Source organism: Silene latifolia, chromosome 9 (assembly GCF_048544455.1).
Source record: "Silene latifolia isolate original U9 population chromosome 9, ASM4854445v1, whole genome shotgun sequence".
Classification (NCBI taxonomy): domain Eukaryota; kingdom Viridiplantae; phylum Streptophyta; class Magnoliopsida; order Caryophyllales; family Caryophyllaceae; genus Silene; species Silene latifolia.
The window spans coordinates 209,460,342-209,604,520 of NC_133534.1; the positions used below are offsets into that span (position 1 = coordinate 209,460,342).

The 144,179-nt window shown below is 37.6% G+C and overlaps 2 long non-coding RNA genes and 1 pseudogene across 2 annotated transcripts; all 3 read right to left on the reverse strand.

Moving 5' to 3' along the window:
* Positions 1 to 5,825: 5,825 nt before the first annotated feature.
* On the reverse strand, positions 5,826 to 8,490 carry LOC141600403 (uncharacterized). The gene is made up of 2 exons (XR_012524312.1): positions 7,441 to 8,490; positions 5,826 to 6,036 (listed from the first exon to the last, which is right to left on the reverse strand). It is a non-coding gene; the product is annotated as an uncharacterized LOC141600403 (long non-coding RNA).
* A 5,241-nt stretch (positions 8,491 to 13,731) lies between these two features.
* Positions 13,732 to 115,575, reverse strand: LOC141600402 (6-phosphofructo-2-kinase/fructose-2,6-bisphosphatase-like; annotated as a pseudogene).
* LOC141600404 (uncharacterized) lies at positions 77,598 to 79,808 on the reverse strand. The gene is made up of 2 exons (XR_012524313.1): positions 78,329 to 79,808; positions 77,598 to 77,807 (listed from the first exon to the last, which is right to left on the reverse strand). It is a non-coding gene; the product is annotated as an uncharacterized LOC141600404 (long non-coding RNA).
* Positions 115,576 to 144,179: the final 28,604 nt, after the last annotated feature.

Below are 144,179 nucleotides of genomic sequence, written 5' to 3' on the forward strand. Positions count from 1 at the left end.
TAATCAGGTTTGAGTTTCTCGCCCATTTTTGCCTTCCCTTTGATAATACCAACACTCCTTTCATTTGCAAGGACACTCTTGCTAGAACTCCCACTCAATTTGATATTTCTCATTGTTTCTGCAAACAAGGATTCCTTAGGTTTTGTAAGATTTTCTTTACAAGAATTTCTTTCCAAGGTGGTGGGCAATAATATTGGAGTGGGTGGAGTGGAGGTGGTAAAGAAGCAAAAATTTCCATCCTGACCAATGCCAATGCGTAATTCTCTAATTGTTTCATTGTCATACTCGGAGCATTTTTCATCGAATGATTGGAGCCATGTTTCAACGGTGATAGGTGTAGGAGTATTAGATGAATTCATTGCGTATAATTAACTACAAAAACGGAAAATGAAGGAAATAATTAACATCTATCGTTTTAATAATACTCGTAAATTTAACTACAAGCATTGCATTTATATAGTGACCTCCACCCAACTACATAAATGATTCCGAGATCCAAATTCATATCAACTCGGGCACGGTGAGCCGATTCATCCCTTATTAATATAACTCGGTGGATTAACTCTTTAATCGATTCTACTTTTAGAACTCTCGGTCGATAAAAATTACTCTAATTCTCATCTTTAGCCCGAAACACATGCGACTACGGTCAACAATACTTCCGTTGATCTCAATCCAAATTTCAATGTAATAACTTTTTACTACCCCACTTCGCCAACGTAACAAGGTTTGTATTACGGTGAAGCCGGATTAACTCCCTTATGAAATTGGTACTTCATGGGTTTCTACTATTTGGTAAGGCTTTATCTCAATTATTATATGTGAGAGGTCTTGTCAATTTATTATCTATCACGTTTTAAGTGAACTAAAGCGGTGAACTACGATAATTATAATTGACACGGTCGATGACTCGATATGATATGCATGTGTTGTTATGGCGATTTGGCAATGCATGCAACATATTAAAAGAAATGCAAAGCAATAAATAAAATTCCTAGTATGGCCTTCCATAAATAGAAAATCAAATAATCTATTACATATTCGGAAACCAATTCCTTTGGTCCCTTGAATCTTCAAGTGGCACGCCTCCCAAGACACCGTCTTCGTCGGATCACCTTTCCGAATGGCACCGTCTTTGAAGATGCTCCATAATTACAAATAATAATAAAAATACAAAGCTATTCCTATTATACATTTGCAAAATGGAAAACTTAATGAAATAAAAAATAAAAAATAAAAAATAAAAGTGATACGAGATCACATTAAATTACAACCGAATCAATATTCCCTTTCATTACGGGTAATATTGATTAAAACTAAGGCCATACTAAGATAAAATTACATAATTCAAAATTATATAAATAAAAGACATTCAACAATTGAAATATGCAGCAATATAATATGTACCTATCATGCCAAATGATATGCCAAATCGCCCTATTTAACTTATGTCGTACATATAACCCGGTTTTATGGAAATGCGTGATAATAACCTATTAAAATCACTAATTAACACTTAAATCACATCTAAGCTCAAGTTAATCCAATAATTTTTAAAACTTTAGATATGATTAGTGGAATATAAACTAAACTTAAAATAATTTTCTCAAGCCATTCAATACGTTTTAGATAATTTTTGCTAAAATAGTCACTATTTATGCCATTTTTACTCAAAAATCCATAAATCATGCTAAAGAAGATCTTTTAATCTAGAAATTTACATACACTCTGTAAATCTTGCATGTGACATCATATAAAAAGATCATGGCTTAATTCGAAATTTAACTATTTTTAACCATTTTACCTCTTTTAATCCATTTTTATCTCATAAAAATCATAAAACATGCAATATAAATCAAATTAACTCGACTTTTTACACACAACTTGTAAAATATGCATGTGAGTTCATATAAAATTTTCAAGGTCAGAAACGAAGTTTAACTATTTTTAGCATTTTAATTCCCATTTTAGTCATAAAAATGTAATAAAATGACCAAAAATCCTTAAAATGAGCAATAAATTTCCATAAATCATAAAAAGGACCTAAAAACATTTTAGGACCAGAATATATAACATGCATGGTGATTTCGTGGCTTATACTTATAAATCACAAATTTTTAGTTTTATATGTTAACCTTTTAACTCGAAAAAACAATAACCGATTATGCATGCAACATCCTTATGCTCTGATACCACTTGTTAGGTTCATATACCTATTATTAGACTCCTCTAATAGTGAACTAATTAACTTGTTAATTATTTGTTCTTTAGATCTAGTGCATGCATAACAATATGAAAGATTTATAAGAAAAACAATGTTCCTCACATTGATATATGGTTCGAAAATGTGGGCACAAGTAAGGTCACCTTCCTTCACTTGTTCTTGAGCTAAATATGATGGATGATCCTCCTAAGACTCCAAGTATAGAAGCCACTCCAATAAATTGCACCCAAGATTAATCCCAAAAATTCCTACTAATATTAACTAGATATGTAGTAGAAATGTAACCTTAATAATACTAATATTTCTATTATTACTACTTCTAGTAATAGTTTGTTGTGTATTAGTATTTATGAGAGATTTTAGCTATTGCATGTGAGGAAGAACTTGAGAGAAAACTAGCAAAAACTTCAACCAACAAAATGAGCAACCAAATGCCCATTTAAAAGGCCAAAAACCGGTGGCCACACTTAGGTAGGAATCTTTTGCTTTTATTTCTACACTCTTGTTTAATATAGGTAGAGTATAGGGAGCATGTGTGTAAGATGTAGGCATGATTAAAGCTTCTATGTAATGTCACTTTCATGCTTTAATCATAAGTCAACAAAGACAAAAGAGCATCTTTTGTGCTCTTGATTTGGCCGAAATATTGGACCTATTTTGGTCCATTTTTGCCTTTGGTCATTTGTCCCACAAATGCTTATAAGTCATATGTTTAACTATCTTACATAATTAATTATTAATGTAATCATTTAACACTTAAATATTACAATTAATAATATAATATACACTCCACTTTTTGAGTAGTATACTACCATTATATCAACATATAATAGGTCCCATAATTACTAGTTAGTTAAAATTACAACTTCTTGTAACTTTAAATAACTAATTACCTCTACCTCAAAACTTATATTAATACCTCAACTAATTTAGTAATTTGACACTTAATTACTAAATTAAATCTTATTTAATCACATTACAATAAGACGCAAAATTGCACTCCCATAATTAAGGAATTAATTAATTCGTATCGCATACAATTAATTAAATATCTATTTGGGCCTCATCCTATAGGTGTGACCTAAAGGGATCAACTGACCACCACCGTCACACGACAGTAATGTCAAACTCTAGTTAGCCAATCATTACCGATTAATGACGGTCAGTCGACTGTATAAAGAATCATCCCTCATGTATTCTTAGTATGAGATTTAATTATGATATTTAAATCATGTGATCGCACTATTGTTGAGGACACATTTCCCAACATATACCTCCGGAGACGAGTACGAAATTGGAGATTTATGATGAGGAATAACACCACGAGGCAGGCTTCGTATCTTTTCAACTACATTTCTGCGTGGAGAACCAAATGTTTCAATCGGTGGAGCTTTTATAAGACCAAGACCAAACTGACCAGCTTGCATCTCCTGCTTTTCCCTCGAAAACAGTGCAGCAGTTATCCAATTTGTAAGAGTGTGGTAATCTCGTTGGACAAATCATTTTTCATGGACAACACGATCAACATAAATAAGCTTCAAGGAAAACAAAATTATTACGGAAAATGGCAGGTAAAAAAACCATAACTAAGAATATATAAGTGACAGTAGATTTGCACCATTAGAAACAGGAGAGGCCTGCCGAAGTGATTCTTCTTTCCCTTTTTCACCCATTCCTTTTTATTGAACCTTAAACTCTCCATTACAAATTGGCACCAATCTAGATTCATAATGTTAGAGACATTCTTCAACGATTTAAGGACATGGTGATTGACAAATGACTTCTGGTTGTTTCGCATCAACAGAGATACAGTAAGAACCTCAAAATTAATCTTAACTGATCACCACAATCATCACTACTAATAATATGATCTGCAAGGGTCTTGAGAAGCACTTGATCATCTACATCAAATTGAGCTTTCCATAGAGCATAAAAAGCGTCAAATTCTGGATCCTCTTCACGAAAGCATGAAAGTAAAACAGCTTTTGATCAACTCGGGAGTCCGGCAGCATCATGTATCCATGACGCGGACACGTGATGGCGCTGCTTATCAGGTAGAATGATTAAATTAGAATATGGGTTGTATTTCTCAATTAACCAATAACCAAGGCGTAAAGGCAGCCTTGTTACCCTTAGCCAGAATAATCCCGGGAAGTTTATATTTTCTAAAGCACGCCATTGATTGTAATCAAGGTGTTCAAGGACTTCAACAAAGGTTTTAGGTGACATCCGGGTGGTAATATGAGGGAACTTTGGAGTAGGATGATGTGGAGTAGGACTAAGGTTGTTCAACCTTGGAGAAGTACGGTGTATAACAGTTGGAGGATTGTAGGATTGTCTTTGCGCTTCAAGTGCATATTAAGAATAATTATTTCCAAAAACAAGATAAGGACACTGTATGACTAATATGAGACCTATTTATAGTGAATGAAATAAGCTTGTATTGAAAGAAGTTCAAATGCATCAGGTATGGACATACTTAAGGAAATCAGTAATCACATTTAATTCAAGATAAATGGGCATTCAATACAATGTTAATGTTCATTAACACAGACTACAGAGCTATTGACATTAATACATAAATTGAAGTCAGTACAACCTAAACACATACAACTTGAGATGAATGAACAGCCTATAAGTAGACCAAAAGTAACAGACATCAAGTGCTGCTACATACGTGATTAGTAGCATGAAATCGACAACGAAGGACGTAATGCACTTAATCGACAAATTAGGTCAAAGTATATGCTACGGTTGTGAACAAATGAAAAAAAACGTAATACTAGTACAAATTTAACTAAAAATACCAAAAGAATCACAAATTAGGTCAAACTAAACAATAAACGAATGAAAATGTTTAATAAGTTACATAATTAACGAACAATACAACAGATACAAATTTCGATAAAATGTAAATGAAAACATTTTGATATAATCCAACAGATACATTAGTTTAGGGGAAATCAGAATAAATTGGAACGAACTGGACAAATTTCGGACGAAATCAGAAAAATTAAAGTTAAAGAATGTGTATACCTTCATGCTGAAATTAGAGAGAGAAAGTACAAACACTAACAGCGAGAGTTTAAAGAAATGGAGAGAGACAGGAAAAGAAAGTATTGAAATCGTAAAAAATAGAGAAAGACAGGAAAAGAAAGAGAGAAGCACGTGATCTAGGCCGTTAAATTAGAATCCGTCAGAGTAGATCGAACGGTTGACAGCCGTTCTTACCGTTCTCACGCTGGTGCCATTATCATATGATCCAAATGCTAATGCTAATGCTAATACTAATACTAATAGTAGTATTAATAGTAGTAGTAATACTAATACTACTACTACTACTACTACTACTACTAATACTATTAACCTTAATACTAATACTACTACTAGTAGTAGTACTAGTCAAGAGTACTACTACCACTACTATTACTACCACCACTACCACTACTGTGACACCCTCATTTATTGCGGAAAAAAATAAACACGTAATTCTAGAATAAAACTGCATGGATATGTTTGTAATAGGTTCATTTGGGTAAAAACCTGTAATTTTTAAAACCTGAACCTGTTATAAAGATATCCAAATGGGAAGGTGTCAAACATGCAAGGTCCAAAATAAATCTCATGAATGAAATATCGCTAAAGTCGCGAATAGCAAATTATACAACCAAATGTAAAGAGGGAGACATATGTCCCTAAAATGTATGTGACATAAAAAGTGTTTAAGGGTCACAATAAAATAAAGCCAATCTAGTTTCCAAGGTTACTTTGCTCGCTAGCTCGTCCATGTACCCCATATATGCATCACCTACCTGTCATTCGCATTTTATACAAATACGAAAGCCACGGTCAGTGGGGAGTAACTCCGAGTTCTCCCAGCCACGAAATGTCATAATTAATATAACATGTAAACATAAGAATATGAATACGAATCACACAATGCCTTAGCATATAGATGCTAGACAATCATGCTTATCATGTGAACAACAATATAACGCCACATAGTCCTAGCATGTGAATACTAGACCGACTCATACTACACTATCATGTGAATCACATAACATCCAGGAATCCAAACTCTATCAACCATAGCCGGCTTGCATCTCACCTTCTATGATTCATAGAATCATCAAACAAGAAAGGGCAATGTATCATAGACAGGCATAAGTTCTTAGTCCCGTCAATAGTCACTCTGTAACTCGAGTCTATACCACGAGGTAGGGAAGGTAATCGAACCGGTATCTTGGCTCAGAGGTTCTATCAAAACATGGCCAAGACACAACACAACCCTAGCCTAAAATCTGCGCAGACCTAGACATGCGGATACACACCACCGCACCCAAGACCCACAATTTTTCTAAAACAACGTGAGTACCCTAAGGAGTCCACCAAAGGGTTGGCTAGTACTTAAGCTGACCACTTACTATCAAAATAAGTAACGAGGTCATGCCCCAACTTGGATATAATCCCACCAAGTCAGGAACACAGAGGCTATCAAGCAGTGAACATATACTCGTCAAAGACTATAATGGGCTATCTATGATGAAGGCCGAAATACTCACCTAGGACCTAGTCCCAGCTAGTCCCAGCTTGAATACTTTAGCCCACACCACACAAGACAAGTAGGACACCCAATTAACCAGAAGAGAGGCAAAGAGTCCAACTTACCAACATAAATGCTAACATTCTATCATGTGAAAAGCTATATAAATGTCTATTCAGCAGACAATCCAACAATATCTCCAATATCAATAATAATCCAAATTCCAGCTAACCATTAATCTCATAATTCATGAGAACAAGCTAAAATGGCAACAAGGCAAGAAGACTAAAGTATAAGGCAACCAATTCATCCAACAACCAACATGTGAAATGATAACCACAAATATTAAGGCATCAACATAAAACATCCAATCTCACCTCAAAGACAAACCCTCGACCCGAGTCCCGCGACGGGTCATCGGTTAAATCGAGGCTGACCGGTTTAAACCTAGTTTGACCAAACTCGTTGGTCAATCCGGCCCACTTCGTAGTCTTTGCCTACTTTGGCCCAAATCACAAAATCTATCACAATATCATTCTCATGCTATTTCCAATTTCTATCATGTGAAAAACGAAAGTAACACATTATCAATCACCTAAACACTTAACAAACAACAAGCACCACATTTACTACTAATGTGACATTAATTCGTCGAGTAACTCGGAATAGTTACCTTACGCTAGCAAAGAGACAAGTAATAACTTGAGAAAGCTTCTAAAACCCAAAATTACTCTTCATCTTCAACCACATATGAGGCACCTAAAAATTATGTGAAAGGACGATATTAACGAATTATCTTTATATAAAATATGAGACGGAAATTAATTTAATTATATTTTATATAAGCCAAACTAGCGTCAAAACAATTTATGGACACGGCTCAAAATAGCTAATTGGACGGTTTTGTTCCCAAAATCCATCTCGGGTTCACTTAAAACAACTTTCATAAGGACTCGTAAAGAAACGGAAATTATTAAATAAATAAACTCGAACTAATTTCAATAAACTCGAACTAACTTTAAATAAACTTATTAATGATTATTAAAATTAACTTATCGAATTATGATGAAATTAATTAATTAGCTAAGCATATATATATAAATCGTTAAATGATGTAATTAAATTCAAAATAGCAATTAAAAGAATTTTATCCAACTTAATAAAATACGGGGTGTTACAATCACCCCATCTTTTAAAAAGTTTCGTCCTCGAAACTTGAAAGTATAAATGAAAGGTTATAAAAATAAAACTAAAATTGGAATATGGAATCGGTAACCAAAACATTTAAAAGGTAACTTATCGTAAGAATCAAAATTCTTTCAAAAGTTTCAAATAAAATTTTCCGACAGAACCAGATTCTCATCAAAGGAACGGAAGTGCTCTCGTTGCGCATTCAAGAACATCACATTCCAAATCCAAGATAAGGTCAAAGGCAAATCATTTGTATAAATCGAAAATCAAAATACTTTCAGAAACATTAATGAAAAGTTTTCAAAAGTATAAGTCTCATTCATGGAACGAAATTGCTCTTGTTGTACACACAAGAACGCTAACCTTCCAAGTCAAAGACAAATTTAAAACCGAAAATCACTCGTCGACAAGAGTAGAACAAGTTATTAAACGTTTCTAATAACGAGTTCTAACGTCCGATCAACGTTAAAATCAAAAGAAAAGGTAATCTACTCAAATTTTCTTTTGCAAAAAGCCAAAATAGAAATAAAGGTTTCACTTTTAAACCCAATTGGGGTCAAATCCACGAAAGTGTAACATTAAACTTTGACAAAGAAGTCATAAATAGATCAAAGTTAACAGAAATTGGACAAAACTTAACGAAATCTCGGGTCTAGTAATTAAAATTACGATAAATGAGTTTATATTCAAGGAAGGAATAGGGAACTAAATCAAATTTTTATTTTCATATCTTTAAAAATAGGTTAGGTTTGCAGAAGTGACATAACCTTTTAAGAATGAATCGAAACTGGTAGCTTGAAAGTTTAGAAGTTGTACAAAAAGGAAAGTAACTTAGATAGCATAGAAACAAAGTATGTTAAGAGAGCTCAAACTTAAGCAACAAGAGAGCTATAATGAATTTCATAGGGTAGAAATTGAAGTCAAAATTACAAGGTTGTCAAAGATAGAGTTTCACAAGATACGAGTGTCAAACTTAAAGGAGGAGCAAGATGAAGCGAGGAAATGAGGTATGAACGGTAACGCTTATGATCAAGGAGAAAGGGAAATTAGACAACAAGGAAACGCCAGATACTCAAATCTCAAACAACAATGTCATCACTCCCAAGGGTTTCCTCAATCGCTTATGTTACCTCATCCTAATCTATTCCCTAAAACAAGGTACTCCACTATAAGTGTGATCTCATCGCTCCAAATCCTCAAACATCCAGAAACAACTTTCACAAGCCTAAGGTCAAGGTTTCCGACAAAGTTATATTCGTATCCAACTAGTGTCAACTATGGGTTCCTTAAAAAAAATAAACCTTCAATCAAGAATCCCAATACCAAGCTCTAAACTCCAAGAGAAGGTTCCTCAAATATTCCACAAGGTTCTCATTTCAAAACAAGGTAGTAACATACCAACCCCAAAATCTGAAAAATCAATAGGATCTCAAGTTTCTCTATCCTTTTACTTATCAAGGATTCCCAAAAGCGGAACTACACTCGGCTACACTCGGCTACGACATCATCCCATCATCTCAAGTACTCAATGCGACCTCAAGGTCTATAAAACTATAGGGTTAACAAATTCTTCTCAATACTAAGACTCTCTCAACTCAAGAACTCTCAAGAGCCAACTAATACCAAATCACATCACCAATCCATTATGGTCATCAACATCCCAAGGAGTATTCTTTCAAATTTGACATCCTAACACTTACTTACCATCAAATTCCCAAGAAACAAGGTCTTAATTGTAACAACACTTCATCACCTCAAAGTTCATAAAACCATAAATTGAAACTATGTTCTTTAACCTAACAATTGGTGTCAACCATACCGTTACCCTTTCTAGTTATTAAAACAAGTCTTTGAAACTTCCCAATAATGTAGCTTACTCTCACTCTCATACCATACCTCAAATAGTAATCAATATCACTCACTAAAACCAACTAATAATCCCACCATTAGCTTTTCTCATATGGTCATACACATTATCAAACTCTCATGTCCAAAGTGATTATGGAAGCCAATCACAACTCGACTTACCTAGTCAATCCTATATCCTCAAACCCACCATTGGTTTCATCCATTTTAAGTCAAGTACTAAGCACTAGTATCCCAAACATAAACAACAATGCCATGTTCCATAACCTTAGTAACCAATGCAACTCACACTTGACACACAAAATCCACCAATCCAACGTACTCACTTTATCAAGGATCTATAGGTATAAGAATCATCAAGTATGTCTCATCACACTACCTAAGTCTTTCCAACATCAAATCCTCTCAAAACCAGGAAAGGTTCAAGCACAAACAATCCCTTCAAAGGTCATAATTTCCAACCAAGGTCAACATTTCTCGAAAGAAATAGTATTATCAAAAGACGTTAAGGAAAGATAAGCAAGGAACAAATGACAAGTTAGGAAATACAAGAGTGACTTTTAAAGTAAAACAGAAGGGAGTTTAGAAGGAGGATAAGCACCAAGAGATTAAGAATAAGGCGAGATACAAAAAGAACGAGAAACATCTTCAAGGAAGTAGAAGCATTCTTCAAAGGTTGAACAAATCTTCAATCCTCAAAGAATAGGCACTAAATCTTGATCTTCTTAAAATATAAGTGTCCTTTCAATGGAACGGAGATACTCTTGGCGATCACTCAAGAACATCAATATTCCAATTCAAAGACATAAAAATACATTTTTACACCAACAAATGATAAAACTAATTATCAGACGTCTCCAATAACAAGCTTTAACACTAATTAACGTTAAAACCAGTGAAAAACATTAAAATATTTTCAAAACCTTTAGTTCAAAATTTTTTTTTTTTATAATAAGGGTAATAACTCCATTAGCTATAGATAAGCTCACGGTCATTGATTCAAGAACGCAACAATTATTAAATGACAATCAACAAACAGGTTAGTACCTAACAAAGAGCAAACACAAAGAGACTACAACATAAAGTCCTAAGTCTACCCATCCTACCCATCTCTCAAGTTTGTTATCTTAAGGTCAAGTTATTTATATTGGGGTGCACAAACGTGCGTCGGGAGCAAATATGCTCTGATACCAACTGTGACACCCTCATTTATTGCGGAAAAAAATAAACACGTAATTCTAGAATAAAACTGCATGGATATGTTTGTAATAGGTTCATTTGGGTAAAAACCTGTAATTTTTAAAACCTGAACCTGTTATAAAGATATCCAAATGGGAAGGTGTCAAACATGCAAGGTCCAAAATAAATCTCATGAATGAAATATCGCTAAAGTCGCGAATAGCAAATTATACAACCAAATGTAAAGAGTGAGACATATGTCCCTAAAATGTATGTGACATAAAAAGTGTTTAAGGGTCACAATAAAATAAAGCCAATCTAGGTTCCAATGTTACTTTGCTCGCTAGCTCGTCCATGTACCCCATATATGCATCACCTACCTGTCATTCGCATTTTATACAAATACGAAAGCCACAGTCAGTGGGGAGTAACTCCGAGTTCTCCCAGCCACGAAATGTCATAATTAATATAACATGTAAACATAAGAATATGAATACGAATCACACAATGCCTTAGCATATAGATGCTAGACAATCGTGTTTATCATGTGAACAACAATATAACGCCACATAGTCCTAGCATGTGAATACTAGACCGACTCATACTACACTATCATGTGAATCACATAACATCCAGGAATCCAAACTCTATCAACCATAGCCGGCTTGCATCTCACCTTCTATGATTCATAGAATCATCAAACAAGAAAGGGCAATATATCAAAGACAGGCATAAGTTCTTAGTCTCGTCAATAGTCACTCAGAACTCGAGTCTATACCACGAGGTAGGGAAGGTAATCGAACCGGTATCTTGGCTCGAGGTTCTATCAAAACATGGCCAAGATACAACACAACCCTAGCCTAAAATCTGCGCAGACCTAGACATGCGGATACACACCACCGCACCCAAGACCCACAATTTTTCTAAAGCAAAGTGAGTACCCTAAGGAGTCCACCAAAGGGTTGGCTAGTACTTAAGCTGACCACTTACTATCAAAATAAGTAACGAGGTCATGCCCCAACTTGGATATAATCCCACCAAGTCAGGAACACAGAGGCTATCAAGCAGTGAACATATACTCGTCAAAGACTATAATGGCCTATCTATGATGAAGGCCGAAATACTCACCTAGGACCTAGTCCCGGCTAGTCCCGACTTGAATACTTTAGCCCACACCACACAAGACAAGTAGGACACCCAATTAACGAGGAAGAGAGGCAAAGAGTCCAACTTACCAACATAAATGCTAACATTCTATCATGTGAAAAGCTATATAAATGTCTATTCAAAGAGACAATCCAACAATATCTCCAATATCAATAATAATCCAAATTCGGCTAACCATTAATCTCATAATTCATGAGAACAAGCTAAAATGGCAACAAGGCAAGAAGACTCAAGTATAAGGCAACCAATTCATCCAACAACCAACATGTGAAATGATAACCACAAATATTAAGGCATCAACATAAAACATCCAATCTCACCTCAAAGACAAACCCTCGACCCGAGTCCCGCGACGGGTCATCGGTTAAATCGAGGTCGACGGTTTAAACCTAGTTTGACCAAACTCGTTTGGTCAATCGGCCCACTCGAGTCTTTGCCTACTTTGGCCCAAATCACAAAATCTATCACAATATCATTCTCATGCTATTTCCAATTTCTATCATGTGAAAAACGAAAGTAACACATTATCAATCACCTAAACACTTAACAAACAACAAGCACCACATTTACTACTAATGTGACATTAATTCGTCGAGTAACTCGGAATAGTTACTTTACGCTAGCAAAGAGACAAGTAATAACTTGAGAAAGCTTCTAAAACCCAAAATTACTCTTCATCTTCAACCACATATGAGGCACCTAAAAATTATGTGAAAGGACGATATTAACGAATTATCTTTATATAAAATATGAGACGGAAATTAATTTAATTATATTTTATATAAGCCAAACTAGCGTCAAAACAATTTATGGACACGGCTCAAAATAGCTAATTGGACGGTTTTGTTCCCAAAATCCATCTCGGGTTCACTTAAAACAACTTTCATAAGGACTCGTAAAGAAACGGAAATTATTAAATAAATAAACTCGAACTAATTTCAATAAACTCGAACTAACTTTAAATAAACTTATTAATGATTATTAAAATTAACTTATCGAATTATGATGAAATTAATTAATTAGCTAAGCATATATATATAAATCGTTAAATGATGTAATTAAATTCAAAATAGCAATTAAAAGAATTTTATCCAACTTAATAAAATACGGGGTGTTACAACTACCACCACCACCACATACACTTAATTAGCACTAAGATTTAGAGTACAAGTTATTTAATTATTTAATTTAGCACTAATATTTAGAGTACAAGTTATTTAATTATTTAATTAATTTGAACTTAATAAAGATTAGTTGTGTAATCTTTTAATTAATATTAATTATTCTAAAGCTTTTATACAAAAGTCATTTTTTGTTATTAATAGAGCTAACAACCATGGAGTAGCGTGTATGACGTAAGTACAACATGCTGTTGACTTTAATGCTCCAAGTCAGTCCAAGAGAAGTCAAGGGCAGAAATGTCAAACAGCAAACAAATTCTGCGGCTTAGTACAAAAAGCCCGTGAATTTATGCCAACCCTAAATAAATGATATCCTAAAATAAGATGCTGATCTTACTTCAAAACTACTAGGGTCTTCATCATTCTTGAACACTGTCAGCTAACAGAAATTTGGTAAATCAAACCGTACAACAAAATTTGTCCTTCATAGTTTGTACAGTAGTAAGTATATAAATTTGCTTATACAAACAATTTGAATATTATTCCTCCAACCGTTCCAATTAATTTAGGACAGCAGATTGTATCAGTATAAGTTTTTCCAATCCGTCTCATTGTAGACGGATACTATCCGTCTAAAGCCGTGAGAATTTGTGACGTTTTTGAGCCTATGCGCATCAATCCATAAGCTTGTATCGTTTTTCCTGTACACCGCTCACTCCCATCTGTATCTCTATAATTGTATGAAGAGGTACCTACATGAGTTGCATTACACCAGTAAGATTTTGAGCCAGAAAATACACACCACCACAATTAACCACTACCAAAGGGATTGAGTCCAGATTAAGATGTGATGATCGACCAAGATTGAGTCATGTTAGGATTGAGGCTCAGTTTTTCTTTCTCCTCACTACCGCATTGTTTATCGTCTTCCGTAAATCCCTTATCGTGGTTGGAAGTGGAAGAAATCAATTTAGTGGAGGAACTCTTGGTTAGCAAACAAGGATTACTACTACCAAATGCTTAAGAGCCTTCACTTCCTTCCTAAAACCAATATATCTCTCATTACACCGGATACCTCCATTCCTTCTGAGTTTTGACACAGAACAACTTCCAAGAAACTAAAATTCAAAACCCAATTAGTACTTGCTACCAATCTACAATGCAAAGGCCAAAGTGTCATCCATAGATCGGGTGAAAATCATCCCTTGATAAAAAGGGAGCTCGTTCAGTGTGATTGTAAGATCAACTTACAAGTAATGAAGTTAAACGGCACCTCACATGTCGTGAAGAGACAACCACACACTTGAAAAATGTGGCGCAGTTGAGATTCCCGGTACCGGTTTGGTCCAATGGCATAGATACACAGATCTAGAAACATCAGCCCTTTGTTTCAATGGAAGGTAGGGCATCGATTTCATTTGTTTAGTTATCAATTGAGAATGAGGAAACGGAGAGTCACTACAAATCCCTTCATTTCTCTCCTATAAGCCAAATTATATTCTTCGGACATAAGAAAAATGTGAAGGAAAATGACATTGCTTCCTTTCCCTTCCCTTCCCTCTCTCTCCTCCCCTTCCCTCTTCGCCTATTTTGTTTCCAAACAAAGGGAACCAAAACAGCGAAATTTCCAACCAAAATATGAAGGAGGTGTACCACCTAGCTATGACACAATCGTGAAATCATGAAAGTTAGGAATTAACAATGGCCATGAAACTATCTCGAACAAACATAAGTAAACAAAACTAGCATCAGCAACATATTGGCCAAAAGATAGTGTTGCGGAAACTATCCGTTCAAATCTCTACTTAAGGTCCGATCTCTTTCACGTTACTATTCTTCCTCCTCATCCTCCCTCTACTTTTAGCAACATCATATTCTTCTACTAATATACATATTTCAAGAGGCAACAAATAACCTCATACATAAAATCTGATTTCAAAACGACTCTTTTGAATTTATCATAACCTGTTAGAATGAGAATCACACAAATGCCAAATTGAAAATGAACAGAAATATTACGAGATGAAACTCCTCATACATAAATTCTTTAAAGTTCCAGAGCTCTAGAATAATCCTAGAGGGCTAGTGGCTGAAGTTTCAGCATTGTATTTTCCACAACCACAACAAACCTTTTAACTAATCAACTAAACTTCATTTTCTATATTCACTTCTTCCCTCATTCTTATATACTCCAACAAGTCATAATCACAGCCACAAAGATGATCTCAAGGAACACACATAAAATACGACTTCCAAATCAAACACACTATCAAAATCGGCCCTCCAATGTTTTGAAGCAAAAACTACGACTATCTATGCGTTTAAATAAATCCTTTTTTACGAGCAAATGCAATATGGGAGGTAGTGGAGTAACGATGAACAACAAGAAGGCATTCAAACCACTAAACCATCTTAAAAAATAACCGAGGATTTGGACATAATGAATTGTTTTTTCCCTGGACATGTCCATCAAGCCGAAGATAGGGATTCATATCCCAAATAGAGTATGTTCGGGTATCTTCAAATAATTCAAGATAGGGCATGCCAAGCCCTCTAAATGAAAAATTATCTAAAGATGATAGATTAAGGGAATTGATTTTAGGTATTATAGAAGCTTGGTTGGAAGTTTACTCTACATTAGAGGCGACAAGCTTGTTATCAATATTCACGAGTTGGGGTACCTCAAAGCAAGTTCTCATATATATAAAAGTTACTCCCTCTGTCCCGGTCATTTGTTGTTCTTTTCCATTTTTGGGTGTCTCAGTCATTTGTTGTCCTTTCTATTTTAAGAATGAACTTGATGAGTAATTTGATCATTCTCATTCAATTTGTTCCACTTGTCATTTAGTTATTGGTCATCTCCTCTTTCCTTGGTCTTTATGCCAAAACCAAAGGACAACAATTGACCGGGACGGAGGGAGTACTTAGAGTGTCGAGTCTTTTACCAATATTGCTTCAACTCGATAGCTAGCCTACTACTTCAATTGATATGAATTATGAAATGTACCTTAGAGTATACATTTTCCTTTGAGTAGAGAGTGTTTTCATGGAACTCAAAGAAGCAATATAATGTAGCTCGATCGAGTATACAACAGTCAATCAAGTAATATGCCCAAGGACGGCATAAGCAACAAGCAGAGCTACAATGTTCTAGTGGATAACATGTCCACAATTGCCATCGCTCTCAATCCACTTTGCTTCAGCAAGACAGTATATGAAAGTGAGGTTATATGCACTTCTTGCCGCCCAGCAAGAAAGGGACGTAAGGCTTGTCCATCGCCCATCTGAGTTCTAGCTATAGCTGATATTTTAACCAAGGCTGGTGGTAAGGTTGGAGTTCCCCATGTCCAGGCTTGGGGTCACTTTGGGAGTTCTTAGCCTTGTAAATGATGTGCATAATGAAGTTCGAGTCCAATTTATCATAGTTCACAACAATATGCTTTTTGATACTAATTAAAAGCTCAATAATATTTAAGTAACCTATACGGAGATGTAAACAGATGCGTCCAGAAATAAAAAGATACATACATTTGAAGGAAAACTATCTTCTATTTATACTATTTTATACTCTTTGTGGGTTCTCTATTGTTTCCTCTTCTCCCCTCTCTTTATGGTCACCTCTCCCCTCCCCAAACTCGGTACCCTAAAAAGTGTTACAACTAATATCCTCTTCAGCCATTATGATCGAACCTACCAAAAATCTGATAAAATGATAAGCTCTACCTGTGTTCGACTCTCAAATAAAAAATTAGATAAAGTTGATGATGTCAACCAAACATTAATGTGGTTCCTTCATTTGATATCATAAGTAGGTCATAGGTGAAGGGACTAGGAAGAAAAATTCGCCACCAACACCAAAAATGAACCCAACAAAACAACAGCACAGTTAATGAACTCAGACACATCTTACCTCAACATGTGGTATCTCATGTAAAGGCCTATCAGCAAAGTAAGCATACAATGCTCTCAAAACTGCCTGCAATAAAAGATGGATTTGAACATCGACTTAGTAACTGGAAGTCTGTAAACACTAAACACAACTACAAATCTGTAGGAATACTACAAATAAAGTTACCTGATGAGAAACAACAACAACAGGTGCTCGTTGGCGCTCAAGCTCAATGATAACAGGCTCCAGTCTACATGAAACAGTATAGTCTTACAAGTTTACTCAAAAAGGCTAAATTAATTTAAATAGCAAAACCACAACTAAGAAATCTACACATGCTCAAGTCTACAGGAAAGAGAGGGAAGGAAAAATATGAGAACACAAACCTCTGAATAACATCTAGATATGATTCTCCTCGAGGATAACGATATCGAAGCTTATCCTTTTTGCGTGACCTGGATTATTAGAATTTAGAACAAATATAGAATTAAACACTATGAAGTTGACAGTACAGTTGTCGATGACTAATTTCTATACAAAAGCGATTTTAGGAAAAGAAATTAATAATCCTCTATTAACATTATAAATTTTGGGTCAACCATTGAGATATGTCGATAGTTACAACTAGGATTTGATTGCAAGTCCTTTCGCAAACAGAGGATTAAAAGACAAGCGACCTCATCTCATCCAAAATAAGATGACAAAACCCAAGAGGTAAGGAAGACAAAAATTGTAGCATTTACAAGTTTAGCGACTCAGTTGTTATAGTAAAATAAACTTGATACATACTCATACTCATCAGGCATATTCTTCTTGTTTTCCTCATAAGTCATTCCATCACATACGCTAGCATTAATCTCATCAAGAGCACGTCATTGGACCTATGAACAAACATTTTGCGATCAGTCTGCTAGTTTTGTTAGTCTTACTGGCCCAGTCTGACAACTAATTGCATAACTCGTTTCAGAAGGAAAAACAGAAATGAACCACAAGAATTATCTGCTAATCATTATAAATTACCTTTGGAAATCCAACAATACTATTAGCCGTCAGAATAGAACGTTGTAAAGTGCTAGTCCATACCTGGATACAGTGATCAAAGGGTATATATTAACGGAAAAAAAAATATTCTAGATATTTTGCATGTCAGTAAAAAAAAATAGAGGTTAAGCAAGCAGTTTCATCAGTTAGATATAAAAGGATAGTAGAAGACACAACTTTGTACTAGGAAATAGAAGTTGTCTCTGGACATAGATAGCAATACTAGTGTTTTAGTTCTTAATTCGCACCTCAAGGACAAATACAATTATATTAATCGTTCCAGTGCAGAACAGAGAAAGAATTTCTGAATCAAGGGAGCGAATACATGATAAGTGGCCATCTAACTAAGTTAGGAAACCTATGTACTGAGCTAAGAGGAGTGATCAAGGAATCTAGAATCACGCGAAAATGGTGACTACGTGAGAAACAGAAACCTTGCATGGGACATGACACACCAAACCTCGAGTGATGCACATGAAGAATTATTTTCCTTATGCAGCTAGTTATTTAAAATAGCCTTTAATAACCGTGGTAGTACTTACGCGAACAAAAAAGTCGAGTCGATTTCAGCGTGTGAACAGTAACACGGGTGAACATTAGCGCTTTTTTTACTTGTTTTGAGCGTGTGCAACAAAAAACAAGATAAAAAGGGCAAGTGTTTTAGCACTCGGATTTCCTCACCTGATTCACAACCGGAATACAACAAAAACCACAATAAGGTTTGCAGCTCACAAAAAAGAACAATTGAGAGAAAACTCAAGTTTTGATTTTTGATTTCATATTTTTGCCAACTAGATATGATCTCCTCGTACAGAAGTACTTGCCAACTAGATATGATCTCCTCTCCAAGACATATGATCAGACCCTACATCACTAGCCTTGCACTCCTTGACCTACTAGTTAGGCTCATCATGACACCTAGAGCCTACTTTAATGGGTACACCCTAGAGTCTAGGCTACAACTTGTTCTCCACGGGCTACTACCTAGACTTATTAGGATAATACCTAATATAATTATTTATTAGTCCAAATTATTCATGAATTAAAAAGGCATCCTGACTTGTCGACATGCTGGTTAGCTAGCCTAACATGCTCCATGGCATGTGTCACTCGTACCACGTACTATGCCTCCATCTGTAGCATTGACATTGGTTGCTTTGTACCTTGATGCATCAGGCCCATTGCTTATGTTGCATCGCATGTTTCATCTTCTAAATGAAAGACGACATTAGCATCTTCAGTATTAGTGTCGTCACATGATTTTGCATCAAACCGGCACGCAAACATTTAGATCATAGTATCATACCATTTACTTTCAACGTCACACATCAAAAAACAAAACAAATGTTATCACAGATACACATTCAATAGCAGAGGCCCTCATGGCCTCAAAGCATACAAATACAAACAACCACCCCCATATCCACACACATAGATAAGGGAAAAGAAGCACCAAGTATGGCGTATTGACGATGTTTTGCCACTCTGGAAGAGTTTGCATCTAATAGTTTATACTGTGTTTTGAAAAGCTAAGCATTAAAGCCACGCTTTCAAAAACTTCAAGGATAAAAGCCTTCATGGGCTTGAAAAAGCTAGATATGTAGTAGCGGTTTGAAACACTTTTTTCAAAGAGGGTAAAAGTAACCCATAACTGCAATTGTGTAAAAGAAATCATCCGCCTCTATTCAGTTCATCTGTAACAAAGTGAAATGTCCAATTTATGACAGTTAATTTGAATGTAGAGATATGATGCTTACAGAGGCCGCACACTCAGAGTTCAGGCGCTTCTCTACAAAGTTGGCAAGCTTCTTCGAGTAGAGTTCTCCAGAATCACTAGACAAATAAAGTAGAAGGCCTTGTTATTTAGCAGACTATTGTATATATAGCAAATGATGCAATATCATCAGATGATGCATATGATGACTTCAAAAATAGCACAATGTCCAATAGGATTCCTTAAACAGAAACAAATGATATATATGCTATGTCAGGCTATGCCTTCCACTACCATTGATTTACAAACGTTGCCGTCCCTATTCGGCTATCAGCCTTCTTCAAAGAGAAGAGTTTCAAAGCTGGTCCGTTTACAAACAATGCTGAGCAAAATTATAGACTATGGCATGCATGAGATAGATTCATGTGAGATGCAAGAGGAATAGGATATTACATTAAATGACATGCTAGAATGAAAGTCCTAAACACAAGCACACGACTTTGGAAAAATTATGCAAGTAGCAAAACTTCAATGTGAAGATCTATTTCATTCAGGCAGACAGCATATCAAATTTCTATAAAGAACAAACTTGCAAACTAGTTCTCTACTGATCTTATAGTGGCCAATTACACAATTGCAGTTGCGGCCTGTCACTTTGAAGATACAAAATAAAGACAGGTTAAACTAATGGTATAAAGAATAGACATGAATAATTGTGTGACCAGCATTAGATGTCAAACATTTTCTTTCGAACATTTTATGTGTTTCAAGGATCTATGATTGCATGCTTAATCAGTTTTTCCCTGTGGCATATTTGGAAATCATTTTTGGCACATGGAGAGCTACTTTTATCGTCACATAGCAGACTAAGCCTCTAATCCTACATGAACTTTTATATTTCAGTATTGGCCACAGCAAAATATGTTATACGTCTACATTTGGAAGGAATAGACATTGTGCATCACCTAAATGTGGTTGGAACTAGTAGAATATTTTCTATTCTAAAAACAATTGTGTATTGGATATGTAGGAGATAATTAATTCAGTAAGGTTGGTGACACAACAGTTCCAATACGCTATTGAATGATTATTGCGTATTTTTGGAACCTACGAAAGCAATTGGTGGTATGGTGATTGAAGGTACGATAACTGTTCACTCTGGCTGATTAACAAAGGTAAAAGGAAAGAAGTTTGCAGTTTATAGAAGATCACTCCAGAACTAGAGGTGGCAATTGGATCACTCAAGTCCGTAACGGCTCACGAGTCAAAACAAAGCAAGTGAGATCATAACAGATTCAGGTCACCGATAACGAATTTAGGTCAACTCAGTTCATATCATGTCATTGACGAGTCATGTCATCATCGGGTGAAGGACGAATCGGGTTTGTTTCGGTTCACTATCATGTCAAATAATTGACATGCATTTCATCTTATGTTTTCTTTGGACTGTTTTATTTCATATTAAAATTATTTAGGAAAAATTACAAATAACCACCACATATTTACGTGTTTTTACAAATTACCACCACGTATTTGCCTTTTCCGTATTTTGAGCCCGAGTATGATTTTTCTTATTTCGCGACTTGTTAAGTGTCGATTTATGCGGAATACCAAGATTGCCCTCATTACCCCCATTTCATCAACCAAGTAACACCAATTCAATTGAGGAACCCTAAATTCCCAAATCCATTTGCTTATCACTCTTCAATTCATTTCCCTAACAAAATTAATGTCCTATCATTCAGAAACCAATTCAATGATGAAACCAATCAAAATCACATCCATTTACTCAGAAGTACCAAGTTGCAAACTATCTTTGAACCTCATACAGCCACAGCTAAGACGGGGTCTCATCTGGTCAACCTCCAACAAATTGCTCCGTCGACAATTTACAGGAGATAAAAAAATCACTACTTTGTGATACTTCCAACACTGATATACTATCGAAACAAAAAAGTTCAACAGAGAACCTCGCAATTACAGTAGTAAAACATCAAAAAATAAAACACGGAAACAAACTATAAGAACTTTAAATGGATGTGATTATGATTGGTTTCTGAATTGAGGAGTAAGAAGCAAATGAATCGGGGAAATTTATTATATGAACTTGGGGCTTAGGGTTTCTTTGTGACACCCTTAAATCTAGCCTTAACTAATTACGTAAATTCTACAGAAAAACTGGTAGGATATGTTTGTAATTGGTTCAACTAGCCAAAAACCTGTAATTTCAAAAAAATTTCTAAACCAATCACAACATTTCCAGCATTCCCAAGAGGCGGGTGCCAAAACCTGCAATGCTAACGAACTACTTTACATGCCATGGCGAAATAAGAAAATAGAATGATACAAACCAAAAATAGAAAAGGGAGACATATGTCCCTTCAAATTATATACAAAACCAAAAGTTAAAAGGTTTACTATAAGAATAGCCAAAACTAGGTCCAAGGTTCCTTGCTCACTAGCTCGTCTGTGATCCCAACAAAGCATCAACAACCTGTCAATCGCATTTTATACAAACACGAAAGCCACAATTCAGTGGGGAGTAACTTCGAGTCCTCTCAGCCACGAATCGTCATATTTAATGTAACATGTAATGAAACATGTAAACAATTTAATAAACCATTTACTTATCATGTATTCTAACATGTGAACTCTAAACTGACCAAACTAAACTATCATGTGAAACATATAACAAACAGTAATCCAAACTTTATCAATTGTAACCGGCTTACATCTCACCTATTACAATTCATAAAATCACCATACAAGAAAGGGCAATATATCAAAGACAGGCATAAGTTCTTAGCACGGTCAATAGTCACTTTGTAACTCGAGTCTATACCACGAGGTAGGGAAGGTAATCGAACCGGTATCTTGGCTCAGCGGTTAATATTAATAAAACATGGCCAAGACACAACACAACCCTAGCCTAAAATCTGCCTTGAGACCTAGACATGCGGATACACACCACCGCACCCAAGACCCACAATTTTTCTAAAACAAAGTGAGTACCCTAAGGAGTCCACCAAAGGGTTGGCTAGTACTTAAGCTGACCACTTACTAACAAAATAAGTAACGAGGTCATGCCCCAACTTGGATATAAATCCACTAGTCAGGAACACAAAGGCTATCAAGCAGTGAACATATACTCGTCAAAGACTATAAAGACCTATCTATGATGAAGGCCGAAATACTCACCTAGGACCTAGTCCCAGCTAGTCCCAGCTTGAATACTTTAGCCCACATCACACAAGACAAGTAAGACACCCACTTAACCATAAGAGGACAAGAAGTCCAACTTACCAACCTAAATGCTAACATTCTATCATGTGAAAGGCTATATAAATGTCTATTCAGCAAACAATCCAACTATATCCTCAATAAGTATTCAATTTATAAACTATCCTAACATTATTTATCACTGTGACAAAAGCTAAATTAGGTGCATATTCCACTTATTATCCTTTAATATATTAGTTGACACTCTCATTTACAAAAGATTCCACCATTTTTTTTAACTTTTGTTTCATTCTTCATTTTGTGATTAACACCATAATCCAATACAACAAAGTTAAACCCCTAAACACTACTCGGAATATTTTAATCAACTGAACTAACTAATTATGAACAGAAATCATAATTAGAACGGGACAATACTCATGACTTTATCGACTAAACTAGCTAATAGAAGGCGAGAATAAAACGAACAATGCATGGAAAACCGCGAAACAAGCAACGGCCGACCCGGGCCAGCCGTGGGCCTGCCGGGCCTGCTGCCGCCCCCCTACACCTCTCTTTTTTTTCCATTTTTGTTCATTATAACATCGTCTGAACACTAATTAATCGTTCCCAATTCAACTTTGTTAACTTAAACTAACAAAAGGCATAAATTAACCATGCATGCAACCAAATTATCATGTGGATTTAACTACTCAAATCAAAATCACAAAACATCCAAAAACAACAAAGATTGTGACGATCTTTCGTCGAGTAACTCGAAATATGTTACCTTAAGCTAGAAAAAGAGCAATTAGCACCTCAAAACCCAAACCCTAACAACAACTAGCCGCTATCCTCGACAATATACGAGTCCCCGAACTCGTCCTCCAATTCTTCACCTAAATAAACAATAAAAACACACAAATAAGCATAAATACCGAATTTTACCCAAAATTCGTCTTAAAACAACTTCAAGAAAACTGAAATTAAATTATACCAAGTTGTAGATCTCGACGAGAGGATTCCGGAAATATAAATTATGCGAAAAACCGATAAGAAATGCAAAAGTTATGAGGATTTCTAGCTTGAATGTATAAAAATGGTGATTTGGAATGTTAAGGAAGATGATAGAAGGGAAAAAATCAGAAAAATGAAAGGAAGGGGGTGTGGTCCGCGGGAAAGGAGAGAAAGAAAGGAAAGAGCGGGTTTGAGTCGGGATTTTTTAGTCGGTTTGCTTTGATTTTTGATAATAATTAAAACCGTAGGTCAAATGCAAATTCCGACAAGACCAAAGTTTTTAAACACGAGATTACAAGAAAATTGAGTATTCATATGACCCATTTCCAAATTCATTTACCCAACGTTCAAAAGAATTGTCATTTTCCCCCCGATACGCCCTTATTTCGAAATAAAAAGTTTTACACGGTTTAAACTATTTTTAAGCATCTCGAAACTATCAAAATAAATACTTTTCTTCAAAATATAATAAAATTATATTTCTTTGAATTATTTTCACTTTAAATACTTAAATATCAAATTTTATTGATTAATAAATTATTTCCGAAATATATTAACGATTCCAAATTACGGGCGTTACAATCACCCCTCCTTTTAAAAAGTTTCGTCCTCGAAACTTAGAAGGAGAAATTATAGTTATTAGAAAATATAGGTATCTTTTCAATGAAACGGTGATACTCTTGTTGATCAGGCAAGAACATCCACATTCATATCAAAACATAAAAATATTACTACACCAATAAATGAGAAAACCCATTATTGGGACGTCTTCAACAACAAGATTTAACATTCACTAATGTTAAAACCATTGAAAATCATAAAAGCATTTTCAAACTTTTAGTTTAAAATTCTATAGTAAGAATACTATCTTTACTAATTATGATTATACAAGGCTTAGTAACTCGGAAAAAGAGTAAGAAAAGGAATACCTTACGAGAATAATTCAGGATATTTAGCTAACATAGAAGCTTCAGTTTCCCAAGTCTCTTCTTCGACATTTCCACAACGCCAAAGAACTCGGACTAGAGGTACAACTTTGCTCCTAAGTTGCTTATCGGCTTTTTCAAGAATCCGAATTGGCCTTTCTTCAACCACCAAGTTAGGCTCCAATTCAAGAATCTCTTCTTGAATGATATGGCTAGGGTCACTAATATACTTCCTCAATTGAGAAACATGGAAGACATTGTGAACCTTGCTCAGATTTGGGGGCAATTCTTCTAAGCGATGCAATTGGTGGACCAATCTTTTCAATCACCCGAAAAGGTCCAATATATTTAGGGCTCAGCTTCCCTTTAACGCCAAACCGTTTCACCCCTTTCATAGGTGACACTTTAAGGAATACTTGATCATCAACCTCAAAGGAAAGTGGTCGACGACGGATATCAGCATATGATTTTTGACGGTCCTGAGCGGCCTTCATCCGCTCCCGAATGATCTTAACTTGTTCAATGGACTCGGTCACCAAATCAGGTCCTAACATTGGAACATTTTGGGTTTGATCCCAACAGACTGGAGTACGGCATTTTCTACCATACAGAGCTTCATATGGTGCCATTTTAATGGAAGCTTGATAGCTGTTGTTATAAGAGAACTCAACCAGAGGTAAACATTTCTCCCAAGAAGTTTGGAAATCTAAAGCACAGGCACGAAGAAGATCCTCTAAGGTTTGAATTGTTCTCTCAGTTTGACCATCAGTGGCAGCGTGAAAAGCAGTGCTCATTAATAGTTTACTACCCAAGGCCTCCTGTAATGCAGTCCAGAAACGAGAACAAAATCGAGGGTCTCGATCTGAAACTATATCTTTAGGAACCCCATGATAGCGCACTATCTCATCCACATAGGTACGAGCTAGAACTTCTAATCTCCGGGTTTCTTTGATGGGAATAAACCGAGCACACTTAGTCAATCGGTCCACAACCACCCAAACAGCATTCTTTCCAGTGGAAGTCCTGGGTAAAGCCATCACAAAATCCATGGATATAGACTCCCATTTCCAAAGAGGAACATCCAAGGGTTGAAGCAAACCCCCGGGCTTTTGATGCTCTATCTTTACTTTCTAACAGGTGAGGCATTTACTGACATACTCCATAACTTCAATCTTCATCCTAGGCCACCAGAATTGTAATCTCAAATCTTTGTACATTTTGGTACCTCCCGGATGAATGGAGTAAGGAGAAAGGTGTGCTTCATCAAGAACTCTTTTTCTCAAATCAGCTGCACTCGGAACATAAATTCTACCATGATAATGAAGATACCCATCATCATCAATCTTACAATCCTTAGCTTGCCCAAGTTGAATTTTAGCTCGAATGGATATGAAAGTAGGATCATTAGGAAGGCAAGTACGGATCTCACGGTGGAAGTCGAGGTTGGTGACATGGCATCAAGATGATGAGAGCCCCTTTTTACAAGGCTTACTCCCAATTTTTGAAGTTCTAAAGCAAGTTCAGGAGGTAAGTCCCGAAAAGAATTCAAAAAATGACAGGATTTTCTGCTAAGAGCATCAGCCACCACATTAGCTTTTCCTTCGTGATAAATTAGATTGGCATCATAGTCATTCACCAATTCTAACCATCTTCTTTGTCTCATGTTCAGCTCTTTTTGGGTAAAGAGATATTTCAGGCTTTTGTGGTCGGTGTAGATGTTGCAATGGACTCCAATGAGGTAGTGTCTCCAAATCTTCAAAGCATGCACCACCGCAGCTAATTCAAGATCATGAGTCGGGTAGTTAACTTCATGAACTCTAAGCTGTCGAGAGGCATACGCAATGACTTTCCCTTTTTGCATCAAGACACAACCTATACCATGCTTAGAAGCATCACAGTATACATCAAAGTCCACTCCTTCTTCAGGTAAGGTCAACACCGGAGCGGTAGTCAACCTCTTTTTCAATTCCTGGAAGGCATTTTCACACTCTTCAGACCACACAAACTTAGACTCTTTCTTCAAAGAATCGAGTCATCGGCCTAGCAATCTTTGAAAAATCTTTCACAAAACGCCGATAGTAACCCGCCAAGCCAAGGAAACTACGGATTTCAGAAACATTGGTTGGGCTTTTCCAATCAACAACGGCTTCAATTTTGGCAGGATCTACCATAACACCCTCTTTTGAAATAACATGCCCAAGGAAGGTCACTTTAGGTAACCAGAATTCACATTTAGAGAATTTAGCATACCATTTTTCACGGCGCAGAATCTCTAAAATAACACGAAGGTGTTGGACATGTTCTTCTTCAGATTTAGAATAGATCAAGATGTCATCAATGAACACTACAACGCATTTGTCGAGGTGTTCTCTGAAAGTACGGTTCATCTGATCCATGAATACTGCTGGAGCATTGGTCAAACCGAATGGCATCACCGTAAACTCGAAATGACCATATCTCGTACTGAAGGCGGTTTTAAGAACATCAGCTTCTCGGACTGGAATTTGATGATAGCCCGAACGAAGATCAATTTTAGAAAAAGTAGAAGCACCTCGGAGTTGGTCGAAAAGATCATCAATTCTAGGAAGAGGATATTTATTCTTGATAGTAACTCGGTTAAGTTCACGATAATCTATGCATAATCGCATAGATCCATCCTTCTTTCTTACAAAGAGAACAGGGGCACCCCAAGGCGAAGAGCTAGGTCGGATAAAACCTTTGGCAATCAAATCATCCGGTGAGTCTTGACTCTTTCATTTCGAGACGGTGCCACCTATAAGGAGCTTTAGCAATAGGGCGGTACCGGGAATAAGATCAATAGCAAATTCAACTTCCCTTTCGGGAGGAATTCCGGTAGCTCATCAGGAAAAATATCGGGAAATTCACATACTACTGGAATGTTCTCTTTAGGAGGCAGAGAAGAAGAATCAGAAGTAGTCACCACACACAAAAAGGCTTGATGACCCTTTTTCATTGCATTGATAAACTTCATAGCAGAAATTAATTTAGTACCGGTTTGTCTTTTAACCATTTGATAAGACACACGGTGACCTGAAGGGCTTGTAAGAATTATTTTCTGATCTCGACATTCAAATCGAGCATGATAAGTATGTAACCAATTCATGCCCAAAATGACATCAAATTCTTCAAGTGGAAATTGGAAAAGATTTGCTGGAAATATAGATCCCATAATAGAAATAGGAACTTCCGGATAGATTTTAGAACAGGAAAAGACATCCCCAGAGGGTAAAGATATAGATGTACTTTCTTCTTGTGATGATTCAAGTGATAATTTAGCGGAGAGTTTCATTGAAATAAAAGATAAAGAGGCACCCGTATCAAATAGTACCAAACAAGGAGCATCAAAAATAGAAAATGTACCGGTAATGATATCAGGATGTGCCTCAGCTTCAGCTCGGCTCATGACAAAGATACGGCCCTTCGGCCTCACTGGCCTTACTGGCCTCACTGGGGCGATAGGAGCAGTAGGAGCCGTCACCTTCCTCTCCGGGCAAACATTGGCCTTGTGGCCCGGTTTGTTACAAGAAAAGCATATGATAGGATCAACAAAGCACTTACCAGGGGGGTGTCTTTGGTTTCTTGCAGTTATAGCACACTCGGTCTTTAGTACCCTTATTGTCATGAAAAGCTGAAGATTGACCACCCCGGTTAACTTGCACATTAGAAACAAATCTTCTCTTGTTTGGGTCAGAGGGAGATGAGATGAACTTAGGTGAAGGAGTAAAGGGCCTGGAAGAGGGATATAAAGGCCTCTTGCCAAGACTAGAACTAGTTGCACGAGCTTCATTTTCAATGTCTTTTAGGGAATTTTCAGCCCACAAAGCATCGTTGTAAATTGAAACAAAGCTAGTGGAATCCCGACGGACCATGCTTTTGATCTTAGGGGAGAGCTTTTCAAGATAAAAGAAGGCTTTTTCGTTGTCATCCTTCACCAACCTAGTGGCATAATGAGCCAACTCATTGAATCTATCGGTGAAGGTCTGAACTGGAAGGCTTCCTTGCTTCAACTCCATGAATCCCTTCAACTTCTGTTGTTTCAGCTCTTGCGGATAGAAACGGGCCTCCACTAACTCCTTGAAACGTACCCAGTCAAATCCCGGTTCAGCTGAAACGGTAGGCCCAGTCATGGACCACCACCGGTCTGCTTCTCGTACTAGGAAGTGAGAGGCTAGCTTCACTTTATGTTCCTCCTTGACATCATACAGTGTAAAGCTTTTCTCCAACTCCCGAAACCACCCTGTAAGAGCAGCTGGATCAATCTCTCCACCATAAGTGGGAGTGTTGATTCGGGTTAATTGGTTAGCCACCCAAGTATAGGTGTGCGGAGTACCCTCGGGTGGAGGAGGAAGAGGAGCTTGTTGATTCTGTTGATTTTGTTGGTTTTGGAGAATTTGAGTAAGAACTAGTAAGATAGCATCATCAATGTCTCTTCTTGGCGGAGCCATCTTACAAAAGGGAAAAATTTAATTAGTACCTATCAATTAGCAATCACAAACAGACTACCACATAAAATCCTAATTCTACCCATCCTACCCATCTCTCTAGTTTATTATTTAAAGGTCAAGTAATTTTTAAGTGGGGGTACACAAACGTGCGTCGGGAGCAATAGGCTCTGAAACCAACTGTGACACCCTTAAATCTAGCCTTAACTAATTACGTAAATTCTACAGAAAAACTGGTAGGATATGTTTGTAATTGGTTCAACTAGCCAAAAACCTGTAATTTCAAAAAAATTTCTAAACCAATCACAACATTTCCAACATTTCCAAGAGGCGGGTGCCAAAACCTGCAATGCTAACGAACTTCTTTACATGCCATAGCTATATAAGAAAATAGAATGATACAAACCAAAAATAGAAAAGGGAGACATATGTCCCTTCAAATTATATACAAACCCAAAATTTAAAAGGTTTACTATAAGAATAGCCAAAACTAGGTCCAAGGTTCCTTGCTCACTAGCTCGTCTGTGATCCCAACAAAGCATCAACAACCTGTCAATCGCATTTTATACAAACACGAAAGCCACAATTCAGTGGGGAGTAACTTCGAGTCACTGTGACACCCTTAAAAAAATAGCGTTAAATAAAGGCGTAAATTCTACAGAAAAACTGACAGGATATGTTTGTAATTGGTTCAACTAGCCAAAAACCTGTAATTTCAAAAATTTTTCTAAACCAATCACAACATTTCCAACATTCCCAAGAGGCGGGTGCCAAAACCTGCAATGCTAACGAACTAATTTACATACATAGCTAACGATAAGAAAATGTAAAGATACAAACCCAAAATAGAAAAGGGAGACTTAAATTTGATATTTAAGTATTTAAAGTGAAAATAATTCAAAGAAATATAAATACCGAATTTTACCCAAAATTCGTCTTAAAACAACTTCAAGAAAACTGAAATTAAATTATACCAAGTTGTAGATCTCGACGAGAGGATTCCGGAAATATAAATTATGCGAAAAACCGATAAGAAATGCAAAAGTTATGAGGATTTCTAGCTTGAATGTATAAAAATGGTGATTTGGAAATGTTAAGGAAGATGATAGAAGGGAAAAAATCAGAAAAATGAAAGGAAGGGGGTGTGGTCCGCGGGAAAGGAGAGAAAGAAAGGAAAGAGCGGGTTTGAGTCGGGATTTTTCGAGTCGGTTTTGACTTGTTTCGATAATAATTAAAACCGTAGGTCAAATGCAAATTCCGACAAGACCAAAGTTTTTAAACACGAGATTACAAGAAAATTGAGTATTCATACGACCCATTTCCAAATTCATTTACCCAACGTTCAAAAGAATTGTCATTTTCCCCCCGATACGCCCTTATTTCGAAATAAAAAGTTTTACACGGTTTAAACTATTTTTAAGCATCTCGAAACTATCAAAATAAATACTTTTCTTCAAAATATAATAAAACTATATTTCTTTGAATTATTTTCACTTTAAATACTTAAATATCAAATTTTATTGATTAATAAATTATTTCCGAAATATATTAGCGGTCCGAAATTACGGGGCGTTACATTCTTAATTGGATTGGGGAAAATATTGTGTTATTTGGGTGATGAATTGGGGGAAATGAGGGCAATCTTGGAATTACGCGTAAATTGTCATTTAACAAGTCGGAAAATAAGAAAAATCATACCGGGCTCAAAATACGGTGGCGATCGGGGAGTATAGAGTGGAGTTAGGGGGTTATTTGTAAAAAGGCAAATTCGTGGTGGTAATTTGTAAAAATACGCAAATACATGGTGGTGGTTTGTAATTTTTCCTTATTTTTAGTGCATTATTTTAATTTAAAGTTAAAATACTTAAGAATGCCGTCAATGGATTCTACTCATTCTAATATTTGGTTGGGGTATTTTGGAATGGAGTTAGAATCCCGATGGATTCTCATTCCACCCCAACCCCTTGGAATCCCATACCCACCTCCTCTCTATAGATTGATATTAGCAGAAGCAGATTGGTCAAGCAGATTATAAATGACAGATTGGATTAACAGGTTTGACTAGTATATTTCAATTAGCAGATTTAGTAGAAGTGTTTGGTAATTAGCAGATTTTGTTTAATAGATTGTTGTATCTATGTGTAGATTGTTGACGGATTCATATTTCACAATCTACTAATGTGAATATGCTGGGTAGAGCAACATATTGGAAAACAGTAGATTGAGCTCCAATCTACTCTTTCAATATGTCATTTACCAAACACTCAAAATAGTAGATTGGTGAGTCAAACATGCTAAAAGCCTTGAATATGCTGAAAATTTCCCAATCCGCCGTTTACCAAACACCCCCTCAAACTCCATTCCTTTATGTTTATTTTTCTAATGAACCAAACATGTTTTGAAAGGTATGGAATTAGAACCACATACTTCTATGGTTTCTCATTCCAATCCATTCCATTCCTAAGGAATGAACCAAACGACCCCCAAGTTCATTCGTTATGAGATGGATGAATCATTATGAGTAGAACTTGAGCGAAAATTCCAATTATCCAAACAGATACAATTTCCAGTCCAAATCAGATCCGGAATTTTTTACATTCAATCCGAAAGTTATGTTTGGATCGGATATCCCATCTAATTTTTTGTTATGTGGATCAGTCACATTAGTGATATCCCATCGGATAAAAAAAATTAATTCTATTATTGTAACACCCGCGAATTTCCCATTTTTAGCATTTATAATTTAATTAACCATTCTATTGTTTTATTTATATTTTCAAATTATTTAATTTTATTAATTTTATTTTAAACATGATTTTTATAAAAGTAATATTTTAAAGCTTAATTTATATAAAAAATACGTATTTTAGTCGGATAGTAATAATAGTGACAATAATGATGATAGTTTTCCGTCTTAAGTTAATATAGATTTCAGACATATTCCCGTCTAGCATAAGACCGTCACATTTCACTTTTGAACCTAGATTAATTCGGACCAACCCGATTTTGACAACACACAACCATTTTATGTCTTACACTTATATAATTCTTTTTTTTTTGTTGTTGACCACTATTTCTCTCACACCTCACCGTGGGCTCATAAATGAGTCACTTGTGCGTGTTTCCATTTCGTTCCGTAAATTTCACATGACGTAAACTATTCATTATTGCTTGTTATATTTTATTTAACCGGCATGACTAATTATGAAATGAATTATTTATTATTATGTTAGAAGTATGAAAGTAAATACTTACTTGTAGTGAGTCGTATTCTTATGATAATGCCTTTATGCTATACCTTTTTGCTTGACTTATCTTTACGCCCTTTTCGGACTATCCTGCCGATTGTGGGTTTAGCTCATATCTTCCGCCTCTTTCGGACTGTCCTGCCGATTGTGGGTTCTCGACTTCCGATCTGTCGTTCGAGTCATGGATGCGTGCCGATTGTGGGTTCTCGACTTCCGATCTGTCGTTCGAGTCTTGGATGCGTACTGTCTTGCCGCATGTCGAATCTTCTTCGGAACTGTACTGTCCCGAGAGTCTGGCCAGATTTATTTACTAATTTGTTGTCTTTTTCAGTCCTAGTCTTAATTCCCCTGGTATGCCGCATTTTCTTATTGTATTTTTCTTACCGTTATTGTAGGGGTTCACAATTATTTACTAATTTTTCTGCTAGTTTAACCAATTTGCGATTAATAAGTGTATTTAGATTGTGGTCCTTATAATGTCATCGTTACAATTTTCCCACGTTTCACTATTATTTCGAAATTGTTCCATTTGTTCGCATTTTTTACTCTTTTACCGCTGTCTTAAATATAATTCCTGAACTAGACTCTTTTATTTAATACAACATAAAAAAGGGACTTGCTAAATCCCGCACGCCAATTTACTCAATCCCGCGCATTTTTCCCTTTATTCCGAGTATACCCCTCTTATTTCTCACCCCACTAAGAGAGACACAAGAGAGAGAAACAAGAGAGAATTAAAACCCCAAAAAATGAGAAATGTCAATTGACCACCCCTCCACACCCCCATCCACGCGCCGACCACCTCTTCCTGCGCTCGACCCATACGCGTGCGCCTGCTACACAACCAATCGACGCCGCCACAATCCCTCGATGCCGCCATAACCCCTCGACATCTGTTGTGTCAAGTTCTTGCCTTCGACCATTGCAGCCTCTGTCGTGTCGTCTTTCTAGCACAGCTAAGAACAGCGGTTGTGCGCTGTGAAGAACAGGGGGGCCAGTGAAGATAATGCCACCCACTATTTGTAAATCAATTGCTTCATTTATGTATTACTTGATGCTCCACTTTTGATTGATTGATCTAATTGGATGATGGAACAACACGGTGCAATGAGATTAAAGATTAGCAATAGAAAAAGAAAATGACGATTAATGGTTGGCACACCCAACCATTAGAGCGGTCAATCAGCGGTGACCACCAAGACCCTCGGAAACCCTAGATCTGCTGGTGGATTTCGCGGAGTGGTGGGAGAGACGTTAACTAGGTGGCCGGTGGCGCTGGGAGGGGTGGTGGGGAGGGTGCCGGGGGTGAGGATGGGGGTGTATATTGGCATTTCTCATTTTTGGGGGTTTTAATTCTCTCTTGTTTTTTTTCTTAGTGGGGTGAGAAATGAGAGGGGTATACCCGGAATAAAGGGAAAAAATGCGCGGGATTGAGTAAATTGTGCGCAAGAATTAGCAATTACGTAAAAAAAAGGGTTACAATATAAAAACAAGTAAGTGACATTTAATAAAACTTTTATTGAAACTGGAGTAGGGAAACAAAAGAAAATCATGCAAGATGAGGAATACAATATTGTTTCAATCTTAATTACTCAAGTAAAATCTGAAATACGGATATCCAATGGATCGCACCCAATCTGATTATTTTTTTATGGATATCCGAAAAATTTGGATCAGATATAGATATTTCATTTCAGGAATTTCTAATATGGAGAAACAACGATGTTATTAGTTATTGGTTTAATCTCAAGTTGGGTCGGCTCCAGTTCACCAAATTTTAGGATTTTGTCAGGTTAGGTGATCGGCAGTTTGGTTGGGTTCCTTAGGTCAGTACAGCCTTTGCCAACTCTACACGGGACTATGCCACTCCGATTAGTTTCGAATCATGAAATTTTATTTTCCAAAACATACAAATGTATTCACTACATATAACAAGAAAAACTAATGTGAGAGTGGACCACATGTTCTCTCACATATTTTCCATCTCTTGCAACATTACTCTAGAAGCAAATTAAGGAATTTAAGGGAATAAAGGGAGTAATAGCTTTCAGCCTATCCTACAACTAAAGAATTTTCAGCTTATTGTGCCCATTTCAATACATGTAGCTGTCAAACAAACAACAGTTGGCTGATAAAGTCAAATTCTAGATAGATGATTCTAGGCCTGCACGAGGCTGATAGGCTGACACAACACCAAAGCAACTGATATGAGGCTATGTTTAACCGGGTATGAGCATGGGTCTGAGCAAGAGTCTGAGCATGAGATTTGCCAAATCCATGCATAAAGCTAACAATACTGTAGCAAAATCTTAGAGAGGGTCTTGGATTTCCAAGACTCACTTTAAGACCCGGAAATAGTGTTTTGTTTGTGTAAAAGTGGGGTCTTTTACTGTTGTTGAGATTTTTGATAAGTTTGAGGGATAAAGTGGAATAAATAAGAGAGTCTGAGTTAAATCTTAATGGTAAAGTGGGTCCTTTTTACTGTTGTTAAGACTCACATTCAGTCTGTGGATAAACATAGTCTGACGAATGCAAAACAGATCACGCTAAACGGCAACATTTTATGTCATCAAGTCATACTTGCAACCATTAACGTGAACACTATCTACTTCCTCCATTCAACTCCACTCTACCATAGTACAATTCGCACAAATGTTAAGAAAATAATAAAGTAGTAATAAAAGTACAATGGAAAATGGGATGGATGATTAATTTGTGCATAAAGTGGGTAATTATGTGGGCCAACTAATGGCATTTTGTGTAAATAATTGTTTGTCATGAGGATAAAAGGGTCATTTTACTTGCTTTTTATGGAAAGTGGTAGAGTGGAGTTGAATGGATGAAAAAGGAAATATGGTAGAGTGGAGTTGAATGGAGGAAGTATAACGCAATTGAATAACATGCTAAGACAAATCAAACAAAGACCTGTATTGATTTAGTGTACCAAATAATATACTACCTCATGAGCAAATATTAAGGTAGTGAGATGGAGATTGGTCTAACCCAATAAAGTAGTGTCACTTTACACAAAAATATGACCAAAATAGGAATGTAGCAATTCCGCTTAATATACCAAATGAAGAAAATGTTACAATTTTAGTGAATAGGAAGCGGGCCGGTATTCAATAAGTAGATTTAAAACTGAGAACTTGGTTGACAGATATAGCTAAGATCAAGCTAGGCAGTGAGGGATGAAGTCATGACAGAAAGTGATTCACAAGTGATACAATTTATTTAAATGAAAACCACAACGCAAAACACATAAAATAAATAATAGATGTACCTTAAAACAGAATCACCACCTATTCTGGCTCTGACATTGTATCTACTTTCACCATGCCTAGTAAGCAGTATTGGACGAGGAGTCAAATGAGTATTCACCTGAAAATCAATTTTAGTGTCAAACTCCCTTAACTTCATGATAGGCAAGTAATTAACCAGCTAGAAATTCATTTCATACAATTAAAATCCAGTCTTTCCTCTATACCAAATTAAGAGTTAGAAGCGAATGTAAAGCCACAAACAGAAAAATACAATACGCCCTGGAAGGTACCTGATAAATTGTTGACACAAGAGAAAAGGAAGAATTGTTATGTTATTGATAATCAATATGCAGAGGCAATACATCGCTTAAATACAGAAAGGCTAGGAAGCAATCCCTAACTAAAGCCTATAAAAGAGGAAACCCAATATACAATACCCTAAATTAGTTTAGATATTATACACATAATATATACGATATAATACGGGAATATCGTTTCACACTCCCCCTCAAGTTGGAGCACTTGGCAAGCTAATGCCCAACTTGGATCGAAGAAACCGAAAAGCTTCACCTCCTAATGCCTTTGTAAAGATGTCGGCAATTTGATCTTTACTTCGTATATAGGAGGTCGAAATTGTCTTGTTCACAATGTGGTGACGTATAAAGTGACAATCCACTTCGATATGCTTGGTGCGATCATGGAAAACGGGGTTTTTGGCAATACTTAAAGCGGACGTATTGTCGCAAAACAACTCAACTGGCGACCGATGATCAATCCCAAGAGACGCAAGAAAGGATTTAATCCATATCACCTCACTAGTAACCGCACCCAAAGCTCGATATTCCGCCTCTGCGCTTGACTTGGCAACTGTCGTTTGTTTTCTCGCTTTCCAAGAAATCGGCGAGTTCCCCAGCTTCACAAAGTATCCGGTCAGAGACCGTCTTATTAATGGACATCTTGCGTGATCGGAATCCGAGTATCCACGCAATAATAGATCACTATCTCGTTCTATCACAATTCCATTTCCCGGACTCCCTTTAATATATCTTATAGCTCTTAAGACGGCATCCAAATGTTCTTTTCTTGGGGCGTGGACAAACTGTGACAAAATATGAACTACATAGACCAAGTCGGGTCTTGTAATGGTCAAATAAATGAGTCGACTCACTAATCGTCGATACTTCATGAGATCACGCAATAATTCGCCTTCTGCCAAGGCCAATTGATGATTTGGTTGTATCGGTACATCAACTGGTTTTGCTCCTTCCAATCCTGCCTCCTTAATAATTTCTAACGCATATTTTCGTTGGCTAAGAAAAATACCTTTGGAACCGGAAGCTACTTCAATTCCCAGAAAATATTTTAGCCTTCCAAGGTCTTTAATGCCAAAACTACGGTCAAGGAAGAGTTTGAGACAGTTACTCGCTTCCTCGCTATCACTCACAATTATCATATCATCCACATACACCAAAATCCCAATAAAAACTCCATCTTTATTATAAGTAAATAGCGAGTAATCGGCCATAGATTGGAGGAAACCATACCTTGTTAATGAATCAGTCAATTTGGCAAACCAATTACGAGAAGCTTGTTTAAGCCCATATAACGATTTCAACAACTTACAAACCTTAGTCGATCCTCCTTTCTCGAATCCCGGTGGCATCCTCATATATACTTCTTCATCTAGATTCCCGTGAAGAAATGCATTATTAACGTCTAATTGGGTAATAGACCACCCTTTCGACACTGCTACTGCTAATAGACAACGGACACTCGTCATTTTGGCCACCGGTGCAAAGGTTTCATGATAGTCAACCCCTTCGATCTGTGTGTATCCTTGCGCTACAAGGCGTGCCTTATAACGCTCGAGAGTCCCATCGGCCTTATACTTCACCTTGTAAACCCATCTACATCCAATGGGTCTTTTTCCTTTAGGAAGATCGACTATGGTCCATGTCCCATTAGCTTCTAGTGCATCAAACTCCTTTCCCATGGCCTGCTGCCATTCTTTCACTTTCGAGGCTTCACTATAATTCCGTGGTTCACGAATCTCGTCCACTTTTGCTAAATAATTCCTGTAATTAACAGAGAAACAATCGGTAGTGACATAATTAATCAAAGGATAACGAGTACCTTTCCCTTTGGATGCCGATTGAGCTGAGTGAGCGATGTCTGTGGGGTCTATAATTCGGGTCGATTTGCAGATGTAGTCTTTACGCCAATATGGCTCGAATTTCTGTCGAGCACCACGCCCCTCTGGTTTATCTATGGCGACCTGCAATTCATTTTCCGCTCCACTTATTTCAGCATCCTGTACTGCACTTGGCTCTTCGACATGACCTGTGTCGAAAATTGCTTCGTCTTCATTGTGGTTTTGGTGCGTGTCACCTGCTGTTTCTTCATTCTCAGGAGCAACTTCATAATTATCATGAGTTTCGTCCACGAAAATGCCAGCCTCATGTTCACTAGTGGGTTTGTCACTATTTGGTTTCGTGGGCTGTTCATTTGCAAAATGAAAGACATTCTCATAAAATATCACATCTCTCGACTCAAAAATTACCTTTTTCTTTAAGTCGTAAACTTTCCAACCCTTTTTGCTTGCCGGGTATCCCACGAAAATGCATCTCTTACCACGCTCATTGAATTTGTCTTTCGGCTTATCTTTATTGTGAGCATAGCAAATACTACCAAAAACTCTAATATTTTCATAGCTGGGTTGTTTTCCGTGTAAAATCTCGAAAGGAGTCAAACCGTCAAGTAAACGAGTTGGTGTTCTATTTATTAAATACGCAAATGTCAGAACACACCCCCAAAAATCAATAGGCAAGTTAGCTTGGAAACGAAGGGCTCTAGCTTTTTCTAAAATATGCCTATGTTTAGTTCCACCCTACCATTTTGTTGCGGGGTATCTATTTGACTAGTTTGAAAAATCATACCATGCTCACTGTAATAGTCTTTCATAGCATTGCTCAAAAATTCAGTCCCATTATCACTTTGCACTACTTTAACCTCCTTCCCAAATTGTGTTTTTGTCATTTTGCAAAAGTTAATTAAAAGTTGGCATACTTCTCCTTTATCACGCATTAATCGAACCCAAACGTGTCTACTTCGGTCGTCAACAATGGTGAGGAAATAATGTGCCCCTGACAAACTTTTCGCATGATAGGGTCCCCAAATATCACAATGTATTAAAGCAAAAATTTCCGCACTTCTCTTATTATTAGACTTAAAAACCGAACGTGTTTGTTTTGCCCGACAACATGGGTCACAAATATTATTAGAATTCCAAGATAAATTAAAGCCAACTAGATCGGAGAAAAGAGGTAAAATACTGCTAGATGGATGCCCGAGTCTTTTGTGCCACAACGTAGAATCAATGCTCGTTCTTGCTTGCGCCACCACATGTGCTCGTTCACCCGTAAAATAATAGACCCCATCAACGTGCTCACCCCGTCCAATCTTCATCCTCGTAGATTGGTCCTGTATAACACAATGATCATTATAAAAGGTCACAACACAATTATTCTCCGTAATCAGTTGTTGTATTGAAATTAAATCACAAGTTAAAGACGGAACGTAGAGGACATCTTTGAGTGTAAAATTATCATTCAACACCACTTTGCCGTGTTCTTGTGCCACGATTTGTGAACCATCGGGTAAGCTGACCGTAGACGCTTTGCCTCGCCATACATCAACAAGAAAATCACGCCTTCCTGTCATATGATGTGAGCAGCCACTATCGAGTAACCAATGAGTATTATTCATACCTGCGTTTTTCTGTCCACCATCTGTTTTAGTCGCCAAAAGAGTTCGTAATTGAACGACTTCGTCCGGAGTGAACCCTGCTGATTCGTGCCTGCTGTGTGTTTCATCACCGGTAACGGTGGCCGCATGGGCCTGCTGATTCGAGCCTCCACGGCCTCTGCCTCCCTTTCCACGGCCACTGTTCCTGCCGCGGCCACGGCCTCTTCCTTGGATCCTCAACTTCTCCCAGCACTTGTCCTCCGTATGCCATAATTTATTGCAGTAAGTGCATTTAATTACACCAGTACTTTCACCTTCTTTTGTGGAATCACCTATTGCCTGTGCAGCCATCGCAGCATCTACTGGTTCTTCCTTTGCCTTGGTGACTGCACGATGCCGTTCTTCACGAAGAATTAAAGCATACGCTCTCGTTAAAACAGGAACTTCGTCCTCCATCAATAAGTTGGAGCGTATATTACCGTAAAGTGCACCATCGAGTCCCATTAGAAATTGGTGAACCTTTTCCTCCTCTCGTTCCTTAAGCATAGCAGCCGCTGCTCCACAAGTACATTGTGGGACTTTACTGTAATTAGATAATTCATCCCAAAGTGCTTTTAATTGAGTATAATACTCGACTACGGACTGGTTCTTCCCTTGTTTGCACTCGTTGAGATCACTTTTGAGTTGATGTACTCGGGGTGCATTGCCACTTGAATACCTATCTCGTAGTTCCTTCCAAATCTCCGCAACGGATTCGGAAAAGGCTATGCTAGGATGAAGTTTTGGATGAATTGCATTCCGCAACCATGCTTTAACCATAGCGTTGCATTGTCGCCAAGCAACGGCCTCAAGAGTCTCTGCCTCTCCTTCCTTAATCACCGGTTTCTTCACGGTACCCTCGATGAAACTCAGTTTGTTTTTAGCATCAAGACCGTTTCGTACCGCATCCGCCCATAATTGATAATTATCCCCGTCAAAAATTATTTGAGACAAGGATAAATTGGGGCTCTCACTTGGATGAAGGTACAAAGGTGAGGAAGGTGGTATAAACTCATTCTTTTGATCGGATTTAAACAGAAAAATACAATACGCCCTGGAAGGTACCCACTTATGTTATTAACCTGCAGAACAGGTAAAAGAAGAAATCTATCAAATATTAGCTAGCAAGCCTACAAGAAAATACAACTAGTAAGCGCATACTATCAGGCAGTCTAGCACAAGTAAAATTCAGCCATAACAAAAATCTTGTAGACAAATATCAAAATCAGGAGGAAAAAATAAGGGGCAGACGCACGACAAATTAAGAATTTTTTGCTATTCTTCTCCCTACAAGTACAAATGATGGTAAAGAACTATAGACTGCATCCATTTCCTTCTCCATTGCCATCATTATAGCCTATCTCTCTGTTACTCTTTCTGATCCAATACTAAGAATTCAGCATTTGGTACAAACACTTAACAGTACGTCCAAGTAACAAATCAGACGCATGAGATTATTTTGTCACTAGTGTCTATAGCTATTGAGGTTATAGAGTAGTATCTATGTCAACAATAAGGTTTTCAATCAACAAGGAAAAAGACAGCGATCTCCCTCTGCACACTCATACTCCAAAACAAGTAATTGAAATCCTTAATAGAGCTTATTCCATGAAGTACTGATTCAGGACTGCTACAAGTTTCTTCCAAGAAAATTTCCTTCGCCACAAACTCCAGTAATCCTCTGTTCAAAGTTCTGAAGGATTTCTACAGTTACTGGATACGATCAACATTTCCCCTCTTTTTTTTATCAGGCTCGGTGAATACTCGGTTCCTTAATATGGATACCAAGGGATCCGAAAAAGGAACATCGAATAAAAAATATTTCCTTCTATTCTAAATAACCTTCCCTCTTTACTTTTTCATCTATTCACAATATCTTCCATCTTTCCTTATTTAGTAAAGTTTTATACTTATTTTAATCACCCCACCCCACAACAATACTTATTTTTAATCAACTCACCCCACAATAATACCCCACAATACCTCCCCTCTCTCCAATTACCTCACCCTACCACAATACTTTAGCTTATTTAATTCAAACACCTTTAATTCCCGTGCCACCCATGAATAGGGAGAGTTATTCAGAATAGGAGGGAGTATCTTTTTAGGGGGAAAAGAGGCTTGTAGGAAGAAGGGTGAGCATTAAGAGGGTAAGGATCCTTGAAGAAAAGGAGATGAGGGGAAGAAGCTAACAGAAAAATATCAAATAAGAAAACCCTTCTACCAACAGAGAATAAATATCCTCAAAGAAAAGAGGAGAGTTGGAAGATTTCCTAATAAAGAAAACAATTTGTAAGACCTATATTTATGTACTATTCACCAATTTCAGATTTCCAATTCCTTATTCATATTTTTCTTCCTATAATAAGTCTCTATGCCCCGTTGAATCAACCAAATATATCTCCATCAAGTCAAGAAAATTTGCTGCCCGGTCGTTTTCCCTTTACAAAATTGCTGAGTAGAGATACACTAGAAAATTATTACCCATTACGATAGCTGAAAACTGAATAAAATACTAAACTCGGCGAATGATAGCACAAGTCAGGAAAATAGAGCAGATTGTGTTCATCTAGTGAAGAAAACTACGCTAATTTAGTACATAGTCATTCAGAGAAAGACATAAAAAAACTCACTTGTATTTGGCCACCCTGTCCACTGACCATATCAATCATTTTTACATAAGACCCTTCTTCCACTGGTTCATATACCTGGTAATATTCGCACTTTCTTTAAACTCAAATTATAGCATCCACAGGTTAAGGACACTTCTCAGAAACAATCATGCTAATTTTGCGTAATTATCAAGTCGACTTTTGAAGTCCCTATATCCAGCTTCAAAATCTGGCCTGTCGACATTGGAGCAATTAGAACTCGATCAAATCTTAATTACAAAACAATTAATTAGTTGCCAAGAAAGCTCATACTGCTCTGCATAATCTGGACTCTGTTGAACCTGCAGCCGTATGTTTCTTTCAATGATGCTTTCATCATTACATAAGATCTCCAAAATATAATCTGCAATCAGAAACATAGTTGCTAACAAACATGAGTTACGAGAAAGGTAGAAGAGGTATTTCATAAACCGCAAAAAGGTTATTACTAGTCCAACAATTAAAGGCACTTTCTTTTAAGAAAGTTCAGGAATAACATATCTACTCATCATTTGGCCAAACTCCCAACATTGACCTCCCTGGCTCGTTATCACAATCAACCAAGTCTATGTTCCTTTGTAACAGAAACAATCTATGTAGCAAACAGTCAAAACGGACACAACTTTATCATGCAGATTTTGACCGAAGCACGCTCCTAGTACTAGATGGAATGATCAGGTGGACAAACACTCGCTGCTGGGTGAACAGCGGGCAACTTTAAGTCATGCAATGTGCTTTTAACTCTGTCAACAAAATAATACAGTTATCTCACTGAAACCAGCAACATATTATCAGGATACTGGTGTTAAGTTCAGAGGTCAACCTACTTTAAAAGGGTCATATCTCTGGATAGATGCATGTTATAGTAATTTGATGTGAATCAGCACTTCTATTTACAATTTTACATCACTTATGACAAATTACATCATGACACTACTTCTCATAATGAAAACAACGCTAGATACTAGATACATAATGACTGGAAATCAATAAACAAGGTTTCTCTGTAGTGGAAAATCACATATTCCAAGATTACATACTCACCATTACGAACATATGACATAACAAAGCGCAGATGTAAAAAAAAAACAGATGAGTATCATGACAAGATGCAGACTGCAACTAAGTTACGTTCATAGATAAGTTTAGAACAATGGGACTAAAACTAGTGACAGGACCTTTTTTTTTTGGGTAAAATGTAAGTTATATTATACCAAAAGTGATCACCAACAAATACATCAACTGTTTCTTCTTACATCAATCTAGCAAGAATTTAAAAACATTGGAAAAATTACAGCCATTCTTTATACAATCCACTAATCTTTCCATGACTATTTAACCCTTGGAGCCTTGTTCTGATATCCTGCTGCACCAACATAATCAGATTCCTCGGTCTGAGAAGCACTCCTTCTACCGTGCATTTGTTACGCATCTCCCAAATTCTGTAGACTAAAGCCTGAATGCCTGCACCAATCATCTGCTTTCTTAACAGGCTTCTCATTCGAAGTTTCAACCACCACTGTAACACATTCCCAGTAGGGACAGAAATTTTCATGTAACCATTAAATAGTGCCAAACATTCCCTACTATAATCACACTCAAAGAAAAGATGAGCATGACTTTCATCCTGACTTCCACAGATACAACACACAGTATCCTCACATATTCTCATCTTATGCAGCCTGTCCCTGGTAAGCAATCTGCCATGAGCCACAAGCCACCCAATAAAGCAATGCTTAGGAGGACTCAGCCTATTCCAAACAAAAGGAGTCCAATTAACATTACTAGTAGAGGTCCCCAACCAGTTATAGCCTACCTTTATACTATAAATGCCCCCCTCTGTCAACCACCAGTTACCACAGTAACCTGATTTCAATCTTTCTTTCACAGCACACAATTTCCTCCAAGACCAGCTTGATCCAGCAGTAGGAAGGTAATCAAACCACCCCTCATTTTTCATATACACAGCATGTACCTATTTGACCCACATATGGTCTTCTTTCTAAGCAATCCACCATATATACTTACCCATAACAGCAGAATTCCACCTTCTTAACTCAATGATACCTAAACCCCCTGCCTTCTTTGCATTACAACAAGTGTCCCAGGATATAAGAGCAGGTCCATGAGCTATCTCTTTGCCTTGCTATAAGAAACTTCGACAAATAGCCTCAACCTTATTCAGAATGCTCACGGGCAGTACAAATATGCGAGCCCAATAACAATGTAAATTGCTGAGAACAGATTTGATTAAAGTCAATGTACCTGCATATGACAACTTACGAGCTCCAAGGGCCCTTATCCTGTCAACAACTCTCTCAACCAGTTTAGAACAATCCAAGGAAGAAATTCTTTTAGCTATGATTGGAACCCCAGATATCTAAATGGAAGCCTACCAGCAGGGATCCTAGCTAAACTAATAATCTCAGTAAAAGCATCCCTGGCAATACCATTACCATACAAGCAAGACTTGCCTCTATTCATTTTAAGCCCTGAAGCACAAGAAAAGGTTTCAAACGTCCTAAGTAAAATAGTCACAGAGGTCTTATCCCCTTTACAAAACAGAAGCAAGTCATCTGCAAAGCACAGATGAGACAGCTTCATAGGCTTACATAAAGGGTGGAACTTGAAACCATCATAGTCTTGAACCATCTGAAGGATTCTACTTAAATATTCCATACAAATAGTGAAAAGCAGAGGTGAAAGAGGGTCACCTTGTCTAATCCCTCTCTTAGCTTTGAAAAATCCAAATAGCTCACCATTTAAGGCCAAAGAGAAGGATGGGGTGGTAACACATTCCATAATTAAGTTAATGAACTGCTCAGGAAACAGCAAAGCCTCAAGCATCTCCATCACAAAACTCCACTCAATACTATCATATGCCTTTTGAAGGTCAATCTTCATCAACAATCTAGGTGAGCAAGCTTTCCTTCCATACAATTTAACCAAATCTTGGCAGACTAAAATATTTTCTACTATATCTCTACCTTTCACAAAAGCACTTTGATTAGGGCTTATAATATCAGGCAGCACATCACTCAATCTATTACAAAGCAACTTTGCAATGCATTTATAGACTGTGTTACAGCATGCTATAGGCCTGAATTGAGTGACAGAAAGAGGCATATCAACTTTTGGCACCAAGGTTAACACAGTATTATTCACTTCTTTTAACAACTTGCCATTCTCAAAAAAATCCATTACGGCATCACAGACTGCAGTCTCAGTAATACTCCAAGTGTCTTTGAAAAATTGGCTGCTGTAACCATCAGGGCCAGGAGCTTTAGTCCCAGGAATAAAGAACATAGCCAGCCTAATTTCCTCAGCAGTAACCTTCCTCAGAAGCTTCTCATGATGCTCATTGGTAATCACTCTGCCTTTCTGGACAGTGGGCTTGTGCACTCTATTAACATCGTGACTGGTACCCAAAATCTGAATAAAAAAGTTCTCAAAAGCTGTGTTGATATCCTCAGGAGTAGTTTTACAACTCCCATGATCATCCTGAATCTGAACCACCTTGTTCCTACTTCTTTTAGCCCTCAGACTAGCATGAAAGTAAGCAATATTGTCATCACCTTCAATAGCCCATGTAGCTTTTGTTTTTTGCACAAGGAACCGGTGCTTAGCATTGAGCAACACAGCATATTCTTTAGACAACTCTCTTTCAGCCATAATCAGAGCAGGGTCCAAAGGAGTGACTCTTAATCTCTCCTGAAGTTGGGTAAGAGCCATCAGTGTAAGGGAAGTAGTATGCTCTATATGGAAATTCTCCTTGTTAATATCTTTCAATGGCCTTTTCAGTTTCTTCAGATTAGTAATCAACTTAAACATAGGGGTACCATCAATCTGATCATCCCAATGACTCCCAACAATTTGAGTAAAACCAGAGAATAAAGACCACATGTTATAATACTTGAAGGAGGCATGTTTTCTCTGTGTAGCCACCCCAAACTGCACCACACAAGGTGATGCGTATAGAGCGGGGGTAAAAATTCTAATAAATTCTAGCGGGAATCACGAATAAATTCAGTCCAAATAAGCCCAAATAAATATGACGGATAATCAAGTTACAGGTTGACAAATAAGAGCAAGCACGCAAAACTAGGGGAAACAGAAGTGAAGCCCATGGGTGGCTGCCTTGTGGAAGCTTCATTGCGGGAATTAAAAATAATTTATTATTTGCCTTGCATTGTAATCTATTTTGTCAACTTATTTTTTCTTCGTAAACTTAAATTAGGAGACTATGCTAAGAACTAGGTAGAATTGTATTTATTACGGGTCAAATGTGGTCATCCCAATCCCCCTTAGGTCAGTCTAAAGGCCTTATAAAAGGCTAGTTTGTACTTCATTTTTATACATTGTTGTTGAAATTAAAAATTGTTTTCGAGAAGCTTTTCTCTAAAACCGTCAAAGCATTGGTGTGGCATACACGAGTGTAGAGACAAAATTGAGATCGACGCGTTTCGAATCTCGACTTAAGTCGCGGACGCGATCCAACGTTTAAGGGGAATTTCTTGTCGCGTTACGAGAATTCCAACCATTATCAAGCTATAGGTCTAGCTTGGTAAATATCCAAATTTCACAGAAAAAATACAAAAAAAATATTCATCCGTTCAAATCATCCAAAATGTCGATCAATCACGAGCAAATGCAAAATATGAATCAAAACGCTTCCGCACCCATACCCCACACGTTGCACAAGGGCAATGATAAAAAATTCCCTCAGGCAAGAAGTTAGCAAAAGCCTCGGGAAACCTTTGTAACCAATCCCCATTCACCAACATTCTGTCAAGTCTACTGTACTTCCTTGTATCAACACCCTATTTGTTGGTCCAAGTAAAGTAAGAGCCAACAGCCTTAATATCCTGAAGCTGACAAAAATCAATGCAATCCTGGAAAGGTTGAATCACAGCTGGAGTAACTTCACCTCCAATCCTTTCCTGGTAGGTAAGCACATTATTAAAATCACCACCAATTGCCCATGGTACAGAACATTTACCACTATAATTCTTCAGAATATCCCACAGGTCTTTTCTCATATTCTTTTCTCATATTTTGATCATTAAAACCATAGACACAAGTAAACCAAAACGACCTCCCATTAACCTTGTCCTTCACAAAAGTATGAATTGTTTGACTAGTGATATCCTCAATGTGCACTTCATAACACTGAGGATTCCACATCAGCCACACTCTTCCCGAGAGCCCAATCTGAGCAAATATTATTCCTAACACTCAACCAATTATTACTCTTCACCTTAGTCTCAACAAGTCCAAATAGCCATAATTTATTAGAATGTAAAAACCACTTTATTTCTTTTTGCTCAGTTAAGCTATTTAGACCCCTTACGTTCCAGAAACCAAAATTATCCATTATCTCTTCTGGTAGCAGATCCTTCCTCAACAATACTTTGCTCTCTATTTTTCAAACCACTGAGTCCACCCTTAGCCATAGGTTTAGATTTGGTAACAGGAGGACTGGGATGCATCCTAGACTGCTTTGGGGTCACCACAGGAGCAACAGGTTGCACCACAGTCTGCTGAGGTTTCATCACAGGCCTCCAGACGTGCTTAGTCACAACCTTAGGTTTATCCTTGGCTTTGTTATCAGGCTTTCTACAATTTGCAGCTAGGTGTCCCATTCCTTTACACTGAGTACAAAGAATAGGGAGCCAGTCATACTCCACTCTAACTCTCTGCACGCCACCTTTCTCATCAATAAACTCAACATAATCAGGGAATTTTTGATTCATCTGGACCTTAACCAACACTTTAGCATAACTAAGAAGAGTTTTGTGAGCTGTAGCCTCATCACATCTCAGATAATCACCTATTATCCCACTGATTTTCTTTAGAGCATTTCCCCCCCAAAATTTTAACTCCAGCCCAACCAGTTTAATCAAGATAGGAAGTGTAGTTATCTCATGTTTAACAAGCTCTGTATCAGCTTTCCACTCATGAATAATCACAGGCTTATTGTCAAACATGATTTGGTCAGAGAGTAAGGCCTTCTGTTGCATCTCTAGGGTTTTAAATCTTACCAAGAAGATACCATTAGGTAGAAAAGAAACTTTATCAACATCATATTTGCCCCAAACACGCCTAATAAAAGCATCCACAACATTCCAAGGAGGGCTCGACCCTAATATATAGCAATACACCGAAGATTTCCAGTAGCTAATTTCAGGAGCAACATCCTCTTCAGAAATTTGAATGAGATTCTTTGATTCTACCTGAGGAGTAGTTTTCGGCGTCTGCTTCTTGGATTTCTTATTCAACACCTCCGTCCAAGTCCCATCCTCTTGCTGGAAAATCTCCGCATCAGGTTCCTCCGGTTCCTAAGGAATATCATCCAAATCCAGCTCCAGATCATACGGAAGGAGACACCGCGCAGTACTCTTCTCATTCAGTTGAATCATCTCCTCAACATCATGTAATTCTACCTCAAGAAGACTATATCGACCAAACAATTTATTCCCAGATTTTTTTTTGAATTATTTTGAGATTTTTTTGATTTATTTTGTGATTTTTTAGATCTAGCCATTGCAAAATCTAAATCAAATTAGGGTTTCAAAAGGTAATTTTTTCGCTGGTTTTCTTTCTCTCTCTGACCTTTCATACACGTACACTTCAAGGAAAATATGCGAGAACCAAAAGTGAAAAACAATAAGTAAAGCAGCACATGTAAAGGGGGGAAAAAGAAAAATAAAATAAAAAAGTTTTACAGAACCTTCTGGCTTAGTTTTTTTAATTGTTACAGCTCACATTAGGGTTTTCAAATAACAATGCTTGAGAACTATGACTGGTTTTCTTTTTTGATGGAGTTCCACTTTGGAATTCCAAATTACTCGAGAGGAGGCAGAAATTAGTCACATGGTATGCCAATGTACATAGCGTGAGTAGGACAATTAGGTCAATTATGTCCATATACGGGCTATCATAGCTCTAGGCTTTAACATGGGTGAAAAACTGAAAAATTATTAACCTGTAACTGGGAAAAGTGAAATTGAGAAAATCAATTGCTGAATTAAGAGGTTCTACTTCAGTTTGCCTGTAGTTCTCAGTAATGTAAATCTCATTCAGTTTGTCATGGATACCATAATTGCATTGCTTTGTTGTTACATATCGTTTAAGACTTTAAACTTAGCTGAAGTACCTTGCACTTTCCTTCAGCCATTTTCATCAACATGTTTCTCCTTTCTCTGGTACTGTTTGTAGCATCAAAGATACCCACCTAAGTTTAATATGAAGCGCCAAAATTGAGATAAAATAAAAGTGAATAAAGGAGACCATCACACTAGTAATATACGAGTAAAAGCACACACTTGACCTCCCTCTTGCATCCAAGATATCATATCTTCCATTGCAAGGGCAGCCACCTACAGTGGAGGTAAGAAAAACTTGGCTTTTGTATATGGGGAAATAATGAATCCATTTAACATTACAAGGAATATTGTAACACCCCCATATTCAGAGGAGCCTTAACTAGGCCTTCCTTAGCATATAAGGGCGTTACCATCTCGGTTGCCCGAGGATAGTAATTATCAAATGTCGATAAGAGAACAATTAAGTTATATTACAAGTGATTTAAACCAACAATGATATAAAAGATACAACTCAAAGACTATTCGCTATGACCATCATATCTCGTGAAGACTCATCCCTGCCCGGACTTCAGCTATCAACAACATCAACACCTGCTAAGACCGACTGCTCACCATAAGGGATCACGGCAGACACATAACAAACAAACAACCACACAAGGTCAGTACTGAGATAAGATACAACAATCGCAACTATAATTAACAACACAATACACGCTGTCATCCTCATACACAATCACGATAATCCAACCAACCCTCACATCGATCGTCCACCGGACCCGACCGCCACGCGATGGGGGACGCGGCCGTTCCCACCAAATCCCCGCTCCTCATAATGAGCGATAACCCTGTCCATTAATGTGCACATCCCCTCCCGTGGCGGGTTCCACGGAGGGCGAAACTAGGGCGTGGAGCCACTCCCGCAAGTGACCCCACTCAGCCGAGAACGCTTCTCGAGAACCAGAGACAACAACCACAATCACCATCACAACCGTCACAATACAACTACGATACTAAGCAATTACAATACAATCACAACGACCGACATACTAGACCATCTACAGAAACTGAGTAGGCAAACCTACCTTTAAGCAACTGCAACCAATCCATGCCGACAAACAACATATCCAGCGACCAAGCAAAGCCTATAACCACAATACAATTATCTATTACTAACAAGCAAACCCTAACTGTAAAGAACAAGGACACGGATGATGATTATGACATACCTATAGGGAAAAACTCAGCAAAAGACCGCTACCCGACTCAAGTGGCGCTCTCCTAAGGCACAAGGAACTTCAAAAGGCTTCCATGGAGGTTTTGAGGTGAAGGGAAGGGAAAGAGGCGACTGAAGGATAGGAGGAAAGTGGCGGAAGTGATATGCGGATTTAACAAAACACGATATAAAACCCTCGCTGAAAACTCGATACTCGATCGAGTACCCAACATACTCGATCGAGTGGCCCCCTACTCGATCGAGTAACCTAGCTACTCGATCGAGTAGCCTCTACTCTATCGAGTACCACTCATAACATGCAACCCAAGATGGTTTTGGCACGCAATTCTAAGACTACTCCTGCTCCCAAGGTCAGTCAACGCTGGTCAAAGAGTCTCTAAAAGGGCGGGTATTACAGTCTTCCCCCCTTAAAATAACTTCGTCCCTGAAGTTCAACTCACCTATCTCACGCACAAGACACGGAAAAACACGACATCACCAATCTTCCTACTCAAATCATTGCTCCCTGGAAATATCGTCCCCCCCATGTCATCATCATCACCGTCTACGCTCTATACCTGTCGACTCTTACAACTATCACGCAAACATTATAACCGTTAATTGTCACTCTATATATATGCATCAATTCTTACAAATTATTATATATCAAACATCGACCTTGCCATACGAGCCAACACAAACGACCATCACTCATCATATGATAACGACTATCAACCCGAAATGTATCTCATGTCAACCTCATACTGCACAACTAACACCACTGTGTTACTCACTAAGTCATTCTATTACGACACATCGTGCCACAACTGGCTCTTTATAACGGTCCTTTACAACATACTATCATATTCATTTCAATGAACTAAAGTAACCACTTACACTTCATATAAGCAATGTGACCAAAGTACTACAACGACAACAAAACATTGTAACGAGTAACAACATAACACAACAAAACATTGTAAACGTATAACCATATAACTTCAAATTCAGCCTTTTTATTTTGCTACATTACTCTTCCCCTCTAAAAGGAACTTCGTCCCCGAAGTTCACCACCAAAATTACAACACATTTTACTTATTGCTTGATTCATAACATGTATTAGAAACATATTATTTATTATGGACATTACTCGCTAAGCATAAACTCGTTAAATTACAAATCGTATACAAACCACCGGGATAACTTGCCGCCGTCGATAAAGCACATTAGTATCGTATGCACAAACGTACGAGGAAATGTAACTTCAATGAATGAATGGTAAAATGGCATATGTAATATTAAAACAACAAGAAACCGTCACCACTTCACTAATTGTTATCAATATGCATATCAAACCGAAACTTGACTTCCAACATATGAAATTAACGGTTCATAGGTGTTACTACGCACTAATAACTACCTTAAACATCAAACTTGCAATTATAAAACAATTGAACATTTTTAATTTTCGAAAACCTCCTGTAACAGTGCTACTCGATCGAGTATGTAGCGGTACTCGATCGAGTAGCCCAAAGGTCAGAAAGTTTTACTTCATACATGCCTGCAGCTACTCGATAGAGTACGGGGTACTCTGTCGAGTACCTACAGGCCAAAATGCCTATGAAGCTCGTTGTAAACCAACATACATGTACGTAATCGTCATATAAATCGAGTCGGGATGACTCCCCGACTCCCAACATCCTGCAATAAGGTCAAAGTATCAAATCCGGCCTTATGGCCAACAATACAAGTCCAACTAAGTCTCAACGAAAGCAACTACTAAAGGCTAACAACACTACAAACATCTAAAACCAACTACCATCAACAAAGATAAGTACAAGGAGTATCACTCCCTCTTCTTTCTTTCTTCGCTCAACCATCACCTCATCATCACCACCACCGCCGTGAAGTACCGCTCCCGATGATCCAATCCCCGCATCCCACCCCGCTCCGCTCCTGGGCCCACGTACCATGGAGTCAAGCCACCGTAGACAACGGACTGAGGTGTCCCCCACGTCGACTGATCCACCCCGTAGGAATGGAAAACCCCTGTGTAGTCCCCAACTCCACTCCACCAAACCGAATGCGGTCCCTCGGTCCCTATCCCCAGAGCGTACGCCATCACGTGCATGTTCCGGAGTGTCAAGGTAGATGACACTCTCTCCGCCAAGTAGCTGGATCGCGTCTCCGGGGTGTCGAGGTAAGGGTAGCACGGAAAAGGATGTCGCTCTTCTTTGTGGTGCCACCGGCCGTGGCCCAGTCTCCGAGGTCCTCTCCCTCACTCGACGGGGCCCTCTCCCCAACCTAGGTCTCTCCACTACCACAACCGACGCATTCTCGCCCTTCTTCGGCTCTGGCATCACCTCGAGAATCGTGTCGTCGATGAGGTAGGTCTGCAGCTGGCGGGGTCTATCAACATCCTCCTCCTCCTCCTCCTCCTCATCATCGGAGTCCACAGTCACTACCGCCAGCTCTAAGGGCTCCGTCGGTGGGAGGTGCTCAAAAGCTGGAATCTTCATCCAACTCACGCCCCACACCGTCCAAGCTAGGCTACCGTCAGCCAAAGTCCTCAACCCTTTCAGGTCGAGATAGTAGTCACGATCCATAGTGGGCAGTGGGGTAGCTAGAGGCACGTACTCCGAAGAAGCCTCGAAAGAGGTTAGCTTTTCAGCTAACCGAGTGGCGATAGCGCCACAACTCAAGTACCGGGAAGAGGCAGTGGCCATCAAGGCAAGGGCAGCACAAACCATCGAATGAGCATTAAAGACCACTTTCCTGGCCCGCTCCGGGTTCAAGTAAGACATCAGAAGTAACACCTCATGGTTGTTAAGCTTACTGATATCCGGTCGATCATAAAGGAGGTTCGAGAGAGAACGAAGAAAGATCCTCAAGGTAACATGCTGAACGTCATTAATCAACATGTTACTCGAGGTAGGAGCTGGTTTCCCGGTCAGACAAGGCATTAGGCGGCATACACCGCACTTAGCAGGGATATCCTGCAGCAGGAGCTGATAACCAGGCCAGCACCTTTTTTATGACAGGCACAATTCAAACCTGTGATTCCATTCAGGCAACCTCAACTGCCAGTCCAACTTCACCAGTCCACAAGAACAGCAGCCAGGCTAGCCACCATCAGCCACCTTGGCCAGCTGAATCCTTATTCAACTAGTCACAAATTAATCCTAGGGAGCCAGGCCAAATTCCTAAAGCATTGCACCAAAAATCGATCGAAAAGATAAGTTGTTGCGGGGGTAAAACAGATAAAGTAAAGTTGCCATTTTTGGCCAAACAAGAGAAAACTCTCAACAAAGAGGAACCTGGCCTATTCAGCATTCATTTTATGGAGCCTTGAGCCATATAAAATGCCTGCACCTAAGACACTTGACCCACAACAACCGACTAAAGATTTCAAAGAACTGACAACATGTCACTATCAACTTTGACTCTTTTGTTCTTGTTCGGTTTGCCTTAATTTCTTTTGTATCCGTTGTAATATAAGTCCACTACTCTTGTTTGCTTCCTAAGTTTAATCCTGGCCCTTAGATGGAGTTGTCTAGGGTTTATCATGTCTTGAACTTCTCACGAAAGGCCTATATAAGGACCTTTTCTCGGTCTGTTGTACTCGAGACTTTGATTAATGAAAAACCGGAGATTTCTCTCAAAAATTTGCAAATCTTTTAACTTTGCTGAGTCTTAGTTATAAGTCGGACTTAATATCTTCTTGTGCTTGCTTAGAAGGTGATTAAGGATCTGTGGTGCTACTTGGAATAGGTCTGTGCTTGCTTGAGCTATTTTAAGTGCATTTGTCAGTTAAGCTTGAATTGATTTCGTGCTTGCTTGAACAATTCAATCTTAGTCTTCCTAAATTATCAAATTGATTTCCTGTGCTTGCTTGGGAGTTAGTTTGTTAATTATATCCCATTTTTATTTACCAAAATTATCACAAAAACAGTCACAGGAGTCTTACCAGGAAACTGTCTGAGATTTCTCTTATTTCAGTCTGGTTTTCTATTTATTAAAAATACTTGGAGTGTGTGTAAAATCCTGAGAATTGGCACAGTTTTAGTTTACTCCCTTAACTAAATTATCACCAAGTTTCATGATTTTTCAGGGTCATTTACTATTTTTATAAAAATCCCCAAGTTTATTGCATTCCCTGAAAATTACTCCTTTGCCTGTTTCGGGATTTATCCCATTTGTGCTTGTTCCCATAGTTTACACTGCAAATTCTGGTTATCAGAGCTTAGGTTCATAACACAATCCTACCTTGTGTTAGTCCTGAGTGTGAGAGAGGTCAGTTCTTTTCCCAGCTACATCAAAACTACAAAAAAAATAACCCAATGAGTGAGGAGAGGTTAGCAGGAATGGAAGCAAAGATGGATCAATTAACCAACCTGGTTAATGTGACCCTGGAAGCTGTGAACACTGTGATGGCAAACATTCCCACTCCAGAAAGAGGAAGGCCACCACCCTACGAGAGGAAGAGGGGGGTAGAGGTATCCTTGGAGCGGGAAGAGGCCAACCACACCATCATAATGAAGAGGAACTCAACTCAGATTCAGAAGAATCCATGATGGAAGAAGGTAACTACTTGGCTAGAGATAAGGATGTTAAGGTAGAAATCCCTGATTTCCATGGTAGTTTAAATCCTGAGGACTTGTTAGACTGGCTTAGATCTGTTGAGAGAGTCTTTGAGTTTAAAAATTATGATGACAGAAAAGCTTTTAAGGTTGCTATTTTAAAACTCAAGGGCTATGCATCTCTTTGGTATGAGAATATGAAACACCAAAGGATTAGAGATGGTAAGGAACCAGTTAGGTCTTGGCTTAAGTTAAGAAAAAAGTTGAAGGAGAAATTCATAGCTAAAGACTATACTCAGGATATTTTTATTAAGTCGACTCGGTTGAAACAAGAGCGAGTTAAGCTGTTGAGGCCTACCTTAGGAGCTTTGAACAACTAACCCTACAATGTGAGGTCACTGAAAAACCTGAGCAAAAGATTGCTAGGTTCATTGAGGGTTTAGACCCTAAGATAGCTGGCAAATTGAGAATGCAACAAGTCTGGTCATTTGATGAGGCAATTAACCTAGCCTTAAGAATTGAGAAGCTAGGGAAGGTGAAGCCTGCAACACCCAAATTTCCCACCAGAACAACTTTCAAACCCTATACTGGTGTCAAAATGACTGAGGTACCTAAACCAGCTACCCAACCAACAGTAGACAAGGGGAAGGCACCCATGTACCCCAGAACCAACCCACCTTTATCCAGGGATAAAATCAAGTGCTTCCAATGTCAGGGCTTTGGCCATTTTAAGAAGGACTGTCCTTCTAACAGAGCTCTCACAGCTATGGAGATTGAGGAATGGGAAAGAGAGGGTCTAGTTGAGTATGAAGAAGAAGAGACACTGGTTCCAACAGGGATGGGCGAGAGGGAAAGCGATCAAGGACAAGTTGTGGCTCACCCCGACACAGGGCACAATTTGGTCCTATGGAGGGTTATGCACTCTCAACCAGCTCCTCTAGAAGCTGATCAGAGATCCATGATATTCGGGAGTAGGTGCCTTTGTCCAAGGGAGAGTGTGTAATTTGATCATTGATGGAGGTAGCTGTACCAATGTAGCATCCACTATCATGGTTAGCAAGCTGAGCTTGCCTACTCAGGAGCACCCCAACCCATACAAGCTGAGATGGTTAAGCAAAGGATCTGAAGTTAAAGTTGACAAGCAATGTATTGTTCCCTTTTCAATTGGGAAGGTGTACAAGGATGAAGTGCTGTGTGATGTGGTCCCTATGGATGCCTGCCATCTACTACTAGGGAGACCATGGGAATTTGACAGGAATACCACTCACCAGGGGAAGGAAAATGTCTATGTTTTCAAGCATAATGGAAAGAGAGTCACTCGACTCCTTGCCACCAAACCGAGAGGGGTTATGGAAGTCCTAACATGCCCGAAGAGGTTAATGGAGTACTATTTCTATCCGAGGCGGCTATGATCAAGGAGCCGAGGCAAGAACAACCTGTGTTGTTCCTCCTATCAAGGGAAACCAACACTGAATGGAACAAAGATGTACCTGCAGAGGTTCAACCCTTAGTTAAGAAGTACAAGGAGGTTTTTCCAGCAGAGTTGCCTAGTGGATTGCCACCCCTGAGAGGCATTGAGCATCACATAGACCTTGTACCTGGTTCTGTACTTCCTAACAGGCCAGCTTACAGGTGTGATCCCACAACAACTAAGGAGCTACAACATCAGATTGAAGAATTAATGACTAAGGGGTTTGTAAGGGAGTCATTGAGCCCCTGTGCGCACTGCCTTACTAGTGCCTAAGAAAGATGGAAGTTGGAGAATGTGTGCGATAGCAGGGCTATAAACAACATCACAGTCAAGTACAGATTCCCTATTCCAAGACTAGATGACATGTTGGATGAGCTCAGTGGGGCTCAGATCTTTTCAAAAATCGATCTCAGGCAAGGGTATCATCAGGTGAGAATAAGAGAAGGTGATGAGTGGAAAACAGCTTTCAAAACCAAACATGGCCTGTATGAGTGGCTTGTCATGCCATTTGGATTGTCTAATGCTCCAAGCACCTTCATGAGGCTCATGACTGAGGTTCTAAGACCCTGCCTTGGAAAGTTTCTTTGTAGTATACTTTGATGACATACTCATTTACAAAGAGAAGTCCATCGAGCATGTATTACACTTGGAAGTGATTTTTAAAATACTCGGGGAAAGAAGTTGTATGGGAAGCTTGAGAAATGTACCTTCATGGTCAATGAGGTAGCATTTCTGGGATATATTATATCGGGAAGGGGATTTCAGTTGATCGGGAGAAGATTCAGGCTATGCAAACTTGGCCAGTCCCACAAACAATCACGAAGTAAGGGGTTCCATGGCACGGCATCTTTCTACAGAAGGTTCATTAAGAATTTCAGCTCAATTGTTGCACCAATTATCGAGTGTATGAGGAAGGAGACTTCCAATGGACTGAAACGCTCGTGAGTCCTTTGAGAGGATCAAAAAATTAATGTGTGAGACTCCCATTCTCAAGCTACCTGACTTTGAACAACTATTTGAGGTGGAGTGTGATGCTAGTGGGGTTGGAATAGGAGCTGTCCTAATCCAAGGCCAGAGACCAGTGGCCTATTTCAGTGAGAAGTTGAATGGAGCCAAGCTGAAATATTCAACTTATGACAAAGAGTTCTATGCAATCATAAGGGCTCTTACACATTGGAGTCACTACTTGAAACCTAAGCCATTTGTGTTGCATTCTGATCATGAGGCCCTGAAATACATCAATGGCCAACACAAGCTGAGCCATAGACATGCTAAGTGGGTAGAATTCCTGCAAGCCTTTAACTTTTCAAGCAAATATAAAGAGGGGAAGCAGAATGTGGTAGCTGATGCCCTATCTAGAAGGCATTCTTTGTTTTGTCATTAGTAACAAGGTCCTTGGGTTTGAATTCATGAAGGAGATGTATAAGGAGGACCCCGACTTCTCTCGAGGAGTGGATTGTTCTCACAGAAGGAGGCTCAACTCAGAGTAAGAAATATATGCTACAGGAAGGTTTTTTGTTTCATGGTAACAAGTTGTGTGTACCAAGGGGATCCTACAGGGATTTACTGATCAGGGAAGTCCATTCAGGAGGGTTAGGGGGACATTTTGGTGTTCAAAAAACCCTAGATATCTTACAAGACCAATTTTATTGGCCTAGGATGATGGGTGATGTTCAGGCAGTCCTTAGAAGGTGTTCAACATGTCAGAAAGCCAAGAGTTCCTTCCAAGCAGGACCCTACACCCCACCGCCTATCCCCGATAAGCCTTGGGAAGGTGTGAGCCTTGATTTCATTGTGGCATTACCAAGAACACAGAGAGGAAAAGATTCAATCATGGTGGTTGTGGACAGGTTCAGTAAGATGGCTCACTTCATAGCCTGCAAGAAGACCGAGGATCTTTGCTAGTGTTCTTTGAGCTATACCTTAAAGAGATTGTGAGACTTCATGGGGTTTCTAAGACAATTGTATCTGACAGGGATACAAAATTTATGAGCTACTTTTGGAAGACCCTATGGAAGCTGCTAAAGACAAAGCTTTTGTTCAGTACCTCTCATCACCCACAAACAGATGGCCAAACTGAGGTCACTAACAAAACTTTGGGGAGAATTTTAAGGTGCCTAGTTAGCAAAACCTTGAAGGATTGGGATTTAAAGCTAGCTGCAGCTGAATTTGCATTCAACAGAGCACCATCTACCGCAATCGGTTACAGTCCTTTTGAGATAGTCTATGGGGTTAATCCACTTATGCCCTTGGACTTATCTTCTGTCCCAAAGGAAGAGATCAATCCTGATGCCAAGAGAACAGCTGAACAACTGCTGAAGTTGCATGAAACTGTAAGAAAACAAATTGAAAGGTCCAATGAGCTGTATAAAAAACAATCCAAGAAGCCTAGGAAAAGGAAGGAGTTTGAGGCAGGAGATATGGTTTGGCTGCACCTTAGGAAGGAAAGATTCCCCTCCAAAAGAAAGAACAAGCTTATGCCTAGAGCAGATGGGCCATTTGAAGTCTTGGAAAGAATTGGTCCAAATGCTTATAAAATTGACTTGCCAGGGGAGTATGGGGTTCATGGCACATTCAATGTGGGTGATCAAAGTCCATTCTATGAAGATTTCGAGGGAGAGGAGGATCCAGGCTTGAGGGCAAGCCCTGTTCAACCAGGGGGTTGCGGCAGAGCCGATAACCAGGCCAACACCTTTTTTATGACAGGCACAATTCAAACTCGTGATTCCATTCAGCAACCTCAATGCCGGTCCAACTTCACCAGTCCACAAGAACAAGCAGCCAGGCTAGCCACCATCACCACCTTGGCCAGCTGAATCCTTATTCAACTAGTCACAAATTAATCCTAGGGAGCCAGGCCAAATTCCTAAAGCATTGCACCAAAAATCGATGAAAAGATAAGTTGCGGGGGTAAAACAGGATAAAGTAAAGTTGCCATTTTTGGCCAAACAAGAGAAAACTCTCAACAAAGAGGAACCTGGCCTATTCAGCATTCATTTTATGGAGCCTTGAGCCATATAAAATGCCTGCACCTAAGCCACTTGACCCACAACAACCAGCTAAAGATTTCAGCAACCAGACAACATGTCACTATCAACTGCTGACTCTTTTGTTCTTGTTCAGTTTGCCTTAATTTCTTTTGTATCCGTTGTAATATAAGTCCACTACTCTTGTTTGCTTCCTAAGTTTAATCCTGGCCCTTAGATGGAGTTGTCTAGGGTTTATCATGTACTGAACTTCTCACAGAAAGGCCTATATAAGGACCTTTTCTCAGTCTGTTGTACTCAGACTTTGATTAATGAAAAACCTGGAGATTTCTCTCAAAAATTTGCAAATCTTTTAACTTTGCTGAGTCTTAGTTATAAGTCAGACTTAATATCTTCTTGTGCTTGCTTAGAAGGTGATTAAGGATCTGTGGTGCTACTTGGAATAGGTCTGTGCTTGCTTGAGCTATTTTAAGTGCATTATCAGTTAAGCTTGAATTGATTACGTGCTTGCTTGAACAATTCAATCTTAGTCTTCCTAAATTATCAAATTGATTTCCTGTGCTTGCTTGGGAGTTAGTTTGTTAATTATATCCCATTTTTATTTACCAAAATTATCACAAAAACGATCACAGGAGTCTTACCAGAAACGTTCGAGATTTCTCTTATTTGATCTGGTTTTCTATTTATTAAAAATACTTGGAGTGTGTGTAAAATCCTGAGAATTGGCACAGTTTTAGTTTACTCCCTTAACTAAATTATCACCAAGTTTCATGATTTTTCAGGGTCATTTACTATTTTTATAAAAATCCCCAAGTTTATTGCATTCCCTGAAAATTACTCCTTTGCCTGTTTCGGGATTTATCCCATTTGTGCTTGTTCCCATAGTTTACACTGCATATCCGTGATGGAGTCCTTGGGAGGCTTGGCCAACCCAAGGTGAGAAGCAAATTGGTCCATAGAAAGCAAGAAACTAGAGTTCATCAACCGAAACTCAACGGTCTGGCCAGCGGGGTCATAGATAAAGGAGCTCATAAACTCCAAGGTGAGAAAAGGATAAGAGTGTTTCCTCAGCCTATACAAACCCATAAGGCCCAAGGTCTCAAATATGTGACGGACATCCGTCTCTATCTCCAACTCCTCCAACAGTGTAGTATCTATACACCTCGTTGGTCTCATCTTGCGTTTTTGTAAAACTACAAAACGCTCTCGCTGTTTGAAATCAACAAAAACAACAGAAGGGTACTCCGGAACTGCGGGTACCACAGGTCCACTCCCTTCCCCCATCTCAAGTGGATTACCCCTCCCCCGTTTACTTTGACGAGTTCCTATGTTCAGTCTCGGCATCTGTTTCAGCATATAACTTAAACAACTTGCATAAACACATAAAGCATGTACTTCATGTAATTTGGACTTTATATACTCAGTTAGGCACTCAAATTCACCAACAAATTCGACATGTGAAGCACATAATTCATGCCATCAACTTTGAATATTCATCTAGGTACACACATTCACCAACAGTCTCCCAAATTTGATATATATAAACTCAGTTTACAGCTACTCATAAGCCACAGTGGTGAACGATTTATCATGGTGAATACACATGCTCAACAAATTCGAATATCCTAGCATGATTCTAAAGGTTGTTCCAAACACACTTCTAATCACATGTGAGGCATTCTTACTAGTTCATGGAAAAGAATAACTTAGAACATATCATCATCACCCTTCAATATTATGAACAACAACTTAACTAAATTTTTCAGACGGTCTTTACAGGTGTAACAATTTTGGCATATTTATCATCAATTATCGTCTCTATTATCATATTGAAGTTCAATCTTCACTTAAACAGTCATATACCACACCAAATTCCAATTATAGATCACGAATTTCCACTTGAGGCACTTTTAAGACGGAGTTTTAAGGCAGCTTTCTAAGGTAAAAATCATCAAAATCCATCCTTCAACATGATATAAACAATACATATGACTCAATTCTACCATCTAACCATTGTAAAACAACCAAAAATCAATTTCAATTTTGGAAACCCTAGAAATTTCGGGTTCAATTTTTGCAATTTCTAGTCTAATTCACAGCAATTAGTCATCAACAAACATGGAATGAAGGCATGTGAATCATATTGCAACTATTAAACGCAACAATTTATCCATGTGAATCGAAAATTTCAGATTGTTTCACCACTCTAACACCTTCAAATCAATAAACCATGTAAATTAGGAAGAAAAGCATACCTTGATTGAGTAGCAAAGTAAGGAAATGAAATTAAGCAAAGAAATAAACCTCTAAGAATCACCACTAACCCAAGAGTATGAGAGATTTTGAGGATTTTGAGAGGAGCAAGCTTTAGGGCTCGAAATATAGAGGAAGGATGAGAAGGAATAGAAAGAATTGGGGTTTTAAGAAACCCGTAGGATTCTCTGTACAGTAACCTACTCGATCGAGTGTCTAGGGTACTCGATCGAGTACCACCCTACTCGATCGAGTAGGAGCTATTTCGTCGAGTAACTGTAGGAAATCTTTCCACATCCCGACGTCATAGCTTCCTAACTAGATCGAGTGAGGTCTACTCGGTCTAGTAAACTCTCGCACTCGGTCAAGTATAGCTAAGTATTCGGTCGGAAGTACAAAGTAAATCAAAGATACCTGCAAAACAACACCGCGTGTCGATTCCAAACTAAGTTCGGAATTCGGCACTAATTATCACACTCGACCACGTATTGCAATCGTTACTCACGCATAACGTATCGTCTCAACTAATAAGGTGTATGTCACATTACGCTACACAATTACCCAACTCGGTTTACTTGCTACCGAGTCACTCATCAGCTTAGTCACGTCATCCTATCATACTCAAGACTTGTCTTAACATATCGCTACCAAACTCGCTTTCACAATAACATGAAACATATAATTAGCATTAACTCATTCTTTCTTATAACATATAATTGTATATCCTCATAACAAATTACTCTATCATGTTCTACATTCAATCATAAGCAACTCATCTTACACAAATCAATTATTACGCAGCGGAAAAATTTCAACCTATAAACAAGGTATGAACGCATCATTATATGCTATGTTTCAAATTATAACTCAACAATTCTATAACTATCATCATCGTACTCACGGCAGGGTTTATAAACTCGTACTTGACTACCGTCACCATCAACTTACAGCAAACACCAACACGTTCATCCTTCTATTATAGCACACCACTCTCATTCCCACGCATTTCTATCGAATAGACTTTTGTCACGTATCTCAAAATCATTACACAAGCTCACTAATCATGCCAACACTTCACTAAGCACGACCCACATACAACTATCGTATCTTTATTAACTCTAACCAAGACTCAACTACAAGTAATTCCGACACAATTAGCATACACGTCACACATATACACACGGACTCCACATCCCCGCACCTTGTGACTGGCTTAAGCATCATGGGGCCAAGATTTTGAAATGAGGGCGCCTACTCACCCAAAACCTAGCATCAGCTGGGGCTCCCATTCCACATACACCAGGTTCATTTTATTAGACTCACTACGTTCATTATTTTTATTTGTTATAGGTTCCAAAATCGTCGCTCTGATACCACTTTGTAACACCCCCATATTCAGAGGAGCCTTAACTAGGTCTTCCTTAGCATATACGGGCGTTACCATCTCGGTTGCCCGAGGATAGTAATTATCAAATGTCGATAAGAGAACAATTAAGTTATATTACAAGTGATTTAAACCAACAATGATATAAAAGATACAACTCAAAGACTATTCGCTATGACCATCATATCTCGTGAAGACTCATCCCTGCCCGGACTTCAGCTATCAACAACATCAACACCTGCTAAGACCGACTGCTCACCATAAGGGATCACGGCAGACACATAACAAACAAACAACCACACAAGGTCAGTACTGAGATAAGATACAACAATCGCAACTATAATTAACAACACAATACACGCTGTCATCCTCATACACAATCACGATAATCCAACCAACCTCCGTCACTGACTGTCCACTGGACCAGCCCTGCCAGTGGGGAACCGCAGCCGTTCCCACCAAATCCCCGCTCCTCATAATGAGCGATAACCCTGTCCATTAATGTGCACATCCTCTCCCGTGGCGGGTTCCACGGAGGGCGAAACTAGGGCGTGGAGCCACTCCCGCAAGTGACTCCACTCAGCCGAGAACGCGTCTCGAGAACCAGAGACAACAACCACAATCACCATCACAACCGTCACAATACAACTACGATACTAAGCAATTACAATACAATCACAACGACCGACATACTAGACCATCTACAGAAACTGAGTAGGCGAACCTACCTTTAAGCAACTGCAACCAATACATGCCGACAAACAACATATCCAGCGACCAAGCAAAGCCTATAACCACAATACAATTATCTATTACTAACAAGCAAACCCTAACTGTAAAGAACAAGGACACGGATGATGATTATGACATACCTATAGGGAGAAACTCAGCAAAAGACCGCTACCCGACTCAAGTGGCGCTCTCCTAAGGCACAAGGAACTTCAAAAGGCTTCCATGGAGGTTTTGAGGTGAAGGGAAGGGAAAGAGGCGGCTGAAGGATAGGAGGAAAGTGGCGGAAGTGATATGCGGATTTAACAAAACGCGATATAAAACCCTCGCTGAAAACTCGGTACTCGATCGAGTACCCAACATACTCGATCGAGTGGCCCCCTACTCGATCGAGTAACCTAGCTACTCGATCGAGTAGCCTCTACTCTATTGTGTACCACTCATAACACGCAACCCAATATGGTTTTGACACGCAATTCTAAGACTACTCCCGCTCCCAAGGTCAGTCAACGCTGGTCAAAGAGTCTCTAAAAGGGCGGCTATTACAAATATTGGTAAGATAAGTTAGCTTTTATATATTATATCTTCCAATACAATTTTTGACAGCTATATGACAAGTGAATAGAAGCTAATTACTTTTTCAATCCCGGCAAATAAAATTATGTCAAAGTCCCTACGCCAAGGAAACATTGGTTCCCCGAATTCTACGCCAGAATTGATGTCTCATAATTATATACATATTTATGCCTCCCCTTAGTTACTTTTGATACGGTTTTCGTGCTAGTTTATATTAATTACATGCCTTTTACGCTAGAATGTCGATACTTCCGCTATTTGGTGTTTAATGCAGGAATGATGCATTTATGGAGCAAAGGAATGAAATGAGCACCGGGGAGTGGGCATGAAGGAATACACGGAGCATGGCACGGGAATTTAGAAGAATAAAGGAAGAGACGTGAAGAAGACAACACGAAGAAAAGAGCTGAAACGGGAGAATACTCGATCAAGCAGGCACGAACTTGATCAACTGGGAATGTACTCGACCGAGTGAACCTAGGCTCGATCGAGTACACATCGAGCTGAGGGTTTCGCGCAATTTCCTTAAGTCGGTTACACTTTATTATAAATATCCAATTCGTACCCTATGTTATTTTTACGCTTTATTTACTTCTAAAACCCTAGAAAAACTCTTAGTTTAGTTTATTGCTATTACTTTCAGATCTACAACTCGTTCTACCTTTATTTGCTACAGTATTTAATCTTTTTTCATTAATTATTCAAATTAGTTAGGGTTATTTGAAGGGAATAATTCCAGCTATGCATGATCTGCTGAAAATAATCCAAACTAATCAATAACCCAAAATAATCCAAAGAATACCATCATTTAACTTTAATTACTATCCTCCTCTTATTTACCTATTGTCACCGGTAAATCTATTTGTCTAACAGGTCACCTTTTCCTATGTTCTTGTAAACTTGTTCTCTTTCATTTGTTCTTATAATCTTCCTCCATTTCTAGTCCTCCACCTTCTCTCATCCAAGATCCACCATTTCTCCTTCTCTTTTACCAGTCAATCACTCTCACTGCCACAACCACCCCCTCTCCCCAGATGGTTGTGCAATCGTTCGTCGCCGACAACCTACCCTTCGATGACATTAAGCCAAACTTTCCCACACTTGCCCCTTCTTTTAATCTCTTCCCTTTCTAATCCACCACATAATTTCCTACAATCAACCAAATTTCGCATCTCTAAATACTAATCTACACAAATCATACCTACAAACGAATGAAAAAAAAAAAATAGTGAACATTAGTGAGTGAAGTGGTAACATTAGGAAGAGGGCTAAACTTGCCATTAATGGTGCGTTGAAACCCTAGGAGAGAGATAAAGTGATAATTTGGGTGAAGTAAATAGGCGTCGCTATAATTGTGAGATGGAGAACTAGGGGTTTGAGGTTTGTATTCATAGGTGTGATGCAGCGTCGTGGTGGTTGGGTGGCCTTGGGCGCAAAATATAGCGGTGATGCGATTGTTAAGGATGGATGTTGCTAACTTGCTGCATATGTATGGTGAAGCGGTGGTCGTCACCGGTGTTTGATGATGGAAAATAACAAGGACATTGTGAATAAGGGATTGGATAAGGGAGATCTACGGCCACCGATGACTATGTTGATGACGTGCTGGTCACCGGTGGTTAGGTTTGGTGGTCTGCTCTAGTGGGTGAATCGTGAATGGTGAATGATGTCGGGTAGGATGAAATGTCAATTTTGACGGTCTTATTTCAGAAGTAAGGTTTAGTTTAAGATGAGAGTGTATAAAGTCGGGTTTATTTTGAGATTAAATTTAGTTGGGCTTATTTTAAGAAGATGGGTAATAGTTTGGATTATTCTCATCAAATAACCCAATTAGTTATTCAATTGTTATTGTTATTGTTGCATGTCTTTAATTATGTCTTCAATTATCATTGTTGTTGTTAATCTTAATAGCATGAGTAGCTAATTTATTCATCTAGGGTGAAAGGGGATCTAGGTTCTTAGAAAGGGATTATATTAATGAATCTATAAAATACTATTAAAAGGCATCCTAAAAATTGTCAACTAGACAAAGCCACATAGGATGTGGAAAAGCCACATAGTCATTCACATTGCCACCTTGATTAAGATTGACACACGTCTACCCAACCATACTCCATACAGACATATATACCATTTAATTTTATTGCACATATCATTTTTAGATTGGTTAATATTAATTAATTTTAATTTATATTGCTTACTTGATTAATGACAATTGACAACATAACATTAACTTATAAAATTAACATTTTAATTGAATGTTTTGTAATAAAACATGTTAATGAATCTAATTAAAGTTTTTCATAGTTTTTTTTTTAATTTATTTTCATATGATGAAATATTGGTTGAAAATGTTGTATATTTTAATTTATTTTTGGGTAAAAAGTTAAACTTAACTTTCCTGAAATCGTACCACTTAAAATTTACACCTACATCTATTTATTTAAGATCGTTATACAAACCCTTTTAATTAAAAATAAAATAATTGTGAAGTTTAATAATATTCTTAAAAGTAAAGGTATGACATTTTATTTCAACCACTATTTAAGATCAATAATAATAATAGTAATTTTCATTAACATTTTTTCCTATTTGTTTTACCTTTTGAGCTCCTCACTAATGAATTATCTTATTTAATAATACTCGTAACTCAAAAATAAATGAAAAGGCAAATTAAAAGATGAGAATCAATAGTTTATAATGGCTATTAAACCCATAATAGTTTCCATTCACTAATCCTCCATTTAATAACTATTACTCATGAACATCCAAATTACAAACAATATTTCATGGTTGAATTAAAAAATTCCAAAAAAAAAAAAAAAAAGATGTAACACCAAAATTCACATCAAAATTTCTTAATTTACAATTAAAATTCCCATTTTACAACAACAAAAATGTTAGTGAATTGATTAACATTTTTCATAGTAATATAGCTCATAAAAATTATACATTTATTTATTTATTTATTTAAAATTACACAAACTTGAAAATAAAAACAAATGAGTAGCTTAATAATATTCTTAAACGTAAAATTATGGCATTTTATATTCAACCATAAGTTCAACCCACGATAATTTTCATATAAGTCCAATGATTTTCTTAAAGGCATCGTCGAATTTTCTCACAAGTCTCTTCTAATTCCCTATCCTAGCATAACCGTTATTCCATTTAACTCTCAGACTAATTTTTCAATAATTCCTATCACCATAAAGATTATATAAAGCAACCCATTATATACAACCCTTTGAATGCTTTTGTTTTTTCCTAATTAATATTTATGTCATTTAAAGTTTGTGAACACTAATTTTAGTGTACATCATTTAACTTCCAAATTAGCATTATTTAGCATGTCCTATTTAAGATCGTCTCATTTGTTTTCCTCCAGAACAATCATTTGGAGGTGGTAAAAATTTGCAGTATTTTCTTTAACTTGAATTTGGAATGACGAATTACTAATTTGTGTATTGTTTTTTTGTTGTACTTTTGTTTTATAGGCGGTACGAAAGGAAGACCTTGTGGTGAAATCGTATGGTTAACGGCTAACTCTTGATGTCATGCACACTCCACAGGTAAATTCACTTTTTATACAACTAACAACTTCAATATTTCAATTTGGTTTTAAAGTTTTCTAATTCGTACATAATCAAATTCTAAAATTTATGAATTTTTATTAGATGATGATCAAAATTAAAGAATAGGAATATGTATCAATGATGAAATAAATTTCGATTTCATTTGATATTCACAAAAAAAAAAATCAACTATCTAAATTGTTAATTTTCCTAGAGATAACCCGTGATTTTCACGGGTAACAAAACTAGTTGATAGTTAAAATAGCTTCTTTGTTGTTGTTCAGTTATTGTCTTGAATCTAGTTAGTTAATTACTCGCCAGGGTTAATTGACTAGTTTAGCAAATCGAGACTTTCACCGACCGGGTTAGAATCAATATAGACCGCGATAACTGAATAGACTGATTTAATGATAGCGACTGCATGTTAAATTAGATCTAAAGGGAATATTGAATCGACCGATCATATAACCTTAAACAATATAAATTGCTCTATCAATGAATTGAGTTACACCCCGAATAACTACCTAGTGAACCTAATCCCTAGACCTTTTAATATTACTGAACTCGTCTTTATTTACTTTTATTGCAATTGGTTGTTAGTAATCAACAAACAAATCCTTCAAGAAATTGGTTACCTTTAAGACAAATTTAAATATAAACAAACTAGATTAATTAACTCGCCTCCCTCTGGATTCGACCCTTTCTTGCCACTAGCTACCAGTTAGTAGTAATTTAGGATTTATTTTGATAGGCCAACGACTGAAAATAACCTTATCAAGAACCCAAAGAAAATAAGCAATTCGACTGCCAATATTAAATTGCATATGATAAGGTATTACAACCAATAGAGCTACTGTGACTTGTCCTAACTAAAATAAGAGTTAGGAGGCGTTTGGTTGAGGGTCTATAAGAAAGGGAAAGGGAAACAAAATTATTGATTCTCTTTGTTGGTGTTTGTTTGACACAAACAAAGAGAATGCAATTCCCTTCCTTACATCTCAATCCATCTAATTCTTTACCCCCACCCCCTAAGGTATGAGATTTCATTACCCTTGTTACCCTTCAACCACCTTATTTACCTACCACCACACTTACGACTCTCATCACACCCGTCACCAATAAGACGCCATCACCACCACCACCACCAAAACCACCACCACAGCCACCCGACATAAACCACCATCAAAAACCACCATGACGCCACCACCACCATCACAACCACCACCACGATGCCACCGCCGCCGCCACCACCACCACCACAACTACCCTACCTAAACCACCATCAAACACTACCGTCACAACCACCCAGATAAACCACCACCGCAACACCACCTCCATAACCACCATGACGCCACCATCACCACCACCACCACCACCACAGCCACCCCACTATCATCACCACCACGCCATCGTCACCACCAGCACCAACACCACCCCACCGAAACCGCCACCTGTACACCAAAACAAACATCAAACATCAAACCACCACACTTTATTTTCTTGACTTAACCAAACAACTAGTTAAGTTTTAGGTAATCCTTTACATTTCCCTCTCTTACCCTTTCTAATTTCCTTTCCCTTTCCTCTCTCTAACCAAACGCCCCCTTAGTTCACAACCCCAGCGTTTTAATACCTCGAAAACCCGACCTTTTGTTACCTTTTTACCAAACCCTCCCTACCTTTACTAAACATCTCCCACCAAAAGTAGAAGTTTTTTATCCAATATTAATCATGAATGATCTTTCCCTGCCACCAAAAGTTAATTTGGGGAAATGAAGATATTTCAAGGTTGATATATGATCCAAAATATCGTTTTGATTTTGTAATAAATTGGCTCTAGGCGGGAGTTTTGGAGCAAATGATAAGTAAAAGGTGAAATTTGTTGGGGGAGGGGCGCATGAGTTTTTAAACGAGGTATAAAAAAGAAGGGGGCTAAGAATTAACTCTTAAAATAAATAATTCAAGAAACCCAATGTTTGACCAGAAACACTCACTAGCCAATGTAACAGTGTTAAGGTAATTTAAGCCCCTTATGCCAGATAAACAAGATCAATAAATTATGAAATTCAGCTTTCAAAATAAAAGTAGTTCATGTCGACTGAACGATACACTACGTTAAGATGAATTCGGAAAGGAACTTACCTCATTGCGTGCCTCAATGCCCTCTGGATTATCACCTCTGAAAAAGTCAGCCCACTGCAATAGAAGGAACAAGATTCATCAAACATAAACAAGGACTATTCAGGCAAAAAAATACCTGATGAAAAATTCAATACACATTACTGATGAGGAAAGGTAACAAAAAGAAGACAAATTTTGCTTTCTGCTCATACAAGTACATTTTGTAAACTATCTTCTTATATAACACTTGAGTTATGTAATCATAACCAACTTGAATCAACAATTAACAAGCCAAGTATTACCTGATTAGTTCCTAGCTTCAGGCGTCGATACTGTGAGAGAAAGCAAGTCATGAGCATCTTGATTTAGACGGTGAAAAGAAAGAAAGAGGGTTGGCACTAGGGACTATTAGTAAAGACCGTTACTCACCTTTCCTACATTAAAGTGTTTGGTGTCATGGCCCAACCATCGAAGGTATCTCGTCAGTTTAGCAGCAGTGAACGTCTTACCCCGAGCAGGCAAACCAACCTTTAATATAAGATGGGGGAGCAATAAATTGAGAGAGAGGAGTAACAGCACAAAAAATTAGGACACTAAAGTTTGATTCATAAAATACCAGAACAATGGCCAAATGCCTATCCTCCTTTGGTCCAAGCATGTGGTCAGCTACAGCTGCTGCTGTAACCGCTCCAGCCGCTTCTGGCATTGCATTCTAGAATTTTAACAGATGAGCATATAATAGAAATCAAAATCGAGGAAAACTAAAAGAACCTTTTTAAGTCGAGCTCAGGAAAAAAGGGATGGCAGGCTTTAAAGACCTTATTTTCTGAGCCAAGCTTCGTGTCAGTAGCAAATGCACCCAAACTAGCTGATTTGACTAGCCTTGGAGAACCAACACCTCTGTCGACAAATAGTTCCTTATGAGATCCTTGCCTCTGTAAAGATGGAACCGCTGCACCTGATGTAGTTTCCATCACAGGAGAAGATGCATACACTTTAGCAGGACCTGGAATCGCTACTTCCATTTCCTGCATAAAGACCATAGTAGTATAGTATATTATCTCTCTTTCCTTTCTCTGGCCACGAGAGACAGTTGTAGAAATAAGGGAATAAAAACGTCTTCACAAAAAAAAATTATAATCAGATTGAGTGCCAGCAATTACGAACAAAAGTTCGCTAAATGACTAACATACAGAAGAGCATGCTAATTAGGGTGTGATTGGGTTGCACAATAGCAAGGTTTGGAATCAGGAATTATACCATGTTGGAATAGAACTTAACTGAATTCCCTAATATCAGGTGTTGAATGCAATGAATATAAAGTATAAACCCCATACCTATTGTTTGATTTAACATTATGGAATTAGGAATGAGGAACCAAGTATTAAAATTTGATTATTTTGTTTACTAGAACAAAATTTATTTTATAATATTGAAGTATCAAAAATGGGGCTGAGGTCATGTGTTTTCAGGTTTATTACTGACCATCAAGATGCTTTTTTATATATGGTTTATTAGACGTCTTTCTTATCCGGCATAATTAATGGTCTATGATCTGGGCAATCAAATTCTACAACGGAGGCAACTTTATGCTGGTCCTATGTCAAAGTTGTGCTTGTTGATGATTTGCCAAATCGAGAAACCTCAGGAAGTTCTGATAGTTGAAGACGATAACGGGAACATAGTCTGTGAAACCATGAAAGATAATTATATTCTTGTTCAATATAAGGTAAGTTACATAACTGCGCGTATTCATGGAATATTTTTTTTTAAACAAACAAGGTCTCATATATAATCAGATAAAGCTTTTTGTTAGGCCTGTAAACAATTCTTGCAGTATTTAAGTGCGGGTATGCTATGTCCTCTAAAGTGACTATAGAGAGACCTTTTGTAATAGGTTTTGGATAAAGCATGAGTTGTTACCGGTTTTCGCTGTGTTGCAGCGAAGATAATGGGGCTGTTTTTATTTGTTTCCGGGGTTTGTTCATAGCTTAGTGTTTTTTTTTTTTTTTTTTTTTTCGACAAATGTAAATCATATATTAAAGGAAAAGAAAGGAAAAACAGAAGGGTCCAGAACAAAACAAGTAAAACAGGAAACTAACCAGTAGCTAAACTAACCGACCAGTTACGTCGTGAACGAAGGAAGGTGCGAATTCCACGCAGGGAATTACGCACATCAATTGGGACTGGCTTTTGAGAAGCCAGAACTGAACATAATTTTTGTGATGAAACGATAAAAGCAGTATCAGCGAAAGAAGACGCTTGACTTGTCATAAACTGGTGCAAAGCGTGAGAGGTCGCCGCGAACAAAGAGGAAGCACGCAAGTGGAAGATCTTAGGCAAGCAAGAGCCAGATACAACTGAAGCCACATATCCATCCTGAACAGGACTCCTGCAAATGGAGATCTCATAAGAGACCGTAGCAGTCGAAGTCAGTGGATACATACCTGCCAAGTTAGAAATTCGCCGTGAATGAAATTCTTCATGGCAGAGAGAAGATAAACTTAAGTGGGACCGGTGCAAGGTCTCTGCTAGACGAAGTATGCGTACAGGCGTAAGTGTAGCATTCTCAAAAACAATGGAGTTGCGAGTGAGCCAAATGGATCGCAAGACACAAAAGAAGTACAGTAAACCATCAAAACCTTTTGATGAAGAGCGGTAAAGATACAACAGATGATCAGCAAGCCATTTAATAAAAGAGACATTTGAGTTAGCCATAGATCGAATCCCAAGCAACGGAGCCCTCCAGACGTGCTGAATTACATCACATGAACGGAACAAATGCTCAGGTGTCTCCGTACCCGATCGACATAACGGGCAGGAAGTATCAAGGCTAAAACCTCTATGGGCTAGAACAGTCTTTGTTGGGATGATGTGATGGGCAAGGCGCCAAATGAAAAGGGGGAATTTGTTTGAGAACGGGACTAGCCAAATCAATTTCCATGGGAAGACACATAACTGTGGTGGTTGTGGTGAAAGTTTAAGTAAAAGATACTTGTAGCCCGATTGTATATTATAGGCGCCATCCTCCGTGTATTTCCAATACAGATAGTCATCAATTTCAAGAAGGGGTGGTTCCATAGCCAAAATGGCCTTAGCAGTTGAAGTGTCAAAGATACGAAAGATAAGAGGTGTTTTCCATGAGCCATTCTCGTTAATCAAATCTGAAATTGCAAGAGAGTGACAACTCTGATCTTGTCGAACACCTGGTTTCTTTCCTTGTACCCAATGACTAGTGAGAGGATTAATTAAATTGCCATTACCAGCTTTCTATGCCATAGCTTCAGAGCAAGTTGCAGCAACTTTACAAAGTCCTTGCCAGACAAAAGATGGCTGTGAGATCTTGGACTTCTGAGATAGAATAGGGAGATCTTTTCGATATCTGGGTGCGAGATATTTAGCAAGAATACCAGTAGGTCTATGATGGATGCGCCAAAAATTCTTCAAGAGATAAGCCTGACTTAGAACGGTCACTGATTTGATACCAAGACCGCCCATATCCTTTGGAGTATGTAAGTGTGGCTGAGAGAGCCAGTGAATTGATCGTTGAGAAGAGTTCTTACTCCACCAGAAGGCCGCAATTAAGGAGTCAAGCTTTTTAGAGACTGAAAGTGGTAGAGGAACAGCAGCAAGAATATGGACCAACGAACCAATCAAGATAGAGTTAATGATAACCAACTTGCTAGGCTGAGATAAATGAAGAGATGCCCATGACGAAATACGTGTAGTAATCTTGTCCAGGAGATCATGAAAAGCATTCTTCTTACATTTAGGAAGGTCCACCGGAACACCCAAGTAAGTACCAAAGGAATCAGCATCGTTTATACGCAAAATAGATGTCATGTGGGATTTGAAATCAGCTGGCGAATTTGGACTAAATTTAATAAAAGACTTTTGAAGATTAATCATCTGACCCGAGGCAGCTTCAAAAGCATGGAAAATATCCCGAATACACTCAAAGGAAGCAGGCGTCGCCTTACAGCAAATAAAAGCATCATCAGCATAAAACAAATGTGATAAAGGCGGAGCATACTGAGAAATCTTGAGGCCAACTAGTTGATGTCTGGACTCAGCTGCCTGAAGTTGACGAGAGAGAATTTCCATACACATGATAAATAAATAAGGTGATAGAGGATCTCCTTGTCGTAACCCACAAGAAGGATGAAAAGAAGCGGAAGGTTCGCCATTAATCATGATACTATATGTCACAGTGGAGATGCACTCCCAAATGAGATTACGCCAAGAAATTGGAAAACCAAAAAGATCCAAGGCTGACATGAGAAAATTCCAGGATACACAATCAAAGGCTTTATGCATGTCTAGCTTGATGACAGAGTAACAGTTTGTTCCTTTCTTAGTATTGTTAATATAGTGCATTATCTAATGAGCAATAAGGCAGCCATCAGACATGAGACGATCAGGAACAAACGCTTGCTGGGATTCAGAAATAAGAGAAGGAATTACCAACTTAAGACGATTAGCCATACACTTTGAAGCCAAACGGTATATGACATTGCATAGGCTAATCGGTCTAAATTGCGAGACACACTCCGGTTTATCAGTTTTCGGTATTAGAACAATGATGGTATTGTTCCATTCCTTTAGCATGACACCTGAATTAAGAAACCGAAGAATTGTCGAGGTCACTAATTGGCCTATCTGTGGCCAAAAAGCGTGGAAAAAAAGAGGTGTAATGCCATTAGGACCCGGGGATTTTGATGCATCCATACCACGAAGAGCAGTCATAACATCAGTTTCCCTGAAAGGCTCTTGCAATAAAGAGCATTCAAAGGATCCTAGCCTGGGAAAAGTTAAACCATCAAAACAAGATTGCAAAGATTCGACATGAGAAGCAGGAGCCAAAGCGGTATTAGAGGTGAGCAAAAGCTTGAAGTAAGTAACAATCTCCGCAGTAATATCAGTGGGGGACTCCAACCATACGTTATCAGTAGTTCGAAGGGCAATGATACGATGTTTGGTTGATCTCTGTTTCACTCGATTATAAAGGAAGCGTGTAGGAAACCCATCCAAAATCTCACTTTTGACCTTTGAGCGTTGAACCCAGTATTATCTTTGATCTCGAAGCAATTGTAAGCGAGAGGATCGAAGGTGCAGAAAATCTGATGCGGAAATTTCGTCAACTATATGAGTAGCAGATAAATCCAAATCAGCTTCTATTTCCGACCAATTGACCCCTTGAGAGATGCGATGATTGATAACCCATTGCAGGATTGCACGCCAAGCTGTGGCAAGTTTACGGGACACCACAAACATCGCAGACCCAAAGAAAGGAGTTTCCCAAACTTTTAAAACTAGTTCACGGACTTCAGGATAGGATAAGCACCAGTTGTCAATACGATACGGTCGTTTATGTGGTTTAGAATCCGGGTTTAAAGAAAAAAGTATTGGTGCATGATCCGAGACAAGAATAGGAAGATGCAAAATTGAAGCAGACGGAAAAAGAGTAAACCAATCCTGAGTAGCATAAGCACGGTCAAGACGTTCCATTATAAAATTACCATCAAACTGACTATTCATCCAAGTGAACCGGGGTCCAAAAAAAGGAACATCCATAAGACTATTCTGAATTTTCCAAGCCGTAAAATCACCCTGACCCCTAATGAAATCCGAACCTCCAAACTTATCAGCAAACAATTCAATTTGATTAAAGTCACCTATGAGGAGCAAAGGAGAAAAGTTCACAACCTGGGAAGAGATACGATCCCATAAAGATTGACGATATTCAAACCAAGCTTCACCATATATAAATATTACATATATTACATTATTTGTACAAGGTGTCATAGGGATTACTAATTTACATAATATAAAGTGAGGTTCTATATATAAAGTAGTTATTTGTAGAGAGTTATCCCATCGCAAAAGGAGGCCGCCACTACGTCCAACTGAATCAACACCGCAATAATTAGGCAGGCCCAGATGAGAAGTCTTATATGAAGCCAAGTCAAAAGAAATCATGGTTTCTTGAAGAAACAAAATGGACGGATGATATTGGGGGACGCTTCAATGTAGAAAAGGAATTGTAGGATCATCCGTCGATCCTAGCCCCCTACAATTCCAACAAAAGATCTTCATTGGTAAACGGGTGGCGAATTACGGTCCAATACGCTTAGTTGAAGGCTGGATAAAGCATGGGTTGCTTGTCTCGGGTTGTTTATGGATTGTCCTCTCCAATTATTTGGTTACTAGTTCGAGTCGGTCTCTGGTAATGCTACGTGAGGTGGGTTGGGGAGTAAAGATGAGTACTGGGAAGATATAAGGACCAATTAATGGTGTCATTAGGATTTATTAAGCGGTAATCAAAGCTAAGAGATGATTGGTGTAAAGGTATATGTTAGGGTCTGAGGGGTGAGGTGGGTTGGGGAGTAAAGATGAGTACTGGGAAGATATAAGGACCAATTAATGGTGTCATTAGGATTTATTAAGCAGTAATCAAAGCTAAGAAAGGATTGGGGTAAAGGTATATGTTAGGGTCTGAGGGGTGATGCAGGATCATTCGAGGATAATGAAAATGAGGTTCTAATTGGTTGTGACATATACAAGATCGCCAGGCTTTGAAATTGGTTCACACGAAGTGAGCATGGTGACTTGGGAAGGTACGGAAGCTGGTCCGTCCTAGGCGTGTCCAAGGCATGTCCTCCCTTATTTTCAACCCTAGGGTCAAATTCCCATTGACGTCCCAATAATAGATGACAAGCACTCATTGGAATCACATCACACCATACTTCGTCGTCATATGGTCCTAAGTGAAATGAAATTAAAGCTTGCTTTCTAACTTAGATACTATTGTTCCCATCCACCAATGTAGCTTGTATGGTTAAAGATGATTCCTATTCCCTAACCACAATATCAGTACATGAACCACTATCTATGATTAGATTGCAATGTTTATCTTGTACCTTGCAACGTGCATGGAAGATTTGTGAAGGCAAGTGTAAGAGTTGATAAACCGAGGCTATGTGCAACATACCTTAGTCCTTGGGTCATGACAGCTTTATTGGTGCCTAAGAAATGAGGCACCAATAATACTGTAACACCCCCATATTCAGAGGAGCCTAAACTAGGCCTTCCTTAGTATATAAGGGCATTACCATCTCGGTTGCCCGAGGACAGTAATAATCAAATGTCGATAAAAGAACTATTATGTTATATTACGAGTGAATTAAAACCAACAACGATATAAAAGATACAACTCAAAGACTACTCTCTAAAGCTATTGAATCTTGTGAAGACTCATCCCTGCCCGAACTCCAGCCATCAACAACATCAACACCTGATAAGACCGACTGCTCACCATAAGGGATCACGGCAGACACACAACAAATAAAACAACCGCACAAGGTCAGTACTGAGATAAGATACGACCAAAATCAACCACAACTATCAACACAATACGACGCTATCAATCTCACACACAATCACAATAATCTAACCAACCTCTGTCACTGACTGTCCACTGGACCAGCCCTACCAGTGGGGGACCGCAGCCGTACCCACCAAATCCCCACTCATTATACCGAGCGATAACCCTGTCCATTAATGTGCACATCCCCTTCCGTGGCGGGTTCCACGAAGGGCGAATCTAGGGCGTGAAGCCACTCCCGCAAGTGACTCCACTCAGCCGAGGACGCGCCTCGCGAACCAGAGACAAACAATACACAGACAGCTGAAACGCAACAACCAACAAACTGTATGTAATAACCAACTACAGCATACACGCTGCCATACCACGCAGCCAAAACACAACAACCCTGATACGACAATCGACACACTAGACTATCTACAGAAACTGAGTAGGCGAACCTACCTTTAAGCAACTGCAACCAATCCATGCCAACATATGACATATCCAGCAATCAAGCAAAGTCTATAAGCACAACACAATCATCTATTACTATCAAGCAAACCCTAATTGCAAAGATGAGGACACGGATGATGATTATGACATACCTATAAGGAGAAACCCGGCAAAAGACCGCTACCCGACTCAAGTGACACTCTCCTAAGGCACAAGGATCTTCAAAAGGCTTCCATGGAGGTTTTGTGGTGAAGGGAAGGGAAAGAGGCGACCAAAGAATAGGAGGAATGAGGCGGAAATGATTTGCGGATTTAACAAAACGCGATTAAAAACCCTCGCTGAAAACTCGATACTCGATCGAGTACCCAACATACTCGATCGAGTGGCCCCCTACTCGATCGAGTAACCTAGCTACTCGATCGAGTAGACTCTACTCTACCGAGTACCACTCATAACACGTAACCCAAGATAGTTTTGGCACGCACTTCTAACACTATTCCCGCTCCCAGGGTCAGTCAACGCTGGTAAAAAGGTCTCTAAAAGGGCGGGTATTACAGTCTTCCCCCCTTAAAAAGAACTTCGTCCCTGAAGTTCAACTCACCTAACTCAACGCACAAGACACGGAAAAACACGCCATCACCATTCTTCCTACTCAAGTCATTACTCCTCGGAAATACCATCTCCCATGTCATCATCATCACCGTCTAACGCTCTATTCAAACCGACTCTTACAACTATCATGCAAACATTATCATCATCAACTGTGACTCTATATGTATACATCAACTCCTACAAACTATCATATATAAAACATCAACCTCGCAATGCGAACCAGCACAAACAACGATCACCCATCATATGATAACAACTATCAACCCGAAACATATCTCATATCAACTTCATGCTGCACAACTAACACTACCGTGTTACACACTAATTCATTCTATTACGACACCTTGCACCACAACTAGCTCTTTATGACCGTCCATAAAACATACTATCACATTCACTTCAATGAACTAAAGTAACCACTTACACTTCATATAAGCAATGTGATCAAAGTACTAGAAAATTTTGCAATTAAACAACAAAACATTATAAACAAACAACAACATAATTTTAGAATCAGCCTTTTTATTTTGCGACATTACTCTTCCCCTCTAAAAAGGAACTTCGTCCCCGAAGTTCACCACCAAAATTAGCACACATATTATCCATTACTTGCTTCATAACATAAATTAGAACCATATTATTTATTATGGACATTACTCGCTAAGCATATACTCGTTAATTTATAAATCATACACAAACCACCTGAATAACTAGCCGCCGTCCATAAAGCATGTTAATATCGTGTGCACAAACGTATGAAAAGATGTAACTTCGATGGATAGATAGTAATATGGCATATGTAATATTAAAACAACAAGAAACCGTCACCACTTCACTACTTATGACAAAGATGCATATAAAACCCAAGCGCAACGTCTAACATATGAAATTAACGGTTCAAAGGCGTTACTACGCACTAATAACCACATTAAACCTCAAACGTGCAATTATAAAACAATTGCACACTTTTAATTTTCGAAAACCTCCTGTAACAGTGCTACTCGATCGAGTATGTAAGGGTACTCGATCGAGTGACATGCTACTCGATCGAGTAGCCCGAGATCAGAATGCATCAAATCTGTCATACCTGTAGCTACTCGATCGAGTATGGGGGTACTCTGTCGAGTACCTACAAGTCAAATGCCTTATAAAACCTGTCATAAACCAACATATATATACATAGCCGTCCCATAACTTGAGTCGAGATGATTTCCCGACCCCAAAACTAATCCTGCAACAATGTTAACTAACAAATCCGGCCTTATGGCCAACAATACATATCCATAACCAAAGTTTCGACGAAAATAACTACTAAAATCTAACGACACTACCAACATCTACTACCAACGACCATAAATAAGATAAAACAAGGAGCATCACTCCTGCTGCTGCTGCTGCTCAACCATTACCTCATCATCACCATCACCACCACCTCCAGACGTACCCGCTCCTGATGAACCAATACCCACATCACCTCCTGCTCCGGCTCCCGGACTCTCGTACCATGGGGTCAAGCCACCGTAGGCAAAGGACTGAGGTGTCCCCCACGTCGACTGATCCACCCCGTAGGAGTGGAAAACCCCACTATAATCCCCAACTCCACTCCACCAAACCGGATGCGGTCCCTCGGTCCCTATCCCCTGAGTGTACGCCATCTCGTGCATGTTCCTGAGTGTCAAAGTAGATGACACTCTCTCCGCCAAGTAGCTAGATCGCGTCTCCGGGGTGTCAAGGTAAGGGTAGCACGGAAAAGGACGCTGCTGCTGCTGAGGTGCTACCGGCTGTGGCCTAGTCTCCGAGGTCCTCTCCCTCACTCGACGGGGTCCTCTCCCCAACCTGGGTCTCTCCACCACAACCGCCGCGTTCTCGCCCTTCGTCGGCTCTGGCATCACCTCGAGAATCGTGTCGTCGATGAGGTAGGTCTGCAGCTGGCGTGGTCTATCAACATCCTCCTCCTTCTCTTCATCATCAGAGTCCACAGCCACAACCGCCGGCTCCAAAGGCTCCGTCAGTGGGAGGTGCTCAGGATATGGAATCTTCATCCAACTCATGCCTCACACCCTCCAGGCTAGGCTACCGTCAGCCAAAGTTCTCAACCACTTTAGGTCGAGATAGTAGTCACAGTCCATGGTAGGCACTGGGGTAGCCAAAGGTACGTAGTCCGAAAAGAAGCCTCAAAGGAGGTTAGCTTTTCAGCTAACCGAGTGGCGATAGCGCCACAGCTCAAGTACCGCGAAGAAGTAGTAGTCATCAAGGCAAGGGCAGCACAGACGATGGAAGGAGCATTAAAGACCACTTTCCTGGCCCGCTCCGGGTTGAGGTAAGACATCAGAAGCAACACCTCATGATTATTCGCCATCGATATCCTTTCGTCATAAAGGAGGTTAGAAAGAGAACGGAGAAAGACCCTCAAGGTAACATGCTGAACATCATTAATCAACATGTTGCTTGAGGTGGAGCCAAGCTTCCGGTCAAGCAAGGCATTAGGCGGTAGACACCGCACTCAGCAGGAATATCAGTGATAGAATCCTTGGGAGGCTTGGCCAACCCAAGGTGAGACGCAAACAGATCCATAGTCAACAGGAAACTGGTGTTCATCAACCGAAACTCAACGGTCTGGGCAGCTGGGTCATAACTAAAGGAGCTCATAAACTCCAAGGTAAGAAAAGGATAAGAGTGTTTCCTCAGCCTATACAAACCCGTAAAGCCCAAAGTCTCGAATATGTGACGGACATCCGTCTCTATTCCCAACTCCTCCAAAAGTGTAGTGTCTATACACCTCGTTGGTCTCATCTTGCGTTTTTGCAAATCTACAAAACGCTCTCTCTGTTTGAAATCTACAAACACAACAGAAGGGTACTCCGGAACTGCAGGTACCACGGGTCCACTCCCTTCCCCCATCTCAGGTTGGGTAACCCTCCCCCGTTTACTCTGACGGGTCCCTACATTCGGTCTCGACATCTGTTCCAGCATATGACTTAAGCAACTTACATAAACATGTAAAGCATCTACTTCACGCAATTTGGACCTTACATACTCAGCTAAGTACACAAATTCATCAACAAGTTCGACATGTGGAGCACATAATTCATGCCATTAACTTTGAACACTCAGCTAGGTACACACATTCACCAACAGTTTCCCAAATTTGACACATAACTTCAGTTTAGAGCAACTCATAGACAATAGTTGTGAAAAATTTATCATGGAAAACATACATACCCAACCAATTCCAATATCCTAGCATGATTCTAAGGTTACTCTATACACCCATGTAATAACATGTGAAGCATTCATACTAGCTCATGGAAAAGTAATTTAGGACATATCATCATCACCTTCAATATCAGAAACAAATGACTCAATTAAACTTGTCAGACGGTCTCTACAGCTGTAATTATTTTGACATATTCTTCATCATTTAACATCACTACTATCATATTGAAGTTCAACCTTTACCTAAGCAGTCATATACAACACCAAATTTCAAATATAGCAACCGAATTTCCACTTGGGCACTTTTAAGACGGAGTTTTAAGGCAACTTTTTAAGGTGATAATCATCAAAATTCATTCTTCAACATGATATAAACAATGTATAGTACTTAATTCCATCATCTAATCAATGTAAAACAATCAAAAATCAATTTCAAATTTGTAAACCCTAGAAATGTCGGCTTCAATATTGGCAATTTCTAGCCTATTTTACAGCAATTAATCACCAACATTCATACAAGGGAAGCATGTGAATCATATTACAACAATTAAAAGCAATAATCTATCCATATGAATCGAAAACTTCAGACTGTATCACTATTCTAACACATTCAAATCAATAAATCATGTAAATTAGGAAGAAAAGCATACCTTGATTAAGTAGTAAAGTAAAGAAACGAAATCAAGCAAAGAAAACAACCCCAAGAATCACCACCAACACAGGATGAGGAAGTATTTTGAGAGGAAACAAGGCTTAGGGTTCGAAATTATAGAAGAAGAATTAGAAGAAATAGGAAGAATAGGGGTTTTAAGAAACCCGTAAGATTCACTGTACAGTAACCTACTCGATCGAGTGTCTAGGGTACTCGATCGAGTAACACCCTACTCGATCGAGTAGGCGCTATTTCGTCGAGTATCTGTAGAAATTTTTCCACATCCCGACGTCATAACTTTCTAACTAGATCGAGTAAGGCCTACTCGGTCTAGTAAGCACTCGCACTCGGTCAAGTATAGTTAAGTACTCGGTCAGAATTACGAAGTAATGTTGGGAAATGTGTCCTCAACAATAGTGCGATCAAATGATTTAAATATCATAATTAAATCTCAAATTAAGAATACGTGAGGGATGATTCTTTATACAGTCGACTGACCGTCATTAATCGGTAATGATTGGCTAACTAGAGTTTGACATTACTGTCGTGTGACGGTGGTGGTCAGTTGATCCCTTTAGGTCACACCTATAGGATGAAGCCCAAATAGATATTAATTAATTGTATGCGATACAGATTAATTAATTCCTTAATCATGGGAGTGCAATTTTGCGTCTTATTTTAATGTGATTAAATAAAGATTAAATTTAGTAATTAAGCGTTAAATTACTAAATTAGTTGAGGTATTAACATAAGTTTTGAGGTAGAGGTAATTAGTTATTTAAAGTTACAAGAAGTTGTAATTTTAACTAACTAGTAATTATGGGACCCATTATATGATGATATAATGGTAGTATACTACTCAAAAAGTGGAATGTATATTATATTATTAATTGTAATATTTAAGTATTAAATGATTACATTAATAATTAAATATGTAAGATTGTTAAACATAAGACTTATAAGCATTTGTGGGACAAATGACAAAAGGCAAAAATGGTCCATAAAAGGACCAATATTTCGGCCAAAATAAGATGAGCAAAGATGCTCTTTTGTCTTATGTTAATGTTGGTTATTGTGTGAAAGAGACATTACATACTAGCCTTTACATACTACATCTTACACAATCTACCTATAATGAACAAAACAAGAAAAGACAAAAGAAAAAGATTCTTCCTTTGCTCTTATGCCAACCGGTTTTGGCACTACAAATGAGCACTTTGGTTGCTCATTTTAGACTACTTGTTTTGCTAGTTTTTACTTGCTTCTCTCTAAAAATTCCTCACATGCAAAATTCATTCAAGCTCTCAATAAATACTAATACACCAAAATTTATTACTAAAAGTAGTAATATAAGAATATTAGTATTATTAAGGTAATATTTCTACTATATATCTAGTTAATATTAGTAGAGATTTTTGGGATTCATCTTGGGTGCAATTTATTGGAGTGGCTTCTAAACTTGGAGTCTTAGGAGGATCATCCATCATTATAAGCTCAAGAACAAGTGAAGGAAGGTGACCTTACTTGTGCCCAAATTTTCGAACCAACCAACAATGTAAGGAACATTGTTTTTCTTATAAATCTTTCATTTTGTTATGCATGCACTAGATCTAAAGAACAAATAATTAATAAGTTAATTAGTTCACTATTAGAGAAGTCTAATAATAGGTATATGAACCTAACAAGTGGTATCAGAGCATAGGATGTTGCATGCATAATCGGTTATTGTTTTTCCGAGTTAAAAGGTTAACATATAAAACTTAAAAATTTGTGATTTATAAGTATAAGCCACGAAATCACCATGCATGTTATATATTCTGGTCCTAAAATGTTTTTAGGTCATTTTTATGATTCATGGAAATTTATTGCTCATTTTAAGGATTTTTGGTCATTTTATTACATTTTTATGACTAAAATGGGAATTAAAATGCTAAAAATAGTTAAATTTCGTTTCTGACCTTGAAAAATTTATATGACCTCACATGCATATTTTACAAGTTGTGTGTAAAAGGACGAGTTAATTTGATTAATTTTGCATGATTTATGATTTTTATGATATAAAAATGGATTAAAAGAGGTAAAATGGTTAAAAATAGTAAAATTTCGAATTAAGCCATGATCTTTTAATATGTTGTCACATGAAAGATTTAAAAAGAGTATGTAAATTTCTAGATTTAAATATCTTATTTAGCATGATTTATGGATTTTTGAGTAAAAATGGAATAAATAGTGACTATTTTAGCAAAAATTAGCTAAAACGTATTGCATGGCTTGAGAAAATTATTTTAAGTTGCATTAATATCCCACTAATCAGATCTAAAGTTGTAAAAATTATTGGAGTAATTTTCGGATACTTTATGTATTTTATGAGATAAAACCGATAAAATGCAACTATATTTTCTCAAAATTAATTCGAAAATTTTAACCATGTTTTTTGACATTATGAGGGTCATGGAATTATTCCAGAATGTTCAAAAATTTAAAATTCAAATTTTGAAACTTTTATGATTTAATTTGGATTTAATTCATATAAATAATGATTTTAAGGTCAAAAATGAGCATAAAATTAAATCAAGTTGAATTATTGTCAAAAATTTAGTGTTGACTGATTTTTGAGTCCTAAAATGTGTTAGGATAATTAACTTGAGCTTAGATGTGATTTAAGTGTTAATTAGTGATTTTAAAAGGTTATTATCACGCATTTCCATGAAACCGGGTTATATGTACGACATAAGTTAAATAGGGCGATTTGGCACATGATTTTGCATGATAGGTACATATTATAATGCTGCATATTTCAATTGTTGAATGTCTTTATTTATATATAATTTTGAATTATGTAATTTTATCTTAGTATGGCCTTAGTTTTAATCAATATTACCCGTAATGAAAGGGAATATTGATTCGGTTGTAATTTAATGTGATCTCGTATCACTTTTATTTTTATTTTTATTTTTCATTAGTTTTTCATTTTTACAAATGTATAATAGGAATAGCTTTGTATTTTTATTATTATTTGTAATTATGGAGCATCTTCAAAGACGGTGCCATTCGGAAGGGTGATCCGACAAAGACGGTGTCTTGGGAGGCGTACCATTTGAAGAATCAAGGGACCAAAGGAGTTGGTTTCCGAATATGTAATAGATTATTTGATTTTCTATCTTTAGGAAGGCCATACTAGGAATTTTATTTATTGCTTTGCATTTCTTTTAATATGTTGCATGCATAGCCAAATCGCCATAACAACACATGCATATCATATCGAATTATCGACCGTGTCAATTATAATTATCGTAGTTCACCAATTTAGTTCACTTAAAACGTGATAGATAATAAATTGACAAGACCTCTCACATATAATAATTGAGAAATAGCCTTACCAAAAAGTAGAAACCCATGAAGTACCAATTTCACAAGGGAGTTAATCCGGCTTCACCGTAATACAAACCTTGTTACGTTGGCGAAGTGGGGTAGTAAAATGTTATTACATCGAAATTTGGATTGAGCTCAACGGAAGTATTGTTGACCGTAGTCGCATGTGTTCCGGGCTAAAGATGAGAATTAGAGTAATTTTTATCGACCGAGAGTTCTAAAAGTAGAATCGATTAAAAGGTTAATCTACCGAGTTATATTAATAAGGGATGAATCGGCTCACCGTGCCCAAGTTAATATGAATTTGGATCTCGGAATCATTTATGTAGTTGGGTGGAGGTCACTATATAAATGCAATACTTGTAGTTAAATTAACGAGTATTATTAAAATGATAGATGATAATTAAATTCCTTCATTTCCTATTTTGTAGTCAAAATTTGTTTTAATCAACTGCAATGGCAACTCCAAACGCGTCCGCATCCACTAGTTCCACCCCGCTTTCCAATGTGTCATGGCTCCGATCCTTCATGGATCGATGTAAGTTAGAAAAGAATGGGTCCAATTTCGCCGATTGGATGCACAACTTCGCTTGGCCGCGCAAGGTGACGACAAGCTTCGTTACCTTACCGAGGCATCTCCCACCGAACCACCTAATACTATGTCCACCGCTAGGCAAGCCTATGAGGATTACCAAAAGGAGTCGGCCGCAATGAAAAATGTATTGATCTTTGCTATGGAGGCCGAACTCCAACGAAGTGCTATAAAGATTAGCACCGCTCATGAGATCTACATGAAGCTTGTGAACATGTTTTCACGAGCTCCTAGGGTCATTCAATATGAGGCGGCTTCCGCATTCTTTGATCTTAACATCAAAGAGGGCCAAAAGGTGAGCCCACATGTGCTCAAGTTGATGGAGCATGTTGAGACCTTGAAAATGCATAAGGTGGAAATTCCCGATGAACTTGTAATTGATCGAATTCTCCATTCCCTCAATAAAATCAAAGCATATGTTCAATTCCGGGTGAATTTTAATATGCAAGATAAGAAGGTTTCCCTTGATGAGTTGCACAAAATGCTTGTGCAAGCCGAAAGGGATATGGGGCTAAGTGTTAGCACCACCAAAGATGTGCTCAATGTTAATCAAAAGAGCAAGGGAACTTTCAAGAAAAGTAGGAAAAAGGGAAAGAAGCGAACTCCCAACAGGAACATAGCTAAGACTTATGAAGCAAGCTCCTCCAAGCCCAAGTACAGTGCCCCCTCCGGGGACAAGTGCCACTATTGTTGTGGAGTTGGGCATTTGGAAGAGAAACTGTTCCAAGTATCTTGGCGACATCAAAGCTGGAAAGGTTACTCCAGTAGGTATATAAATATCCCTATCTTTTATGTTTCAATCTCAATTAGTATGTGATACAAGTTGTGATAATTACCCTTTTTATTGTAAATAGGGCCCTCTCCTAGCAAGGACAAAGGCAAGGAGAAGCAAGTCTAGAGGATCACGAGGGAAGCTAGAGTAGCCGACCATGGTGATGAATCAATGGAAGCTTGGCTTTTAATTTGCTTTGTCTTTAATTTTATGATGAATTTCATGTTTTAGAACTATTTTGATTTCCTCGTGTGACTTGGAAATTGGTTTGTATCCTTTAAACACGGGCTGTATTTTGGATATCGGTGATTTGGTTTTCAACCCAAATCACTTGTTTTATTATGTTGTTTGTTCTAAAATCATCATCATTAATTACTTGCGTAGAGAAACATTAGATAAACAACTTAAATTGATCAAGTAGACGATTATGATGATGGGATCATTATATGTCCATAAGCTATGAATCTGATTCTCCTTATGTCTTTGTTACTTAAAGTAACAACTTATTTATATAAGATCAATTCTAAAGTTGTAATGAGTTTTTGAATTCATCAAGTAGGGAATTCACAATACCAAATGGACATATTATTCTAATTGGATGGTCAACCGTGAGATACCTAGAATAGAGAGTCTATTAAACCAGATTACATGGATCGATGTCATATTATCAAGTCGCCATGTTAGGATGGCCTTTTGAAAGTTAATATATAGTCTTTGAAAACTCCTAAATACTCCGTTAAATATATGTTTGTGACTCACAAAGCTATCTCTCAAGAAATTAGGTGTATTTCTGAGAGATAGAGTGGGAGTAGATTGAATCGTCACAAACATCTCTTCTAGTTGAAATGTTACTTTGTGAAAGTAATAGTATTATAGAGTGGGAGTTGGTATTGAACTATAGTCTATGAAGATAGATTGAGAGCATAGTTCAGTGGGAGTTTATCGCACATGTCTTTATTGTTTAAAAATATTACTTTGTGAAAGTGATAATATTATGACCATGTTACATTCGAGCCGAAGCATTACAATCCGAGAATTGTTACTCGAAAGTAAATTTACTTAAAGGAAAGTGTATCCTTAAATTGAATAGAGCTTTTGAGTACTTAAATGCATAAGATTTACATGAAGATGTTGATCAAGGTAAATTGTGTTAGGAATTGCCGCATTTCATTTTGATGAAGAATGGCAAATATAATTCGCTTTTCTAAAATGGGAATTTAGAGAAGGAAATGTTTAAAAACACAAAATCTTAGATGAAGATCTAAGAATCCTAACATATTATGCATAGCTTTCTTAAGTAAACCTAGGATGGTCTTAAGCAAGCATTAAAGGATTATACTTTTCGTTCATGTGATTATAGTGAATTGTTTCATTCACATGATTGAAGAATCATGATATACATGAAGTTAAGTGGGAGCTAGAATTGTTTTTCCATGTCTTATACATTAAAGACATATTACTTATTAAGTATTATGTACCAATGCTCTTTCCTGGCAAGAGTAATTGGAAGACTTGGAAAGGGATGCAAAGTATTCTAGGATTTGAATCTATGTGAGAGTAAATTGGCATAGAATTGAGAGTCTTATGAAGATAAGTTCCTTCGTATCTGTTTAACATCAACAAAGTTGAATGGCTTATTCATGATGATGAAAGTGGAATTACTATGATGGAATCATAGTCGTTCACTGAACCCATTAAATTGTTGATTACATGAAATCGATTACTAATGTTTCCGCCATTAGAACGATTATGTATGCCAACAGACGCACGTGCTGTGATGTACCATATGCTAGGTGCATGATAAGTCAATGATAAGTTAATTCATAAGATGGGCTTGTGAAAGCCTTAAAGTACAATTGATGACTTGTACACATGTTTGGATGATAAACTAAGTTAAAGTGTTGAAGGGTTGCACCAACTTTAGTTTCCAAGCTTAAAAGGATTTGATGAAATCCTAAGCAAATGTTATTGACAAAGGAGTAAGAAACTAAGAAATGTGTTTTAGTTTCGCGCATTGCAAATTCTACAAAAGGAATCTAAGTAAGTTGTGATAAAATGGTCAACGTAGGGATTAAGGGTGAATCCCTCTACAAATGACTTTATCACAAGTTATGCGATAACAGTGGGAGCTTCTTTCAAGTTAAAGAGCTCATGTCTAGTAAGATGTCTAGACATATACTTGGATAAAATTCATGTCATTAGAAATGACATTGAATGGAAGGAAATAGCAATTTATAAAGTTGGGATATATGGATAACAGGTATATCTGCTTTCCAAGCTTTTATTGCTCATAAACTAGTGTTAATAATACACTAAAGATTATAGAATATGAAGTAGTAATAGTGTATTGACTATTCATATGTGATAATCACATTTATCGTTTGAGTTTTATTAAAACTCACCCGCTACCTTGTCGTATCCGAATGGGTTGTAGAGACAAATTGAACCCCATTAAAGTGAACTGGATTGACATGGTATTCGCCCCTAGTTACTTATATGAGGTGACGTCTCGAAGTGACTAGAGTGTGATGCGATTGATGGCAAGTTCAAGTGTCATAGAGTCATGACTAGTCGATCACATAGGCAGACTGTATGGGACAATCTGTCGGGCAGTGACCGCTTATAGAGTTCTGGTAATTCATAAAGCCTGGTCGTGGCAAGAGCTACTATAGTATTCTTATGAGTCAATTCTTTTGACTAGAGACTATTCGCCCAAGTTGGCACAACTTCTGATTAGCTTTGATTTATACTCTACGATTTCTTAAACGAGGTCAAACGGGGTATATTTTGGGTTATGATGGACGTGGCGTAACGAAGGGAATAGGGCGATAGAAATTGTCCACCCCTTGTCAGGGTTGTTTGAAATCTCAAGGCCACTCGAGGAGTAGTTAACTGGAAATGCGTGGCCACGCTCGGAAGGTATCCTTGATAGATAATTCCGGTCAGACAGTTAATCTCCAGATCGAGAAAACCACTCAAGATATGATCAAATGTAAGTACGACCTGCAAGGCACCTTGCATTGAGTGGGAGATTGTAATAGGACAAGAGAATTGGTGACGCACACTTGTCGAGGACAAGTGGGAGATTGTTGGGAAATGTGTCCTCAACAATAGTGCGATCAAATGATTTAAATATCATAATTAAATCTCAAATTAAGAATACACAGTCGACTGACCGTCATTAATCGGTAATGATTGGCTAACTAGAGTTTGACATTACTGTCGTGTGACGGTGGTGGTCAGTTGATCCCTTTAGGTCACACCTATAGGATGAAGCCCAAATAGATATTAATTAATTGTATGCGATACAGATTAATTAATTCCTTAATCATGGGAGTGCAATTTTGCGTCTTATTTTAATGTGATTAAATAAAGATTAAATTTAGTAATAAAGCGTTAAATTACTAAATTAGTTGAGGTATTAACATAAGTTTTAAGGTAGAGGTAATTAGTTATTTAAAGTTACAAGAAGTTGTAATTTTAACTAACTAGTAATTATGGGACCCATTATATGATGATATAATGGTAGTATACTACTCAAAAAGTGGAGTGTATATTATATTATTAATTGTAATATTTAAGTGTTAAATGATTACATTAATAATTAAATATGTAAAATTGTTAAACATAAGACTTATAAGCATTTGTGGGACAAATGACAAAAGGCAAAAATGGTCCATAAAAGGACCAATATTTCGGCCAAAATAAGATGAGCAAAGATGCTCTTTTGTCTTATGTTAATGTTGGTTATTGTGTGAAAGAGACATTACATACTAGCCTTTACATACTACATTTTACACAATCTACCTATAATGAACAAAACAAGAAAAGACAAAAGAAAAAAATTCTTCCTTTGCTCTTATGCCAACCGGTTTTGGCACTACAAATGAGCACTTTGGTTGCTCATTTTAGACTACTTGTTTTGCTAGTTTTTACTTGCTTCTCTCTAAAAATTCCTCACATGCAAAATTCATTCAAGCTCTCAATAAATACTAATACACCAAAATTTATTACTAGAAGTAGTAATATAAGAATATTAGTATTATTAAGGTAATATTTCTACTATATATCTAGTTAATATTAGTAGAGATTTTTGGGATTCATCTTGGGTGCAATTTATTGGAGTGGCTTCTAAACTTGGAGCTTAGGAGGATCATCCATCATTATAAGCTCAAGAACAAGTGAAGGAAGGTGACCTTACTTGTGCCCAAATTTTCGAACCAACCAACAATGTAAGGAACATTGTTTTTCTTATAAATCTTTCATTTTGTTATGCATGCACTAGATCTAAAGAACAAATAATTAATAAGTTAATTAGTTCACTATTAGAGGAGTCTAATAATAGGTATATGAACCTAACAAGTAACTTGAAGGTTCCTGCAAAAACAACATCACGTGTCGATTCCAAACTGAGTTCGGAACCCGACACTAATTATCACACTCGTTTCACGCATTACCACAATTGCTCAAGCATAACCTATCGTCTCAACTAATATAGTGTATGTCACATTACACTACTCAAGTTACCCAACTCAGTTTACCTTCTACCAAATCATTCATAAACATATTCACGTCATCATATTACACTTAAACTTACTTTACACATTACTACCAAATTCGTGTTCACTTCAACTTGAAGTATATAATTAATGTTCATTCATTCTTTCATATAACATATAATTGCATACTCTTCATAACAACTTAATCTATCATGTTCCACATTCCATCATAAGCAAATCATCTTACACAAATCAATTATTACGCAGCGGAAAATTTCAACCAATAAACAAGGCATATACACATTACTATATGCTATGCTTCATATTATAACTCAACAATTCTATAACTATCATCATTGTAGTTACGGTAGGGTTATAAACTCGTATATGACTACCATCATCATCAACTTATAGTAAATACCAACATGTTCACTCTTCATGTCACGACATACACTTCCACATTTTCACGCATCTCTATCACGTAAACTTTTGTCACATATCTCATAACAATCGTATAAGCTCACTAATCATACCAAAAACTTCACTAATTCCACCAAAGATTACCATACACGGCCCGAATACCACCATCACACCCCTATTAACTCTAACAAAGACTTAACCAGAGGTAGCTCCGGCACAATTAACATACACATCACACATATACACACGGACTCCACATTCCCATACCATGTGACTGACTTAAGTGTCATGGGGCCAAGATTTTGAAATGAGGGCGCCTACTCACCCAAAACCTAGCATCAGCTGGGGCTCCCATTACACATACACCAGGTTCATTTTATTAGACTCACTACGTTCATTATTTTTAATTGTTACAGGTTCCAAAATCGTCGCTCTGATACCACTTTGTAACACCCCCATATTCAGAGGAGCCTTAACTAGGCCTTCCTTAGCATATAAGGGCATTACCATCCCGGTTGCCCGAGGACAGTAATAATCAAATGTCGATAAGAGAACTATTATGTTATATTACGAGTGAATTAAAACGAACAATGATATAAAAGGTACAACTCAAAGACTACTCTCTAAAGCTATCGAATCTCGTGAAGACTCATCCCTACCCAGACTCCAGCCATCAACAACATCAACACCTGCTAAGACCGACTGCTCACCATAAGAGATCACGGCAGACACACAACAAACAAAACAACCACACAAGGTCAGTACTGAGATAAGATACGACCAAAATCAACCACAACTATCAACACAATACGACGCTATCAATCTCACACACAATCACAATAATCCAACCAACCTCTGTCACTGACTGTCCACTCGACCAGCCCTGCCAGTGGGGGACCGCAACCGTACCCACCAAATCCCCGCTCATTATACCGAGCGATAACCCTGTCCATTAATGTGCACATCCCCTTCCGTGGCGGGTTCCACGAAGGGCGAATCTAGGGCGTGAAGCCACTCCCGCAAGTGACTCCACTCAGCCGAGGACGCGCCTCGCGAACCAGAGACAAACAATACACAGACAGCTGAAACGCAACAGCCAACAAACTGTATGTAATAACCAACTACAGCATACACGCTGCCACACCACGCAGCCATAACACAACAACCCTGATACGACAATCGACACGCTAGACTATCTACAGAAACTGAGTAGGCGAACCTACCTTTAAGCAACTACAACCAATCCATGCCAACATATGACATATCCAGCAATCAAGCAAAGCCTATAACCACAACACAATCATCTATTACTACCAAGCAAACCCTAATTGCAAAGATGAGGACACGGATGATAATTATGACATACCTATAAGGAGAAACCCGGCAAAAGACCGCTACCCGACTCAAGTGACACTCTCCTAAGGCACAAGGATCTTCAAAAGGCTTCCATGGAGGTTTTGTGGTGAAGGGAAGGGAAAGAGGCGACCAAAGAATAGAAGGAATGAGGCGGAAATGATTTGCGGATTTAACAAAACGCGATTAAAAACCCTCGCTGAAAACTCGATACTCGATCGAGTACCCAACATACTCGATCGAGTGGCCCCCTACTCGATCGAGTAACCTAGCTACTCGATCGAGTAGCCTCTACTCTACCGAGTACCACTCATAACACGTAAACCAAGATAGTTTTGACACGCACTTCTAAGACTATTCCCGCTCCCAGGGTCAGTCAACGCTGGTCAAAGGGTCTCTAAAAGGGCGGGTATTACAAATACATCTATCATTTGAGTATTATTAATACATCTATCATTTGTGAATAACCAATTTACACTTGTGAGTTTAATTGTCTTCTTTTCTTCCTTGCGAGGTAGAAACCGCGTTTAGCTAAAGTCCTTGCGAGGTTGGGAGTCAAACATAGAAGTAGTCTTGCAAAATTAACATCCTATTCCTGCATTAGAGATGCCATCCGATGTTACTTCACAATTCAATCCACATTGTTTGTTTAGGGTTTTTTTGTCAAACTACCTAACATTTTATTTTTTGCATTTTGCTACCTTATTTTCTCAAAATTTTGTCCAACGCTACCAAATAGTAATTTCCCTTCAATTTTGTCAACATTTCGGCGAGACTCGCCAAAATGATAACTTTTACGCTTCATTTTGCCGAAAATTACCTAATTATTTTTTTTCATTGTTTTTTCTTCTATTTGTTTTTTTTTCCTAATTTACCTCGTTTTCCCCTTATTTTGTTACGTAGTTTTCTTTACATTTCAATCCTACTTTTAATCCCCTATTTCAATTTTCTTCTTTTCCCCTCTAATTTATCTCATTTTTTCCGAGATTTTATTTCTTTATTCCACTAATTTGCCACTTTTCTTTTCTAATAAACTGTTTTTTATTCTTTTTACCGCATATGCTTCCAAATTTATCCTATTCTTTATTTGATTATATTTTCTCAATTTACCAAATACTATTCTTTCTCCTCTATTTTGCTTCATTTTCCCATTCTTCCCTCTTATTTTATTTCTCTTGTTTAAATTTTCTCATTTTCCTCTCTAATTCTTATATTTATTCCGCAAAATACAAATTTGTTTATTTTCCCAATTTTATTTCTTTCATTTTTCTCCAACAAACGTCATTGTTACTCTACAACTCTACCAAGTTTTTTTTCTTCCTTATTATAATCATAAGTTAATAATATGACAAATTAATTGGGAGTGAGATTATAAGGGACAAATCTATAAAATATAATTAAAACGCTACCCTAAAATGACAAATAAACGCCACCTAGACAAAGCCACATAGGATCCAAAAAGCCACCAAGATTAAAATTTAATGTGACGTGGCATATTTAAATGTGATGTTGCATATTTTTAATATGACATGGCGAATTAATGTGACATGGATTATTAATTTATTATTACACGACATTAATTTAAATTATTTATCTATAAATTAATTTAATTCACTTATATCTATAATATGCAAAGATATTATCATTATTCTTAAATTATTTTTGTATATTAAATATATTGTCTTCCAAAATTTATATAACCCTTACAAATTTACATCAAATTTCATAATTTATAATTAATATTGACATTTTAATTGAATTTTTTTGTAATAAAACATGTTAATAAATTTCATAATTTATAATTAAAATTGAAATTTTAATTGAATTTTTTGTAATAAAACATGTTAAGGAATTAATTAAACCTCTTCATATTAGTAAACACTCACCATTATTAACATTTTTCTATTTAATTCATTGTTTTTAAAAATTTGTAATAAAACCTGTTAATAAATTACTTAAACCTCTTCATATTACTGAACACCCACCATTATTAACATTTTTCTATTTAATTGTTTCTAATTAAACATGATAATAAATTGATTAAAACTCTTCATAATACTTAACACACACCAAATTAATTAAAAGTTTTTCCTATTTAATTAATTTTTGTAATATAATATGTTAATAATTTTATTAAACACACACCCAGAATTTTCATTAACATTTTGACATATTAAATTCATCTCTTGAGTTCCTCGACAATCAATTATCTAATTTAATAATACCACAAAATAAATTAAAAATTAAATTAAAATATGGGAATTTATGGTTGTGTAATGACTATAAAACCTACAATACCTATAATAGTTTCTATTCACTTTATTTATTTAAAATATACCCATTTGTCATGAGTTTCTAAGTTGTGGATTGTATTTTATGGTTTAATTTATTTATTTGATTATATTGATAATATTGAGTATATTGAGTATTATTGTCGAGTATTACTGTTGAGTATTGTTGTTGTTGTTGTTGTGTCCAATCAAGTATATTTTAATTTGTTATGTTGTTGGTTTTATGAATCGTTTGTTTTATATTTGAATTCATGTTTTCCAGTTGGTTTAATTTAAGTGACTTACATGTGACAATGTTTTGATTCGTTTGTCAAGTTTTTGCCAGGTTGATGTTTTATCTTTTGGTCAATTTATTTTTTATATAACTTTAAAGCACCATGAAACGTATGTGAATGCAGATAAGACAAACCATCACGTGGGTAATCTGAAGAGGGAAGAAATACAAAAGACACGAAACTGAGGTAAAGTTAAAGGTAAAAAAACGTAAGGTAGAAACTGATAAGTAATGGATGATTGTTGATCTCAAAATAGAAGTCTTATAATATTTCTTTTAATTTATTATTAAACGTATATTGTGATGTAATTTTACTATTATACTTTCCTAATCAACCTATTTGAATTTGTATTTTTTTATTCACGAGTATAATCATCTCTAACAAATATTTTTCTTTTTCATTTTATATGAACTATTATCAAGGCATGTAATAAAAGGAAGCGAAAGTGAACATTCGGGTAAAAATTAAATAGTATGATTTCTAAATTCTACTTCGTATCGTATGTTTTTAAGTTTATGTGTTTTTTTTTTGTCAAAATAGGAATAATGCATAAAACTTACTCTCATAATTTCCTAAAAAAAAAAAACCTACCCTCATAATTAATGGTAAATAAATAAGTACAAATAACTGAATGAAAAATCTTTAAAATTTCAAAATTTACTTTTTGAACCATCATGACACTAATTAATCATTTTAATTATTTTATTTCCTCTTCCAATTTAAGTTTTCTCCAACTCCCACCTTTTGATTGTTTTTCTATAAAATCTACTTTACTTTTTAAAGTGGTTTATGCTTTTTTAACTATTATAAGATGATTGTTGATCTCAAAATGGAGATCTTATAATATTTCTTTAAATTTTTTATTAAATTTGTTATTAAGCGTATATTGTTGTATAATTTTACTATTATGCTTTCCCGATCAACCTATTTGAATTTGTATTTTTGTATTCATAAGTATAATCATCTCTAACATATATTTTTCTTTTTCATTTCATATGAACTATTATCAAGGCATGTACTAAAAGGAAGCGAAATTGAACCTTCAGATAAATATTAAATAGTATGGTTTCTAAATTCTAATCCGTATATTTTTAAGTTTGAGTTTTTATTTTTCAAAACCGGAATAGATTTTTTAATAGTCTTTAATACTATTTTTATTTTTATATAGGATCGTGGACATAAGTATAACAAGAGATGGATCAAATTCTTGAAATAGTAATAAGGAACCTAAAAAATTTTATGAACCTTTTGGAATTCAAATTTAGGGTATATAGTTTTTAGATTATTGAGCAATTGAAATGAAAATTAATTCGTAATACATGGAGTAGATACCGACCATACCGTTCAATCGTATCTAATATTTTTCTATCGATATAATAAATGTTTTTCGGATGTAAATAATATTTGAAGCATGCACGTGGTGATAAGACTTCAAAGATATTTCTATGAGAGGGTTGATGGAGAGGTCTGGAAATAATTTGGAGATGACTATATTGAGGTATTGAGTTTACAACCTTATTAGGCGTCATTGAAGATTTTTCCATACGGAATTTATTATATACGGATGGTTTCAACTTTTAATATTTAAAAAACTCACTTTATTATATTGCGGAGTAAAACACACGTATATATAATGAGTCGTCTTTGTCATTGCTCCGTTGTCAAGTTTCCCAAAATTAGTAGCTACTACATTGTCACTTGCAGGATTTGATTTAAAAAAATAAACCAAAGTTGTCAAAGAAATAAGGTATTAACTAACTAATTTCTATGTATTTCAAGACTGTATATTTTTAAATGGATCAACAACTAATTGCTCGAACAAATATTAACAATACGATAAAAATATCAATATTAAAACAGATAAACCCGTTAATTTCACGGGTCACAAACCTACTTGATAGTTAAACATTTATTTGTGAGTAAATAAAGCGAAAGAATATTACACCATAACATTTAGAGAGTGAAAATAAGGAATATGGATAATAATTTTAGGAGTACAAAATATTAGAATTAGATTGAGGAAAAAACAAAATTGGGGCAAAAGATGGTTGGGTAGTTTAGTGAAAAGGAAAGAAAATTAGATAGTTTCAAGGCAAAAATAATTAAAAAAAAAATAGTAGTTTTTTGCAAAATAAAAACAAGTCAACGCAAGAATATTGACTTTTTCTGCCGGATGAATGTCTTTGATAGTGTTTGACAAAAGAACATGTTAGGTAGTTTAACGCAAAAAATTAAAATGATTATTTCAACTTTGGTACTCTGAGGTTTGGCCTAATTCCACCTTAGTGTCCTGATGTTTGTTAATTTCACTTTGGTACCTATACATAACATTCTTTGTATTTTATACTAAAAAATATTTCGAACATAATAAATCAAGCCTTTTTTTGCAATATTATGTTGATTATTCTATTTTGTATTTAATTTAATATTTTATTTTATACTATATTTTACTTAAATGTAATTAATTAACATAAAAGTTGACTATTGCGTGTTTTAGGTCACCAAAATGAAATTTTATTCAAAACTTAGGTCACTAAAGTGGAAATAAAACAAAACCTAAAGTCACCAAAATGGAATTATCTAAACCGTAGGGCACCAAAGTGAAATTAGCCCAAAGCTCAAGACACCAAAGTGGAAATGTTAGGTCGTGTCGCACAAAGGCTCTTATCAAAAATATGTATATAATGAATATATTGATTTAACCAACTCATTTTAATTGTAGCGTGCACTTGAATTCTTGGAGAAGGGAATGTAAATCTCTCACATTTCATGATTTCTTGCTTGTTCTTCGAGGAAGTATGATTGCATGTCTCTTTCTATTTATTGGGTGAAAGCATGGTTTACTCAATTGTTTCAAAAAGGATTTGTCAAATGATGTTGTTCAAAGTAGTTCAAGTGTATCCTAATTCCTATGTTACATAGACACAGATACGAAGTATCGTATCCGATACGTATCGGAGTATCCGATACTTCAATTTTAAAATTAAGGGATACGGTCAATGAAGTATCTTGACCAATATTTTAGACACGGACACGACACGTTAAAACGTAAAATATTCCTTTATAGTTCTAAAAATACTAATTGGGCCTAGCCCACTGGTAAAAAAAATTATAAAGAAATAAAATAACACTCCAATAAATTGGACAGTTTGAGGCCACAAGAAAACGAAAAGGCCCACATGCACAACTCCATATAAATATTTACCATAAATTAATAAAAAAATTGAGCAGCTGTACATATTTTAATTAATTAATGCCTTTTGGATATTATGACTGTTGCACTCCATATCTTCTCTCTCTTAGATTTCTCGTCTTCTCCCTAGTTATTTTATTTTCTTTTACTGCTCTCCATAAATCACTGCGGCAACATGTAAGTCTATCACTAACACCCTTCTCTCTTTCTTTTTTTTTTTTTTTTTTTTTTTCGTTTTGCCCAAGTGTCGGTGTCGTGTCAGATTCCGGCTTCTGGCATGTCTGACACGTATCACGTGTCGTATTCCGTATCACATGTCGTATCGACACGCGACACGCCGGAGTTCTGATGTGTCGGAGTATCTTAGAGTGTACCTTATTCATGTTATCTCATATACTTTCAATAGTGAATTATCTTTAACTAGTTTAGGTCCCGTGCACTGAATGGGCGGTATTTATAAAGTTTTTATTTTTAGAAAAACAAATTGAACTATAAAACTAATCAAAAAAATTGAGTAATGTCATGAAATGTATATATTTTTAAACAAAATTAATGAAATGTATATAATTTTTTTATTAGTATATTTTTTAGTTACGATTTTAGCATATAAAGAACGAATTTTTTATCACAAAAATCTTAGAAATTTTTTTTAAAATAAGGGATTATATCAAAATAGGAATGTAAATACCTATAGTATATGCTAAAAATACAAAACCATATTGGTAAGCCAATTAACTAGGTCGCTAAATACTAGAATTAACTATCAAATTAACAATTTATAACCTAAACTTTGACTCTACTAACTTTAAACTTAAAACAATAGCAAAGTGGAAGTAAAGGGTCGTACCCAAGAGAAGGGGATAAGACTAGAGACTTGAAATGTAAACTATTGACAATTAAGTAGGTCTCTACTTACTAATTAAGAACCTAATGACACTTTAAACTTAACAAACGGAAATAATCACAAACAATGGTTATTAACAAGGATCAACTAGTAGAAAACATAGATGGAAAAAGATTGGTTTTGAGAAACAAACATGGAAATATGAGTATAACTTGAATATCTTCCTATTGAGACAATTCTACAAACAACTAGTATGCAAGATTCAATATAAAGGGGGAATACTTGATGTAACTCTCTCTTAGTAACCCAACAATGACAAAGCTTGACTCTTTTATTCCTCTCTTACAATTTTCTACCCAATACTATCATCTCAAGATGTTGATACATGCAAATTAAACCATCCACACATACCCTTCAAGCTTAAGCAACAAATCATTAAACCATGAAAAGAAACTAAGCATGAGCATTAAGAATTTACCAAAAGATGAAGCTAGGATCAATTACTCATGAGATTAAACCATACAAATGAGCAAAAGACAAGAACTTTCCTATTTGTTGTGAGAATCCTTTAAACCAAATCAACTAACAACAAATTTGCTTCAACAATCCCAACTAAATTAAACCATTTCATTAGGATTTGCACTAGTCAAGCAAATAACATGCAAGGATGGCCAACCCAAACATTCAATTACTCAACAAAAGAAATTAAGCACAAGGAAAGAACTTTAGATAAATAAAGAGAGGTTTAAGAGTCTTACAATTACCAAAGTTGGGTACTTTGATCAAATTACATCAAGTAAGGGAAGAACTAGCCTTCCATAGTTTGCTTACAACCCAAAAACAAAGAAAGATTGCAACTTGAATGCCAAATAAATTGTTCTTGCTTACTACAATTTTCTAGAGATTATTCAATGCTTAGATGATAATTAGGTCTTCAAACATGAGGGGTATATATATGGGTGCACTCCTTCCTAGGTTAAAAGCCTCAAAGCAAGCCCAAAAACACGGAATATTTCCTTAAGCCCGTGTTTAAAACCAAAATGCGCAGGCACCTCTGACGTAGGCGCAGGCTGCGCAACCTGCGCAGGCTGCGCACTTTCACTGCGCAGGCTGCGCACCATCTCGGGAGTTCTTGCTTCAAATTCTTCAACTTACTTCCTTCTTTTCTTCCAAGTTTCACCCTTACTTCTTCAAGCTGGCTTCTAGGCTACATGGGAGCTTCTTGTGCTTGTCTTAACCTTTGAAGGGTGCTCTATGCCTCTCGGATTCCGTTCATGAGGATCAATCGTTCAACCGAGGTGAATTACACAAGTTCAACCACATCAACCCCTATGTCAAGTGTTAGGGAAAATCATACTAAAAGACCCATATTAAAAGACACGAGGGTGATAAAATCACCCTCTTAGACCGACACAAAACGTTACTATCAAACTCCCCCACACTTAGACTTTTGCTAGTCCCGAGCAAAACCCGGAACAAGCAATTGAGAAGTCTACAAGTGAGTGTAGGAGAGAATGATCACTCTTCCCTTACCACGACCTTCTTATGTCTCCCTCTTTGACACCCACCTATGAACGAAAAACAAAGACTCAAAGTTGACACACACTCTTCACTCACTCACCCTTCTTATACCATCCCTCACACAAGACACGACACAACTCCTTCTCCGACTCATCACTCAACTCCACCCTTCTTATATCGCCTAAGTAGTAATGGTCACTCTTGCCTTATCCCAAGGCAAAAGCAAAGTGACCCACACATCCTCCTATAGCTCACAAATCATCACAACTTATAACACCCCCTTATCACTCCATAAAAAAGTAAGATCATGCTACTTGGTCGGCCAAACACCCTTAAGAATCAACAACTCAAGTAGCCAATCGGAAAATCCACCAATTTGAAGCAAATTTTGTGATACAAAAAGAAATTAAGTCCTAATCTAGCCTCCTTCCAAGACCCTCCTTATCACTCCCTTCTTATCCCTCCATCTTTTTGGTGTTAAAATTTTCAATTTTTCAATTTTTTTGGTGACAATCCCTCATTTTGCCTAAGGTGCCCTTTCGGGTTTTCACCTTAGCTTTTTCCTTACCTCTCATTGGTGGCTCGCAACTCGATTCTTCATTTTGCCCGGAATGCCCTTTTCGGGTTTTCATTCCGTCCTCGGCCACCTTTCCCTATCTTGCCTAGGTGCCCACCCTTGTGGGTTTTCACCTAGCCGGGATTGTCATTTTTTTTTTTTATTTTTTTTTTATTTTTTTTTTTTATTTTTTTTTTTTTTAACACACATTCAATGGAAAGAAAAGTACATATATTACAATTTCAATCATCTTACTCCCCCACACTTAGATTCCACATTGTCCTCAATGTGGAGGAGTACCCTCATCCTCTCAAGGTTGGTAGTTGGAGGGACCCGAGCCTTCCCCTTGCTCATTTGTCCCTTGATCTCTTCTTCTTCTTCCTCTTGCTTGCCTCACTCTCTTGGCCCTTTCATAGGCCTCCTCAACTTGAGGCTCGGTGATGGTTGGTTGGTAGGTGGGGTCATTTGGATGGAGGGTCATGCCGAAAAGGCCCCGGATAAGCCCAAAAGAATCCTCATGAGCTTGAGCATCTTCAAAAGAGTCTTCAACATATTGGTGGTGCCGCTCATTTTGCACCGCGAATTGTTGAGATGCTTGCTCTCTCCATTCATTTTGGGTCTTCCACATGGCTTGTTGCTCTTCCATGTACTTGGCTTGTTGTTGTTGCCAAGCATAAGCCTCATCTTGCCTCTTAGCCATGTCTTGGAGCATCTTCATTTGGGCTCTTTCGGCCTCCGCACTCAACTTTTGATGCTCCATACTAGCAACCCTCCATTGATCCAAACTCTCAAGCCGTGGCGCTTGTTGTTGTTGCCACGCATAAGAGCTATCAACTCTCCCACTAATTGCCTCCAAAGTTCCCCGGGTTTCCGTGAAGTAATTAAACATTTGTTGTTGCCACGGGGCGATTGGTGGAGTAGAGCTTGCCCCCGCCTCAAACATTGGGGTGTCATGTATGGGCGGGTCACGCTCTATGTTCCGAATCTCCCTCTCTTCTTCACTATCAACGTGGACAACCGGGGGTGGGTCGACCCTTCTCCTTTGTTCCCTCCTTTGTGCCTCCCTTTGTTCCGGCGTGTCGGGTGGGCAAAAGAAATGAATGGCATGGGTGCCATGAGGAATCAGACCGTTCTTTGGTAGAACCATGTAGGGGATTTTTCCCTCGCCCAACCAATTACATCGAAAATTTTGTTTATCAAGGACTTGGATCATATGTGTCTCCTCAAGTCCATGAGCATTATAAAAATGATTTCCCCAAACGGGGAGTTGATCATCCGACGTTGAACCCACAAATTTCTCCACAAAAAGGGTGATGAGACCCCCACCATTGATATTACCTCTCCTCCTCTTCTTATGTTTTAAGCAAGAATCAACAAAAAGCCGAGCCCAATCCAAGCACACCACCACCCTTCCGGGAGCATAGCCCAAATGCACTCCCTCACGGCATCACTCACCTTCGTTGGCTCCCCCATGGAGAAGAACCAACAAGCCAAACATCTAGTCAAAATGCGGATGGCGGGGTTGGTTATGGCGGAGAGTTTGTCATTGTGATCTTGGGCATCCCTTCCCGTGAGGTGACACCACACCTCATTAAGCTTGCCCTTGGGTGGGTTGACCGGGGAGGGTGGTCTTGTGATTCTCAAAATCTCTCTTACCTCATCAAAAGAAATTGAATGCCACACTTTATGAAGACGGAAATTCACTCTCTCATTCACTCCCTCCCCCGTTTTGGAGATGGTGGACAAGAATTCATAGGTAAAAGAGCGGTAGGTGTCATCACAAAGGTCCATGTATTGCTCTAATCCTACCCGACTCAAGAGTTGAAAAGTGATTTCCTCTAATCCTAGGTCTTGAAGAGTGTCACGGTGGAGGAATTTGGTGATGGGAGTGGGGTTTTCTTTTTCAAGTTTTGCAAAGATTTTCTTTTGTTCCGCATTTAGACCCTCATTCCCATTAAACACCTTGGGGTTACTTCCCTCCCCTTGAGCTTTCCTCTTACCGAAAACCATTATTTCTAGTAAGCAAGAGTACCAAAAAGACCAACAAAAACACTCAAAACAGTTTTGCTCTCGTTGAGGCAATTCAACAAACACCTTCAAGGCACAAATTCAAGAAGGTGGGATTAAATGATGTTTGTTGAATACCTATCCCCTTTCTCAGAAAACAAGTTTATCCCAGCAATTAAAGACAACAATCAATCAAAAATATCCAACAATTTAATGTATAAACACCAAATCTCGGATTAAAGCAAAGTAAGTAAAGAAAAAGATTGGAAAAGTTGTTATACCTCCCCGAATCCACTTAAAATGCTAGTTGATTGAAGTATAATGCTAAAAACCCTTCCAAGAATGCTCCAATTACCCAGAAATCGCTTGAAACGAACTTGAATCCACAATTTGCAAGGTTAGGGTTTGGGATGAATTTGGGGAAAATCAGGATTTTGAAAAGTAGATTGAGTATTGGAGTTGTTGGGTTGGGTTGAGAGGTGATTGTGATGAAAGGAAGGGGTTTGTTGAAGGTTTGATGGTGGATTTTTGATGAAGGGGATGAAGTTGAGTTGGGAAATTGGGGGTTGAAGGTGTAGGGTGTCGAAAAAAAAATGAAGGATGATATGTTTTTGGTTTGTAAGAAGCCCGTCTTAATCCCGTGATTTGCTTCCTGCGCAGGCTGCGCTTTTCAACTGCGCAGGCTGCGCCAAATTGCGCAGGCTGCGCAATATAGGCGCAGGCTGCGCCCAGGCTCGGGAAGTTGAGTGAAAAGCTTGCTATCAACTTTTTCTTTGTGGGGATTCTTGGCCTTCCTTCCGTGCTTTTCCTTCATTTGACTCGTATAGATGGTGTCCCGAGTCATTTCACCTCCCGATACGACTTGGGCACGCTTCCCAAGGAGCTTCATCCTACTACCTTCAAACACTTCAACAAACTTTCAAAAGATTCCATAATGCATGCTTCTAAAATGCGTTAAGAGTAAATAAATTGACAAGAAAGCAGTAAATTCTATGCTACAAAGAGGGAATATTTACAAAAGTTGCCGTTTGTTTAACGTCGATGGCTCGACAAAGTCATTGTGGGAGAATCAATCTTTATAAATTGGATCTTCTAAAAGAAGATCCTCTTCACCTTGTAGTGCGATGCCTTTGTAGTACTTCTTCAACCTTTGTCCATTCACTTTTATCACCTTCCCCGAGGTCGGGTCTTCCACCTCCACCGCTCCGTGGGGAAAAACTTTCTTGACTTTGTAAGGTCCAAACCACTTTGACCTTAACTTGCCGGGAAAATTCTTGAGTCGACTTTGAAAAACCAACACATCTTCTCCCTCTTTGAAAACTCTTCTTGTGACCATCTTGTCATGCCAAGACCGAGCCTTTTCCTTGTAGATGCTAGCATTGTCATAGGCATTGTGCCTAAGCTCTTCCAATTCTTGTATTTGAAGCTTTCGGTGCAATCCCGCCTCATCGACATTTTGATTAAAAGCTTTGATCGCCCAATAGGCTTTGTGCTCCACTTCTACGGGAAGGTGGCATCCCTTCCCATAAATTAGCCTATACGGGGACATGTCGATTGGGGTCTTATAGGCCGTTCTATAAGCCCAAAGAGCATCTTCAAGCCGCTTGCTCCAATCCTTTCGGTCGGGATTGACCGTTCTTTCCAAGATGTGTTTAACCTCCCGGTTAGAGACTTCCGCTTGGCCATTTGTTTGGGGGTGATATGCCGTAGAGACTTTGTGAAGCACACCATACTTTTGAAGCAAGGTTGAGATCACCTTGTTACAAAAATGAGTCCCCCTATCACTCACAATGGCTTTTGGGAAGCCGAATCTTGAAAATATATTGCTTTTGACAAATGCTTGCACCGTCTTTGCATCATCACATTTTGTGGGGATGGCTTCTACCCACTTAGACACGTAGTCAACCGCCAAGAGGATGTAGATGTATCCATAGGAGTTAGGGAATGGCCCCATGAAGTCTATTCCCCAAACATCAAAAATTTCCAAGTAGAGCATCGGTTGTTGGGGCATTTCGTTCCTACGTGATATGTTGCCAAAACGTTGGCACCTATCACAAGTGGTAACGAAAATATGAGCATCTTTAAACAACTTGGGCCAATAGAAACCGCACTCAAGGATTTTACGTGCCGTTCTATGCGGCCCAAAGTGACCCCCACAAGCGTACTCATGGCAATGCTTTAGGATGGATGGGATCTCTACATCCGGCACACAACGGCGGATGACTTGGTCTTGGCACATTTTCCACAAATATGGCTCATCCCATATATAGAACCTAGAATCGGACTTGATCTTGTTCCTTTGGCTAGATGAAAGGGAGGTGGGAAACTTCTTGGTGACCATGTAGTTTACCAAGTTGGCATACCATGGCTCCGTCATCCTCAAACTATAAAGAGATTCATGAGGCAAACTCCCATCCACTACCCCCATTTGTTGCATTTGTTGATCATTAAGTTGTAGTCGACTTAGGTGGTCGGCCACCACATTTGCCAATCCCTTTTTCTCTCTTATCTCTATGTCAAACTCACTAAGTAGGAGAACCCACCTCATTAATCTTGGTTTGGTGTCCTTCTTGCTCACAAGTTGAGTGATGGATTTGTGATCGGTATAGACAATCACCTTGACTCCTAGTAAGTAAGAGCGGAACTTCTCTAGAGCATATACCACCGCTAAGAATTCCTTCTCGGTGACGGTGTAGTTTCGTTGAGCATCATTCAAGAGAGATGAAGCATATTGGATCACATATGAAGCTTTGTCATCTTTTTGTCCCAACACGGCTCCAATGGCAAAATCGCTTGCATCGGTCATTATCTCAAAAGGTCGATCCCACTTGGGTGCTTGAATGATTGGGGCCGATACAAGTCTCTCCTTCAACAAGTCAAATGCTTCCCTACAATGATCATCAAACACGAACTCCACATCCTTGTGCAAAAGTTTGCACAAGGGGTTAGCGATTTTGGAGAAATCTTTAATAAACCTTCGATAAAAACCCGCGTGTCCCAAGAACGACCTCACGTCTCGAGTATTAGATGGATACGGCAAGGTTTTAATCACATCCACCTTTGCCGTATCCACCTCAATCCCTCTTTTCGACACTATGTGCCCTAACACGATTCCGCTACTCACCAATAAGTGACACTTTTCGAGTTTAAAACAAGGTGAGAGAGTCTATGCACCGTGATAGGACCATAGCGAGGTGGTCTAGACACGAGTCAAATGAGTCCCCATGGATGGTGAAGTCATCCATGAAGACTTCCAAAATGCGCTCCACATAGTCCGAGAAAATGCTCATCATGCATCGTTGGAAAGTGCCGGGGGCATTGCACAATCCAAAAGGCATGCGGCGGTAAGCATAAGTACCGAATGGGCAAGTAAAGGTTGTTTTGGATTGATCTTCCGGGTGAATGGGGATTTGAAAATACCCGGAATATCCATCCAAGAAACAATAGTACTCTTTTCCACCTAACCTCTCTAGCATTTGATCTAGAAAGGGTAGGGGGAAATGGTCCTTCCAAGTGACTTGGTTGAGGCGGCGATAATCAATACACACCCTCCATCCCGTTTGCAAACGGGTGGGGATCAATGCCCCTTGAGTGTTTTTGATTACCGTCACCCCTCCCTTCTTTGGCACAACTTGAGTAGGACTTACCCATTGGGAGTCACTAATTGGAAAGATGATACCCATTTGAAGAAGTTTGATAATTTCTTCCTTGACAACTTCCATCATGGGTGGATTGAGCCTCCGTTGTGGTTGCCGGACGGGTTTTGCATCCTTTTCCAAGCGAATTTTGTGCATGCAAGTGCTCGGGCTTATCCCTTTGATATCCGCGATGCTCCATCCAAATGCTTCTTTGTATTTATGCAAAACATCCACCAATCTCCTCTCTTGATCACCCTCAAGTTGGTTTGAAATGATTAGAGGTAGAGTGTTGTTTTCCCCAAGGAACACGTACTTCAAGTGGTCGGGGAGTGGTTTTAGGTCGGGGGTGGGTGGCTTGATGATGGATGGAAGTGGTCTTTCAAGGGAAGCCTCTAGAGGAAGAAATTTAGCTTGATAATCATAAGAGGAGGAGGAAAAACAATGTTGGGTGAAATTTGAGAAGCGCGCAGTCGCGCTTGTGTCTTTGCGCGCAGTCGCGCCATTATGCGCAGTCGCTATTAGAGATGCGCAGGCTGCGCCCTGTTTCGGGATGTCCTCCTCAATTTCTCTCATTTCTTCCTCCATCCTAGATTCTTCTAAGGGTTCTTCCTTTTCCAATGCTTCAACACTTTCCTGCACATCATGAGACAACAAAAACCGCAACCCTTCCTTCTCGACATTGTTAGTGAGGGCCACCTCAAGTGGGTCCCTATGACACAACATATAAATTTGAGAGGTAATTGGTTCAATGATGTCTAAGAAATAACATGAATGTGAATCGCTAGGTTGTTTCATAGCATCATAGATGTTGTACGTGAGTTTCTTTCCATCAAATTCCATAGTGAGGTTCCCATTAGACACATCAATCTTGGTTTTAGAGGTCTTCATAAAAGGCCTCCCCAAAAGGATTGGAGTGGCCCTCGAATCGGCTTCCATGTCAAGAACATAGAAGTCGGTAGGGAAGGTTAAGTGATCTACCTCTACCAACACATCCTCCACCATCCCCTTTGGGTATATGTTTGAGCGATCCGCAAGTTGGATCACTACATCGGTTTTGTTCAATGGTGGAAGTCCCAAAGTCTCATAGAGGGCATATGGCATAACATTGATTGATGCACCAAGGTCTAACATAGCATGAGTGAAACTTTTGTCCCCAATAGAGCATGGTATGGTGAACATTCCCGGGTCTCCACACTTTTTGGGAAGTGATTTTTTGAAAATTGCGGAAACATGTTCACTTACCCTTACTCTTTGGGTTCCCTTCCTTGGGCTTCTCCTAGGTGTGCAAAGTTCTTTGAGAAACTTTGCATACCTAGGCACACCTTTCAAAAGATTTAGCAAAGGGATATTTACTTCACACTTCCTAAAAGTTTCATAGAGATCCTCATCTCTTGCGACACTTTTAGAATGTGTGAGAGCACTAGGAAAAGGTACCTCCACAACATATTCTCTTTCGATCTCCTCAACATGATCCTTGGTTTTGTTGCTTTCACTCTTTTCTTTGTCATTCCTCAAGGGAGTCTTCTCCTCTTCCCCATTAGCTCTAGAGGGTGTCTCTTTCTCTTTCTCAACCACTAGCTCTTCTTCAATTTGTTCTTCAATGTCAATGACCCTCTCATGTGACTTGGCCTTCCTCTTCTTCTTCGGGGGAGATTCTAGGGTTCTCCCCTTTCTCAAAGTCATGGAGCTTGCATTTTCCTTTGGTGGAAATGTTGTAGATGGAATTGAGTTAGAGTTCCTTTGATTGTTCTTGGCCATTTCTTGTGCAAGTTGGCCAAGTTGGATTTCAAGGTTCTTCACCCTAGCATCACTTGAAATTTTGTCCGCATCCATTTTGTCAAACCTCTTGGTATTTTCGGCTTGCCCTTTCATGATCATCTTAAACATCTCATTTGTAGACAAATCTTCATTTCCTTGGGAGGAAGAGCCCCCTCCTTGTTGGAAGTTCTTGTGGTTACCTTGGAAATTCCCTTGGTTTCCTTGGTTTCCAAATTGGAAGGATCCTCCCTTTGATTGTTGATGATTGTTGTTTCTTTGGTAATTGGAGTTTTGTCCTTGAGAGTTGGAGTTCTTCAAGTGGTTAAATTGACCATTTTGGAAGCTCTTGGAGGTATCTCCTCCCCAACTAAAGTTTGGATGGTCCTTTGTCCCAATGTTGTAAGTATTTCCGCTCGGATCATACTTATAATACCCTCCCCCATTGGGGTTCCTAGAGTTGTATTGACCGTGCATCATGGCACTCACATTCTCCTTGCTTAGTCCTTGCTCTTCCATGATGGGACAAGTTTCCATTGGGTGTGGACCTTGACAAAAGTTACACTCCACATTAGATCCTTGTGCTCCTCCTTGATTGTTCCACACTAGTTGAGCAACCATTTTTGTGAGATCATCCACGGTTTTCTCAAGCTTGTGGGAGGAAGGAGAAGGTGTCTCAATGGAGTTAATATTCTTTGACACTCGGCTTCTTCCATAGTTCCTTGTGCTAGCGGCCAACTTTTCTATGATCTCATTTGCCTCCGCCACGGAATAGTTGTCAACTCCACCACCCGTAGCGGAATTAACCATGATTTGGTATTGTACGGTAAGGCCATCACAAAAGTTGACCAAAAGGTCATCACCACTAAGGCCATGGTAAGGACATTGAGCAACTAGTTTCTTGAATCTCTCCCAATACTCATATAAGCTCTCACTTGCATCTTGCTCCGGAGAAGTGATGGCTTTCTTTGCATGGTTATGTCTTGAGTCGGGGTAGTATTTCTCAAGAAAGGCCGCCTTCATGTCCTTCCAAGTACGGATTGTACCCGGTTGAAGGTAAAACAACCAATCTTTTGCCGCATCTTGAAGTGAAAATGGGAAAGCCCTCAACTTAAATTGATCTTCCGTGACACCATTTGGAATTGCACCCTCACACATCATATGGAATTCGGAAAGATGGCGATTTGGGTCATCCCCCGCATGTCCATGAAACTTTGGGAGGTTGTGAATGAAATAGCCCTTCAATTCAAAGTTGGCATTAGCCCCCATGGGTGGGTAGGCAATGCAAAGAGGTTGAGTGTCATAATTTCTTGCCCGGAGCTCCCTAATAGTTCTAGTATCATTCGCCATTGAAGGGTATTCCACTTCAATTGGCTCCACGTCAATAGGGTCTTCTTCAATAGGGGCTTCTAAGGGTGGTTCTTCCACTATATGGTCTCTTTGGGCTCTTCGGTACCAAGGGTTAGTGAATAGCCAAGAATAGGCCCCAAAAGCGTCTTCTTCCACGGGAGTTGATTCACCGTGTTGTGGGGAACCAAACATATACCTTCGCACTAAGCAAACAAATTAGAACTTCCTATTACTTCTAACAACAAGAGGAGTAATAAAACAACTACACATAAATTCACAAACTCAAGTTCTAGCTATGTTGCCCTTCCCCGGCAACGGCGCCAAAATTTGGTAAGCCAATTAACTAGGTCGCTAAATACTAGAATTAACTATCAAATTAACAATTTATAACCTAAACTTTGACTCTACTAACTTTAAACTTAAAACAATAGCAAAGTGGAAGTAAAGGGTCGTACCCAAGAGAAGGGGATAAGACTAGAGACTTGAAATGTAAACTATTGACAATTAAGTAGGTCTCTACTTACTAATTAAGAACCTAATGACACTTTAAACTTAACAAACGGAAATAATCACAAACAATGGTTATTAACAAGGATCAACTAGTAGAAAACATAGATGGAAAAAGATTGGTTTTGAGAAACAAACATGGAAATATGAGTATAACTTGAATATCTTCCTATTGAGACAATTCTACAAACAACTAGTATGCAAGATTCAATATAAAGGGGGAATACTTGATGTAACTCTCTCTTAGTAACCCAACAATGACAAAGCTTGACTCTTTTATTCCTCTCTTACAATTTTCTACCCAATACTATCATCTCAAGATGTTGATACATGCAAATTAAACCATCCACACATACCCTTCAAGCTTAAGCAACAAATCATTAAACCATGAAAAGAAACTAAGCATGAGCATTAAGAATTTACCAAAAGATGAAGCTAGGATCAATTACTCATGAGATTAAACCATACAAATGAGCAAAAGACAAGAACTTTCCTATTTGTTGTGAGAATCCTTTAAACCAAATCAACTAACAACAAATTTGCTTCAACAATCCCAACTAAATTAAACCATTTCATTAGGATTTGCACTAGTCAAGCAAATAACATGCAAGGATGGCCAACCCAAACATTCAATTACTCAACAAAAGAAATTAAGCACAAGGAAAGAACTTTAGATAAATAAAGAGAGGTTTAAGAGTCTTACAATTACCAAAGTTGGGTACTTTGATCAAATTACATCAAGTAAGGGAAGAACTAGCCTTCCATAGTTTGCTTACAACCCAAAAACAAAGAAAGATTGCAACTTGAATGCCAAATAAATTGTTCTTGCTTACTACAATTTTCTAGAGATTATTCAATGCTTAGATGATAATTAGGTCTTCAAACATGAGGGGTATATATATGGGTGCACTCCTTCCTAGGTTAAAAGCCTCAAAGCAAGCCCAAAAACACGGAATATTTCCTTAAGCCCGTGTTTAAAACCAAAATGCGCAGGCACCTCTGACGTAGGCGCAGGCTGCGCAACCTGCGCAGGCTGCGCACTTTCACTGCGCAGGCTGCGCACCATCTCGGGAGTTCTTGCTTCAAATTCTTCAACTTACTTCCTTCTTTTCTTCCAAGTTTCACCCTTACTTCTTCAAGCTGGCTTCTAGGCTACATGGGAGCTTCTTGTGCTTGTCTTAACCTTTGAAGGGTGCTCTATGCCTCTCGGATTCCGTTCATGAGGATCAATCGTTCAACCGAGGTGAATTACACAAGTTCAACCACATCAACCCCTATGTCAAGTGTTAGGGAAAATCATACTAAAAGACCCATATTAAAAGACACGAGGGTGATAAAATCACCCTCTTAGACCGACACAAAACGTTACTATCTATTCTAGGAAACATGTTTTAGGCGGGAAAATTTAGTGTTTCGCCTATTCATTTAGTAAATAGGGGATGTTTAATGCATAGTCTTTACAACTATCTAAAATGGAACTTTTATTTTGGATATCCTGATGAATGGGTGATAATGAGACGAGACATTTCGCGAGTGTCGGTCAAAGCTTGGCTCAAGCTCCGGCTCAATAACTTAACGAGAAAGCTTGCGAGCAACTCGAACTTGTGTGATGAGATAACATCGTGCTCTTATTTTATAAAAATATTTATCATCATTATAACCATATCAAATGTTTTCATTGATTTCCCCAATATTTTTATATATAACCTTCGAATCGTGTTATTGAAAATATCAAAAGAAAAATAGACGAATAACTTAATAACTATATATAGGCTCAGAACTCGGGTTAAAGCTCGCGAGCATGGTTGTGAGCTCAATTTTTCCAAGCTCGAGATCTGCTCGAGCTCGAGTTTTGTTTCATGAGCACAAGACGAGCAAGGCCAAACTTCGGGGTCAAGGCGGCTCATTCTCACCCCTATCGTAATGTGATCCATTTAAGTGTTGGATTTGATAATTATGACTCATTAAAATGTCAGTAATGGAGGATTAGTTGATCAAGCCCATACCTATAGATCTTTCCCTTTGAGACAACCCATTCTTACAACAATTTGCTTACATCCAGTATCAAGAGTGAAATCATCCTCTAACCCTATCCATAGAGGACCGACTTTGTATATTGACAGCTATTCCTATCAAGAGCTTTCCTTCTTGATTGATCGGTGAGAAATGAAAAATAAAAAAAATAAACGGAAACCATGAGAGAGTTGGACCATCAAAAGAAACTCATTCTTAGAGGACTAAAATAATTTACAAGTGAAGTACTTGTCAATGTGGCATATTGATCTTTTCACTTACTGGTTTTCAAATGGGTTTTGTTTTAATGTTTGCGGAAAACGACAAGTAAAAGACTCAGAAATATTTTCAAAATTGCATTACTAGATATGGGTCGTACTTACTAACATTTCCATTGGTACTTTGTTTTTGCTTTAAAATAACTTACAGGTGCCACGTATACATGAATAGCGTCAGGAAAAGGTAGATTCAAGACTTTGCACTATCCGAAGACTTGTTTATTTTGTTGGATTGAATCGTGGATTTTATAGTATGGTTTTACAAGAAACTATATTTAATTAATGAAAAACAATGAACAAACAAAAATTTAGTGTTACAACTAGTTGTAATAAAGAGCAAACCTTGACGGTAGTAGGCCTATAATTGCAGATGTCGCCATCCTTAGAAAGTGATGTAGTAGAGCTACTATTGTCAAAAGCTCTGTACCTTGGAGTTTCAGTCAAGTTAGCAGAATAAACTAGAGGTTTTGCAGGAGATGGCACAACATACTGTTCAAGATCAAGCTCCAGGCTTGCTGATGGTCCATTCTGTGTATCATAGCAAAAAAAAAAAATTGATTAAAAAAAAGGGTACAAATTTGCATTAAATATATGAGGAGAGTTTCTTGATGTTGATCAAATGACAAGAAGCTTAACGATTCATTTGAGGAAAAGAAAACATACTTGATTGGGTTCCTGGAGAAGTGAATTAATGCTAACATTAGGAATGTCACGGACAGCAGAAGGCTGAAGATTCTCCTTGTATGATCTCCAACTAGCAGCGAGATCAAAGGGTGAGACTCTATCGGCCTTAATATGAACACGGTATTCGAGCACAACATCTTTATTTAACCTAAACAAAGCAGCTGTGGTGTTTCCTTGCAGCGTGCCTTGAGACAATATCCTATCAGGACCATTCTCTACTATACATGGTATAGCATAGTCTTTGGGCCTCAATAAGAACTTGAAATCCAATGTTTCTACATTATCATTAATCATCAGTAACCAAACACTAAAGCGTAATAATAATAATAATAATAATAATAATAATAATAATAATAATAATAATTGAAGAGTGAGTTAAAAGTACCATGATTAGGCGGAACGACGAAACTCAACTCCCACATTGAAGTAGACTCTCGCTCCATTGGCAACTGTATTAGATAAAGACGAAAATGAATTAAAAAGGACAAAGGAGAAATTGGGTAAAAAAGAAGAAGACAAGGACGGACAGCTTTAGAGAAGTCCCAAGAGCCAACTAAAGGCGCAGAACCAAAGACATGAGGAATAAGTTCGCCTTTAAGATGGTAATTCTCCATCTTAAGGGAGACATAAAGTTGTTTTCCGTCTGTATTGTCTTCTCTCTCTTCATCTCCGCCCTGCCAACTGCTGTCTGAGGACTTGGATGTTACCGTCCCCATCTATCAATCTATCAACTTATTAATTTCTTCCGTTTCTTTTCTTCTTTTATCCCGGCCTACATCCGCTAACTACCCATTTCCCTAATTAGACGCATAGGTCTCCAAGGGCCTACCAATTTACTCCACCTTCTTACGCTTAAACTAGTTTTAAACCCGTGCAAAATTGCACGGGTATGTATTAGGGCCGGTATTAATATTTTTGGATGTATTTTTTTTTTTTTTTTTTTTTGCATTTTTAATGTAATTATCTAGTTGGTCTAAATCAGCGTTAAATTGCACGGGTATGTATTTGGACCGGTATTAATGTTTTTGAATGCATTTTTTTTTTTGCATTTCTATTGTAATTATCTAGTTGGTCTAAATTAATTTCATTTATTCTGAATGTAAAATTATTATATAGTATTTTTACTAAGACGGAAATTGTCGCATGTTTGTATTGGCGGATGATTTGAAGAAATTAATTCTTTGCACACCAACGGGTCCCACCATAACCCGAATTTCCAAAAAAAAAAAAACCGTACTAATGACGTGGCGCATCCTGCATTCAGCATTGTCTTCTGAATTAATAAAGATAAGATGTGACCACATTTGATTGATAAATAAAATATAGTAATAGAACAATAATTTGTAGCCATAACATGAATCCATTTTTAAAATAATGGTCAAAAATAAAATATTTATCGTTTTGGGTCGGTTTTGAAAATATTTATCAAAATGGTGTCCACGTAGGCTTGAGTTTTCCAAACCTAGAATACGGAACAAACACGCCACTGCCAATGGCGTGTTTGAAGTGAGTAGAAAATTGTAAAATTTAGAAAATGGAATGAAGGAAACACGCCAATACGAGTGGCGGGTCTTGGGGTAGAGACACGCCGGTGGGAATGGCGTGTATTCACCATCAAATTTAGAAAAAATTTAGAAAATATGCTTCAAACAAAATACACACAACTTCCGTCTTCATCTTTATATTCTTGTTCTTCTTCGTCCTGATCCAAGCTTCCTTTGTTCATTCAATCAATATCATATATGTAACACCCCGCCCTTTCCTTATATTTTAAATAAACTTTTAAGTAATTTTTTATTAAATAATTATTATTTAAAGCTTATTTTCATAAAATATCGTAACGGTAATAATAGTGTAGATTTTTAATAATATTATTCTCCGTCTCGAGTTATAGTAGACTTGGGACGAAAATTCTAGTGGATACCGACTCATTTTGAGTTATTGGGCTTAACTTGACTCATGGGCCTTTTTCCCCTCTTTCTCTACACAAAACCTCAACTAAACCCTCACAACTTCATCTCCTCACTTGTAATTTCGAAATTTCCCAACAACCACCCCACCATTGTTGAACCTTCCCTTACTAACCCTAAAACCACCATATCTCACTCAATTCTTCACCAATCTCGTTCCTTTTCGCGCCATTCTCTTCCTTTTCTCATTTCCCTTCTTTCTAAGTAAGAAAGTCGCCATCTTTTCCTCTATTTCGAAATTCTCATCTTACAAGGATGTGGATTCTTGACTTAATACCTTTATTTTTGTGTTTAGGGGAGAACTTGGACAACCCGGAGGAGGATAGCTACATCATTGACGAGTCTTTAGAAGATTGAAGTGCAAAAAGGTAACGGTGATGGGTTACTCGACTTTTATGTTAAAATTGTGTGGTTTTATGTAGTTATAATCTCATATGAATGTTAAAAGTTGTATCTTTCATGATTGGTGCTAATTTGGATGTTGAATATCATGCTTGTTTGCAATTCTCACATGTTTGGATGAAAATCTCATGCTACATCTCTTGAATCCGAAATTATCCATTCACATGCTCAAATATGTTGTTTTTCCGAGTTAGAATCATGCTAGGATACGTAAACAATTGATGGGAAACGATTTTTGTTGGTTTCAAATGGTTTGGAAGTGTTTTGCATGGAATCCGCGTGTTTGTAGTCCCAGTAGGGTGTGGCAATGGTCTCTTGACCTACAGGTGGGAGATCCTGTAAATTTTGAGCATATTTTAGCAAGGTCGTAGTCCCAGTAGGGTGATCGCGACGGTCTTACCGACCTACTGGGAGTTTCTGTAAGTTTTGGACAAATTTTAGTATGTCTCGTAGTCCCAGTAGGGTGACGGCGGTCTTGACCCGACCCGGCTGGGAGTACACCGAGGATTTTAGGTGATTTTGAGTTTTGGCGTATTCAGTAGGGTGACCTACTGGGAGTACATGAAGGTTTTATGAGTTTTTTGAAATTTGTTGTAGTCCCAGTAGGGTGACGCGGCCGGTCTCGACCTACATTTGGGAGTGCTCGTAAGTTTTATTAAATTTCGATTTTGGCATGTTGTCCCGCCCGGTCTTGCCGCCGGTACACCACCCTACTGGGAGTCCCCTGTTTGTTCTATTTCACTTGCGACTTCTAATAATGATTGAGCTATGCATGCATCTTCTTTCCTATCGATAATTGGTTACTTTAAGACTCATTAATGTTATGATCATGCATAATGGTTATGGCTCTTGTTCGGACCCGAGTGTGACGTTTTACATTGTGAGACTACTCGACATTCCCTATTTATTTGCCCTCGGACATTGGGTCACGGTTAGGTGCCATTGTTTCCGAGTTGGGCTACTTTTCCTTCCGCCTTTTTCGGACCGGGGGTCACGGTTAGGTGACAAGGTTCCGCTTGAGGTTACTCGATTTTCGGGCATGGTTAGGTGTACCATTTTTCGAGTCTTGGATAGGATTTGGTATCGTTTGTCGAATCGGGTGTCGTCCATCCCGAGAGTCTGGCCAGGTTTAGACTAGGACCGTATTATGATCGTCGTCCTACCAAGAGGTTGGAGTCTAGAGGGTTGTCTTGTTTGAGTCTATATTTTGTAATTGTCTTACATTTGAGTCGGGTTGATATGTGACAGTTTGACCTAATAATTCTTCTCTCATTGTGCTTTACCATTCCTATTTTCTTGTGCCCACTAACCATGATTTTCTTAATACCGTAAGTATTTACTCTTATGCTTGTTTGCTTAATTAAATTCTTAATTACTTGCATTTTGACATATTGTGGTGGGAGAACCCCGAGTTACTCCCCACCGACCGTGGCTTTCATATTTATTATGAATGACAGGTTTGTGATGAAGCTTAAGTGGGGAAGACCGTGTGAGCTAGCGAGTTCTTACCTCGGACCTTATTTAGTTATCACTTGATAGACTCACCTACTTTTGAACTTATGTTAATTCGTGGGATATCTTTTCCCCAATAAATAGACTTGTGTTGTAAACTTAAATTTAACTAACTAAACTTATTTATCGTGTTGGTGATGCCTCGCGTTGGACTTCATTAGAAGCCTTAAAAGTTTTAAAAATCTCGTGTTTCCGCCACGATTTACTAGTTACTTTTAGTTACCTCAACGAGGGGTGTCACAGTTGGTATCAGAGCATATATTGCTCCCGACGCACACACGTGTACCCCAACTTAAAATTCTTACTTGACCTTGAATAATGAATGAGAGATGGGTAGAATTAAGGACCCAAGTTGGTAGCCTTTTTGTGTATGTTTTGTGATAGGTTCTAACTTGTTTGCTCTTGTGCGAAAAGATGGTACAAGCGACCAATGTGGAAAATGCTATCATGCAAGCCCTCACTCAAGTACTTGCTAATCAACAAAATGCTCAACCCGCTCCCCCTACACATGAAGCCAACCGTCAAGGAAGTTATGCTTGGATTGCAAGTCAACTAGCAAGGAACAAGGCTAAGACCTATGGTGGTGAAGTGGATCCCGTTGCTCTCTCGGAATGGTTTCGTGATATGGAGAAGAACTTCTCTCTCTTTGATGCCCGAGAGGAGGACAAGGTGAGGTTAGCCTCTCACTTTCTTGTGAAGGAAGCCGATAGGTGGTGGACTTTGACCGGTCCTACCGCTACTCAAGACCCCAACTTTGATTGGAACCGCTTCAAGTCACTTGTGGAAACCCGCTTCTACCCTAAGGAGCTCAAGCAACAAAGATTGAAGGAATTCATGGAATTCAAGCAAGGGAAGCTATCAATTCAAGCCTACACCGACAAGTTTAATGAACTTGCTCATTATGCCTCCAAGTTCGTGAAAGATGAAGAGGATCGTGTCTACTTCTACAAGAACAAGTTGAATCCTAAGGTGGAAAGCATGGTGAGAAGAAGCTCAACTACCTTTGTGGAAGTCTATGATGATGCTATTTGGGCCGAAAGCTCTTTGAAGGCCATTGAAGAAGATTCCAAAACCCACTCCTCTTCTCATTCTTATCGTTTTAACTTTCATGGCAAGAGACCATTTGTGCCCTCTACTTCCAACTATGCCAACAAGAGAAGGTTTGTGCCAAGGATGCAAGACCATGGAGGACAAGGACCAAGAGTTCAAGAACCTCGAGGACAAGTTCCCACACCAACTAATGAACTTGAGAAGGACCGTAAGTGCTACCATTGTAGACAAGCTCTACACCCCGGAGTTGGATGCTATGGCAAGCCCTTGACTTGCTTTCATTGTAAGAAGCCCGGACATCGTGTTGCCGATTGCCCCGAGAAGAAGAATGCTCCTACTCCAAATGCTAGGCCAAGAGGAACCATCTTTGTCATGAGTCGAGCCGAAGCCGCCGCTCATCCCGATATCATTACGGGTATGTTCTCGATTTTTGATCAACCTTGCCTTATTCTATTTGATACCGGCGCATCTTTATCTTTTATATCTTCCAAATTCTCCGAAAAGCTAGCCATTGAACCAATTCATAGTGAGGAAACTTCTATATCCTTACCTTCCGGAGAAATGTTCTCTTGTTCCCTCACTTTCTCCGACATTCCTATCTCTATTTCGGGAACCTTATTCCCCGCTAACCTACTTCGTTTTCCCCTTGAGGAATTCGATGTAATTTTGGGTATGGATTGGTTGTCAAAGTATGATGCAAGATTCGAGTGTAGAGACCAAAAGATTCGCCTCAAGAGTCCGCTAGGCACTCGTGTGTCATATAGAGGAGTCCGTTCCCAAGAAGGTGTGAAGTTGATCTCCGCTTTGAAGTTGATGAGTATGAGGAGGAAAGGTTACCAAATCTTTCTTTGTGTGGTGACTTCTACCTCCCCTCCCTTACCAAAGATCGATGAAGTGCCCGTGGTTTGTGAGTTCGCCGATGTCTTTCCCGAAGAATTGCCCGGAATTCCTCCCGAGCGTGATGTTGAGTTCTCTATCGACCTTGTACCCGGAACCGGACCGATTGCTAAAGCCCGCACCGTATGGCGCCAACCGAGTTGAAGGAGTTGAGAAAGCAACTTGATGAGATGATTGAGAAAGGATTCATTAGACCTAGTGCCTCGCCTTGGGGTGCTCCCGTTCTCTTTGTGAAGAAGAAAGATGGATCCATGAGACTTTGCATTGACTACCGTGAGCTTAACCGTGTTACCATCAAGAACAAGTATCCTCTACCAAGGATTGAAGATTTGTTTGATCAACTCAAAGGTGCTTCTACTTTCTCCAAGATTGATTTGAGATCCGGTTATCACCAAATTCCCGTTCGTGAGTCCGATATCCCTAAGACCGCCTTTAGCACGAGATATGGACATTTCGAGTTTAAGGTGATGCCCTTTGGTTTAACCAATGCCCCTTCTATCTTCATGGACCAAATGAACCGGACCTTTAGAGAGTTCTTAGACAAGTGTGTTGTGGTCTTCATTGACGATATCCTCATCTTTTCCAAGTCCGAAGAAGAGCATGCCAATCACCTCCGTATCATTTTGGAAATCCTCCGTCGTCAAAAGTGGTTTGCCAAATTCTCCAAATGTGAATTTTGGTTGTCTAAGGTGTCTTTCCTAGGCCACGTGATATCTAAGGATGGTGTCATGGTAGATCCTTCAAAGATTGAAGCCGTGATCGAGTGGAAGAGTCCAACCGATGTTGGTGAAATCCGTAGTTTCTTGGGTTTGGCGGGTTACTACCGTCGCTTTGTGAAAGATTTTTCCAAGCTTGCTAGACCGATGACTCAACTTTTGAAGAAGGAGACCAAGTTTGTGTGGACCGAAGCTTGTGAAAGTGCATTCCAAGAGTTGAAGAAGAGGTTGACTACCGCCCCTGTGTTGACCTTGCCCGAGGATGGAGTTGATTTTGATGTGTTTTGTGATGCTTCTAAGATGGGTTTGGGTTGTGTTCTTATGCAAAATAGGAAGGTTGTTGCCTATGCTTCGCGACAATTGAGAGTTCATGAGGTGAACTATCCCACTCATGATTTGGAATTAGCCGCCATCGTTCATGCTTTGAAGATGTGGAGACACTACCTCATTGGAGTCCATTGCCGTATCTACACTGACCATAAGAGTTTGAGGTACATCTTCACCCAAAAGGATTTGAATATGAGACAACGACGATGGTTGGAATTGGTGAATGATTACGACATGGAGTTGTTGTATCATGAAGGAAAGGCAAATGTGGTTGCCGATGCCCTTAGTAGGAAGTCTACTCATTCCTTGAGTGCTATTCGTGTGCTCCCCGATGACCTTTGTGCCGAGTTTCGTAAGTTAGGTTTGCAACTTGTGGAGAGTGGTTTTGATTATCTTGGTGCTATGGTTGCCGAGCCCGTTCTTCACCGTGAGATTCTAGATAGCCTTGTGGACGACGCTACATTTAAAAGTTTTCAAGCCAAGCTTCTTGAAGGGAAAGCAAAGGATTGTGAGATTGATGCTAGAGGTTACCTCCGTTACCAAGGACGCATGTATGTGCCCGATGCCGTTGACTTGAGGAAGAGAGTTCTAGATGAAGCTCATCTATCACCTTATTCGATTCACCCCGGAGGAGACAAGATGTATAAAGATTTGAAGCTTCAGTTTTGGTGGCCTAACATGAAGAATGACATTGTGTCATATGTTGGAAGGTGTCTTACTTGTCAACAAGTGAAGATTGAGCATAAGAGACCCGGTGGTTTGCTACAACCATTGGATGTTCCTTTATGGAAGTGGGAGTCCATTTCCATGGATTTTGTGATGGCTTTGCCTAAGACCGTTGGTGGAAAGGACGCCGTATGGGTTGTTGTGGATAGGTTGACCAAGTGTGCTAGGTTCATTCCTATCAAAGAGACTTGGAGTCTAGACCGTCTTGCTAGTGCTTATGTTGAAGAGATCGTTCGTTACCATGGTGTTCCTAAGGAGATCGTTTCGGATCGTGACCCGAGGTTTTGTTCAAGATTTTGGAAAGCTTTGCAAGATGCTATGGGTAGTAAGTTGTTGATGAGTACCGCTTTTCATGCCGCTACCGATGGACAATCCGAGAGGACGATTCAAACTTTAGAAGACTTGTTGCGTGCTTGTGCCCTTGATTTTCATTCTAGTTGGGAGAAGAGCCTACCTTTGGTGGAATTTTCTTACAACAATAGTTATCATGCTTCTATCAAGATGGCCCCTTATGAAGCCCTTTATGGAAGGAAATGCCGTAGTCCAATTTGTTGGGACCAAGCAAGTGACGTTCGTGACCTAGGACCCGACAAGTTAGCCGAGACGATTGATCAAGTGAAGCTCATCCGTGAAAGAATGAAAGCCGCCCAAGATCGTCAAAAATCCTATGCCGATGTTCGCCGTCGACCCTTGGAATTTGAAGTTGGAGATAAAGTGTTCTTGAAAGTGTCCCCGATGAAAGGAGTAAAGAGATTTGGAGTCAAAGGGAAGTTGAGTCCGAAGTACATTGGACCTTATGAAGTGATAAAGAGGATTGGTGCCGTGGCTTATAAGTTGGATTTGCCCCCGAGTTTGGGTAAAGTTCATGATGTCTTTCATGTTTCTCAGCTTAGGAAATACATTAGCGACCCTAGTCATGTGTTGCAAAATGAGATTCCCGAGCTTGAGCCTAGTCTTTCCTTCGAGGAGAGACCGATTAAGATTTTGGACAAGAAGGAGAAGAAGCTAAGGAACAAAGTGGTGCCCTTGGTGAAGGTTTTGTGGAAGTGTGGTGATGTAGAAGAAGAGACTTGGGAGCCGGAGGCTTCCATGCGTGTCAAGTACCCTAGTTTGTTTTCTTAAGGTAATGCCTTTTCGTTTCAAGTTTCGAGGGCGAAACTTTTTAAAAGGTGGGATGATTGTAACACCCCGCCCTTTCCTTATATTTTAAATAAACTTTTAAGTAATTTTTTATTAAATAATTATTATTTAAAGCTTATTTTCATAAAATATCGTAACGGTAATAATAGTGTAGATTTTTAATAATATTATTCTCCGTCTCGAGTTATAGTAGACTTGGGACGAAAATTCTAGTGGATACCGACTCATTTTGAGTTATTGGGCTTAACTTGACTCATGGGCCTTTTTCCCCCTCTTTTCTCTACACAAAACCTCAACTAAACCCTCACAACTTCATCTCCCTCACTTGTAATTTCTGAAATTTCCCAACAACCACCCCACCATTGTTGAACCTTCCCTTACTAACCCTAAAACCACCATATCTCACTCAATTCTTCACCAATCTCGTTCCTTTTCGCGCCATTCTCTTCCTTTTCTCATTTCCCTTCTTTCTAAGTAAGAAAGTCGCCATCTTTTCCTCTATTTTGAAATTCTCATCTTACAAGGATGTGGATTCTTGACTTAATACCTTTATTTTTGTGTTTAGGGAGAACTTGGACAACCCGGAGGAGGATAGCTACATCATTGACGAGTCTTTAGAAGATTGAAGTGCAAAAAGGTAACGGTGATGGGTTACTCGACTTTTATGTTAAAATTGTGTGGTTTTATGTAGTTATAATCTCATATGAATGTTAAAAGTTGTATCTTTCATGATTGGTGCTAATTTGGATGTTGAATATCATGCTTGTTTGCAATTCTCACATGTTTGGATGAAAATCTCATGCTACATCTCTTGAATCCGAAATTATCCATTCACATGCTCAAATATGTTGTTTTTCCGAGTTAGAATCATGCTAGGATACGTAAACAATTGATGGGAAACGATTTTTGTTGGTTTCAAATGGTTTGGAAGTGTTTTGCATGGAATCCGCGTGTTTGTAGTCCCAGTAGGGTGACCGGCAATGTCTCTTGACCATTTGGGAGATCCTCGTAAATTTTGAGCATATTTTAGCAAGGTCAGTAGTCCCAGTAGGGTGACCGTGGCCGGTCTCCACCGACCTGGCTGGGAGTTTCTGTAAGTTTTGGACAAATTTTAGTATGTTCGTAGTCCCAGTAGGTGTGTGGCGTGGCGGTCTCTTGACCGGTGGGAGTACACCGAGGATTTTAGGTGATTTTGAGTTTTGGCGTATTCCCGTCGGGTGACCTACTGGGAGTGCATCAAGGTTTTATGAGTTTTTTTGAAATTTGGTGTAGTCCCAGTAGGGTGACCGCGGCGGTCTCTTGGCCATTTGGGAGTGCACTTGTAAGTTTTATTAAATTTCGATTTTGGCATGTTGTCCCAGTAGGTGGCCGGCGGCCGGTACACCACCGGTGGGAGTCCCCTGTTTGTTCTATTTCACTTGCGACTTCTAATAATGATTGAGCTATGCATGCATCTTCTTTCCTATCGATAATTGGTTACTTTAAGACTCATTAATGTTATGATCATGCATAATGGTTATGGCTCTTGTTCGGACCCGAGTGTGACGTTTTACATTGTGAGACTACTCGACATTCCCTATTTATTTGCCCTCGGACATTGGGTCACGGTTAGGTGCCATTGTTTCCGAGTTGGGCTACTTTTCCTTCCGCCTTTTTCGGACCGGGGGTCACGGTTAGGTGACAAGGTTCCGCTTGAGGTTACTCGATTTTCGGGCACGGTTAGGTGTACCATTTTTCGAGTCTTGGATACGATTTGGTATCGTTTGTCGAATCGGGTGTCGTCCATCCCGAGAGTTTGGCCAGGTTTAGACTAGGACCGTATTATGATCGTCGTCCTACCAAGAGGTTGGAGTCTAGAGGGTTGTCTTGTTTGAGTCTATACTTTGTAATTGTCTTACATTTGAGTCGGGTTGATATGTGACAGTTTGACCTAATAATTCTTCTCTCATTGTGCTTTACCATTCCTATTTTCTTGTGCCCACTAACCATGATTTTCTTAATACCGTAAGTATTTACTCTTATGCTTGTTTGCTTAATTAAATTCTTAATTACTTGCATTTTGACATATTGTGGCTGGGAGAACCCTGAGTTACTCCCCACTGACTGTGGCTTTCATATTTATTATGAATGACAGGTTTGTGATGAAGCTTAAGTGGGGAAGACCGTGTGAGCTAGCGAGTTCTTACCTCGGACCTTATTTAGTTATCACTTGATAGACTCACCTACTTTTGAACTTATGTTAATTCGTGGGATATCTTTTCCCCAATAAATAGACTTGTGTTGTAAACTTAAATTTAACTAACTAAACTTATTTATCGTGTTGGTGATGCCTCGCGTTGGACTTCATTAGAAGCCTTAAAAGTTTTAAAAATCTCGTGTTTCCGCCACGATTTACTAGTTACTTTTAGTTACCTCAACGAGGGGTGTCACAATATACCCTTCTAATATCAATCAATGATTCAACCCCATTTTCCCCAATTAATAACTTCACAAACCCTAATCCATCTAATGCATCAATTCCCAACTTCAATCCCAATTTCCCAATTAATTTGATGCATTTTATCAATTCATATCATATATTTTCCTATCAAAAATCAATTTATATCATTAAAACTATGCTTACCCAACCCTATAGATGCATCACAAAATGATATATGACGGGTTTAATGGGAGTAATGTGCAGTGGGCGTTGGGGAAGGCGGGGGAGGATAGGGTTTATGTGGTTGTGTCTGAAGAGCATGGGTGGTTGTTTGTTGGGATTTATGACGGGTTTAATGGTCCTGATGCACCGGAGTTTTTGATGGGTCATTTGTTCTGATCCGGGTTTTGTTTCATGAGCTCAAGGGTTTGTTTTGGGATAATGAGGATGATGCCGTTGGTGTTAGCAGTAACAATGCTGGTCCTAGTGATAATGGTGATTGCAATGTTGAGGCGCAAGGGCAAGGGAGGAGTGCGGGTCGTGAGGAAATTGAGGTCGAGGTTGAGGGAGAAGGAAATCATGGAGTTGGGGTAAATGCAATTAAGAGAGTGACGTTTTTGCAGGAGGATGAGAAGAAGGATGCAAGGAGAAAGTTGTGGGAGTTTTTGGCTGAGGATGAGATGGACGATGGACTTGATTTGTCGGGGTCGGATAGGTTTGCGTTTTCTGTGGATGATGTAGTTCATGTTAGTAATGCAGTTGGATGTTGGATGTTCAATAGACACGCCAGTGGGAATGGCGTGTCTCTACCCTAAGACCCGCCACTCGTATTGCCGTGTTTCCTTCATTCCATTTTCTAAATTTTACAATTTCATACTCACTTGAAACACGTCATTGATAGTGGCGTGTTTGTTCCGTATTTCAGGTTTGGAAAACTCGAGCCTAGGTGGACACTATTTTGACAAATATTTCAAAACCGACCCAAAACGGCAAATATTTTATTTTTGACCATTATTTTAAAAAATCGTTCCCATAACATTAACTAAAACGAATTTCTTTCCAAAATAGGTTTCCAATACAAAGAAATTAACGAAATGGTATATATATATATTATGAAAGTATTTACCCAAAATGGGTCCACGTAGGATAGGTATGCACAAACCTGTGACACGAAATAAATCGCTTTAAGTCGCTCCCCCCTTAGCGACCTTGGTAATTTGTTAATAAGTAGAAAAATATATGAAAAAAAAATATGTTTGGATGAAGTCGCTCAGCCTCATGGCGACTTCATATTTAACATAGTTGTTTTGCAAATATAAATATAAAAAATGTTGTTACGGGGAATCGAACACACAATCTTTGCCCTATATTCATCATACAATAACCACCAAGCCATATTAGCACTTGTATATTAAACACGCAATTAAATTCTAATGCTAATCTACCATACATCGAGTATTAAATGCGATTAAATGTGTTTAATAAGTTACACAGCTATTGTACTAATTACTACCATTAAAACGCCAATAATGTACATAGAAATTAGCTTAGTCTGGTGGTTAATGTACAATGCTAAATACCGTTTTAGCGCCAGTTCGATTCCCCTCATCTACATAAATGATTTTTTTTTTCAAAACTACTTTGAAACCTAGCCGCTGTCCTGCTAAGCGACTTTGTCCCAAGTCGCTCACCCACCGAGCGATTTGGTTCAAAAACGCACCCCCTCAATATTAGCTCTGTTTTACATGTAACCTTGGATATGGTCGCTTAGGGGGAGAGCGGCTTGAATCCGAACCTAGTTTCGGTGATGACGTGGACCCATTTTGGGTAATAAGTTTGAAACTAACCCCATTTCGTTAATTTCTTTGATTTTTTGCCCCATTTTAGAAAAAAATTCAACTAAAACATTGTATCTTTATATAGTCATATTTACAACAAAAATGGTCACATATGTCGTCTGAATGAATTGTTGGTTGGGTTGTGTGTGTAGTACTTTGCCATTATTATATCTATAATCTATATTATATATTATATAGTTAAATGGGTAGATTAAATCATTCTATTTAATTTCACATGACATTTTAATTTAATTTCTATTCATTTTTATTGATTATTTAATTTAATTATTAACAACATAAAATGAAAAAACTCATAAAGAGAATAATCTAAGGCCTTAATTTGGTTAGTGGCTTTGAATTCCCACGCTGAAATAATTAATCCCATGTTTCAAACTTTCTATCTTCCTGTTATTTAATGCAGATTACTTTACACCATTAATAATTAATAAACAGTTTATGTCCTTTCATTTACCTTCCAATGCCTATTTAATCTAATTTAGTTTTTCCACTACCACACAAAATGTTATCAAATGGCAAACCAATGTTATCTCATTTGTCAGTATGTATGTATTATGTAATCTTTGTTTCTCTAAGATTCAACCATTATTCAGTAATTACACTCATCATCGCCATATGTTATCTACTAATGCGTTAGGACGACAACAACTATTTTTTCCCCATTTCCCCAAGCTAGGTGATCATTTGATCAATAGGAACAATTCTTGCGGAAGTTGTATGATGATCTTCCGATCATTTGGTGCCAATTTTTTAAAGAAAAAATTGCTTATAAGTTTGTGTGGCTCATTGTTCCTACGGTCATTTCTTTTTTTTTTTAGGTGAAATCTGAGTATATTAAATATATCAAAAAACGACAGTCATAATTACAAGGACTAGGTTCGAATCCCCCCTAAGGAATTCTAACACATAAATCCTATGCTTTCCTGCCAATCAATGGCACCATTGCTATCTAGATTACACATTTTGCTACGAATTCTCCTCTGAATTTGCTGCTTCAGTTGATGTGCTATAATGTCAGGTCTCTGAACACACAGCTGATGTCTCGCATTGTTTCTCTGAAACCAGATGGCAGTTTGAACACACGCAGAAGCCTTCCATTGCAATATGTTCCTGTTTGCAGATAGTAATGCAGTAAGATCAGGCAATGGCTTACCAATCCATGCTGCAATACTATCCTTAACCTTACTGGTGAAATTGCACTCTGAAAAGAGGTGGGCAATTGTCTCAGGCTGATCCCCACATAAAATGCAGGCATCATCAGGGCACAAACCAATAGCATAGAGCTTGGTTCTAATGTTTAGTCCATCTTGCATAATCATCCAAGCAACAACGGAGTGTTTAGGGATGTTCCAGTTATTCCATACAAGATTAGACCAGGCAGTTTTGGGGTGCCGACCCATCAACCAGTCATATCCACTTCGAATAGAGTATCCTTTGGTAGAAGAAATCCAAAGATTATCATTAAAACCACTCTTAATCCTTTCCTTAACCTTACAAATGCTCTTCCAGGTCCAGGGGGCATCGTTACCAGGGGTATAATCATGCCATTCTATTCCCTTTAAATACACATTTGCAACCCATTTGATCCAAAGCCTGTCACGTTTGGTATATAGCCAATTCACCAATTTTCCCACTGAGGCAGTATTCCACATCTCTGATTTTTTAATACCTAGGCCTCCTTCATCCTTAGGCAAGGTAACTCTATCCCATCCCACCAGTGGAACTCTGTGGTATTCAGAAGAGCTACTCCATAGAAAATCCTATGGTCATTTCTTGGTTGTGAACCCCTCGCGTTATAAGGAAAAGTAAAAGACAAATACGCAGCGGAAAACACGGGTTATTAAAAACTTTTTAGTTCAAACACGCGGATTCACTTGAAACAAATCCAAACGATAACATAAGTAAAGTAAATTCAACACCACAAGTGTCTAACTATCAAGGGGGTAAAACGTTCCCACAAATTACAAGACTCAAAAGTGAGTTAAAGCAAACGAAAGGTAAATGTCAATAAATCTCGACACTCGCTAGCTCACACATGTGTTCACCCCAAGTAGCACCAACTAGCACATGTCATTCATGAAACATGAATGCCATAGTTATATCCAAACATAATTAACTCGAGGTTCTCTCATCCATATTATATCCAAACAAACATAATTAAGAACGGAATTAACATAAAACATGATAAAAACGATAATATAGATAACTTAACATGAGAGCCAAAGATAAATATTAAACATACATATCATTGGGTCACAAAGGCATAGAATGCAACATGAGAGCGTACACACAAATTATTCCAACACGAGAACGACTTCCATGGTAAATGACATATGCAAATAACCAAAACTATGCAAGACTATACCACTCTAGACTCAATTCCTCTCGGTAAGACAACGATAATAATATGGTCCTAGTCTAAACCTGGCCAGACTCCCGAGATGAACATTTTCCGATTCAACATGCGATAAATGTTTCGCATCCAAGAATCGAAGCAACAGAACGAAAGCTGAGTACCCCAAATTCGGCAGAACGGTACAAAAGAGGCGGAAAGAGTATGAGCAAACCAAACTCGGCAAAACGTCAAGAAAGAGGCATAAAATATGTCAAGCAAGTATATAATGCATAATGACACTTTCCTCAGAAAATGACTCATCATAGATAGTCACTCAAAGACAAGTATTTCACATTTGAAACTCGATAATAGAATCGTTAATGAACAAGTAAGAAACTCAAATGTGAAATATACATTGTCATTTAATTCTTATATAACATGAACAAATATTACTTTTCATAATTACATGTTACTTAAGCTTGATACGATACAAGAGATAACAAATGAACCAAGTGGTACAAACACGAGGCAAAAACGTAAACAAACCAATCATGTGTTGGAATATGTGTCCTCCGACAATAATGCGATCACAACTGTCGATCATGATGATCACATGTTTAAGTCTCATTTTAAGAATACAATTGGGAAGTAATTTTTACAGTCAACTGGTCCACACATATCGGTAATGATTGGCTGACTAGAGTTTGAAATTACTGTCGTGCGACGGTGGTGATCAGTTGATCCCCTTAGGTCATACCTAAAGAGTAACACTCTTAATTGAATATTTAATTGATCGTATGACGATACGGGTTAATTAAATTACTTAAAATTGACGGACGATTTTGGAGGTGATATTTACGTGTCTCATTGTAATTTGATTAAATAAGATACGGTCTAAGTGATCGAATTGTTTTATTACTTAGATGAAATTATTGTTTACGGAAACAATTGAAACGGAATGAATAAATTATTATAAGTACAGAATGTTGTAGTTTATAATTCGGAAACACTTTTGGTACAAGTAATTATGAATTACTATGATAATTTTTATAAGTGACATATTTTATTAATATGTTGATTTTAATTGTTAAAAATACATTTTATATATAAGATATCATGTAATGTGTCACATGTGACATATTGACAAAATCACAAATAAAATGGACTCATCCATTTTATGTGTGTGTACCGAAATGGAGGAAGCATTAGGATAAAATTGTGTTGATTATTTATAAGTGGAAGACATAATTATAAAACCTAAGGATAGCCATGCAATGATAGCCTTCTCTTGGGAAGAAAAGGAGAGCATGCATTGGGCTCTCTCCTCTCCCCATTTTTCCGATTTTCTAGAGCCATTTTTAGAGAGTTTTTCTCTCTAATTTTATTCATACTACATACAATTATTTCTAGTGTAAGAAATAAAGATTCCTCTCTACATCTCAAAAATTAGAGAGTTAAAAACTCCAAAATTCTTTTCTCTATTTTTACCGAAATAATAGAGTACAAAATAAATATTTTGGGTCAATTTTTAGTAAGATTATTATTATTATTCTAGATCTAATAATATTAATCTATTAAGGGGTTATCTTGGGTATTCATCTTTGGGAGAGATTCTACCTTTGAATCTTTGTTCATCCATATAAGGAAAAGCTCAAGAACAAGTAAGAAGGAGATCTTACTTGTGCCCTTTGATCCGTTTTTAATGTAAGGAAAACGATTTCTTCACTTATCTATTCTAGTTTGCATGCATAAGATTTGTATTTAATTTTATGACTAAATTAAATGTAACATATATGAATATATAAAGTAATGAGATATAGATTTTTAACAAGCGGCATCAAGAGCCTAAGGTTGTTTGCATGCAAATCGGTTATAGTTTTTCCGAGTTATACGATTAACATATAAAACTTATAAATTTGTGTTTATTATGATATATCACGAAATTAATTATGCATGTTAAAGTTTCTTATCCTAAAATGTATTTAGGATATTTTGGTTAATTTATGGATTTTTAATTGTTCTATTTATTTTATAATGGCATTAAAATGTGATTTTATGATAAAAATGTCATTTTCGGACTAAAATTAGCTAAACTTCGTATTTTTCAGTGGTTTATGGATATGTTTTCACATATATTATTTTTAGATGACCTGTAAATTTTCATAATTTTTGGAGTTCTTATGCTCGAAATATGGATTTTTCATGATAAAAATCGAATTTAAATGAAAAATAGGTTAATATGAGAAATATTTCGAATCTGGTCATAGAAATTTAGTATGTTGTCACATGAAATTTTACAAGATGTGTGTAAAATAATAGGCTATAATGAAGTCTTTATGCATGATTTATGAAGTTTTGATGAAAAATAGCATAAATAGTGACTTTAATTAGTGAATAATTGCTAAAACATACTTCATGACTAAGGAAAAATGTCATATGTTGCATTTTTATCATATATTTCAGATCTAAAAGTGAAAAGTTAAGAAAAATAATTTTTCTCATTTTTTATGGTAATAATTGATAAAACCCGATAAACCGCAACATTGTTTTTCTCGATAATTTTCGAAATTTTTTTAACCTATGTTTTTGAGCATTATGAGTGTCATGGTATTTTTGCAGAATGTTCATGAGTTTAAATTTCAAATTTCAAATTTATTTGAAATTTTTATGATTTATTTGAAGTTTATGACATAATATTGTATTTTTGAGTCCATTTATGAACAATTTTAAGAAATATAAGTTAATTATTGTCAATATGTTAGTGGAGACTAATTTTGAGTCCTAAGTTGGTTAGGGTAATTAACTTGTACATAAATATGAATTTATGTAATTATTGTGATTATAAAAGGTTAAATCACGCAAATCCGTAAAAACCGTTTAATATACGATATTGGCTCCTTAAAGGCGATTTAGCATAAAATTGGGCATGTTCTTACATATTATAATGCTGAATTTTATTTATGATTGTCATAATTTTAATTTTATGTACTTTTTGAATTATGTAATTTTACTTAGTATGGCCTTAGTTTTAATTGGCATTACCCGACATGTATGGGAATATCGATTCAGTTGTAATTTATTGTGATCTCGTATCACCGTTTTGTAATTTAATAGATTTATTTTATTTTAATTACAAATGTATAATAGGAAATTATGTAATTTATTTATTCCGGAGTTCCTTGAAGATGGTGCCTTTCAAGATGACGGTCCATCAAAGACGGTGTTACCTCGAGATGCGTGCCAAGACCGAAGTTCAAGGGACGAATGGAGTTGGTTTCCGAATATGTAATAGTTAATTAGATTTTCTATTTTAGGAAGGCCATACTAGAATTTTTTTTATGCTTTGCATTTTATTTATATGTCGCATGCATCGCTAAATCGCCATAACTAAAACATGCATTATCATTTTAATCGAGTTTATCGACCGTGTCAATTACAATTATCGTAGTTCACCGCTTTAGTTCACTTAAAACGTGATAGATTGTAAATTGACATGACCTCTCGCTAAAAATAAACAATTGAGACTTGGCCTTACCAAAAAGTAGAAACCATGAAAACCTATTTCGTGAGGGAGTGCACTCGACCACACCGGGGTACAAACCTTGTTACGTAGGGAAAGTGGATGATAAATGTCTATCCACCGAATTCATGTTGATGAGGGTTTCATCGGCCACACCGTGCCCAAGTTAATGTGGGTTTGGATCATGGACACATTTATTCGAAATTTGGATTGAACTCAACAAAAGTTTTTGATAAGGGTTTCATCGGCCACACCGTGCCCTTGTCGGTTGTGTTTTGGGCTAAAGATAAATGTTAATGTAATTTTATCGACCAAGAGTTCTAAAAGTAGAAACGATTAAAGCGTTAATCCACCGAGTTATATTGATAAGGGTTTCATCGGCCACACCGTGCCCAAGTTAATATGAATTTGGGTCTTGGAATCATTTATATTAGTTGGGTAGAGGTCACTATATAAATGTTCATATCTTGTTGTTTTATTTACAAGTATTATTAAAACGATAAATGTTAAAGTTTTCCACTATTCCGTTATCATATTGTTCTATTTCTTTACCATAATTCATATACGATATCATTTCGATTTTTGATTCAAATCTCCATTAAAACATCGTAACTAAAGACAAATATGAATTTTCTTCTAAAAACTCGTGTTATCCATTGTAAGGATCTCTTGTGAAGAATATAGATAAAAGTTATTCATTATCAAACAGGCTTTTGATTCTTGACTAACACATCAATGGATTGTTTCTCACATACTTAATTGAGTTAAGTACCTTGAAACGATAAATTGTTTTGGTAATTAGATTTGTTAGAAATCGTAATTGACCAAAATAACGCAACACTTCAATGAAAGTTTTAAGACTAAAACGATTGAATTGAAGAGTAGTCTTCATAAAATTCAACTTTGCTTCTCTAAGTAATAAATTCATTGAAATGAGTGGGAGCCTTCTCTTAAACCGTTAAGAAAAGGGCGAGGTTCAAGAAGTAAAAGTTAGAATGGAATTGATACAAGGTAATGTTAAAAGTAAAGTTATTGAGAATAACGATACTAAACTTATCAATCCCGATAGATAAAGTTTTCATTGTCTTAAATGTTGGACACTAGAAAGGAAACTATCCCAAATTGTTAAAGAATAAGCAAATTAGTTGTGGGACATCTAATAAGACTTAGTTCTTTATTTATTTAATTGACATAAATTTTGCTAGTACCATTTCGTCAATAACCGATGGTGGTTTTCATCATTGTATGCGATACATAGGATGATTAGAATATGACGACTAGCATCAATAATGTCGAGAGATAGAGTCATTGTGTACTCAATCTAGTTTGGGTTTAAAGTTGTACCTTAATTAGTAATACTAAGTACATGGACCCTAAATAAGAATATAATTTTGTTAAGATACAAAAGAGGTTTCACTTGTGTGACCCTATACACCATAATTTGATGTATGGCTAGCCAATTATGAAGGTGATTATATTCTAAACCAAACTAGAATGATATATCATGAAGATGATCACTACTACAAATGAGCACTTGGGCCACGGCTAAATTCGTGGCGCAAGTGCTAAATTTCCGTGGCTAAATCATTTTGCCACGGGAATACCTTCCGTGGCGCAAGTGGCCGTGGCAAAGAGATAGCCACGGGAAAAACAAGAATGTGGCTATTATTGAATTTTTGGCCACAGACTGTCTCGTGGCTAATAACTCCCGTGGCCAAAGAAATTTCCCGTGGCGAAAAAATAATTCCCGTGGCAAACAATATATATGAAAATTAAACAAATAAATCGTAAAATAATTTATTTATTTTTCACAATGGGTATTTTATCATATACGGAACCGTGACAATCTAGGTAATTGGTTCGCTTGTTAACTTGATTCATTTGAACGTTATTTCGTTTCATGAGTCATGCATTTGTGAGCATCAGAGAGGCTTCCCAGGAGGTCACCCATCCCAACACTACTCTCACCTGAGCACGCTTAACCGTAGAGTTCTTTTGATGTGCCACCGAAATTAAATGTTACCTTGTTGATATAATTAGCACTTTGAATCCTTTTAAGTTTATTTTTTTTTATTTCAAATCTTACCTTTAGTACTATTTAATTACATAAATTTTACGTGTTTTACAAATTTTTGCGGGAAAAACATTATTTGGCCGAAACAACTAAATTTTCGACATTAACCTCTTGATTAATGATTTTGACATCATTTTTTTTTTGCCGAAGTCAGTAAAACATTTTCTCCAAAAAGTAAAATTAATTGTGCTTTCCTAACATTATTTTATTTATTTTGTTGATCGACATACTTATTTTCATTTCTCATGTACTCAATTTTTCGTATATTTTTCTACGCAAATTATATTGTATAACCGTCGTACCTGCGATATGAAAAATGATACCATTTTTTGGTAAAATAATGACCGCTTTTTATAACTAAAGGTCTTTTTTCCTCAAAGTGATCACTATTAACCAAAAAGTAGTCACTTTTTTACCCAAAAAACACGAAAAAGACTATTGTACAAAAAGAATCGCTTATTTTCCTAAACTGATTTCTCTTTGTTATGATTTATCGTTTCTTTTCTCAAATTTTCAAATTATTTGCTCATGTGACTTTATATTATTATAATTTATATGTTTTTCCGTGTGATGCGCTCATTTTCAGTGAAAAAAAATTTCCAAATTTTTTTTCTCAACAACTTAAATTTTACGTAAATTTTCATGGTACCCTCGAATTTTGATAGATTACATATGGTACCCTTTTTTAAAGTTTTTATATATGGCACTCCTGTATTTACGTTTTTCAGTCCCAGAATACCCTTTGACAAACTTCCGTCATAACGCCGCTACTCATATGCCTTGCGACGCCTTTTTTTGTTATCTAATACACTATCAATTCATCATCAAATAATACCTAAATCATTATTTTATCTAATAAACTAACATTTAGTACCTAAATAATATAACAATAACAACATAACATACTCAATTACACATCAAATTACTTATAGGAGTAACGACGTTATGACGGAATTTCCCCAAAGAGTATTCTGGGAATGAAAAAGATAAACATAAGGGCAACATATGTAGAAACTTAAAATAAGGGATACCATGTGTAATCTGGCAAAGTTCGAGGGTACCATGGGAAATTTCCGTAAATTTTATATCAAATTCAAATTTTTCTATAAATATCATACAAATAAAGTTGGAAATCAAATTTTGATTGAAACAGTTTAACAATATATTAATTTTAGATTTCTCAAAGATAGATGGTAAATAAGGTGTCGTTTGGTTGCCTCATTAAAAGTGGGTGAATTGGAAATTCACGTGAATTGAAAAAATGGGGGTCGTTTGTTTGCCCAAAATCACGTGAATTGCATTTTCCTAGGAGTTTCCGATTCCTCCATTATGGAGGAGTTTAATTACCTAGCCCCCCCTAGGTAATTGGAAACTCCCGCATGAATCCAACTCCCGCATGCCAACCAAACAAGTTTTGGACAATTCACGTGAATTGACCAATTCACGTGTTTTGTAAAGTCACGGGAAATTAATTCCCGTATAGCAACCAAACGAGGCCTAACTTTTTTATTCAATTTGATATGCTATATCTTTAAATGTGATACGATCATTTAAGATTGTTATTCAAGATTATAAAGTTTAATTTAAATAAGTAAAAGAAATTCACGACTTTAATAAACAGAGTTATATATTAAAACAAAATTATTAAATTATCAATATTTTGAAAAACCTACAAAACATAAATGTGATTTGTAAAAAAATCAAAAACTTTTCTTAGCTTGCATATAAGTTTATAAAATTTTAAAATTTCTTATTAAAGTAAATAAAACAATAAAATAATTTAATTAAATTAATCAAAGTGTTTCTAAAATTTTATATTCAAATATATTTTCATAATATTATATTTGATTAAATTTCATTCAGATTTAAGTTGTAAAAGATACTCGTCACGGGTGTTTGTTTGTTCGTGGCTAAAAAATTATTTGCCATGGAACAATTCGTGACTAAATAAAATTTTGCCATGGGAGTGACATGGCCCGTGGCTAAAATGATTATTTGCCACGGGTGTAGCCTAATTCGTGGCGGAAGTGACTTTTTACCACGGGAAAAGTTATCCCGTGGCATAAATTTTTTTCCAAAATAATGAATAAGTTTTTCCCGTGGCTAAGCAAATTTTAGCCACGAATTATGAATTCCCGTGGCATAATTCGTGGCGCAACTGATGATTTGTTGTAGTGGATGCAAGACTCAAATTGGTAACCCAAGATTAAACCTTAGATTCTGGAATAATGAACGCAAAAGAGTTATCAAGTACTCTTGAAACCATTAGATCTTATGGTATATGCATATCTTGTATTCAAAGCAAGATGTCTCGTGCCTTTTGGTTGAAAAGGAGATCGAGGTTGTATATCATTGATCCAGAATAGGTTGATCATTTTCTTTTACCAACAATTTAAGTTGACGCTAATATGTTCACTTAATAAGGTAAATAGAGAAATCTTTGAAGAAGTTCAAAGATTTCCAGGAATCACGATTTAGTCGTGATGGGATTATCTAAGTGAAGACTTTGATATAAACCAAAGGAAATGTGATATAGTATCTCAAGTTAATCTCTCTTAGGACGCATTATGGGATAATGTGTGGTTGTATACAGAAATCAAACGCTATTCAATAGGGTTTGGACTTTAATCAAGTTACCTTGAGTTACTTGATCTAATTTTGGGAATTTTATCATTTTGTCTAAGTTGTTTTTCCCACTAAATCTAAACGATTCATATGAGATATGAAATGGTAGGGTACCATACGTGTAAGTTCTCACAAGAAACAAATGCTCATTTTCCCTTACTATAATCACGAGTACAACGAGTTTGTGGCTCGTGAAGCTGTCTTCCTAGAATACAAGTTTATTTCTAGAAGACAGAGTGGGAGAAAATATTCAAGAGCCACAAAAGAATGTTAAAAGAATGTTATGTCGCAAGAAACTAGTCTTTCTTGGCTACATGAGACGTTTTGTGTAAGACGTTGTTTATTCAAAATCTAGGAGGTTAAAGTCATCACTTGTTGAAGATGATGAATTAGTGTTACTTTTAAGAAAGTAAAGAGCTTACAACTTACAAAGAAATTGTTTGATTCAAGTTACTTCTGGAAAGTAATGAATATATGACTTACATGAGAGTGTTTAAGTGACAACTCAATACAAGGCTTAGAGCCATGAAAATCCGAAATAAATTCCGAGTGGAATTGTTGGATATCTAAGAGAGATATCAAAGCTTGATTAGTTGCAAAGTGTTTTGCACTATTCAGATCTTCTTAGGGATTGTATTTCATTATGATGATATACTTATAACGAGTGAATCTAAAACCAACTTCTTCAATTAGAAGGAATGTATTCAATACATGTCATGAGTTTTATAGATTTTTACAATCCTAAGATAATGTGCAACTTAAGAGATTGTCCTAAGTAGGACATCAATGAGTTGAAATCAATGTTTTGATCATGTTATAAAACTTTTCTCGATAAGTCAGAAGTTGTGTTTATACATGAAGTTTAGTGGGAGTTACGGAGATTTTAATTAGTCTAATATGTGGATGACATATTGATCATTGGGAATGATTTAAGACTTTTGGAGTATTATAATACATCTTTAATATCCAGATCTATGGAGATAAATCCACATGATATTAGCGCCAAATAAGAAGTCTTATGTTGATAAGATTCATGATTAGTTCAATCAAAGTTGAACATATTTGATTGATTCCATTTGCTTCCGCTGCCGAATCAATTAAATAGGAAATGATGTATAACACTTCATATACTTTGAGTATGATGAATTGTTTCAAATCAAATTTTAAGTAATAGTTACCAATTAAGCCATAAAGATTACCCTTAAGTGCTTGCAGATGCATTAAGGATGTAATGCAAAGTGTTTTTGATGCAATTTTGTGTAAGGGTGTTACACAAATGACAATTGACAATTGAGATTGCGCATGGTTTCCGACAAAACCATAATCAAAACACATTAGGATGGTTAAGATACCATTGTGGCTATGTTATTTAAGAAATAGATTTTCTAGAATCGTTCTATGCAATAAAGAACAATGAAATTGAGTACACTTGCAATCATGAGATGTGCAAGAAGGATGAGTCCCGCACAATGTGAAAACAGTGGGAGCTATTCTAAGGCTAGAGGGCCTCTGTCTAGATTGGATCTAGACACGTGCTCAGAAAGTTTTCTAATGCAAATGTATACATTACAAAGGAAAACGAGTATGTAGTAAGGTTGAGTAAGGTACAAGAAGTTGATAAAACCTACTAACCAAAGCCTTCTCATAGGCTTAACATGATGAGTCATGTCATTTCAATTGAATTGAGATGAACAACTACATTCAAGATCAAACTGGATTATAGAATATGAAATAGTAATCAGGTATTGACTATTCATATGTGATAATCACATTTGTCGTTCAAGTTTTTAAAATCTGAAAACTCCTTTTATACTTTGTTACATCCAAACGGGTTGTAGAGACAATTGAACCCCGTTAAAGTGAACACGGATTAGCATTGTATTCACCCATAGTTACTTACATGAGGTGATGTCTCGAAGTGACTAGAGTGTGATGCGATTGGTGGCAAGTTTAAGTGCCATGGAGTCATGTGTGATGACTAGTCGATCACATAGGCAGACTGTTAGGAACACTTTGTCGGGCCTTATGACCGCTTATAGAGTTCTGGCAAATTTATATAGCCTGGTCGTGGCGAGAGCTACTATAGTATTCTAATGAGTCGATTCTTTTGACTAAAGACTGTTCGCCTAAGATGACATAGTTTCAGATTAACTTTGATTGTGTTACTACGACCTTCGTAAATGGGGTCAAATGGGCATATTTTGGGTTATGATGGCTGTGGCTAGTCGAAGGGAATAAGTGCGATAGGAATTGTCCACCCCTTGTCAGGGTTTTAACAATATCTCAGGGCCACTCGAGGAGTAATGAACTGGAAATGCGTGGCCACGCTCGGAAGGTATCCATGGTGGATAAATCCGGTCAATCAGTTATTCTCCAGATCGAGGAAACCACTCTCTATATGATCACTTGCAAGTACGACCCGAAAGACACCTTGCATTGAGTGGGAGATAGTAATAGGACAAGAGAATTGGTGATGTACACTTGTCGAGGACAAGTGGAAGATTGTTGGAATATGTGTCCTCCGACAATAATGCGATCACAACTGTCGATCATGATGATCACATGTTTAAGTCTCATTTTAAGAATACAATTGGGAAGTAATTTTTACAGTCAACTGGTCCACACATATCGGTAATGATTGGCTGACTAGAGTTTGACATTACTGTCGTGCGACGGTGGTGATCAGTTGATCCCCTTAGGTCATACCTAAAGGGTAACACTCTTAGTTGAATATTTAATTGATCGTATGACGATACGGGTTAATTAAATTACTTAAAATTGACGGACGATTTTGGAGGTGATATTTACGTGTCTCATTGTAATTTGATTAAATAAGATACGGTCTAAGTGATCGAATTGTTTTATTACTTAGATGAAATTATTGTTTACGGAAACAATTGAAACGGAATGAATAAATTATTATAAGTACATAATGTTGTAGTTTATAATTCGGAAACACTTTTGGTACAAGTAATTATGAATTATTATGATAATTTTTATAAGTGACATATTTTATTAATATGTTGATTTTTAATTGTTAAAAATACATTTTATATATAAGATCTCATGTAATGTGTCACATGTGACATATTGACAAAATCACAAATAAAATGGACTCATCCATTTTATGTGTGTGTACCGAAATGGAGGAAGCATTAGGATAAAATTGTGTTGATTATTTATAAGTGGAAGACATAATTATAAAACCTAAGGATAGCCATGCAATGATAGCCTTCTCTTGGGAAGAAAAGGAGAGCATGCATTGGGCTCTCTCCTCTCCCCATTTTTCCGGTTTTCTAGAGCCATTTTTAGAGAGTGGAGTTGCGTAATGAAATGCTATGAATAGAATTCTATCAAGGTCGGTTACGATTGTTGTTTGGTCTGGTTGGTAAAACTTATAATAAAATGATGTAAAATTAATAATGATAAAAGAGTCTAGGGGAGTCGGGTCACACATGCAATTATGTAAAAGCTCATGTGAAACTAGGAATTGATAATAACGTTAATTGTTTAGGTCTAATGACAACCATCTCTCGGCCTTATTGTCAACCATGGAACGGGTTCTAGCGAGCTCTCGCTATTACTAGATCGGTCTACTAAAACATGCTTAGTCTAATTCAATTTCGTGCCTCTCGACTTTTAAAAGTGAATTAACAAATTTAGTCTAAGATAGTGATCAATTAACAAAGATTAGCAAACAATACAAGCATGTGATAGAAACTATTAAACGATATTATAGCATCCTAATTCAACAATTACAAATACTATTTATGCATGGCTTCCCTAATCCCTAGACAAAATGAACTACTCAGTCATATTGAAAACTAAACTAATAACATATGATATGATAAACATGATGATAATAGAATTATAACTAAATGAATAATTGAGAATTAAGATATTGCTAAATGAGGATAAAAACATAAATATTAGAAATAATGCTTAATAAAATAACAAATGAATGATAATAACATGTATCAGTATAATAACTATGATGAAATTTATATATGAAAATGCTATGAACAAACTATGATGACAATAACTAGATAATAAAATGTAATGGATTAATAACAATATGAAAAATGGCAAAGACGATAATGAAAACAATGTAACAACGATAATGATGAATGAATTAACGAAATAATGCTAGAAATGGAACTACCGTAACAAAGAAAATAGAACTCGAATAAGAAGAACACAAATGAGAAACCCAAGTAACTTGAATGGAAAGCTTGAATTATAACTTGAAATGCTAAAGTAAATTGTTTATAACAATAAGGAAATGCTTAAAGGAAATGTAAACTATTCTGGAAACTAGAGAATTGCGTGCTTAAGTGTATGAAAACGTATCTCCTAATGACGGATTAAACACCCCTTATATAGGACTCAAGGGGTGAAACGTAAAGATCTTAAATGCAGGTTACCCCGATCGGAGACACCCCACCCCGATCGGGGACGTAGGAATCCGCATTTTTGTCTTTAATTCTTGATTAATTAGTAAATGGAATCCAAAGCTCTGTCTTAATGCTCCTTAATTCTTCCGACTTATTGCACAATTAGGAATCCTAAGCTTGTACTTCACTTTGATTGTTTGGACTTTACTTGGGCTTCATTTTCATTTCTTTACTTGTGAATTTTCCCAAAACGGCCCTCCATGGTCAAGTCTTGTTTATTTTAGCCTCGTGAACTTTAGTGCTTGCTAATTTGACGGGAAAAAGCTATCGAATGCTTCATTCCCTACAAAATACAGCGAATACAAGCAAAGACGGGTAGACACGGAATTTGCTCAGAAATACATTTATAAAAGTGTAATAATAAAATAAAACCGAGCTAAAATAAGGAGTAAAATCATATATAAATTAGACACATCAAACTCCCCCAAGCTAAACCCTTGCTTGTCCTCAAGCAAGCAAACATTTCCCATCAAGTGCATAATCCCAAAACAAGCTAACAAGCATAATGACTCAAATCGCGAAACAACATGGGCCATAAGGATAATGCATAAAAATGATGAGATTTACATGGTGGCGTAGCATGAATGACTTTAAATGAACTTTTCGGCCCTTGCATGATCTTTTGGCTTTGGACTCTCACGATTCACTCAATACTCATTTATATGTGAAAGGATATTTGTGTGAGTAGCACTCACCTATCATCGACTCATGAGAGTGTGCTCGCAATCTAATGTGGTAGTCTTTCCAAATCATAAGTCAAAACAATTAAATGCAAGCACGTAAGAAGCCAATGGGTAAGAAGAAAGCAATAGGCAATGGGTAGTAAGCGAGATCATATGAATTATGGAATGTGGAGCTAAGTCAAGCTAGCAACAACAAAGTGAAAGGATGCTCAATCCCTAATCCCAAATTAAACCCAATATTAGAAGCCAAAAACAACAACATAATAACCTCTTTCAATACAAATCATAAGAATACTCTCCAAAAATTCATGAATAATAACGTGAGAGCTTCTTAACACAACCTCTTCTTTTTTTTTCTTACCAAATCATGCTTTTTTTTTTTGATTTCTTTCACATCTTTTTTTTTTAAATTTCCATTTTTTTCTTTTCCTTTCTCTTCTTTTTTTCAACTTTCTTTTCACTTCAACTTTCCTTTCATAATCAAATTCCGGAAATAGAAATTCCGTCTAACCAAGCTCACAATGACACAATCAAAGCATATCCCAAATGAGCACCCTAACACAAATGACATAGCTACTAGCTTAACAAGCTAGGAAAATATAGAATGTAGCTAGTCAAGTTGTAAACATGTGTATGAAGAGGCTAGAAATGGGCAATATAGTCAATGTGAATGGCTTCAAATGCATAGCATATCATGAAAGTAATGCTTATAAAGAGATAAAATAAAAATCATACTTGTGCGTTATTGATGTAA